General features: G+C 37.9%; 2 protein-coding genes across 2 annotated transcripts; one reads left to right on the forward strand and one right to left on the reverse strand.

Annotated features, from left to right (window-relative positions):
• Nucleotides 1-6911: 6911 nt before the first annotated feature.
• LOC126821786 (thyrotropin-releasing hormone receptor) lies at nucleotides 6912-78735 on the reverse strand. The gene is made up of 4 exons (XM_050550322.2): nucleotides 78623-78735; nucleotides 24624-24700; nucleotides 16013-16084; nucleotides 6912-8388 (listed from the first exon to the last, which is right to left on the reverse strand). The coding sequence occupies exon 4, from the start codon at nucleotides 8367-8369 to the stop codon at nucleotides 7182-7184; it is 1188 nt and encodes a 395-aa protein (XP_050406279.1). The 5' UTR covers nucleotides 8370-8388; nucleotides 16013-16084; nucleotides 24624-24700; nucleotides 78623-78735; the 3' UTR covers nucleotides 6912-7181.
• Nucleotides 61077-62495, forward strand: LOC126812073 (uncharacterized protein YqhO-like; the record flags this gene model as incomplete). Its single annotated transcript, XM_050538253.1, has 2 exons — nucleotides 61077-61811; nucleotides 62289-62495. Coding segments are annotated over 2 exons (942 nt in total), but the record flags the coding sequence as incomplete, so codon positions are not given.
• Nucleotides 78736-144179: the final 65444 nt, after the last annotated feature.

Genomic DNA, 144179 nt, shown 5'->3' on the forward strand with positions numbered 1-144179 from the left:
CTTCATAGAACACTGTATGGCGTATGCCCGTCTTTATTAGCCCAGTTTGGAGCAAAACAGCAGGACGTTAAACCCCATTTCATTTCATTTCATTTCGGTTTTCGTCCCATTCGAAAGAGTATATGCTGTCCGTTGCCAATGACAAGAGGTAACCATGCCATGCCACCCCGCATACTTATGTGACAAAACTACTAATATATGTTGGCGAAGTATGGAACATTGATAACCTAAAGAAACCCGGTCTAATTATGATTATTAGTATCTGTTTTTCATATAATAACAGGTTACTGCAAATCCAATTAGTCCACCACCACCTGAACAGAATCTGAGCATGTCATGGCAGCTGTTACTCAAAACGACTCGCATGCAACACCGTCATTAAATTTACGCATTGCTTGCGAAAAGATATATGAAACGATAGTTATTGTATTGGAATCGACAGTATTTTTAACCTAAATCTTTTTTAACCTGGAACTTGCTCTTTCTTTCGGCGACTTAAATGGGGTTTAACAGCCTACTGTTCTGCTATGAGAGGAATTTTACTCGGGCAGCGGCACTATGGCCCATTCTTATATCGAATTCCATCTGCCAGGGGATCTTTTACGTGCACACCAATGTGTATGCGGGACCTGGGTCTTTCGTTTCATCCGAACGACTAGACAACTGTCCTTGTCAGGCCCTTCGTCCCGCACCACTGACAAGGGGAAACCACGTCGGAAAATCCCGACGAACTTTCTCGGCCAATGCAGGGATCGAACACACTACCCCCAATATAGCGAGCCATCGTCTTACCCACTTAGCCACCGTGGCTCCATCGGTTGACGGACTTCGGTTTCAGATATGTATTTCAAGAAGGACACCGATGACGTTACGAACCGGGGGTTAGTAGTTATTATCGGAAAACATCATTGCGTAGATTTCCGTGACATTTACAAGGTTTTTACGTGCGCGCTGCATCATAAGGTCTCTCATTGATTTAATTGGCGTGTTTTCGATTATCCGGTTGTACGTGACAAAGGAGTAGGGTCGCCTGTCCCGCCTCGTGGGTTTTCTCCGGGTCCTCCGGTTTCCTCCCACTGCTAAAGACCCCTAAACGCAAGCGAATTATTGAAATAAAATTGAACCATATGTTAGTCCCGAAATGACCTATAGCTAGTTAAACCCCATCTCTATATCTCTCTCTCTCTCTCTCTCGAGTTAATAATATTGATGCGCTTCTTCTCTCAGTCTCTTTATATTTTAACATACACTAGATGATGTTTCTTTTCAGAGTCCTTGTCCTGCACCACTGGCACCAGACTGGAACATACCGAGGCATTGAGGAATAACAGGAAAAGGCGGACATTTTTCACACCGGTTAGTCGCGACTAGGGAAATGAAGACGGGCATACTGTTGTGCCCGGACAGCACCGCTATGGCCTACTCTTATTTGGAATTCGGGCTATCAGGGGTTCTTCGACTATATTGATCTCCCGGTTACAGAATCAGCGTCTTACTCACTTGGTGGATTCGAACAATATAAGACGAGAGGGTGGAGGGTGATTGAATGGTTAGCGCGTGCGCGCTGCATCATAAAGTCTGTCATTGAGTCAACTGGCGTGGTTTCGATTCCCCGGTTGTACGTGACAACGAGCAGGGTCGCCTATCTAACCTCGTGGGTTTTATCCGGGTCCTCCGGTTTCCTCCCACTGCGTATGTCCCTCTTCATTAGCCATTCTCTCTCTCTCTCTATAGGACGCAAGACATGAAATAAAATGTAATGGGGTTTAACGCCTTACTGTTCTGCACTTACTTGGCTAATGAAGACGGGCATACGCCATACAGTGTACTATGCGGGAAAGTTTGGCCTACTCTTTTACATGCACTCCAACGAGTAAACCGGATTTTAGCTTTTCGTCCCATCTGAACGACTACTGACAAGTGGGAGATGAACTTTCCCGGCAAACACCGAGATCGAACACGGGACCACCTGGTTAGCGAACCAACGTCTTACTCACCGGCCCGCATAAGAAAGCAAGAACACAATAAGACACACTTCAGTTTTAACTATTTATTTTGAACAAATGTTTGTATGAATAGAAAGAGGGGTGTGAGTGTGACAATACAACACATATTGAAAACACGTGTAACAATACTTTACATGTACAGCACTTTTATAGTAACAATAGTCTATATAGCACTTTTATACAATCAAGTAACAATAGTCTATATAGCACTTTTATACAACCAAGTAACAATAGTCTATATAGCACTTTTATACAACCAAGTAACACTAGTCTACTTAGCACTTCGAGACAACCCATCTTTATTGTATCCATTGACTTTAAACATACATTATTGCAGGTCTTTCTTTAGACCTGAAATGTTTTCTAAAATATTAATTAGACATTAATTAACTGATCCAGGCCATAATCAACTCTCGATGGCATCGGATTTCTCCGATATTAAATAGATTAGAACGGTTCAGTCATATTTTGCAATTATTGCAAACGTCTTGTCAAACCTGCAAAGGCTAATATCTTCGCTCGCAATATAGTAATTGGAGTGAAATTTTCAAATTATGTCATTTTACATGATCTATTTTCGAACTATTATAGCAAGAATGGCTAGCTCTTTATCTAAATCTCACATAATGCATCTTTAATGTTAATGCCAGTCTCTTTGGTGTGTAAGCAAAACTAGTCTATATAGCGCTCGGCGTCAGACCGAATTTATTGGACCCATTGACTTTAATGTTAATTCCGATCTCTTTGCCCTGCTCCAACTTTTCGTTGGAACGTTTTTCACTAGACACTTAGCAACATCTAGCCACGTGTTTGCTGAGCACTGGCATTTTGAGTACCATATTTTAGTACCATATTTAATACCATGAAGTACCATATTTTAGTGGTCACCAACTATTATGAAGTACCATATTTTAAACAGGCTAATTAGTGGTCACCAGCTATCTGTTATGTTTGCATGTACACCAAGCATTGACAGGCGACTGGGGTGTGATGGTGTATTGCGGAGGCGTTGCAATCCACGTACTTCTCACAGTGTTTCGTTTGATGATACCTTATCCCACTCCACCACTGCTGGACAAACTGGTGATTCCTGTCCCAATGTATCACTGGTTAACAGTCTGATTAACAACCAATCCATTACAGCGTACCAATCAATTGGTATTAACCAGAGCTCTAAATAAGTCACCGTCAATGTGTATAATAATGGCAATCGAGACTGCGTTACGCACAAAATTTATTATCAGCTATATATCAGCTCAAAGTAGAAAAAATAATTGTGTGACAAACAAGGCTATTTAAAACAACTGTAACGTCAACACTGACGTATAATCTGTTTATCATATGTTGGACAACGAAGCAGGCGAATAATGGTTTCACAATCCATAATAAGTGAATTAATCCACTGTCCGAAGATCTACCAGTCGGACTCCCGCGTGACGTATATCAACTGCCCGAAGCCGGACTTTCATGTTACTTCTCTCAATGCTTGCATACAAACTGGGCAGAAGACAACTACGTCCCCGACAATGAAAGAAGTTAGAGATTTGATGAGGCGATAAAAATAGAAACGCTCCGCAAAATCTGCTTCTCACGGGTTGATAACATTTGAGAATAATAGGTCATTGGCTAGATGACCTGGCGCCTGGTACGTTCGGGCATTTTTATGCGCGAACTCTTAGTTTTTTTTACTGGCATGCGCACAGGTACTATTTCTTTTTCTTTTAACAAGTACCCAAATCGGGGATTTCGTGCGGAGGTAGTTCGGAGGTAAACAGTCTGTGAAGTACAACACTTGCCACTGTACCTGTGTATCGCTAATTATAAACCGAATGTGTGAAGACAGTTCATACATATCACTCAAAAATTTTTCAGTACAAACTCAGTTGATTCACGCTCGATTTGCTACTAAACAAACCCATCGGTTTATTTTCTCAACAGTGTGACCCGAAGTGACCGCGGATTTATTGACCTTGTATGAACTTATCCATAGCTATATCCTTACACCGAGAGAAATTATCTAGTCTCGGTGAAAAGAACCATGGTCATCTGGTAGAAAATTACTTTTGTATTTTTTGGAACGGAAAACAGTGTTTTTAGAAGCAAACTAACCTGCCGCACATGAGGAAGTCATTATACTAATAATAAAAGGCGAGACCTCTTTTTGCGGCGCAGGCTTATCACTGAGTAGTAAACCGTCCACAAACAATAATATAGGAAGCCTAGTGACGAGTGTAGTAAGTAGGCTATAGACTATAGGTTTGAGTCGAGATTACTCGCTTTCAGTTTACTCTGTTTTTGCGATAACCAATTATGTGAGAAATACCATACTGACATTCGGTTTTTAAAAGTTGTACGCGAACTAAATGCGTTTGTCAGATACTGACAGAGCAGCCCCGAGTCGAACAATCGCCGCCCGAGCTGTCTTCGTCAGCTAGTTTCACAATATCGTGCAATAGGTGTATTAATGTGAGTTTTAGGTTTAACCCCGCAAACAATGCCAAAATAGTGTTTTCACTGCTTACAGAAAACTGAAATTTAAAAAAAAATTTTTTTTATGAGGGTGACCCTCCCTATCGAGCTCCCGCTCGGTCTGCGCAGCCTCATGCCTGGCACATACTGTCAACATTGTATATTTTTCCATTTCCGCCCTTCCCCCCCACAATATATATTTCACGGCTACGTTGCGACGGTACCAACATACCTAGTTGTTGACACCCATTACATCACTCCTGTCTAACAAATCATAAAGCTGTGGTGTTACGGTGGCGGCATAGTATTTCACCGTAACACCACAGCCACTCTAACCATTCATAATACATCTAACTATCCCTTTACAGCACTTCACTCCCAACACATTTCCCCTCGTCCTACTTTCCCAAACGTCAACAACACATCTCATACATCCAGTTCGCTGATTAACCCTTGTACCACGTCTACTGGATTATCCGGTTTCTTATATTATCATGAACAAAGTCTAAGGCATGTAACTAACTCTAAAAACAGATGTCGACGCCCATGAAATTAATTTAATAATTGCCATTTCAGAAATCCATTTAAGAATTGCCATTTCAGAAATCCATTTAAGAATTGCCATTTCAGAAATCCATTTAAGAATTGCCATTTCTGAAATCCATTTATGAATTGCCATTTCAGAAATCCATTTAAGAATTGCCATTTCAGAAATCCATTTAAGAATTGCCATTTGCATTGTCAGTTCAATATCTTCATGGATCATATCTATGTTTTTTAATTAATCCTAATTCGTCGTCAGGATTCATGTTTGTTTCTAATAATGCATGAATTATGGAATTTATTTCGGGGAGGAGCGGAACTCATACTTGAGTTGGCAACATTTACTGTATATTTCCCGGTTACACATAGGCAATGGAACGGATCCAGACCATCCATACATTGAAGGCTATGAGTTTCTGGGTGACCACGACTACTACCACCACCGGATAACTCGTGACGTGATCCGAAAACGGACATCTTGGATAGTCCATTCTATTTGAATATAATTAATGCCAGGGTACTATATTCTGGATGAATCTGACATGACGATTTACCCCATACTACCCATCACCATCCCATTTTAACCGAATACTACCAAATACCACCACATACTACCTCATCCCGAAAAATAGGGACAGCATCCTTAGCATCGAATACTATAAGTTAGAGGCACGATATTAAAATTCACAACTCACAAAACAGTACTTGCTGGAAATTATTTCAAATTCTGTCCACATGAACCCAAACCTGAGCATTTGATTAGATCCCACAATCCCGTAACAAGTATTTTCTATAACACCCATTTAACCAGTCTCAAAACATTTAAACAATTCTTAAGAATTATTTTAGCACTGGTCACTTCGTTTACAAGAACATACATACATGGACAAATAAATCAAGGCATCCATTACAGAACGTTTAGGTAAAACAGGACCTGGAAAAATATTACTTTGATGCCTCTTAAGTAACACAAAGAAAATTCCTCGTTCTAGAGAAATAAAAAAATAAATTAATAAATTAATAAACCAGGGCCCTGTTTCACGAAATTTTAACTAAAGATAAAATCCAGATTTTAGTAGATACTTCAATTTTGATTGGCTAAGCACTAAAATCAATCAAATATTATCCAATCAAATTACTAAAATCTGGATTTTATCTTAGTTAAAATTTTGTGAAACAGGCCCCAGTCTTATGGAAAGACGAAATGTCTGCTGTGAATATCTACAAAGGTAGGGCAAATCCCAGTCCCAAACAACAAGAACAACGCCCCCATTAATCGAAATGGCTATTTCGTTTAACAACTTAATGACAGGAATCCTTCGCGTTCTTACACATATTTCTTATAGTTATTCAGACCCTTTATAGGTCAACATTCGTTTGGAAGTATATGGCAACACAAGATAGCTACGTTCAGCATATGTTGCCGAGATGCATTCCAGGGTCTTTACTTCATCACAAAAAGTCTTGTGTCCTACAAGGATTTTACTTGCAGCACAGGATGAATATTTGTACGGTGTCTACATGCAGTCTTAGGTGTCTATTTGCAGCCCAAGGAGTGTACTCCCAGCACACTATGAGTACGTGCAGTCCAAAATATCCACCCTAAGCACAAGGTGTATAGTCTCGCCACAAGGTGCCCACGCAAGTACAAGAAGTCTACATGCTGTCCACGGTGTCTACTATCAGCATCATTTATCTACAACCAACACAACACAAGGTGTCTATTTCAACCGAAGATATCTATTTCAACACAAGATGTCTATTTCAACCGAAGATATCTATTTCAACACAAGATGTCTATTTCAATATAGTGTGTCTAGTAGCTACACAAGAAGATGTCTAGTAGCAACACAAGAAATTGTGTAGTAGTAGCAACACAAGGTGTCTAGTACCAACACAAGGTGTCTACTTTTAAACAAGGTGTCTAGTAGCAACACAAAATGTCTACTTTTACACAAGACATCTAGTTGCAACACAAGATGTCTACATTAATTATCAGAGTTTCGAGTAGGAAAGATAGAGTGAATCACAATCCTGAACATTAGTGTCTCTATCTAAAGGACACACTGGAATATTAGCGTAATAAAAAATAAAATGAAATAAAATAGGGTTTAACGTTCTACAGCTTTACGATCACAGGGCTATTGAAGACGTTGCTCAAGCTTAATTAATAAGCGACGTTTCTTCCTCACCCTTACACACTTCTTCATCTTTATTTTGTATTTCCGGAAAGTCACATCGTCCGGGCATCGCCGTGAATGACGTGTGGGACTGTTCGTTCTTTCGATTTATAGCACTTTTAAAACAACTAAAATATCTGTCCACGAAAACTTTTCTGAAATTGTCACCGCAACACAAATACACGAATAGATTTACTGCAAAGCTCATATAATATATGATTTGAAAAATAACTTGTATCATCTGATCTAGTGTCGGTTTGGAGGGACGATGTTTCAGGAACGTGAGCAACACTATTCGAAGTCGAACCACGTGACTTGGCAAATTTAGGGCAAGAAATATGAAGCTGACTGCAAAGAGCATGCGCGTGACTTTCGCTTGTGGAGAATTGGATCTTTTGTAAGAGCCGCCATTTTGAACAGATGAACAATTCTGTTTTCCTCTCAGTCTCGTTTGTCGCTTGTATGATTTAATTACACTAAGAGTAATGGCGACCATGAGGAGTATGATGGCTATAGAGGGTATCAAAAGAGTTATTATCATATCGCCGTAGGTCAAGAAACGAGTTATCATCAAATAATTATCATTGGGACTGCAGGTCTGTAAGTTTCCATGAACAGTAATGTGAGTCGTCCACAAGGAGAAATTATAAATGATCACTCCCACGACGCTGAAACCAATGATGAATCCTTTAGCCACGCGGATGTTACAGAATCGAGCGACAGTAAATGGATGACAAATCCGGATGTAGTTCTCACACGTTATCAACACCACCAACCAGACGGATAGAAAACCGAAAAAGTACGTGAAGAATATGACACACTGACACACAACCACCGTGTGGAATATCCGCACTCTGAACGCATCCCCGAGCCACATTATAAACAAACAGATGAGGAATCCCGTATCGGACAGCGATCGGGCCGCTAGATACCAACTACAGGACGTACGTCGTAAGGATTTGCTGATAAATACGAAGAATGCCAGGCTATTTCCGATTAGTCCAAACGTTGTGATGATTGGTATGGCAACCAAATGAAATTTCGCGAGAATGTAGATTCCGGTATCCATGTTTGGTGTTTGCAACCTGTCGGACGTATTTTCAAACTCTGTAGAGTTCAAACCAAACTCAGTGATTGTAGTTGAGTTGTAAATAGGTGTTGAATGTTCCATCTTGAGGTTTAGCAAATTTCTGAAAATATAAATAAACGAAATAAGAATAATCAAATTTTTGAAAATATAAACAAACGAAATACGAATTAACAAAGCTTTGAAAATATTAATAAACGAAATAAAAAATTATAGAAAGTAACATTAACGATTAACGTTTACTTTGGTGGGAGTATATAAAAATACTAAGGCAATACGCTCCTCATAGAAAGTATGCTTTAAAGTGTTTATAGAAACACTTCAGACAAGAACGTTTTCCAGCTCCGGAATATTTCTGTATAATTCCGGGGCGTTCCTAGTTTATTATTAGAGGTGATGAACTTAGGGCATGGTGCACGTTTTTCGGATAGGACGAAAGTACACTTGGCAGTTGGAAATGTCAGTGTTCGCGTGAAGTTTTGAACATATTCGCATTTTAATATCTGATTTTTTTAACTATTATAGAGACAAATTTCAACTCTTTATCTAAAGCTTACATAATGCATCTTGAATGTATGAGTTATGATGAAGTTGGTTTATAATAATCTATTTCGACTGAATAACAACATCTGACAAACACATTAAATGAAACATACAATTTATACACAGGAACACATCTGGACAATTAGCCTCGACCCAGTCCACTGGGGAATACCTAACTATACCACACGTCATTAATTAGATAATAGGGCGATTTTATATTTTCTAAGCTATGAACAGAGTTCCATAGTGCTGGGAGTCGCGGTGGCACTGGCTCGCTAACCAGGGGGTCCGGGGTCAGATCCATCCGCCCCGCGGTGTACTATGAGGAACATTTTGCCCTGACCGCTGCACTACAACCTACTCTTACTGTAAATGTCCCATTAGGTACACGCGAACGTGTACACACGACCTCGCATACTCGCCCTGTTTCCTTGCGTTCTCTCACTCGCCTTTTTGATCCCTCGTGAATGTGTGCATTGGACCACGCTGTTCATCCCATACGAACGACTAGACGCTGTTTCTTCCAAGCCCTCGGTCCTACTTATAAATTTAAAGTCGTTTGGGTGGGACGAAAAATCGAGTTCCCATTTACACATGGGCGTGACATGTGGGATTCGATATAAGTGTATGCCGTAGGACAGCTGTCCGACCAACGTTTCCCTCATAGCACCTTGTATGACGTTTGCCCATCTTTATAAGAACTATGGATGCAGAACAGTAGGGCGTTAAACTCCATTTCATTTTTATTTCCTATTCATAACGGTGTATGAAAGCGACAAAACACTCCTTGTATATTTCGAAAAGAAAATCAACTCTTATACAGATCGAGATCCGATGTAAATGAAATATGGGTCTGTAGACCGAGGTCATTATCTTACGAGTGGGATTTCCTATTACTTCTATCGTGTTTCGCAGTTTCCAATATATAACCTCGAGGTCGTGCTCTATCCCTCACAAAATCTCCGATAATATGTCTAACAAATCCTTTAAAAGGTTTCTCTATGATGAACCAACAACCAGATCTTCAAGATACGAGATATAATAAAGACTATAAACCCCCCAACCATTATAATTTGTTATGTCACAATGTCTGCTGATGTTAACAGATTTGGTCTGTAATAGGTGCTGATGTTAACAGATTTGGTCTGTAATAGGTGCTGTCGTCGTAAATAATGTTAAATCTATCTAAACAACGACCTTGCGTAATGTTTTATTTCTTATCGACATTAGTTATCTCTCAAATAATAAATCGCAAATATCTGTTAGAAAAGACTAGCTATCTCGCAAATACGACCGCGCTAATATTTTGTTAGAAGTTAACGCTTAAAGGGCGGGAGGGCATGGGATAGAATGGCTACCTCTCAAATACTAACGTGGAAATATTTGTTAGGGACCAATTCTTAAGGGGAGGTTGGGGGGTGGGGGTGGAATAGAATAGTTATCTCTCAAATACTAACGCGAACATATGTGTTAGGGTTATCGCTTAAAGGACAATATTGGTGCCAGTTATTATCAAATATGTGATAGAGCTGGTTAAACACATTCCAAATATAATTTTAACACAGAGATCATTGCTACGATAGCTGAGTAATACAGGTTTCCTGAATCGGAAGTGACGAACGTCAAAGGAAAACACGAGTCATCTCTCTATATGACTGACTGATACACGGCCGAATTTCTGCTCACTAATAATTCCTTAGAAAGTTGCAGATTCGATCCCGTTTTTGGCCGAAAGAGGCTCTAGGATTTTCCCGCTTTGTTTCCCGTTGTCAGTGGTGTAGGAAGGGGGTCCTAGCAAGAAACAGCGTCTAGTGCGAATGGAACGAAAACTCGCGATCCGTTCTCCATATCTAGCAAGGAACAGCGTCTCGGATGGGACGAAAACTCGTGTTGGCGTGCACCGTTTGCAGTTGGAACTTGACGACGAGTAGGCGGAAATGCCGCTGTCCGGACTATATCCTCCCGATAGTACACTGCATAACAGCATTTAGCAGACAGACAACTATCTACATCAAGAATAGATCTGTGCCCTAAATGGCCACCATATCCAAATATTTAATATATGTCGTACACAAAAAGAATAATTAATCTTTTCCGTGATATTAAACTGAAGCGGGATAAATATATCCCAATATTATTGAAGTATACTTAGAGTTTTCGACTAAAATCGTCAATGTAGGAATTAAAATGTCGATCAACTGGCTTAGTGTCTATTCTTAAGAGGAGCTAATTGTAGACAGACAGTGTAAGTTTAGTATGTGCTTAACATAATCCGCCTTCACTTTAGCGGTTGGTGCAGACAGGTAGGACGCCCCATTTCATTTTCTTGATTACCTTCATAACTCGATGAAGCTAAATATGGTCGTACTTTGTCTGAAAGTGGGTTTTCGGACAATAGTCGGTAATATCATAGAATTATTGTTAGTATTCAGAGACGTAATATTTTTACAGTAGCATTATTATGTAGAATTATGGTGTTGTATTAGAAATTATTTGCATTTAGAACCACTTATCTCAAATAATCCGCCCTAACGTAACGTGATAGTGCGATTAGAAGAGCTTTTGTTTCTTTGTTAAAATTATAGAACATATATTTCTAATGACGATCGCCATTAATAAAAGCGCTCAGTGGCATTCACTAACTAATTAAACATACATTATGCAAGAGCTAAATCTGCCTATTGAAAGCCTTTCTTTAGGTCTGAAATGCCATCTAAATTATTAATTAGACATTAGTTAACTTGTACAGACCATAATCAACTTTCGATTTCATCGTTAGCCTCCGATATTTACTGGATTTTAATACATTTTGTGATGGATGATTTAACGTCAGAATGTTTAATCGAGACTTTGTTTATTATCGTACCAACTTTAGTAATGATGATCGAGGCTAGGCCTTAAATTCAATCTCTAATATCTCGGTGGAGTATTTTTACTGACATTTTCAACATATTCTCTGTAGGTTATCTTTTTTTTAACTATTATAGCGAGAACTGTCAACACTTTATCTAATCTCGCATAATGCCCCTTTAATTAATGTAGATCGCTACTAATTGACCAATCACCAATGTCATCGTTACTAGCACAAATCCAAGTTTCGTTTCGTTTTTTATAGTTGCAATTTTTGTTTTGACTGTCATTATTCTACATTACATGAGGGAAAAGACATCTCTAACTATACTAATCAGCTGACGTTTTCATCAAATCATTCTAGAAAACGACGCACTAAATGGATCAAAGCAATTTTTTTGTGAACAGTATGTTGACAAATTAGTGATTAATTCACCACAATTCCAAGATATTACGAGAAGGTTTAGAGTCTGTACACAATCAATACATCAGTATCTGTTGTGTCCACCGCGAGTGTCAATAACAACAGCGCAGCGTCTGACATGGAGTCGACCAGAGCGCCATTGGCACCTGGAACCACACTCCCAGAGAAGCCTGGCGCAATCCATCGACTGTGTTTGGTCTCGGTACGACGTTATTAAGTCTCCTCTCTGAATTTCATCCCAAAGATGTTCAATCGGGTTTAAGTCCGGGATAAGGGCTGGTCAGTGCATAACGTTGACAGCGTTCTGTTGTAGAAAGACCCGGGTAACTCTGGCGGTGTGCTGGAAAACGTTGTTTCGATGACGTGCGAAAAGTGACATGACGTGGGGTCTGAGAGCTTGATCGATGTAGCGCACTGCTGTGATGCCGCCTCCTCTCCCTGGACCAAGATTTTGGACCACCACTCGACCCACTCTCTGGTTCAGGCCGAAGCCACCCCAAACTATTATGCTTGGACATCCCCAGGAGTCTCGTTCCATGACACATTGGTCAGAATAACGTTGGCCATGTCGACGCCATTTTCTGATCCTGCCATCTGCAGTTGATACGCAATACCGACTCTCATCTGTGAACAGAACAGTTCTCCATTGATTGTGTCGCCAGTTCTGGTGTTGTTGGGCAAACTGTAGACGTTCACGTGAATTGCGAGAGGTGAGTGTCAGACCACGGTAAGGTCTACGGCAATGAAAGTTCTCTTTGGCGCACTGTATCGGTACTGATGGGTATGGCCAGCGTCGAGTCTTCCAAACGCCTGGTTCCTTTGAACTGTCAGGTATGGGGGTGCATTTTATAGGGCTGGTCCCGGTGAACAGAACGTGCAGCATGAGTTACACGAAAATCATGGAGAACACATTACCTTCTCAGAAGTCAGTTTGCGTTTTTGAGAACAATTCCTGGGTTCAATTGTGTGTTTGGGAATGAGCCTTCTTGCTCAGGTAAAGTTGGAGATGTGGTCACTAATATACAATGGTAAGTTTTATGCAATGCGTCTATTCAGAGTAACATAACAAACTGACGTTTCTTTTGCTGCTTAGTATATATCGTGTTTCAACGATACGATACAAATCTTCTGCCTATTTTTTTTAACGGTCAAATTTGAAACTCAATCTCCGATGCTTAACTGGTTGAGCATAATGTTACCGTAACCGCCATATTGATCCATTACCACTAAACATGGCGCTATACCACATAACTATCTACATCAGGGTGGAATGTACCACAGCTTTACCAAAACATGGCGCTGCACCACATCATCAACATCATGATGGGACATACCACAACATTACCAAAAAACATGGCGCCACATAATAGAAATACAACATGGCGCATCACCATATAAATAACCGCCATATCGATACATTACCACTAAACATGGCGCTACACCAGAGAGAGAGAGAGAGAGAGAGAGACAGACAGACAGAGAGACAGAGAAATGGGGTTTAACGTCCACTCGACACAAACTAGATCATTTCGGGACTAACGTATGGTTTAATTTTATTTCAATAATTCGCTTGCGCGTAGGGGTCTTTAGCAGTGGGAGGAAACCGGAGGACCCGGAGAAAACCCACGAGGTTGGACAGGCGACCCTACTCCTTGTCACGTACAACCGGGGATTCGAAACCACGCCAGTCGACTCAATGACAGACTTTATGATACAGCGCGCACACGCTAACTATTCAGCCATCCAATCCCCGCTACAACGTATAAATATAATAAATATAAAAACCCTCATAATCAAAATGGGACAGACCACAAGATTACCAAAATCATGGAGGTACACCATATAAATACAACATGGTGCTACACCATAGAAATATAACATGACGCTACACCATAGAAATATAATGTATAACCCTCAACACCAAGATAGGACAAAAGCACAACAGTGGGTAAAATTGTGATTGTGCGATCATTTCATTGAATTGCTCTATTTCGATCCCCAGCTACTTCGTTAGAAGCCAATTATTGTAAATTTAAACTGTCCGCAGGCAACTAATGCCTAATACCTCATCTTAAATATAACCCCATTTAAGATCAGTCAGAAGTGAAATTGATTTATAATATATTGCAACAGACCAGTCAACTCACGCTAGTCACAAATTAAGAGAGAGAGAGAGAGGGGGAGAGAGATTAACGTCGACTCAACACAAACTAGGTCATTTCGAGACTAGCATATGGTTCAATTTTACTTCAATGATTCGCTTTCACGTAGGGAAATACCCATTGTCATGACATATACACGCTGGAGCTTGAAAACACTATGCTCGACTCAATTATAGACCTTATGATCTAAAGCGCACTCCCAAATTACGAAAGAGGGGAATGCGTGGCGACATTCAGATCACTCCATTACACAAGTCTAAACGCATCCACGTCATCCTAATTTACGACTAAGGCTGAATGACGAGAAATTATTGAAGGACAGACCCCCCCCCCCCACCCACGTAAGCTAACCAGGAGGTCTCTGGTTCGCTCCCGGTGTTGGCCTAGAAAGTTCCTCGGGATATTCCGACGCCCGACTACCACATTTCAGCTTGTGCAGGACACAGGATCTGCCATGGGGCAATGTCTATAGTCGTTCGGGTGGCACGACAAACCTAGGTGACATGCACACATCTAAAAGAACCAATGGCAGTTGGAATTCGATATAAGAGTGGGTCGCACTGCCGCTATCCGGGCAACATTTATCTCATAGCACACTGTATGGCGTATGCCCGTCTTTATTAGCCAGGTCGCGCAGAACAGTGTGTCGATCTTTTAAAAGGGCATATAGGTAGATTAAGAGATGGCAGGTCTCACTATAATAGTTAAAAAATAGATAACGATAACAAAATATGCTGAACGTTTCAGTCAAATTGCTCCACCCTGAACCGAGATATTAGCCATTGAATTTTCGGCTAGTCTCGGTCGTCATTACTGAAGTTGGTATGATAACAAAGTCTCGAACTTATTTATTTATTTATTTATTTATTTATTATTTATTTATTTTTTTATCTTTATTTTTTTATTCATTTTATTTTATTTATTTTTGTTTTTTATATTTATTTATTTATTTATTCAAAATCATTTAACTGCTTATATGTACCATAACTAAAATAATGTAATTAGTTTTTGTCTGTATCATATATAATTCGACATTGTACATATAATATACACCCAAACCAGAAGGAAGCAAATTAATATAAGCCTACTTGGCTTGTTTTTGTATCCTATTATTTATGCTTTTTACATTGTATAATATTCTCGAAATAAATACCGTTTAAACCAAAGTCTCGATTATCCATTATTACATCAAATTATCCATCACAAACTGTATTCAAATCCAGTAAATATCGCAGGCCAACGATGACATCGAGAGTTGATTATGGTCTAGATAAGTTAATTAATGTCAAATTAATAATTTAGACACTATTTCAGACCCAAAGAAAGACCTGCAATAGGCAGATTTAGCTCTTGTATAATGCATGATTAAATGACGATTATAAACTTTAAAAAGAGATTAACGATCCTCCAAATGACTTTAAAAAGATATTGACGATCCTCCACATGACGGCCAAAAACTTTAAAACGAGAATAACGATCCTCCAAAGACATTAGAAAGGTACAGGGACTCTAAAAAGGGATAAATAATTCCTCAAAGGATGATCATTGACAACATTTTCTAAAAAAAACACTCGATAACATTTGAGAAAAATACATGTGTTTTCAACCTAATGATAATCGACAACATTTTCTAAAAACACTCGACAAAATTTGATAATAATACGTGTGTTTTCAACTTAATGATACATAATTGACAACATTTTCTAAAAACACTCGATAACATTTGATAAATATACATCATAACTCACATTCGTATCTAGTATCTAGAATATCCTCCAGTATCCGGGCATACAACTACTGCTCGATCCGTAATTCTCTAGCTAAATGAAAATAAAAATAAAAATATTCCAATTACATTCCAATTACAGAACATGTTATAAACAACGTGTTCTCATTAACATGTTTTTGTTTATTATTTCGTCATGACCAATGACGATACTGATGGCGATGATAATACCAAAGACGTAAAAAACAGAAATCAATTTACAAATTATAAAAGGGACAGGAAAAGATCATAACTGTTCGTAAATGTATATAACAATTAGCAATTATAGAAAAATACTTAACACCTTATATTCAACAATCTGGGGACCGTAGTGCGTCTTCATTAGCCTAGTCGATGTAGAAAAGCAGGACATTAAACTTTCATTTCATCAGCGCTAATCTCCGTCAACCCCCCCAGCCTGGGTCGAATGCCCACGTTCACCTACATGTAAAAGAACCCCTGACAATTGGATTTCGAGTCGGCAGAAAAACCGCTGCCCGAGCCCAACTGTTCCACAGCGCACAAGAGGGCGCATGTCCGTCTTCTTTATCCCAGTTAGTTCAGAAAAGTAGTTTCTACTGTCAGCGATGCGGGCAGAACGGAGGTCTGTACATGGAGAGCTGTCTAGTCGTTCGGATGGGACGAAAAACCAAGGTCCCGTGTACACGTTGTCGTGAACGTAACATAATACTTGTCAGCCGGAATTCGATATCGGAGTAGGCCGTGGAGCGCTGTACAGGAAAACTTCCCTCATAGCACACTGTATGGCGTATACCCGTCTTCATTAGCCCAGACGGAGCACAGCGGTTAAACCCAATTTCATTTCATTCCATTCAGAAAGGTAAGACGTTCAGCAGTATTTAGCACCGCCTGCGGTAATGAAAACAGAGAGAGAGAGATGGGGTTTAAAAGTGAAGACCAACGATTTCCAACAAGGTTTCCATACATCTTAAATATATATTCATATATAATCTCCTCTGTAACATAAGCAAAATTATTTTATGTAAGTGAGAAATTTATTTTTTATAAAAAAGTGACGTAGTTGGTTCAACACGCTCTCAGGTCTCTATAGTAAGCAAACAGATTTGGCATAAGTTTATGGTTCAATTTTATGTCACTTATTCGCTTTTGAATAGGGGTCTTTAGCAGTGGGAGGAAACCGGAGGACCCGGAGAAAACCCACGAGGTTGAACAGGCGACCCCACCCCTTGTCACGTACAACTGGGGAATCGAAACCACGCTGGTTGACTCAATGACACCCTTTATGATACAACGCACACACGCTAACAATTCGGCCATCCAAACCCCGCTTCTAATGAGCGGTTTTATTGGCTTAGACCAATCAAAAGAATGGTGTGAATGCTGATAGCACAGGGATGAAACATGTGTCATGAGGTCAGACAAAGAATTATTATCTACCTTATTGTATATTCTAATGTATTCTATCAGAGATGTTTTTCTTAAATCGATACCAGGAATGAAATGTGATTTACAAACAGGTCATGGGGGGGGGGGGGCAGCGGTGCATCCACCTACTCTTCTATGAATTCCATCTGAACCTCAGGTTTTTTCGAGCCAGGCATAAAGGTCGATCCCCACTGCATTCAATTGCAATCTAGAATAGAGTGGTATACGTGGGACCGGGCTTGTTTAGGTTAGTGACCCAATCTATTTCTCTAGCAACATGCTAAAAAACTGTAACTTTACAGTTCATTAAAAATGAAACGAAATAAAATGGGGTTTAACGTCCGACTGGGCTAATGAAGACCGGCTTGTGCCACAGTTTGCTATGAGGGACATTTTGCCCGGGCAGCGGCACTCCGGTCCACTCTTATATTGAATTCTAATGCCAAGGGATCCTTTACGTGCAAACCAATGTGTTCACGGGACCTTGGTTTCAGTTTGTTAGAAGAACCGTATTTGCAGATGAACGAGTTTGTTGAGTGGAACAGATCGCCCAATGATACCCAAAGAAAAATATTTCTAAAAAAGTGAAAAATTTAAGTGATTAATATTGATTAACTATTAATAGAATAGATGACCCAATTCATTATTGATATAATCGATGGAATAGATGACCCAATTCAGCATCGCTGGAATAGATGGTCCAATTAAATATTGTTAGAATAGATGACCCAATTAAATATTGGTAGAATAGAGGACCCTATTTTACACTGAAATAATAGAGGACCCTATTTTAAACTGAAATAACAGAAGATCATATTAAATATTGATTGAATAGATGACCCAATTAAATGTCGGATATAATAGATGGCCCAATTATCTCTATAGGAATACGTCTTTAATCCTTAACCGTTTAGTTTAAACTGTACAGACCATGGGAGATTTTTCGTTTGTTATATAAATAATGCAAATGACATTATTCATTTCCCGATAAAATATAACAATTTGGAATCTGTTGGATTATCAGATTTGTATCTGGTATCAAAAAGCAATTATCTATAATTTCCTACATTTGTCACACCAGTGATTTCGGTCGATACCATTTATCTAATTACCAGTTGACGATTTTAGAACATCTGAAAGCCTGTCCAACACGATTCTTAACCTTGTAATGCGTGCGCTAAAGCACTTACTTCAATGGGTGTACTATATGGTAAAAGTGTGTGAGAAAAATGCGGTTTTACGACCACTCGCCACAAACTAGGTAATTTCGGGACCAACATATTTATTTCAATCATCAGCTTGCGCATAACAGTCTTTAACAGAAAATCCACTTCGCGCAAACAAAACTGATAAGACAAATCTGCGGACCAGACAAAATACAAAACAAAAATGTAATCAAGTGCATGGACCCGGGAGCAAGACGTAAGTATCCACTGCGCTGTACAGATCCAGGCCTGTAACAACACAGACTTCAGTCAAAATGAAAAACTAAATAATGAATGATAAACAAGAAAGACTTATAAGAAGTAATGCGAACGATTTTGATTGTGGTCGTCTCCTGTTGGCGATAGTCTGCCATGGAGCCATTTTCATTAGAAGGCTTGATGCCGATTTAACTCCGTACATCTAATCAAGGCCTTCGCGTAATACTCTTCCTTTTCTCGTTACTAATTTCGATTGGTCATGGATCCTTGATAGAAAATAGTGTTCCGCGCATTCCAACTAAAATGTCTGGCAGTGGCAACCGAGTTGTATATAGTTCACGGTTCCGTCAATGTCCAAAATCTGTGGGGGGGGGGGAGAGAGATGGGCAATATGTTAATGATCCCCCGACAGTTAAAAATCGAAATAAGCATAGGCCGTAGTAACGCTGCAGTGTCAACAGTTCCCCTACAGTATAGTACCAGAAATTAAGATGCTAAATCTCATATCAGTTAATTTGTTCGTTGTGGTATATGCACCTAGCACACTATGTTTTATAATGATTGTAAAAATAGAGAAGGAAATGGGGTTAAACGTCCACTCAATACAAACTAGGTAATTTCGGAACTAACACATGGTTGAATTTTTTATTTCAATAATTCGATTGCGCGTAGAGGTCTTTAGCAGTGGGAGGAAACCGGAGGACCCGGAGAAAACCCACGGGTTTGGATAGGCGACCCTACTCCTTGTCACGTACAACTAGGGAATCGAAACCAAGCAACTTGACTCAATTACAGACCTTATGATATAGAGGGCATGTGCTAACAATTCAGTCCCTCTCCCGCGCAAGTAGAGAATAGTTCACATTATTTTATTATATCGCCGTAATTATCTGGAACGATTTACCGAATGATATTAAGACTTTAGATTCACTATACAGCTGTAAAGCTACAACCAAGAAGAATTTATTGTCAATACAACAGTAACAAAAAGCAAGGAAATATTATGCATTGAATGAACGAATAGTTTAAGTGTAGAGTCACTTGTCGAACCTCGTGGATGTTCTCTGTGCGTAAGCGCAAGACTGAGTTGGCATTGCATTAAATTCTTTCTCTCTCTCTCCTTCTCTCTCTCTCTTGAACGGTTGTTAGATTTTCGCTTTTGATATCTTTGTTTACATCTGACAGGATCATAATGACCAAGTCTACACGCATTCAGTAGGCTTAGTTGACCAATAAATGTCCATAAGACGCTTTCGTCGGTTAATGAGTCTACTTCTGCCAGGGAAGAAAGCAACACAGCGAAGAAGGAGGGATTATACGTCGGGCGAATCGCTGATAAACCTGCTTACTTGGATAAGTCAAAGGGTATATGGTCGGTCATAATTCCAGGAATTATTTGTCTGTTATGTCAAGAGATTGTTTGAGATAATTTACAAACAGGCGTCTGCATTAAATTCAGTTTGAAAGATCTGTGGAATTTTTATGACAGTCTCCAGACATATGTTGAGATGTCATATCAGCCAAGCAACCGAACAATAGCTTATGTGGGATTTCCAACAGTGTGGAGGGGAGATTGGGTTGGATGAAGCACACGGTTTTTAAATTATTTAATTGTTATTAAATTGAGGCCACAGAGTGAAAATGAAACGAAACGAGGAAGATTGACTAGTCATTCGGATTCACGAATACTAGCTCCAGTATACACGTTGGAGTGCATGTAAATGGATGCTGGACAGATGGAATACGGTATAAACTTAGCCGTAACGCCGCGGTTGTCCGGGTAAAAAATCCACATTAGCACACTGAATGACATGTGCCCATCTTCATTATTCCGATTCAGACAGAAAAGAGGGAGGTTAAACCTCATTTCATTTCTTCTTACTCCATTTTGTACGATAGTACTGTTATAGTGTATCTTTGCATATTTTTTTATATCTATTTAATTCTAGTCAAAATAGCAATTGACCTATGTCGAATCGATTGATACTGCACTAATCTTTTAACTGTTTTAGTTTATACTTAATGTAATGATATATATTACGTAATTATAGTTAACAAGCGTTGTTGCTATGTCCATATCATCTTCGGTATTTAAACATCCGTCTCTTATGTGCAATTTAGTATTTCTTAATTTATTCCTAATTTTGTATGTTCCATATTCTACAGTAACTTTAGTCTGTTGATCGGCTCGTCATAGCCATACCTTCGGATCTTATAACCAGAACACCCTTGTCGTTCCACAGTTGAAATTGAAACATTTTATTGACACAGGTTTCAGCGTAGTTGCTCTTAAATTATGGAATGATTTACCTCTGAAAATCCGAAACTGAGAAACATTCAATCCACAGAAATGAAATTAAATAGGCTTTAACGTCCTACTGTTTTGCTCCGAACTGGGCTACTGAAGACGGTTCAATCCACAGCTTAAAGTTACAATTTCATATTTTTAAGTTATATTTTTAAAATGTATTAAAATAAAGCCCTAAAATAGATGGTATCTATAAACAATTTTACCTTGTTAAAGAATAATCATATTAATCCTATAATTCACTATTACCAGTTAAGAAATTGGCAAAAATACCATTTTCAACTTCAAATTCAAACGTTTGAGGATAGCTAGACCATGGTGGGTAATAGGAAATAAGGGAGGTAATTGGGAGGTAATTGTGTTATTATTACCGGTGTGAAGATTTTTAAGTGTGAGAAAGATAACCTACGATCGTATAATAGTGAGTAGACAACCCATTGAGCAAAAGTCATAGGAATAATTATGTTTTGACTTTCTTAGAAAATATGAAATTGTAACTTTAAGACTCGCTTATTTCGGGAATGCTATGAGAATTAGGTTTTCTCTGTTTACTGTGTACATAACTATTTTCTCAGTGTGATTTTGACATGCTTTTGGATGCATGGGTTTGGCGCTTTACAAATGCACATTATTATTATTATAATTATTGTGACCGTTAGCCAGCGTTGGACACTTGTTTATTAAAAGTACAACTTTAACTATTTATCTGAGTTATAGTCGTTAGTACTGGAATAAGCTGCAACCCCCAGAATACAACACTACGACAGATGGTGGAGAAAGCGTGTAGATGATTTAGTTTCTCGTATTTTCCGGCGAATCCTCCCTGTGAATGAAGTGATCGTGACAACGACATGGATATAGCACTCTCATTTCCAGCAGGTGTATATGGACATGTTACTAGTAACATAGAACCTGAGACAGGATAACTGTACCACAGAAATATGTTTTAATTCTACGCATCGTAATCCGGAGAACAATCATCGTTCTTCAGCCAAGAAAGGGGCGCGATCAACTGCGTCGTCAAGAATTTCTTACTAGGAAAAGTGACGTTCTAAACGAAGCGATACCCATGGGTCCCCAGGATGCCTAAAACTATTGAAGTGGCGTTGAGGCCACTTTCTGTGGAAAGTGTCAAAGTTGTCAACCGGACATCGGAGGGCAGTGCCGGACTGGACCCACCTCTCCACCTGTCCGTGGCAGGTGGCCTAAGCTCATTTTAAAAAAAGTGGGCCTAAGCCTATAAAGAAAAAAGAAAAAAAGAGGAAGAAAAAAGAAAAAAAGAAACAAAAGAAGAGAGAATTAGAGGGGGAGGAAAGAAAAGAAAGAAAGAAAAGAAAGAAGGAAGGAAGGAGAGAACAGGAGACAGGACAGGAGAAAGAAAAGATAGGAAAAAGTGAAAAACAACACAAAAAAAGAAGTGTACTAGAATTCTCAAATTCCTCTAATAATAGTGCTCTTAGGTCATTCTGTTATCTAATTGTATCAGGAAATCAAACATTTGCCTTCTACTGCTTTGGTCTGAAATGCTTGGAAAATGGGTTTGCTGTTGTCAATTTTTAAAATTTTCCTGGGGTGAGAGCCCCAAAGACCCCCCTCGGACCGCGCTCGTGACACGCCTTCGGCGGGTACTTGTGTGGGCCTTGGTAAATGAAATGACAGGTGGGCCTTCGACCCCCCCAGTCCGGCACTGTCGGAGGGCCAATCAATACCGGCAGTGTTTGTCTAAATATATACATCGATGGAATAAGACTACAAATATGAATGTTGGATTAATCTAGCGAAAGAGAATGGGATACAGCACCCAAGTCAACTCGGAAAGTTATCATAAGACGAATTAGAAAGGAAAAGCAGAAACATATCATTCGTGGGAAATGTGTCGCAACAATGATAAATTCGTGGGTGTCCGAAGATGATTTGGATGACTTTGCTAAAGTATATTATATAAAGGACCATGCAAAACAAACTCTTGACCCGTCTATCGATCAATATGTTCGGCATGTTACATGTCTGCAATAACACCATGCACGAATGCAACAAATTGTATGGCAAAATAGACAATTTGTGTAAATATATTGTAAGATTTTTGTTTGATCTCGCATTTTAATGCAGTTTTTACGGTGCTTCCTTGTTTTAGCAAATATTAATCATTATAAGTTTCAATTTGGTCGTACTTGCGTTACGGAGCCCTTTAAAGCTTTTTTCGAAGAGTCTGGCCAGCAAACCGAGGACGGTAGGTGGCTCTTTGGGACCAATTTCTGGTCTAAAAAGCAGACAGAGTATGACGGAATCAATGTGGTTTTCGCGAATAATTTGCCACGACTAATTTGTACCACCTCCCAGATTGGTACTTATATTGGTTTAATTAGATGCTGTCTAGTTGTAAAATTTATCAGTTTAAGTAAGAAATTCCCGAAAGAACAAGAGATAATCATAATTTTACGTTCTTCCATTTTACGGCAAATCATTTTTCAGAATATTCTGCGTCGTTTTTAATATCAAAACCTGATCAATTTATTTTTTTTATTTACCTAATTCTAATTTTATTTGCACAATTGAATAAGGCGGGGATTTAATATGAGCATTTCATTGAACGCATTTGACAAAAAATCAAGGTCCTGACTTTGAGAAAATCAAGGTTCTGAAAAGAAAATTAGAAGTGTGATTGGATGACCCCTCGTGACGACCCAGACATATTTTGGATCCCTTGGGGTAATCTGTTACATCCATAGACCGTTTTAGCACCATAAAATATGGTGTCGATGACAAAGTCCACATATATCAAGTGATTTAATCATGGTTAACTAATGTGATAAACTTGCAACACGGATTAATTATTTAAAGGGGGTGGGGGTAACTCTAATTTAAAGGGCGGGGCCTGTACACATGATCTCAGTTTTTGTACCATATTTGGGCGGGGCTTTGGCGGTCAAATAGTCTAACGTGTACACGGGACCTAGGTGTTTCTTGTCAGGCTCTAGTGAGCCAGCGCCTTCATCACTATAAGCCATAATGGCTTACTGTGCTATAAGATAAATATTGCCCGGTTAATTACGTGTATACACCAGACCTCGGTATTTTTCGTAAAATCCGAAATCAGGACATGTATTTTCAATAGCCCATTTACCTTTTAGTTATAACGTTTTTGAAATGAAATGAAATGGGGTTTAACGTCCTATGGTTGTTCACCGACGATGGAGCTAATACAGACAAGAATACGACTTGCAGTGCCCTTTGAGGGACACTGTCCCAGACAACGACGCTACGGCCTACTCCTATTTCGAATACCAACTGTAAGGGGTTCTTTTAAGTGCTCGAAAATGTGTACACGATACCTCGGCTTTTCATCTCACCGAACAACCAGACACTGCCCTGGTCAACACCTTCGTCCTGCACTACCGACAAGGGGGAACCCGATACTGTTGGGTTTTTTTGTGTAAGAAATACTTATAATTTACCTTTTCTTTTCAAAACCAGTCGTATACAATTTATTGCATGTAGAGGAACCACAATACAGTCTAACTCCGTAGAACACCTGAAAAGCACAAAGACAACCAATATTTATCAAATGATCATTAGGTGTTGAATCTGCCACAGATTCGCTGCTGTTATGTCTCTACATGGCGTGCGTCCGTCTTTATTATAATAATCTTTATTAGATTTTCTCAGTGGTCTTTAGTAATTGAACTGCTTATATCTGAACTGAATTACTGCTTATATCTGAGCGAAATATCGAATTGGCATCGCTTGTCTTATCCAGCAATGATATATGAGTTCGGATGGTCACTAAATGAGGACCTTAAACAACTATTTCATTTTATATCCTTCACGATTCAAAACAAATTGTACCTCATTATCCAGATTCATCGATCAAAGTTAACACAGATTAAAAATTAACTTGGATTAAAAATCAATTATTCACATGGTTTTACGCCCCGATAATCAGCTTATTAAATCCATTAGAGCCTTTTTAGCAAAATGAAATGAAAACGGGTTTAACGTTCATGTTTTCAAAAGCAACCGGGCAAATGTAGACGGACACACGCCATGCAGTGTGCTATAGGAGCGATTATATTCGAACAGCAGCTCTTCCGCTTACTTTTCATCGAATTCCTACTGTCAAAGGTTCTTTTACATGCACGCTAACATGCATACACCGGCTCCTCGGCTTTTATTTCCATCCAATCCGTAAAATACCGTCCATTAAACTACGCTTTAAAATCCAGGGGCACTATCTCGATCAAGACCAAGATCGAATAACTGAGCCAACGTGGCTCCCTGCTATATAGCGAAAGATCAAACTGTATTATTGACAAAAGGTCAGATATAACAGCATCTCTGATTACACCATTTAAAAATTATATTAATAATGTAGATAATGTCATATTTCCAACAATTATAGGTTAATGTTTATCTATATTTTTTAAAAAATTTCGGTTTTGAAAGCTATGTCTCTAAAGCCACAAATGTGCGTGTATATTCGGGTGTGGGGGCGGAGTGTTGGTTTCATATACATTATATACAAAGCAGTAGTAGGTCAATTCATGAGTAAAATATTAACGAGTGACAAAAATAACACCACATTATTATATATATAGAGAGAAACAGGGTTTAACGTCCACTCGACACAAACTAGCTAATTTCGGGACTAACACATGGTTCAATTTTATTTCAATAATTCGTTTGCGCGTAGGGGTCTTTAGCAGTGGGAGGAAACCGGAGGACCCGGAGAAACCCACGAGGTTGGACAGGCGACCCTACTCCTTGTCACGTACATCCGGTAAATCGAAACCCCGCCAGCTGACACAATGTCAGACCTTATGATACAGCGCGCACGTGCTAACAATCCGGCCATCCACCTCCCCCCCCCCCATTATTATATAAGGAAAAGCAATTCTCGTTATGAAAACGGAGAACAAAGTAATTTTGTAAGAGATGCGGTTTGGAGATACCATGAACCGATCCACACCGAGTAGTGCATGAAACCGGAAACCATGTCAAACCAGGTATCAAGTCAAACCAGTTACCAAGTCCAATCGGGTACCGAGTCACACCAGGTTCCGATCTAAACCGCGTACCGAGTCAAATTAGGTACCGATCCACTCCGAGTTACCATATAACAAGTTGAAGCGTATTATCGGATACCCGAATTATCAAATCAGGTAACGATTTGAATCGGGTACCGTGTCAAACCGGCTTTGACGAGACAATCCATGGTACCGAGTCGAACAAGGCTCCGAGTCAAACCAAGATTATCCCTAATTAAATTATTATCCTTGCATTAGAAATAAGCTAGACTTATCCCTAATGTCAACTGTGTACAACTAATTCTTATGCATTATTAAAATGTAATACCCACTAGTAGACAAGCACGTATATGGAAAGTCAAGGCTGTTTGAACCACAGGTTGTCATCGGGCCAATTTTGTAAAGAGCACAATCACATGAAATGAAAAGTGGCCCACGTGATTCGGGATTATGAAGATGACCATAAGACATACAGTCTGCCAGTAGGAACATTTCGCCCTGTCACTAGCGTTTCCGATTACTGCAAACCAAGAGCTATTTTACCTGCAAGCCAACGTGTAATTGAAACTTTCGATTTTTGTCTAATGGTAACGACTAGATGTTTTGCCTTTCCAGACTATAGCCTACCTCCTGCATCCTTTACAAGGTTAAACCAGGCTAGAAATCCGTGAGAGGGACCGCCATTGAATTCAAATTGTCACCATGTTAAATCCCTCGAATTCGATTTGCGCGTACCCATTGTACATACATTGATAATGCTAGGTTCCCACTACCACGATTCGTACAGCGATTAAAATCGTGATTTTGTTCGTGGAGTAATCGTGGTGATCCTATCAGGTCTTTTCATATATTAAGGTCAGTCGTAGCAGCCGTGTTGATCGTATATAAACCTATCCGAATGTATCTGCGCGTAGAGAAAATCCTATCTAACGCATCGCACGGCTATTTGAAACCTAGCATAAACAAAACTATAAGGTCAATCTGCGTTCAATATATTGATAATGCACATAGGCATACCCATTGTTCGTAACAAATTCCCGATAGAACTAATTAATTACGTTTCAATTGCATTCTTCTCGTTTTCTAAACATCTTGATGTAGATTGGTTAAGGTAACATGTGGGATATGACATGAAATAAATTGAAAAACAAAACTAATAACATTTCTCGGGTTATAAGTTCAAACAGGTAACATATTTCCGTGTTAAAGATGAAGAAAAACAAACAACGATAATCAGGTATCTATTCACATGGAGCTATCAATAGATTAAAAAACAGACGTCAGTTGATGTCGTTCCACTAAATCAATAGATTAAAAAACAGACGTCAGTTGATGTCGTTCCAAGATCAGCCCTCTTCAGATCGGAGCGTTGGGCCCACGAGGGCCAGACTGCTCCCACACGTCATCAGATTAGACGTTCAGATTAGAGTCAGGTTTTTAATTAAGGCCACCTGCAGATTTAGTCATGGTCGCGAGATGTAAATAGGGTCAGGGAACGTGATTGTTGAGATTGTGGGCTAGGGTTAGGGCTCGATATTAGGGATAGGGTTAGCCCTATCCTCGTTTACATCTCGTTACCTTGACCAAATCTGCAGAAAGCCTTATTATTTAGACCTAACATTATACCCAGGAGCAACGCATTAGCAATCCGTTTATTAATGGCTCCTCACAGCACCATTAGTGTAAGCCAAAATATGTATAAATAGGCTGACTAGATGGAAATTTACCGTGGTTGTCTACGATATCTCCCTTGATGGAAGTGGACGTAAAACTCCAGGACCGAACGAAATAATATTTATCATTGTCTGCGATATCACTTAAGTGGAAGCGGACGTTAAATAAAACTATTTCACGCGCACACACGATATTTATGATTAATTTGAAAACGTGACCTGTGTGTTATAAACTATTCTAGCTCTCTTTACAAGGTTTCCTGACAAGTACAGCTGTCTGTCTAGTCGTTCGGTAGGCATGAACAACCGAGGTCCCGTGTATACAATGTCTGGCATGTTAAAGATCCCTTGGCAGTTGGAATTCGATATAAGAGTAGGTCCTAACGCCGCTGTCCGGATAGCACATTGTATGGCGTATGCCCGTCTTCATTAGCCCAGTCGGACCAGAATAGTAGGACGTTAAACTTCACTCATAACAAAACACAATACAAGGTATATATGGATATATATTCAATAACGACGTTTCGTAACACATACAGGTCACGTTTTCAAATTAATGATAAATATCCGTTTCTAGAGTTTTACGTCCACTTCCACCTAAGGTGATATCGTAGACAAGATAAATATCCTTCGTTCGTTTCTGGAGTTGTACGTCCACTTCCACCTAAGGTGATATCGTAGACAATGATAAATATCCGTTCGTTCGTTTCTGGTGTTTTACGTCCACTTCCACCTAAGGTGATATCGTAGAGATAAATATCCATCTAGTCAGCCTATTTATACATATTTTAGCTTACATCAACTTAATAAATAATCAGAAGAAACCATTAAAATAATTAGAAGCACCTACAATAACAACAAATAATAATTAAAAAAAACATAATAATGACTGACCCTTTAGTAGGATAATAACAGATAATCAGTACTAAAGATCAAAGACCAACCTTAATAGGGTTTCACCATATCACATCTTACTCAGACCAACATTAATAATCACAACTTAAAAACTGTTAACTTAGAACCTGGCAGTAATAACGAAAATATAATATGTTACAAATAATAGAAAAAACACCTTCAAACCGGCATGCCAACTTAATAAAATACCTATGATAAATAGTCATGGACACTTGACATGCTTTGAGAGTATGTTCACAGGTGAAGAACTTATCGCCCCAACCGAACCACTGAGCTGCACATGCGACACGCAATAGCGCCATACACGTGGGAGGGGTTCATTGTCAAATTTGACACTTCAAGGAAGGGTTGATGAAAACTGCCGCGTGCTGGTTTATCCTAACCATGTTTGCTTTCCTATCGGTTCTTGCATAAGATTTTCTGTTTAGCGTATCTTTGCTTTAGTGTGTTACGTTTAATTTGATCGGGAGACGTATTCGTCGACGTCAACGTCAACCGACAACACTGCGAGAATTGGCCGTGGCACTGCAAGAGGAGTGGGTCGGCCAAATCGTGGTTGGGCGGTTGATTAGGAGCATGTCACGATGAATTGCTGAATGTCTTAGGATTGGTGCAGCAATTACTTATTATTAAGACAAAAAACAAAAACGTCCATTTTCACTTTTGACAGTGCATCTCTTTGCGAGTGTAATGGGGCCGTCAGATAAGCTGCCCATATGAACTGTTTATGTTCATGAGATGGCAATTGGTCTGTTATTAACATACACTGGTTACCTCTAATAAAAACAGCAGTGCATTTCCGCAGTTTTGTATTGTTTCTGAATATCCTTACTTTTTTGAAGAGAATATGCTACTTATGCTCGATCTCCTAGGGTACAAGATCGCACACTGATCAGCAGTGAACAATCACTAGGGATGACATCGGTGCGGGTTAATGAGCTCGCAATATTAACCTTTTTCCTTCTGCAAATTGAATTCTAAAACATTTTTTGAAGTAACAGAAAAATAAATAAAGGTGTTTGAAGTATATACCTGGATTTAAAAAACAAGTTTCCTTTTTAGTGTAAATAAGTCACCTGATTATTATTAACTCTACTTTATGACCGAATTTCTTCCAGAACGTGTTGTACGTGACAAGGAGTAGGGTCGCCTGTCCACCTTCGTGGGTTTCTCCGGGTCCTCCGGTTTCCTCCCACTGCTAAAGACCCCTACGCGCAAGCGAATTATTGAAATAAAATTGAACCATGTGTTAGTCCCGAAATGACCTAGTTTGGGTCGAGTGGACGTTAAACCTCATTTCCCTCTCTCTCCTTCCAGAACGACCATTGACAATGATAGCAGTATCAGGACAATTATGGTAGTTAGATTTTATTTAAAGATAATTTCGTTCGCTGGACGGAGAATTACCAAAATACAGAAACATATTAACACCAGGTTTCACCAATCGGTTAAGGTTTTTATTTCAGAACTATAGTTCAAAAGTTATAATCACATTTTGGGGACAATTAGTAGTTAGATTCTATTTAAAGATACTTCCGTCCGCCCCACATCACTTATGACTAATGGCTCTATTTTCGGCTGACGTCTAATTTTTATAAAAACAATTTACTCAAATAGATTATTAATTAACACTTTTTTATGATTATTCTATTTTTATTTTATGGCTTGGATTTAATTGGATTAAAATGGGGCCCATCAAAAGATTGACACGGCTTTTATTGTCTGCAAGGCATGCTGATAGTTGTGCAATTTTCAATCCATTTTATCTTTGTAATACTATTTGGTAATTTATGCGAAATTGCATCAGGCGAAAATTAGTGCGCCAGTGGACATGATTTAAGATTTGATAAATATGTCATATGTTATCTCTCCTTTCCATTGTCAAAATATTGTCGTTGCGACCATATTATATCCTGGACTAATTATTGGTTTCAAATTCATAGACAAGGAATGGAGCAATATGATGGGTTAAACGATATGGTTATTTTAATACTTTAACGGAGGCGTAGATTAAAGAACATGTTGATCATTTACATTTTTCTTCTTTTTTTCAGTGTGTTGTTTGCACTTTTCCGTTCAAGTGGAAGCACATTCCATAGTGCCGGATAAGCCGCTTTGAAGCTTCGGGGACCAAGATTACTTTTTACTTTTGGTACAACTAATAGATATTATGCCAATCCGATGCTTTTCGTTACCGTTGTTTTGTATCTTTGCAAACGATAAACATAACTGAAAGATTTTTGGACAACTGATAAACACAGTATGGGGACAATTATGGTAGTAAGATGTTATATAAAGATGTTTCCTTCCGCTCCATGCAGAATTACCAAAAAATCATAAAAATATTAAAAGAGCTAAATCGTTACTATTTGGGATCTAGAAATTGACACAATGGGTTGCAACGCATATAATAATGTATATAGACTGATTTAAATTCAATCTTTTACTCCGTCTTCATTAGCCCAGTTCGGAGCAAAACAGTAGGACGTTAAACTCCATTTCATTTCAATCTTTTCCGTTTTTACTCCAATTTCAAATCGGTTATGTTCGGTGAAATACGCCAGAAGTCTCAGTCGAATGGCAATCTCGAGCGTCTGGTTATTCCAGTCGATTGCGCATGCTCTCCAGATAAATATGGCGTCACCATTTGACATGACTTGAGGAATATGTCTAGCCTCGTTCTTTTTTGTCCCTAGTTACAAATGGCGTCGAAACCAATTAAAGTACTCGATTCGTGTACCAATGGTAAAATGTTTATTTTGTCTTAAAGCGGAAATTGCAAATTTTCTAAGAAAGTCAAAACGTTATTATTTCTATGTATTTTGCTCAATAGGTTGTCAACTCACAATTATACGATCATAGGTGTCATTCTCACACTTACAACTCATTTACACAGGAAATCATAACACAATTACATCCCAATTACCTCCCTTGTTTTCTATTCTCCACCATGGAGTAGCTTTTTTCATACGTTTGAAAATGAAGAGGAAAATGATATTTTTGCCAATTTCTCAGCTGGCAATAGGGAATTATAGGATTAATAGGATTATTCTTAACCAAGGTAGGACTGTTTATGGATACCATCTATTTTCAGGCTTTATTTTAATATATTTTAAAAATATAACTTAAAAATTTGCAATTTCCGCTTTAAATATTGAATATCAGAAGCCCATATTTTTCCGGTAAGATCACAACATCAATGTTGATTTAAATTGACAAACAATTACTGTTTTCAATGTGGAAGACTTTGGATGATACTGAGTTAGAGACTTAGCTACTTTAACGTCACTTATCATCAATCAGGTATATTTTCGGGCAATATCTAATTCCTTTTTACACAAAAATATACCTCAATAGAATAATAGTTAATAGAACAGTGTCCATAAGCTTTATATAAACTCGCGAAAAGATCGTGCCTATTTCATACGATGACAGACCTAGTTTTCGTCGACACAGGTTCTTTCACGTGAATACCCAATCTGTTTTACAGAGTATTACTAAAGTCTTCTAATATGTCTGTAAAATATGACTGCCTTCAAAACATGACGTCATGCCACGCGGCGTAACAAAACCTTACTCATTTTAATATACCCATTTACACTAAAATAGGAAATAATTTTTACCTACAAATACTTCAAACGTCTTTATTTATTTTTCTAATACATACAAAAAATATGTTTTAGAATTTTATTTGTCGGAGGAAAAAAGTTCATATTTGTGGCTCATTAAGTCGCATCGATGTCATCCTTATCAGTGATTGTCGCAGCCCAGCGAATATTCACTAAGAATCAGTGTGGTGAATACCATCGTGTACGCGGAACCTTCTGTTAGACAACATCAAATATCTTTCTTTTTCATGAATTTATAAGGCTGGTTGATACGTCACGATCGGTAAATTACTGACCGCGAGCTTGACAGAATCGTATTTTAGACCAAGATGAACTTTGTTCTAAAGAATTTAAAAGCTAAATTTGCCTAATGCAGATTTTTCGTTTGGCATCACATGTTATATAAATAATTAATTAGACATTTATTTACATGCCAGGCCCATAATCAACTCTCTAGAATTTCGGTTGGTTTTGACTTTCAACAGATTTACATACGATTGGCAGTTAATGATTTAATTTAAACGTGGATAATCGTAATAATGGTAGCAATGACAATTGTGACTACACTGTTCTGCAGTCGACGATAATTCCTGTGAGACAGACTTCCATTAGATTCCAGAGAGGTTCCATCTGAGTTCCTAGACAGCTGCTTGACTGGCTAGGGTGGAGAATGGCTGTAGTTAATATTGTAATATGTACTGTGCATTGTACCATCTGTAAGCAGCTATATATGATATGTAAAATGTAAAAACGAACTGTTGCATTGTTATAACTGAGAGGACAAACGTCTTAAGAAACCAGTAAGAGCTAAATACACAACGTGGAACAGAAGCAAAGGCAGCTAGAGGCAAATTCTAGACGATCACACGAATACAGAAATATGTAGCAAGGAAAGATGCATGGGTCGTATGTAAGATGTGGCGACCGGTTTTCCCACGTCTGACAGAAGGAGCATGGTGCTACATCCATTTTCATTATTTATTATTAAACTATTATAGCGATAACTGTGAGCTCTGTATCTAAATCTTACATAATGCATATGTATAACACATCTTTAGTTTAAATTTGAATTGTTTATATTGTAAGAGGGGTGGGATTGCGAGGGTAAATAGGCCATACACGTTCTCCAACCCCGTTCATCATATATCCCCCAAAAAGACCCACCCCGGAATGTACAACCAAAAACTAATACGGAACGAACAGACGATTTAACATTAACTAGAGTGTATATGGGTTTAAATGAAATTTGTTTATCCAAATCAGAAGGCATTTAAAAGTTCTATTCGATGTCAGTAAGTGAATATAGGAAATATAGGTCTGTTATAATTACGGTCAGATCTGAGTGCTGTGTGATATGTCACCGTGGATGGATGTGACTTTTAACACAAATAGTCATACTGAGAGGATACAAATATCCACGGGGAGCGCGGTTACCAAACATCATTTTAAATGTGTGAAACAGATCGATAATATGGCGTTTATTTGAATATTGGCTTTTTACAATCTAGACATAGAGCCGCAGTGGCTCAGTGAGTAAGCCGTTGACTCTCTAACCTGGAGGTATCGTGTTCAATCCCTGTGTTTGAAGAGGAAGTTCATAGGAAATTTCCGGTGTGGTTCCCTCTTGTCAGAGGCCTGGCACGGGACAGCGTGTGTTTGTTCGGATTGACGTCCATGTACCGGCGTGGCTTTTCCTTGTCAGAGGTTCCATGTACACATTGGCGTGCACGTAAAAGAGCCCTTGACAGTTAATTGGAATTCGAAAATAAGAATAGACCATAGCACCGCTATCCGAGCAAAATTTCCCTCATAGCACAATGCATGACGAATGAATTCTCAACTCGTCTGTATTAGCCCAGTCGGAGCAGAATAGTAGGGTATTAAACCATGTGTCATTTCTTTCTCTCAGTTTTTATCAGAAAGAAAAGTCGAAAGTTCATTCCCGTTTATCTCAGTTTGTGGCAGTTTAAATCAAATACAACAGCTGAAAAAAAGTGTATCCCCATTTCATTGTATTGTTGTTTGTCGCAGTTCTATTTGGAAAGACAAACCATCTCTGACCTAACAATAAGACGGGGATCTGAATGTAATCTTGGTCAAACTATTAAAGTCATTAGCTTACTTTACAAGTTCTTATAACAACTCCTGTGACAATACGGTTTTGTTTTTAACGATGCTGTTCGATCATGTCTAATATAAGCGTTCCATTAGTTACTGGAACCAACATTTACTCTGCGGTACAACGCTGCCATTATCCAGGCTAATTGGCTTGTGAAAAGATTGACCAGTTTGCACCGAAAAGTGCCGAAGTAGATTGGCTGTGGGTTCTTTTATGGGCATTGGATTATAACAATCTTTATAATATATGTTTGTAAACATCAATAGTAGTTAACTATATTTAGGAAATATAGCCACACTTTGTGTTATTTTAGAACCAATGGTTACAACACATGATCACAGTTCGTGGACAGCGATAGTACTTAACTATATTTAGGAAATACAACCACACTCGTGGTTCTTAAAGAACCAATCTTTACAATACATGATCACAGTTTGGTAATTGGATCACGCTTTGGAAATAATATAACCTTCTTCTTTTATCGGATTTAGAGGAACGTTAATGTGCAATAGATGTGAAGAGTCCAGGGGAAGAGCGATCTAAGTCATATTTTTGTCTTTTCGCATAAAAGGCAAAACAGACTTTTGGACGAGAATGCTTGACGGAACAGAAAAACAATTCGGTTTAATTACAATTTCAAAATTATGTTTAATACGAATCATAATTACCAGCACAACAATTAACTTCCACTTTTCAGCCAAATTAAGGTACGATGGACGTATTTGTCCGGGAGGCCATTTCAGACGGGCTTTGGTTCGATGTGACTCCGATCGTTTTTACCTGAAATTGAGTGTTCCACAGAAAGCTTATACAATTTGCTACCAGATGGCGCTATTAACTGGGGTTCGTTGAAAAAATGACTTAGATGATCGTTCTTCTCCGGGGCTCTTCATGTAAAACAGTATATAATTCATGACCAAAATTAGACATTTCAGGTCTGTGCTACAATTAAAAGTAGTTTCGCTCCACGAAGAAGTACCAAAAATACATTGGTATAATATAACCATTCACAGGAAACATTTTATCCCGGTATACTTCAAACACCTTTATGCCTATTTTCGTCGGCCAAGTCGGTGCAGAAAAGTGAGACGTTAAATCCCATTTCATTTCATTTGATTTCCGTTGCAAGCAAGCCACAGTATCTGTTAAAAATATCGCCATTTTGAACCAGGAGCTCCAACATACACTTGGTAATCATTTACATGCATTTACTTCTTTGATGTTCGATACAGATTATACGGTCGTACTAGAAAAGCAACTGAGTCGTTTAGCTTTGCTTTTTATACTGGCATAGACCGTAAAAGCAAATGAAATTGAAGATGCATTATGTAAAGTTTAGACAAAGAGCTAGTCGTTCTCACTATCACTGTGTGTAGTTTCGACAAGATGTGTGCATTATCGCATTAACTATGGTACTGATATATTCGAGGCACAGCCTCGCTTCGCCATTTTTAAATTAAATCATTAAATGGCCGAACTTTTCTAACCTAGTTGAAAGTTCGAGCATCCGATGACATCAAGAGTTGATTATGGTCTTGTCAATTTAATAAATGTATTAATAAATTAATAATTTATATAAAATTTAAGACCTGGCGAAAGACCTGCAATAGACACATTTAGTTCTTGAATAATGTATCTTTAAGACAATTGAAAGTAATTGCGATTTTCATCGTTTTTCATTCACAACAACGATCAAATTATTGACTTGGGTCTACTGTTTCATAAGTTGAGCGTGTTCTATTAGTTCAACAACCACTTACTATTCGTGCTTGATTGATTCTAATTCCTACTCGTAACAGATGGTTGGTCGACAAAACCTTTTATTTCCTAGATTACATCATTGATAGGTCTTGTCTTAGAATAGTTCCAGACATGTCGGTACCTGAAACGGTCCAGGCATAGTGTAATTACCTTGTTTAAGAGACAATTGGGGGTTCCGACTAGGACATTTATTATTTACGAAACAATTTATCTGGCAAATATGTGTGGCAGTAGATGAGTTCTTAAAATGCCGGTTTATTTGAGGTTTCGAAAAGATTCATTATACAGGAGCTAAATATTCTAATTGCATGGTTTTTTTCTGGCTTCAAATCTTATATGATTTAAACATTTATTCAGATGACAAAGCTACAATTAACTTTCTAGAATATCTGATGACTGACATATTGAATATTGAATGGATTCGGACACCCACACAATATAAAAATTTAACGTTAAATGGATAATCGAGACTTTGTTTATAATGGTGGCAATGGTATTTGAAAACCGAGACTATTTAAATTCAAACACTCACAACTTAGCTCAGAATAAAGTAGTTTGACTGAGATTGTCAATATTTATTTGTTATTATCTATTTTTAACTTTTATGGCACGGATATCATAATCTTGCATTGTGCATCTCTAAAGAGGCATTGTCACTCTCACCAAAAATGCAGCAATGTTCCAATATCTTCAGATAGACTGGTACAGTGGAAATAACTCCTCAACCAAGTAATGTGCCAACAACGAACCCCTAAGAATGGTAAACTGGCAGACGTATAAAATACACGTGGGCGTCGTCTGAAATTTGAAAGGTGTGTAAAATGCATGCGTGAGTATCCAAACGGACAGATGTATAAAATGGACGTGGGCGTATAAAAACGGACAGACATATATAAAATTGACGTGGACGTATAAGCGAGAGAGAGAGAGAGAGAGAGAGAGAGAGAGAGAGATGGGGTTTAATGCCCACTCGACACAAACCAGGTCATTTCGGTACTAACATATGGTTTAATTTTATTTCAATAATTCGCTTGCGCGTATGGGTCTTTAGCAGTGGGAGGAAAACAGAGGACTAAGAGAAAACACACGAGGCTGGACAGGCGACCCTACTCCTTGTCACCTACAACCTGGAATCGAAGCTACGCCAGTTGACTCAATGACAGACCTTATGATACAATACTCATGCGCTAACCATTCGGCCACCCAACCCACCCGGACGTATAAAAACGGACAGACGTATAAAATACACGTGGGCGTTTAAAACAGACAGGCGTATAAAACAGACAGGCGTATATAATACACGCGGGCATATAAAAACATACAGGCGTATATATGGGAGGTGGACAAATACGGACAAATGTATAAATTGCACGTTGGCGTATGGAAAAGGACAGACGTCTAAACCACACGTGGACGTATCAAAACAGATGGGTGTATATAAAATGCACGTGGGTGTATAAAAAGCCGACTGGCGTATAAAATACACGTTGGCGGATCAATACGAAATCTCAAAATAGACAAGACAACGAGTTGATGACAAATGAAAGCTAACTGGAAATGGCGACGGTGGTATTGCTTTGTGAAGGCTCGACATAATACTCATTTTTCAGTGTCAGGGTGTCTGATTGATGAGGATTATCAACATATTATTCGTTCGGCTATTGTGAGGTCCCGTCTCTAGAGAAATGATTTCATTAGCTCGCCAGTAATCTAACTACAATCAATGTCTCATTTAGAACTAATCTACACGATGTTCCAATAATCCCAGGATCATTCCGTACATAGCTATATGGCGTTTGGGAATTTGAACATTGGACAGCTTTTGATGGAGTTGGAGTTGTGTTGTAATAGCGTTTCCAATTCAACGACTAGGTCCCGGATCCTTTCACTTGATCTGATATGTGCGTTTGTTGTTTGTGGCGTCTGTATAGTGTGTCATGTCCATAGGTTTGTTGGTGGTCGGGTGTTCAATCCATGCATTGGCCGAGAAAGTTCATCCATATTTTCCGGCGTGGTTCCCCCTTGTCAGTGATGCAGGACAGCTGTCTAGTCCTTCGGATGAGACGAAAAACCAAGGTCCCGTGTATACATTTGAATGCACGTAAAAGATCCCTTGGCAGTTGGAATTCGATATAAGAGTAGGCGATAGTGCCGCTGCCCGGGCAAAATTTCCCTCATAGCACACTGTATGGCGTATGCCCGTCTTCATTAGCCCAAGTATAGAAGCAGAACAGCAGGACGTTAAACCCCATTTCATTTCATTTCCATAGGTTTGTCTTGTGTAATTGTTTGTGTGTGGTGCGGTCCCCCTGTACTTTTCAAGATTGAAGTATGGGAATTTTAACGTTGGTCGCAAGTATGGGAGTGGGAGTTGGGTTGTATGCAAATATCCAGTTCAGCCACTTTAACGTGCAAGTTAGTGAAAAATTAATTAAAAAGGCTGGGAGCCGCGGTGGCTTAATGAGTATGGCAGGCGGTATCGGAATCTACACGTTCGTTGCATGGGGTCAATAGCGTATCCAATTCAGCCATTTTTACGTCCAAGATAGTCGAAAACAAACTGTGCATGTAGAAGTGGCTCTCTGTGCTAAGGACCACGAAGGCTCGATGAGTACCGGAATCGCACATTACATGTAACAAAGGGATCTTAAAGTAGCTAAGTCTCTAACTCAATATCATCAAAAAACCTTCGACATTGAAAACACGATTTATTTGTCAATTGTAATCAACATTGGTGTTATGATCTTACCGGGAAAAGATGGGCTTCTGATATCCAATATTTAAGACAAAATAAACATTTTACGATTGGTACACGAATCGTGTACCATAATGCGTTTCAGCGCAATTTGTAGCAAGCGACTCGAAGATCGAGGTTAGACATATTCCACAAGTCATGTCAAACGGTGAGCACATATTCTTATCTGGAGAGCATGCGCAATAAATACTATCGGTGTACACTGGAATAACCAGACGCAGAGATTGCCATTCGAATGAGACTTCTGGCGTATTTCGCCGAACATAACTGCTTTGAAATGAGAGTAAAAACGGAAACGATTGAATGTAAATCAGTTTATTTATATTCATATTACAGTATTATACTATTCAAAAAAAGTAGGGGATATTTGATTTTTAAGTGTTATTAAAGTCACCTAATGAAACTGACGAAGAAACAAATGACAAAATGAAATGAAGTTCACATTCATCGATTTATTCCAAATGATCGTTAGACTAAGTAAGGCACAGACTGACCATTATAAGGGTAAAATGATACCCGGGGTCAAACAGCAAAGTTACCACAGCATCACAACCAAGTCAGTAACGGGTAAATCCTCCTCTGTTTGCCAAACAAGCATTGATCCGACGTGGCATACTCCTAATGAGACGTCTAAGGTCATTTGGTCCAAATGTTTCTTCTGTTAGGTTCTATAGTGACTTTTTTCGTAGTCATTTGCATATTTTAGTATTATGCCCCCAAAATCAAATATCCCCTACTTTTTTTGAATAGTATATATACGTTGCGACCCATTTGTGTCAATTTCTAGGTCCCAAATATTAGCGATTTAGCTCCTTTAAGTTCGACCTCGAAGTTCCTCGACATACTCCTCGGGTGAAGTTTACATATTTGTGGTTTTTTTTGTATTGACAAACTTGATTGTCCTTTAGAATCAAGGAGCCATAATGGCTCAGTGAGTACTGGAATTTGAACGCCAGTCACCTTCTGTGGGAATGGGGATGTAATAGCGTTCCCATAGTTCAACAACTGTAAAGTTCAAGTTAATACAAATTAATTGAGCATGCATAGGTGCCTCTCTGTGACGGGGGTCCCATAAATAAGAAACTTTATCCTTCGACCCTGCGGTCTCGGATAAAAGAAGGTACGATGTGGCCTTTCTCCGACATTTCAAAACGGACTAGGTTTGACGTCTTTATACCATGAGGGTGGGGCTATATATATATACGTCGTGTACAGCAGACAATCTAAATAGAGAACCTTTAAGAGAGGGAGAGAGAGAGAAATTGGGTTTAACGTCCACTTGACACAAACTAGGTCATTTCGGGACTAACATGATTCAATTTTATTTCAATAATTCGCTTGCGCGTAGGGGTCTTTAGCAGTGGGAGGAAACCGGGGGACCCAGAGAAAACCCACGAGGTTGGACAGGCGACCCTACTCCTTGTCACGTACACCGGGGATTCGAAACCACGCCAGTTGACTCAATGACAGGCCTTATGATACAGCACGCACGTGCTAACCATTCGGCCATCGAACCCCCCGAGAACCTTTAAGGGTCACACCTGACTAATGTACCGCAATTATGAACACCCATATCAATATTGATAAAGACATCATTTTACTGACAATATTTGCAGATAAACGAAAGTTGTATCAATATGAGTCGGTTATGTTTAATTAGCTCTAGTATATAATTAACTTATTCTAAGGCTGGCGCATGCATGAATATAGAAATGAAGCCTGCCAGATGAAACTAAAGGCATCCAATCGAAGCTAAAACAAACATACCACAGTATATCTCAACGTTTTGAGAATCGTTTTCGTAGCTAGGATTTTCTATTTACAGACTTTAAATTTGATTGTCCTTTAGGATAGGGGAGCAAGGTGACTGGGTTAGTAGGGTTCGAGATTCTCGGTTCAATCCTGGTGTTTCTCGATAATATCAGCGTGGTTTCTCCTTGTCTGTTATGCAGGGCAGAGGGCATGTCAGGGTTCAGCATCTACCCCTCTTTGCTAATTGGATACCGGTAGGCAGAAAGAATGGGGGTAATAATCCTCCCAGTAAAAATCCCGCTAATTATAATCCCCTAAGTAACAATCCCCTTTTTGAAAAGTAGTTAAGAATCCCCTCTTAATATATTTTTAATATATATTTTTTAAAAAATCCAAAAAGAATTTGACCAACATCAATTTATTTATTTTTTTATCCCAAAGTGCGAACACAGAAACGCCGCTGTGTATTAGCCCTGTCTATGACGAAACGTAGGACGGTAAATCCCAATCCATTGTTCTTTGTATTTACGGAGTGTGAATTTATTTTAAATGGCCTTATACTTGAATGATAATTATATACTAAATGTACTGGAATATTCATAATATATTTAACATGAATCTTACGCTTCTTTGCCCAAACCCATTCCTCTTTGTATTTACGGTCTGTAAATTTGAATGTTCTTTCATGTCGATAACATTATTCTCTTTGTATTTACGCTCTGTAAATTTGGATAATATTTATATTTATGAAAATGAATATTCATATATTAATTACGAATGTTATGCTTCTTTCCTTTCATAGTATTTCCTTTATCTATTTTCATAGTAATTAATATGGTAATATTTAATACAATGATTTTGATATACACACATGAAGTAATTATGCTATATCTATTCATTTTATATTAATATTAATTACGAATGTTATGCTTCTGTCCTTTCATAGTATTTTTTTATCTATTTTCATAGTAATTAATATGGTAATATTTAATACAATGATTTTGATATACACACATGAAGTAATTATGCTATATCTATTCATTTTATTTTAATAAAAAAAATAATTATGTAGCATAGAAGTTCCACATAGTGCATTCAGTAATAAATGCAGACGATAATATATAATCAATATATTTGTAAAACGTGTTCAATTTGTAAAACGTGTTATTTGTGGACACATTAGATAACAATCAACGAGGACTTTTATCGTAAAACACGTGGATCTCCAAGCACTGAAATAACATTTTAAATATTCACTAATATCCGGTGAACAAAAGGCATTATTAACATTGGATACCTAGATCAAAACAAAACAAATGCGTACTACATGAACCAGGAACCGAACGTCGCAGCCATTTTAAAATTGTGATGTCATAAAACAATGAGCCGTCCATCCATCGATATGAATTTATATAGAGCGGAATTCACGCCACAATTTTAACTCTATGCGTAGTAATCTCCATATGCTAATGGCACACTTCGATGCATTATTGCTAAGTTAATGCTGGTGTCACACTGTTCCGGAATTGACACCAGATGGTCATACGAATATGGAATGTTGAATTTCGCGCGAAGATGGCCCCGAACCTGGTCAAAAACTAATCAACAGTTGAAGTAAGTGCCATGCCTACAGAAAGTTACACGATGGCACCCGAGCCACACATGGAGGTAATACAAATATGTGAATTTTGTATAGTAGTTTATACCCGCAGGCCACGTGATGGCACTGCCAGGATTGACTCGGGAAGATGCTTTAACAGGCGTCTTAATCTCTCGATATTGACACACGGTAAAGTGAATTCGGCTCTGATCGCAAAAACATCGTGCCATTCGTCAGGGACATCGTATGACCGCCTGTGAAGTTTTTCAAGCTCCGGCAGCAACTTTGTGAGCGCTGGCAAAATCTTGTCCGCTAGTCTCGATCCGATTTCCACAAAATTCGACCTCAACCGTCAGTCTGGTGTAACAGTGGTACATTTAAACGTTTTTTTTTAATCGGATGAAAATTGAGACGTCTAGAGGAACCATACGCTACAAACACGATTTTTTTGTACAATCAGGGGCAATAAACTATGATAATATCGAAAGTAATATATTTCACACGTTTGGTCAAAATCGGATGAAAATTGTATCATGTAGAGTGTCCAGAAAAAAATTGTGGGCGGACGTCCAGACTGGCTGAGACGACGACAATATACGTCCACATGAAAATGTGAGAGTATAAGAATGTCCAGTGACATCGATAATCAGACAAAGTAAAGACGAAGATGACATAATGTGACAAGATGTCCCCACGGCAGCCTTATGGAGGACAAAAAATGACACACAAATTCAAAACAAAAATGAATTTTTACCAGCGCTCAAGAAGTTGCTGCCGGAGCCATACGATGGCTTAAGATGACCCCACGAATGGTCCAATGTTTTTACGACCAGGGCCAAATTTGAATAGATCATAAGGTCTGTCATCGAGTCAAGTGGTGTGGTTTCGATTCCCCGATAATACGTGACATGGAGTAGGGTCGCCTATCAAACCTTATGGGTTTTCTCCAGGCTTCCACCCACAGCTAAAGACCCATACGAGCAAGCGAAGTTTTGAAATAAAAGTTGAAGATGTTAGTCCTTGAAATATCCTAGTTTATGTCGAGTGGGTGTTAAACCGTATTTATCTTTCTCTTTCTGCAGTAATGATAATATAATTGCGTCTTGTGTTATCAAGCTCAAGTTACTAAAACTATAAACACCATCGAACTTAGTGTACTTGTTGACTTAGTCCATACTAAACTAACGCTGAGTGTCTAGAATTAACCCCGCTTAAGAACAGGCACTAAGGTAGATGACCGACATTTTAAGTCACAAATCGACGATTTAGTCGAAAACATTTCGAGAATTCTGAGAAGTATATATTCTAGTTTCATTTAATGGAAATAAAAAGTTTTATTAGTCTTTTTGTGAACTGGAGTAGGACCGCATTACAAAACAGTATACTACTGTTGCATATGGCGGCCATTTAGGGCAGAGATCTATTCTCGAAGTAGAGTAGATAGTTCTCTTGTGCGCAGAATGACTTTAGTAATAACAACACTACGATATAATTAAACGAATACAGGGAAAATTGACAGATAAAAACCATACAACTAGCTAATGTAAGCCATTTAAACGGCTTTTACTTTTAACATGTCCTCACACATTGTACGATTATGGTGATAAAACGTCCACAAGGAATGGAGGGAACTCATAAAACTCATTCGGACTACTTCATTAATTGACGAAACACACCAACCATAAAACAAACACGGATGTGTCGTTACAGATAATTACCATAAACTGGAGCTAAGACTGATTTATGGAACTCATGAATTCTCCAGAGAGAGCGGAAAACAAATTATTTAACTGCCGAGAATCTAAGTGTCATATTACCCTATATCTATTTGTCGTACATCATACGGCTAAAATTCCCCTGATTGCTTGTCCCAAAAGTTCTCGTGTTTTTCGAATAACTCATATTTTGACACTGACAATTGAAAGTGCCAACCGAATGGTTTACTAGTCTTTTGATGAAATCTGTTAAAGTAAGCAAGTCTTTAACTCAATATATCATCCACAGTCTTCCACATTGAAAACACGAATTATTGGTCAATTATATCAACATTGATGTTTTGATTTTACCGGGAAAAGATGGGCTTCTGATATCCAATTTTAAGACAAAATAAACATTTTACAATTGGTACACGAATCGTGTACCTGAATGCGTTTCGTCGCCATTTGTGACAAGGGTCTCGAAGAACGAGGCTGTCATGTCAATTGGTGATGCCATATTCTTATCTGGAGAGAATGCGCAATAAATTATACCATTATAGACTGGAATAACCAGACGCTAGAGATTGCCATTCGATTCAGTCTTCTCGCGTATTTCGCCGAAATATTAGCGATTTATCTCCTTTAAACTGATACATCAAGCGGTCCAAAGATTTAAGACTAGAGTTTCAGAGTAAATCACATGGGTTTTCATTTCATTTTTCAAAATGACACTAGAGTTCTTAGTATAATTTATAAACTTTATTATTGATTCCTAATTCTCCGGGTAATGATTTCTTTCATTCATTCGGGATATCTGCAAAATGGATGTTGACATTTGCATGGTTACAGGCCCTTGTACTATGTTCGATGACATGCAGATGATTTCCCCGTTCTTCGGTTGAATGATTTCTGATTTATGAGTTTTCGGGTTACGATGTTTTGAATTTGGCCAAGAAAGTTTAATATATAGGATGTGGAAAAAAACTAAAAAAAACCCTCTCACTACTTAAAAGTATTTTTTTTTCTTTATCCAACTTTTAAGACCGCCTGCAAATTATATAATTCTTGTTGTTGTTTATTACAATTTTAAAGTCCATTACACTGTAGGTAATTATATATAATTCTTAAAGGTGTGACAATCAGGTAGGTATAACCATCAGGTATATCCCTTGGTTACAAGTTCGGATGAACCTTGTCTGCGCTATTACTACTGCTTAGACAATCGTGGTGGAGAGGGGTCTCGAAGGTATACTTTAACATACGATAAATGAACTGTTTGTATTTTAAAACGCATCTCTTAGTGACCCGCCTTCATAATTCTAGGGAGGGGCTAGACAAACGTGATGAACAGAGAACACACCCCACATATTATAAGTCTCGGTTATCCCTGAGAATTTATATAGGTTTCCGAAGTATGTGTGTGTGTTACTAGAAACATGTGACATAAGGTGTGCTATGAAATAAAACACTAGTTATACTATAGATAAGAGTAACTAGGGTTTATTATACTGCGACGTTACAACAAGTGTGCTATGTTGTCAAACAAGCAACCCCATTCCTATGGTGGCTGTTAGCGGATCGTCGCGTTCATTTCGTCGACTTGTCGGGTCAATTCTGTCGACTTGTCGACTTGTCGCCTTCGACTTATTCAAAACCCGACAAGTCGACAAAATACAATTGCGGCGACTTGTCGCCTCGGAAGTCAAACTCGAGCTTGCGCATTTGCTGATTGGATAACTTGCATGCGCATGAATTAACTTCCGAGGCGACAAGTCGCCGAACGACTAGTCGAAATAATTGTATTTTGTTGGGTTGTGAATAAATTGACGCGACAAGTCGACAGATTTGACCCAACAAGGCGACGAAATGAAGGCGACGATCGTCGGGTTATTTTGTCGTGTTGGCGGGTTGATTTTGTCGACTTGTCGACATGTCGCCTTCTTCATTGGCGACGATTTAGATGACATTTGAATGACCGCTAACAGCCACCATACATTCCTCTGCGCCAAGATACGCAGATATGCTTTCAAACATTACACAATTAAAAATACAGTCATTACATTAAAATAGTTGTGACATTTGCAATAAATGTGTACTAGCATGCTGTCTTAATCAGTCTCACAATCTCCTGTCATCAATGGTTCAAATATAGTTCTAATAAATTCCCCAGTTTCCAGTAGTTATATATCACAAATATTATCAGTTATTCTACCCAGACAAAAGGTGTCTATTACAGATTTTTTCATACCCGACCTATTGTAATTCATGATTCATTTTACGCGTATATTGATCGCCGGTAAATTAATTCGGAATACTTCATCCGATCGATTGCATTTCATTGTTCGTTGAACTCATATTTTAAAAATATGTCCATGTGAGTTATTTTGATTTTGTGAAAACAGATCGAAAAACCAACATCCTGAGTTTATTCATCCTAGTGATTGATTGGAGTACAGATCAATGATGTCATGGGAAAACTTGTCTACCCAATACAAGGGTGAATTTTACCCTCTCAATTGAACACTTGCATTATGGGCCAGTATTTGTTTTAATTCATATATTGCCACGGTGGCCAAGTGAACAAGGTGCGGGCTCAACACTTTGGAGATCTCCGGTACGAACAATAAGTTCCTCGAGATTTTACAATGTGGCTTTCGCTTGTTAGTGGTGGAGGGTCATCAATTGAGTCTGTGCGTTCGGATGGGACAAACAATTGAGGTCCCGTTTACACATTGTAATGTAGGTACCAGAACCCTTGACAAACTGAATTCGTCCATAATTCGTTTGTGCCTAGGGCTCCTTAGCAGTGGGAGAATACCGAAGACCCCGGAGAAAACTGACGAGGTTGTCGCGTCATGCGTGAAATCGGGGGGGGGGGGGGTAATCTGAATTGAATTCAAAATAAAGTCTTATTTCGGATTGGTTTTTCCCGCTTTAAAAGTGGTGCGTCACATTACAGTTTATTCGGATTGAATTCAGAATGAAAAGCGCCTCACTGAATGCGCAGTGAAGGTATGCAAAATGGATGCGCCAGACATTCGTACTGGTGATCGATCGTATGTTGCCTATGTTTAATTTCCTGAGGCAAGCAAGGCTACATCAGCGGTGCCGGGTCTTACATCTTCGACACCTTGCCATGCAGCGCCGGACACGATTTCGTTGGCACAAAAATCAAATGTGAATGAGGATGATTACTCTTTTAGTAGCGTTTCCTATCCATCAATACATGTACATGTACTTCACCCTTGACTCTGTACTAGCGAAGATTCATTTCGTAATTGAAATGTTATGAAATGGCGTTAAACTTCCTACTGTTCTGGTCCGACTGGGCTTATAAAGACGGCCATAGAACATTTCCCAAGACAGCGGCGCTACGGCCTACGCTTTTATCGAATTCCAACTATCAAGGGATTTTTTACGTCCACGTCAATGTGTACACGGGAACTCTATCTTTCGCCCCATCCGAATGACTACACAGCTGTCCTTGTCAGGTCATTTCGGGACTAACATATGGTTTAATTTTATTTCAATAATTCTCTTGCGCGTAGGGGTCTTTAGCAGTGGGAGGAAACCGGAGGACCCGGAGAAAACCCACGAGGTTGGACAGGCGACCCTACTCCTTGTCACGTACAACCGGGGATTCGAAACCACGCCAGTACTCAATGACAGACTTTATGATACAGCGCGCGCACGCTAACCATTCAGCCATCCAACCCCCCAAACAGAAGAGTAATCATCCTCATTCGCCTTTGATTTTGGTGCAGACGAAATCGTTCCCGACACTCAATGGCAAGATATCGAAGATGCAAGACCGGGTGTCGCTGATGTAGCCTTGCTCGCCTAAAAAAATAAACATTAGCAACAGAAGAACACGAATACGAATGACGGGCGTATCCATCTTGAATACGCGTGAGCTTCACTTCTGCTAGTTATGCGCATTCAGTGTGGCGCGTTTCAATTTGAATTCAATCTGAATAAGCTGTAAGGTGACGCACCGCTTTTAATCCAAGACAAACCAAAACAGGACAAGACATTGCAGTGTGAACGCAGCTTTAGATCATCAAGGGATTTTTGCTGTTCCAGAATAGTGATCAATCTAATCATCTTACACTAATCACATCATACAGTAAATAACTGTAAATATTTAAACAAAATCTTTACCAGATAACCCCGATTGCCTTTTCAAATCAAAATATAAATAACAAAAGTTGATTTAATAATATTAGGCCGTGTTAAGATGGAGATCGATTTAGCTGTACTGAATAAAAGTCACTATATGCTATTAGGTCGCGTTCAGAAGTAACCGACTTAAATTGACAATACGATTAGATCGCGTTGAAACGCACCATACGTAACCGTATTCTGTGATATTATGCCGCATTTACGTCATTAAAATAATAGGCTTGTGCGTAGTTGTCTTTAGCAGTGGAAAGAAACCGGGGGTGGGGGGGGGCTTATAACGTTTAAGCTTGGAATCGAATCCACGGCATGTGACTCAAAGGCCGACCTATAATCTAAAGCGCAAGTCTGACTCCATTGGACCCTACACCTTGATTCAAACCTGGTATATTCTAATAGAGTCCGCTGACCGCTCGACTACACATAACCTCGAACACATCCCCAACGCCACGAAAACTTCGCTGACCATTTTCCCGAAGATATCTATACCAATGTAATCATGGCAATTTTAAAATATTTCAAATTATTTGCGGGGGGTGGGGGATAGGTCCCTTCCAGGGGCTTCTGGGTCCAGTCCCCGTTTTGGCTGAAAACGTTACACGGGATTTCCAGTGAGGATTCCCCTTGTCAATGATACAGGGACGGGCAGCGAACGGTGTGTAATCGTTAAAGTAGGTTAGCGCGTAGACGTTGGTATGCGCTTACAAGAAACCTTGGCGTTTGGAACCGCGAAGCTGACCGGGCAAAATTTACCTCACAGTACACTACATTGCAGTTGATTTTGAAAAGTAGGACGTTAAACCTCATTTCATTTTAGCCCCCTTCTACATTGCAAAAAGCGGACCGTCACTTAAATATTGAACATATGGTGAAAAATAATAATTTCTAATCAATGAAATCTTCATGTTGCATTTCATGACATGGTTCACTTCGGTTTTACGTTTATACATATATTATTGACATCTTTAAAGGGCATTCAGTGAAAATCATATATGGATAACATTAACGAGAGAGAGAGAGAGAGAGAGAGAGAGTGTGTGTGTGTGTTAACGTTCACTCGACACAAGCTATGTCAAGTCGGAACTAACATATGGTTCAATTTTATTTCAATAATTCGCTAGCGCTTAGGGGTCTTTAGCAGTAAGATGAAATCGAAGGACACGGAGAAAACCCACGATGTTGGACAGGCGGCCCTAATACTTGTCACATACAAGCTGGGATTCGAAACCACGCCACATGACTCAATGACAGACCCTGTGATCAAAGACTAGGTTTATTAACTGCATCGTTTCAATGAGAATAGCCTCACTGCTATCGAGCAATGATGAACATCCCCTTTGACACGTTGCAGTTAATAAACCCAGTGAATGTTATCCATGAAATGAAATGATATGAAATGAAATGAAGTGAAATGAAATGGGGTTTAACGTCCTACTGTTCTGCTCCTAAACTGGGCTAATGAAGACGGGCATACGCCATACAGTGTGCTATGAAGGATATTTTGCGGCCTATTCTTATATCGAATTCCAACTGCCAAGGAATATTTTACGTGCACGCCAATATGTTCACAGAACCCCGTTTTTTCGTCCCATCCGAACGACTAGACAGCTGACCTTGTCAGGCCCTCCGTCCTGCATCACTGACAAGGGGAAACCACGCCGGAAAATCTGGATGAACTTTCTCGGCCAATGCAGGGATCGAACACCCGACCCCCAGGCTAGCACCCGACCTCCTACCCACTTAGCCACGTGATCCCCTGAATGTTATCCATAAAGCTGTCTGTTTTTATATTTTCTTGACACACAACGAAAGGAGAGGGAGAAATAGAGTTTAACGTCCACTTGACACCAGCTAAGTCATTTCGGGACTAACATATGGTTCAAGTTTCAAACACATAGAGTAGTCCTTTCCATATACATATTGTTATAATCATTACAAACAAGATAGTGAATCAATATAATATACAATATAATTTAAATACGTAGATACATAATAGGTAATCAATAAACTATAAATCGTATCAAAGTGAGTTTGAATAAAAAGAACCCTCAACACCACTTATATATTTATTTCAAAAATGTTTTTGAACTGTTTTGTTGAGAATGCGTTTGAAAACATGTCCAATGAAGCGCTATATAAATCGAACAACAACAATTAATAATGTATATTTTAAGTGGAATATTATTGAACTGTGTTATGTATAATATGACTTGCCATATACGGTTTTATAGTTGGAAGGGGGGTTGGATGGCTGAATGGTTAGCGTTCTCGCGCTGTATCATAAAGTCTGTCATTGAGTCGACTGGCGTGGTCTCGAATCCCCGGTTGTACGTGACAAGGAGTAGGGTCGCCTGTCCAACCTCGTGGGTTTTCTCCGGGTCCTCCGGTTTCCTCCCACTGCTAAAGACCACTACGCGCAAGCGAATTATTGAAATAAAATTAAACCATATGTTAGTCCCGAAATGACCTAGTTTGTGTCGAGTGGACGTTAAACCCCATTTCTCTCTCTCTTTATATAGTTGGACTCCCCATTCTCTTTACGAGCGAAACTTGACGAAGGGCGTAATAATATAAAAGACAGGGTTCAAAAGGCCATGACTAATTTTACACACTTTACTTTAAACCCCTTTGGTGATTGAAATTAACACATGATCAAAAGTGATTAATTGCCACATGACAATGGTTTATTCACTGCTGTTGTTATTAGATATTTGTCTTCGATTGAATCCTGGCGAGTGGAAGACCATCCAAATGGCGACGAAATGGGACATACAATAATCAAGTTAATAATCAAGAGAGAGGGGGGGGGGGGGTAACGGCCACTTGACACAAACTATTGAGAAAGCTAGAGGTTGGGCATGCGACCCTAGTCCTCGTCAAGCGGGGAATCGAGATCAGACCATATGATCTGACCATATTCCTTGTCACGGACTTGCGGGGAATCGCGAGGTTTAAAGTGTAGTCTGTAACAAGTTTGTGACACTCCAACAATATGATTTAAACAATATTTAGTTAACAAGATTACATGTAAAAAATATGGATTCTTATATTAAACTATTTCCAGAATTTTAATAATATACAAATTAATACATAAATAATAAATATACATGAGCATTGTTAGATTAAATAAATTTCAATAATTTACAAATATATAATAAATATATATTAAGTAATACGTAGTAAGTGCATATATTAAAATGAATAAATGAATAAATAAATACATTTTTATAGTATAAATATTTATAAACAGTTTGATAAACATGGCGATTTACATTCCAACAAAATTTATAACAGTATTGAGGTATTCAGTGGGTATCTTGGCATATATTAGGCTCACTATGATTAGTGGAATATGATTGAATTCTTCTATGATTCTCTCATCAAGGTGGCGGTACCTTCTTCTTCTGGGAGCAAGTCTGTCCACAGATTCTAGTTGTCTGATGGTTAGTTCAGTATCTACCTGTCCGGTCTTAATCAAATCTAGGAATTTATATAAATGGCCCGGAACAAGCTTCTCCAGTTTACAGTGCCAACCCTCCAAATGATTAGTTGTTCTTGGCCCCACAGTGGCGAAATGGTTCCAGATTTCTTTGACATCATCGATACACTGCTCTGTGTAGTCGGCAAACTGGATGATTCAGGGATATTCAGACGCGGGTTCTTCTATGGCAAAAAACAGGCATCTTCTATGTCACCTGGTCGAACCAGGGCAAGGTCACGGCACACTTGATGAAGGGGGTGACAGATGGGTCTGTATTATACAAGGCCTGGGGGCCGTTCTTCTGCGCATTCCTCCACGCTGCCCGACGGAATGGAAAAGGCAGTCTTTCAAGTCACAAGCAAATGAAGCATGGGCGGCATTTTGGGTGGCAACTTCGAAGCCGGTTACGATTGTTGTGGGGACAAGGATGATGTTGTTCTCTGTGGCTTTCTCTTTGTTGGTGGCGAAGAAGATAAGGTGTGTGAACTGCTTCTTGTCAGGCCGTAGACTAGGGGACACATCTTGTCGTTAATAAAGGCATGGATCGTGTTGAGCTGGTAAAACAGGCTAAGACTGGTGTGGAAGGTGCCATCTCAGAAGTAGGTGTCAGCTCTTGACAGATGGTACAGGTTGTCTGGTGTGGCAACAATTAGCATCTTCTTTTATTGGGCCAGAAAGAACGGTTGTTGGGAAGATGTCAAGGTGTAAGCTGGTGGTGGGTTCCTTGCTGACGGTCTCAGCGGAAGAGGTGGGAGGTCCCTGGTATGGGACCGGTATAAACTGGCTTGTAATAAAAGCTGTAGAGTATGGGGCCGGTTGCCGCCATATCATGTCCTTCACGGTAGTTGAAGGCTGAAACAATGAAAAGGGAACATATTAAAATCTAATATAATGTTATAATAATATTGAAAGAAACTAATTGTGTTACTAGATTCTCAATGAAATAATAACTAAATAATGAAAGTACACTTCACTTAACCTTTCACATAAGCTTTCGCTTGTTTTCAGACCCCATAATTCTGTAATTGTAAATGATAAATATATAAATCTTCTTAATAAATATTGTTTGAAACAGACGGTTATAGTTTTACCTCGAACCCCTTCTTTGTACAAAGAAGATACAGCACTACAGTCAGCTCTGACTCTGGCCTCCATCTTCTCCACAACCTCTTGGACTACTAGCTTGTTCTCCTCTGAAGGGTGATTATGTTGAGTAAGAAGCGATGCTAGTATATAATCGCAAATGGTAACCCTAGCTGTACAGTATTTTGTACAACATTTCCAGTATATGATACTATTACGTCTAGTCTTAACTCTGAATTTAAAACCACCTAGCACTAACTTCTGACCACCTTTAGTATTACCGCAATGTATATAAAGTTAACCAGAGCGTTCGCCATTTTGGAATGAACATTTGTGATTTAGAGGAACTATATATGTCAACTTTTTTTATATTTCATATTAATTATTATATCAAAACAGCTCACAATTTAAATTTATAAGTAAACTGGTTTAATCAATTTGCCCTTCTACTGATAGTGGTAAGTGTTTACCATTGACACTAATTAGAGCGAGAAGTTTACAGCAGCGACACTAATTTATTGGAACAGACTATAGTCCTACACCCACAGTCTAGTTACCTCCTAATCCTTGATCAAAACAATCAATGTGGGGATAGTGAGGTTAAACCATAGATAGATGTTGGTTTTATTGAACGTTGCCCTGATAATATCGACTAAAGATTAACGTGCACAATGGAATTATAAATCATGTCATAATGCCCTCGTTGTGCGTAATAGAGCCAATATGAAAGAGTAACCTCTAACATACTTTAATTTTATTATTAATTGATTAATGGTGCCGTCTCATATCAATGTTTTTATCTGATATACCATAATAATGGCGGCGATAATCAATTAGCTTTATTTAGATATAAAGATAAATAAAAATGTTGTTTATTAGCAATGTGAGTAATATCGTTTTTGATCTACCACCTGGCTTCATTAATAATATTTTTTTTTATGTCGTCCATCATTAAATAATATGTTTCTATGAGAGATGTGACACACAATTCTACAGGGAGCCAGGGTGATTCAATTCGAAAGCCCTTGTCTCTCTAAAAAGGCTTTTAGTTTCATCCGAATGACTATACGTCGTTCCGTACCAGGCCCTCCGTCCTGCACCACTAGCAAGGTGGGAAGGTGGGTGTAAGCATGTTTTCCGTTCCATCTGATAAGGTAAACTACACTCCTTGCATTGCCAGGTCCTCCGTCCTGCACCACAGGTAAGGTGGGTGTAAGCATGCTTTCCGTTCCATCTGATCATGCCTAGCCCTCCGTCCTGCACCACTGACTTGATCAGTTGGCGGGGGGGGGGGGGGTCACATCCTGAAAATCCTAAGAAACTTTCCCTGTCAACAACGGGATCGAACCAGTGACCTCACCGATAGAATGAAATGAACTGGAGATTAACATCCCACTATTTTGCACCGTCTCGGGTACTGAAGACGGATCTCCTTGTTAGCGAGTCAGCGCCGTACTTATAGACCTAGCACGTATGGGAGATGCCATAAACTGTGGTTGCAAGAAATTGATTTCTGGGCAAAAAACGTTTTATGGGGCTAAAAATGCGTTTTTTAAAAAACAAAATGTTGCTGCAACCGCAGTTTATCGCATCGTCCATAAGCGCTAGGTATTAGCATTCTACGCCCACCACCAGATACCCGGCTGACTTACATTCTGATAATACCAGATATGTGATACCACATAGGATAAAATTGGTACACTTTACAGCTAGGTTGCCCCCTGGGTTCCCGCTCTATTACAGAACCACCGCGGCGTCATGTTGAAAACACCAGTGTTGCGGTTATTATATAACTAAAACAACAACCTATTTTAATTTGGCCTAAAGGTGATCTTGATGAAAAACAAAGTCATTGAAATCTCACAATCGGTTTATCGTGTTAACCATTCAGGCAAACCATAAAATTATTTCAAATTAATTCACGCAAACAATAGATCGTTCCCACTAGAGAAAATCCCTTCGATTATTCTCCTAGGGGACTTCATAAAACAGAATTTCCTCGGTAGTCAACGTCAAGTAAGATTACATTGTAATATTGTTATAATATCCTAGACACAACATTTTAACGACGACAGACTTTTATCTAAACATTACTATAAAGATGCATTATGTAAGATTTAGATAAAGCGCTAACAATTCTCGCTATAATAGTCTTAAATTAGATAATGACAATGAATATATATTGATAATTTCAGTCAAATTACTTTATTCTTAGCGAAGATATGAATGTTGGACATTTTGATCAGATTAGCTATAGCTACCATTGTTACTTTAATAAATAAAGTCTCGATTATACATTTTAAATTAAATTCGATTAATAAATGGAGATCGTGTTTAATGAATCCATTAAAAATCACGACCATTATGGGGAAATATGAATTGAGGTTTAACATTTTTTTTAACATTTTTTTAACATTTTTAAAACTTTTTTTTTAACATTCTTCCATTCTCTCAGTTTTCCATTTTTACGTCCACATTCTGTGTGTGTTGCTTACATCGCTTACAGGCCGCAATTCGTAACTTTAAACTTTACATACTTATTCCTTATACCCTAAGAATGATCCCTAAATTTTTGTGGCGCATCTCCGACTCCCAGGGGCAGAGCCACGCCCATTTCTACAAGTCACGTCTACAGGTCGCATTTTTTAACGTATCATCTTGAAATTTTACATACTTATTCCTTATACACTAAGAAACATACCTATTGTTTGTGGTGCATGTGTGTCTGTGTGTCGCCTACAGACCGCAATTCTTAATCGATCGTCTTGAAAACTGTTCATACTTATTCCTGATACCCTAAGGATGACCTCTATTAATTTTGATGCATGCCCGACCGACTGAGAAAGAGAAACACAAGATTTGTGTGTGTGGGTGTGTGCGTGTCTGTCTGTGCTTCGCCTACGGGCCACAATTCATAACAGATCCTTTTGAAACTTTGTATACCTATTCCTTATACCCAGAGGATGATTCTTATTGGTTTTTGTTCGGATTGCCAGAAACCAAGTGGCAGCCACACCGATATTTTTTGTGTGTTGCCTACAGGCCACAATTCTTAATGGCCCGATTCCCAGGGTCAGGGTCAGCGCCACGCCCAATCGTTGTGTTTATCGCGTACGGGCCGCAATTCTGAATGGATCAGCCTGGAACTTGGCATATGTACTCTTTATAGCCTAAGGCCGGCAACTATTGATTTTGGTGCATGTCCCGACCCCCATGAGCCATGCCCAATATTTGTGTTTAGCGTCCAAAGGCCATAATTCTGAATGGATTATCTTGGAACTTGCTATACTTATTCCTTATACCCTAATACCGGCAACTATTGATTCTTGTGCAGCCCCCCTCCCCCCATGCACACGAACCGGTGCCACACCCATTTTTTTGTTAATATTCGGTGAGTAAATACTCTACAGGTTCCAATAATTTACAGATTTTGTTCAAATATAGCATATCAATCTTTTCAATAACAGGGTGGTTGGTGCCTATTTATATTTTTCCATATCCAACCGCCAGGGTCAGAGCCACGCCCAACTTTTGTATTTATCGTGTACGTGCTGCAATTCTGAATAGATCATCTTGGAACTTTGTACATGTATATTTATTCCTTATACCGTAAAGACAGCAACTATTTATTTTGGTGCATGCCCCGACCACCTGGGGGCGAAGTCACACCAACTGTTTTTGTTAATATTAGTCTGTAAACTTGGCAAAAAAAACCCAACGCCTAGCCTTCTTTCCTTCTTGTCGTGTTACAGTCATTGCAGCTATTTTATATTTCATTCTCTTCATTTTCAAAAAGTACAATATCAATCAAAGCAGGGATGTGGACGTATATTGCAGCGTTAGCGATGCTCTTGTTTTCTTTGTGATTCAAACCTTTATAATTTACTATAAATAGCAAAAATGTATTTATCTTTTTTATTATTTTATTTTATTTATTTTTTTTTGTAAATAATTTATTACCGGAGATGCATTTTGTAAGCTCCGGCTTGTTTTCAGATCCCTGATTTATATGTGATATCTTTACTGAATAAATTGTGTTCGAAAAATACTACTAGAATATCCTAGAAGCACGCCAACCGAGAGCTGGCGGTGGAATTTCTCTTCCTGTTCTATGGGCTTAAATTGAGTTAACACCGGTACACAAATGAGGGTTAATTGCACATAATATGGAAAATTGGCGATCCATCACATTTAATAGGTCTCCTGCAATAGAATTGACATATTTTTATGGAGGAAGAAGATGAAGTCGAAGAAGAAAAGAAGAATTATATTATTTATGTGTCACATATATTTATTTATATAACCCAAAAGTGTGTGTGTTTGTGTGTGTGAGAGAGAGAGAGAGAGAGAGAGAGAGAGAGAGAGGGGGTAACGTCTACTCGACACAAACTAGGTCATTTCGGGACTGCCATATTCATGGTTCAATTTTATTTCAATTTAGCACTGGGAGGAAACCCAAGGACCTGGAGATAACCCACTAGGTTGTACTTCTTGTCACGTGCATGCGGGGAAATCGAAACCCCGCCACTTGACTCAATGACAGACCTTCTGATTCAGCGCGCGTTAAACTACTAGACCCCCCCCCCCCCCCCCGCCAAAAAAAAAATAAATAAATAAATAAAAAGGCAGGATATTAGTCTATTGTGTCACATAGCTTATTATTGGGCATGTCTACTAATCCCAACAATCTTGCCTTTAATCTACTACTTTTAAACTGTGGTGTCAAATGACCGCATACTAACAAAATTGACACGTTAGCTTATGTGGAATCATAGCTACAAAGATCACATGAGCCTTAGTTTAACCGACCTCGCTGTCGTTTCTTATAAGGAGTTACAATATATAAAGCCTTGACATACTCTCTATATAATCCTGTCTCCCCGATCCCTGATTGTATGCGGGACTAATAAATATACCGGTAAAGGCTAAGCACTCTTTGTGTGACTACATAATCCCGTCTCCCTAATACCTGATTGACGAATAAACCCGTTTATGTAATTGGCTTTAAGTGGTTGTAAAAACAACACCCATTATTTTATTTTCTTTGATGGCTGACGCAATAAAGGACTAAGCTAATCAACCCTGACATATTGAAAGAAATTACGTTTAGCTACATCTCAGTGTTTGCATTCCGACTTACCTGTCAACGTAACCGCAACGACCGACGAAACATTAGCGATTCGTCATGTGATTTGTCAATGATATTCGGGTTTATCGCCAGTCAGAAAGCTTGTCTGCGATATTACAAGTGTGGACGCCGACGCTAAACCACCAGCAACTACTACTACTTCTACTCTCAGAAAGACTTTTCGAAAGAAAAAAAACCCGTTTAGTATTAAAAACCAGTAGTAAAGGACTAAAACTCTTTGTCTGCGATATCACGACTTTGGAAGTAGACGTTAATCACCGACAAGTAATTACCTAATAACCAAGGAGGTGAGTAATTTAAATGTTGAAAAACGTCTAGTCGTTCGGATGGGACGGAAAACCAAGGTCCCATGTTCGTAAAAGAACTCTTGATAGTTGGAATCTGTAGGCCCATTTCATTTCATTTAACTCAATTTAAAGATGTATTATGTATGAACTACATCTGACTACTTCAAGTCATACATTTGGCCTCAAATGTTATATTAATTATGAAAAGGACAGCTGTCTAGTCCTTCGGATGACACGAAAAACCGAGGTCCCGTGTAAACATTGGAATGCACGTAAAAGATCCCTTGGCAGTTGGAATTCGATATAAGAGTAGGCGATAGTGCCGCTGCCCGGGCAAAATTTCCCTCATAGCACACTGTATGGCGTATGCCCGTCTTCATTAGCCCAGCATAGGAGCAGAACAGTAGGACGTTAAACCCCATTTCATTTCATTTCATTTAATTATTAATTAGACATTTTTTCAAATGACAAGCCCATAATCTACTCTCCAGAACATCGGGTGGTTGAGAATTTTAATGGATTGAAACACGATCGCTATAATATAATAACTTAATTTAAGAATAGATAATCGACACTGTGTTTATTATCGCAACAATTGTAGCAATGGAAATCGAGATTAAGCTATTTATATCTACATGTAATTTCAAACACAAACTTCAAAGTAATTTGACTAAAATTATCAATATATTCATTTTCCATTAACTATTTTTCAACTATTATTGCCAGCTCTCAATCTTATTTAAAGGGTGTATGACTCTATTTTTGGAACATTGAAATAGACAAAAATGGTACTAAAACACATATGTAATGTGATTTATATTCAAGTTTTGAAAACTATATTGTAATTTCTAATAACTTATGTTAGGTGAAATACGTGAACAGTACAGTTAAAAACGAACGGCAATCGTTTTCGCCTGCTTGGTGCATTCTACACTTTTTTTAAATTATTATTTTGTCGTTTGCAAATCAGTCTTTACTAATTACTTCCACATTGTGTTGTAGGGTATATTTTTATTTGTTCATTACAAAATAGCACCCGAAACCACAGGATACACGACTCGTACTGATTATAAAATGTTAATGGTGTCTTAAGTAACTAAGTCTCTAAGTGAATATCATCCAAAGTTTTCGACATTGAAAACACGAAATGTTTGTCAATTTAAATCAACATTGATGTTGTGATTTTACCAAGAAAAGATGGGCTTCCGATATCAAATATTTAAGACCAAATATAAATTTTACCATTGGTACACCAATCGTGTACCATAATGCGTTTCAGCGTCATTTGTAACACGGGACTCGAAGAACGAGGCTAGACATATTCCACAAGTCATGTCAAACGGTGACGACATTCGTGTTTTTAATTTCGAATATTATGAAATATATTGAGTTAGAGACTTAGCTCCTTTATTAACTATACACTCGATCAACGGGCTCCCAACAGATCATAGAGTGATTGGCTGATCAAATCTTGAAGTTTCTTGAACCGTGAAGCAATAAGACAAACTCATCCAAAACAGGTCAAATCCTATTATTAAGTGACGGCATATTGATAAATAGATTAAATACAAGAAAGCATCCAAAATAATGTTTAGAGAGTATTCTTTGAATGGCATTTGGTAATTGGACGAATATGAAATGTAGACGGTCATATTTGATAAAGTGTGCTATTAGGGAAATTTTGCCTAAACAGGCTACTCATATATCAAACCCCAACTGTACATCAATGTGTACACGAAGCCTCCGTTTTTCATACCATCCGAACGACTATACGCTATCCCTCTCGGTCAACGCAGGGTTCGAACACGGGACCTTCAGGTTAGCGAATCAACGCCCTACATACAGAGACACCGGGGTTCCTCGGTAATTCTAGCATAATCAAATAAAACAATAATTATGGATAGCAATTACTATGGTTTATTACACTGGGGCGTTTTATTTCATTTATTTATGTTGATATATGCTAGATAACGACTTGCGAAATCTTGTTGAAAGGTCGCAGTGTAATTAACCATAGTATATTTGATAATTTTTAGAGGGAGAGAAACGCCCACGTTGGCATTAAGCAGGTCATTTTAAAAAAAATCGCTTGTGCACATAGGAAGTTGCAGATTAAACCACAAGGGTAGACATGTGACATTACTTCTTTTCGAGATGGAACCAATGAATTGCATAGCCAATCGGAACAGAGCAGTAGGGCGTTAAACCCCATCTCGTTGCATAGATAACCTTACTCATGTCAGGCTTTTTACCTCTATTCTAATCTCTGGTTGTTATGTTGACCTGCTCGCGCTTCAATAACGATTACACCGTTCTTATAAACACGTAATAAAATGTGACCTTTGTTTTCTTTGTTCATTACAGATAACTTCTTATTGCCGGTTGTTAATGATATCATCAAATGACCACTCGCTGTTTTAACAAGACTGAACACAACAAGGGGATCGTGGGGTGTGAAATTCATTCCAGTGGCCAAACTCTATTCACGTAAGAATAGAGAAGACTGCCCACCTTTATAGTGGTTTGGAGTTACGCTAGTGTGTCATTTTATAACTTTTTGAGAAATGGGGAATAAAGTCAGCTCCGATAATGCTGTCCGACTTGCACAGAAAAGTAACAACCGGGATGTCAGAATAAAATTTGTGGAGGAGAGAATAAACACACGCCAAGAAGAAGAAACCCAGGAAACTGACGTTATCGATGGAGTTCCAGCAGTAGATTTGTTTAATTTAAAGACGAAGCCGCCGATTCTGGACAGAACAGCATCATGCCTTAACGTGGTTGACCATATAGCTATTTCGTCATTACCACATAATTACAAATACGACTTCGAGAATCTTGTTCTGGAAGGTGGAGGAAATAAAGGACTGGCCTACTGCGGAGCTATAAAATATCTACAGGAAGTGGGGATAATGCAAAACATTAAGCGAATAGCTGGAACGAGTGCAGGATCCATGACAGCAGCTCTGTTCACGGTCGGATACACCGCTGATGAAATACAAGATTTCCTGGGAGGACAGATTGCTGATGTATTTTTGGACCACAGATGTGGGTATTGTAGTCTCCTGCCAAATTTACTTTCCGGATATGGATGGAATCCCGGGAAAAAGATATTCAATTGGTTTGGGGACAAGATGGAGAAGAAGACGGGAAATCCTGACATTACTTTTAAAGAGGTCTACAAACTTACTGGAATAGAATTATGCATTGTTGTGACCAACCTTAGTCAGATGTCAACTGAATACTGTCACCTGAAAACCACACCAGATATGTCGATAAGATTAGCCGTCAGGATGTCTATGGCCATTCCAGGCATCTACAAAGCTATGAAATACAAACGAAATGGACAAACAAGCGTGTACGTCGACGGTGGTGTTTTATGTAACTATCCGATCCACTGTTTTGACGGTTGGTACTTATCCATGGCACGCGAAGATGGTTTTATTCAAAAACTCCAACCACTTAGCGAAATACCAAGGCTTTATGACAAAAGTGAGCGATTTGGAAAGTATAACCCTAAAACCCTGGGATTTTTGTTATTTGCCGACAATGAACAAGATGTATACCGACACACATTGGAACGTCGGGTCGGCGTTCGACTTCCAGAAAAACCCGCCAAGGACACAAAGTTATACGTGCGACACACCAAGGAAAAACTTAAGCAAAATAGAGCGATTAAAGAACATGGGCGTGTTATTAATGCCGTGAACACGTTCTTAAGTATTCTGAAAAAACATAACCTAGATCAAGATGACGTCATAGATAGAAGCGAATTAGAGGCTGCGTTCAAGGATATGGAGTTTACGAACGAGGAAAAAGTCTTGTTATTCGGGGAAAATGTCGACTTTAGTGCGGCGTTTAATATGATAGACAATGATAAAAATGGAAAGATCCAATTTGATGAATTAATTGAATTTATTGAGGGAACGGGTGTATGTTTCCAAACGCGGTTCCTGGGCTTTCGGGGAAAGGAGGTGAACAGTCTTGGTTCTTTTCTCAATTCGCTGCAATCAACATTGTTAACGAACGTTAAGAAGATCTACGTTGATGAGCGTGATATGGCGAGAACGGTGGGGATAAATACGGGGCATATGGGTACAACAGATTTTGAGTTAGAAGAGGAGGATATGGAATTCGTTGTTGAAAGAGGTTATAATGCTACCAAAGCCTATCTGCAGTATTATATAGCTATGAACAGTCTGAAACAGAAAACAAAACCAAACAGTGAAATTTGTGAACAATGAATTTTATAGAATTTCTGGATACGACGCATTCTTAACAACATTATATGCTTCCAGACAAAGCAGTGAACTGGGTCACATACTTACTAAAAAACTTACAGGAACAAAAATGTAAATAGCCTATAAAAGTATTGGTACTTCGAACAAAATCAGTGATCATCGAATAGCCCATTTAATTGAATTTCAGGATACTGAGCCGTCTTTACAGCATTCTAGGCTGATGGACAAAGCAGTGTACTGGGACCTATACCTACTCAAAAACTTACAGGAATAAAGCTTAATGTAAATGGTCGATGAAAGTTGTATTACACGCTCCTGAACAAAGGTGTGAACTTACGGGAATAAAAAAATGTAAATGGTCGATACAATTAAACATAACATATTTATTTAGTGCTATATCTAATAAGATTAGTGGAGATTGTACAATCGTATTTCTGGATATAAAGCCGTCGTGATTGTCAATCTTGAATGATGAATACCATCCCTAGAGGGAATGGAAACCCAATTATATCGTTTTTGGTGGATGAGTGGAGATTATTCTGCTCGAGATTTTGGCAGTGTGAGAAAACATAAATTGAACTATGTAGAGGGGGTGATTTGTTTTTTTGTCAGGTAGTCTAGTTCGTGAGCTTTAAATCGTTGGCGTTGTGATTGAGTCAAGTGACGCGGTTTCTATCCCAAAGGGGTTAGGTCACCTGCTCTACCACGGGGTTTTCTCCTGTTCTTCACGTTCCTCCCCAACTTCTAAAGACCCCTAGTCGCAAGTAAATTATTAAAAGTGTACCACTATGAAAAGCGCTACTTTCAAAATTGAATTGAGGGTGAATATTATTGGTATTGAGGGTGATGTGCGACACTGGTCATAAACAAGTGGAATTTCAAACAAAAACGAAACGAAAGGCATATATTATGAAATTGATCAACTGGCAATGGTCGAAGTAGCTTGAAATTGCGCGGTTCCCTGAATTGGGGCTGAATATTATTGGTATTGGGGGCGATTGGCGACACTTGTCATAAGCAAGTTGAATACAAAACAAAACGAAACGAAAGGCATATATTATGGAATTGATCAACTGTATTGTCGAAGTAGCTTGGCGTTAAACTTAAAAATAGTATGGATATAAACCATTGCGAAGCCGATGGAAATTGATAATCGAAGAAGCTTGCTATGTAAAAATCAACCATAGCAGGAAAATAAATCACCGCGACGTTGAAGAAACTTGGTAACATCACTGATCCGTGTTAGTTTATTTCAGACGGCCATTTAAAAATGCATTAAAACAGGAGTCCGCGGTTCTAGCTATGATAGTTAAAAACTAGATAATCAAAAGGGGATATCTTGAAAATTTCGGTCAAATTACGTCATTCTGAGCGACGTTAGGGCTGTTTGGGGAATAGCGAAGTCTCGATTGTTATTGCTACCGTTGTTACGATAGTAAACAAAGTATCGATAGTCCATTTTGAATTAAATCATTAACCGCAAATCGTGTTTAAATCCGTTGAAAATCTGGAGCATCCGATGGCATAAAGAGTTCATTTTAGTGTTGACAATTAACAAATGTCTAATCAATAATTTATATAACATTTTAAGACCCCAAGAATGACCTGCAAATGACAGATTTAGCTCTTGCTCAATGCATCTTTAACACGTAAACTGTACTCTAATGTTTTTGTCGTCGGAAACAATTGAATTAACAAGAAAAACTGTAATTAGTGTAACCCAATTTAAAGTTTAGTTCGGCGTGGTTCCCCCTGTCAGTGTTGCAGGACAGAAGGCCCGTGGAAAGGAGAGAGAGAGAGAGATGGGGTTTAACGTCCACTCGACACAAACTAGGTAATTTCGGGACTAACACATGGTTCAATTTTATTTCAATAATTCCCTTGCGCGTAGGGGTCTTTAGCAGTGGGAGGAAACCGGAGGACCCGGAAAAAACCCACGAGGGTGGATAGGCGGCCCAACTCTTTGTCACGTACAATAGGGAAATCGAAACCCCGCCAGTTGACTCAATGACAGACCTTATGATACAACGCGCACGTACTAACCATTCGGCCATCCACCCAACCCAAACCCCCACCCTCCTTGGAAAGAAACAGTGTCGAGTCGTTAAGATGGAACGAAAAACGAGGTCCAGTGTACACTTTGACATGCACGTTAAAAATTCTTAAAAGATGGAATTCGATATACGGGTATGGCGTAATGCCGTTGCCAGAGCAAAATGCCTCTTAGCGTCCGTCTTCATAATCCCGGTTGTTGCCGAAAGTTAGGCCGTTAATCCTTATTTCATTTCATTTTGACAACACCTATTTATATTTGTTTGCTATGTCTTTAGGGAAAATAATTTAAAAACAAAACTGGTTGATTGATTTTCTTAAATCTTGAAGTTCTCAAAGTTTAAATGTTGACATTTTAAACAACACATAGGCCAGTGTCTAAATTAAACTGACGTGGTCGAAAGATGAGAGAGAAGAGTGAGAAATGGGGTTTAACGTCCACTCGACACAAACTTGTTCATTTCGGGACCAACATATGGTTCAATCTTATTTCAATAATTCGCTTGCGCGTAGGGGTCTTTAGCAGTGGCAGGAAACCGTAGGACCCGGAGATAACCCACGTACAACACTGAGGTTATCGAAACCACTCAATGAAAGACATTACAATACAACGCGCATGCGCTCACCATTCGCCCTCCACCCCCCATAGTGGAAAGATACACAGTCTGTCTACGTTCCTTTGTCTTATAATCAATATCTGTTTCTAACAATTATGTTTTCGTGTTTTAATTAAATCTACATATTTACAAGTAAGCTATGTTTAATTAAATTCTCCACACCTTTTAAAGGTTAACATAATAAATTACTTTACTGTTTTTGTATACAGTATTGCCAAATTCAGTAATGGTTAATATTTCGTTATCCTATCTTTAAAAAATAAAATGAAATGGGGGCTTACCTCCTACTTTTCTGGAAGCTACGATGGCTAAGTGAGTAAGACGCTGGCTCTCTAGCCAGTAATTTTTTAAAACTATTTTATTCAAGATCAAATGCCTTACGGCATATAGATACAGAAGATGTACATTACATTGATGGCACAATTATACAGAGTCAATGAGAACAATAATAATTAAATAATCAGCTACCAGAACCGTAATTAAACTTTCTCTTAAACACAAAGCCTGTTTTAAAAATTTACTTATATTAGATTATTCAACGCCTTTACATCGGGATTTTCCACTTGTCAGTGGCGCATAACGGGGCGAATGACAAGGAGAGCTGTCTTGTCCTTTGAATGGTACGAAAAACCAATGTCCCATGTACACATTGGCGTGCAGCTAAAAAGTCCCTTCGCAGTTAGAATTAGATATAAGAGTAGCCCGTAGACGCGGCTGTACGGGACAAGTGTCCCTTATAGCAGACTGTATGGCGTACGCCCGTCATCATTAATCAGTCAGCAGAACAGTAGGACGTTAAACCCCCATTTCATGTCATTTCCTGCGTTTCTATTCTATACCAGCGGGACTCATAAATACGGATATACGCAACACAATATGCGACGAGGAAAGATTATTATTGGACAACTTTTCATACCTGGCTGTCCTCCAGTACTTGGTCAGGGACGGGGTGGGGCGCGTATCTAACATTTAATTTCTGTCCCAACCAATTTTAAAGTGCTCAGATTTAGACGTTTCATATATCCTATACTTGGATCCGCCAGTGCATCGGGAGTCTTTAATTTGCATCATACCGAGTGGAGATATTATAAATGTGTCGTAATCCGGTAACTGGAGATAATATAACAAAAAGATAAAAAAAAAAGTAGGTAATTCAACGCCGTCAATAAATATACCGGAAATTGAAAAGGTTCGATATTTTTTACTGACGTATTACACGGTAACATAATATTATAAAATATTAAACGCATCCTTAGCAAAATATCAGACAATACCAAAATCAATTTCGTTTTATATAAAATATAAATACAGTATTACTGAGCAAATAAAGCAACGTTGTTAATATTTTGTTCGTTTCTAAGAACCCTTTCTACGCCATATTGAAATAATATACAATGGGATTCTTCTCATTGTTGTCGTTGACTGTCATGTACAATAATGTGAATGATGAATCTCAAAAATAAAAAAAAATGAAATGAGGTTTGACAACGTCGTACTGTTCTGCTCCGATTGCAAAAAGTAAAAAAAATATCATTCCAGAAAATGATTTAATTTCGTTTAGTATTTACAAAATATATAATGAATTGAAAATTGGGCATCTTCATTCTTTGGGGTGAATGTTTCTAAATCCTGTAACCTGTAACTCAATATTTTCCATAAAATTTGAAATTAGTAATGGCCAATTCACAAACGATAACATTATAATAAAAAAACAAAAACGTGTAGAACGGACTAATCAGGCGTAAATGACTGCTGTTCACTTTGGACTATTCACGTATATTTCACCGAACGTAATTGATTAGAAATTACAATATGTTTTTCAAAAATTGAATATAAATCACATTACATACATTCATATTGCATTCATATGTGCTTTTATATCCATTTTCATCTATCTTAAGGTTCCAAAAATAGAGCCAAATCATTCATCTGGGTATTATTAATGTAATTAAGGTTTAGGTTTTGGCCTTTGAAAACAAAAAGAAAAGAAATTACTGCGGAAAAGTGAGATTGAAGTTATAAATAAAAGTTTTTGATAAAAAATATGACCCTGGAAAATAAAATGAAATATGATGCGCAATAAAAATGATTTGTGAACTAATTTGGCCTTTGAAAACAATACTTAAAAAGTTACACAAACAAAACTCCAACAAAAATGAAATCGTAAGCTATGAACAAATATTATTTTATTATTAAACATACCAGTGTTTTCGTTCTATTGGTGAATAAGCCGGATTAGTTCAAATTGAATAAAATGAAGTGTAAAGAAATGAAATGAGGTTTAACGTCCTACTGTTCTGCTCCGACTCGGCTAATGAAGACGGGATGAGTATTTTAAAGTGCTATTTAAACGTGGGTCTCGTCTCTCGGATCGGCAAAACATGGAAATATCCTCCAAGACGAGTAGGAAGGAACGAATCCCACCGCCTTTCACATAATTCTGCTCTTTGAAATGCACATAAAACCAAAAAAGACCATAGATATCAAATGTTTTCCTGGAAAAGTGCCGAAGCCTTGTGCTGACAGGGCTTTAAATCTCATTCCATTACCGGTTTCACCTTCTGCGCAATACATAGCATTGCGCCAATAAGAAATTTAAAGTTAGTTTCATAATAAACAAAGTATAGTGCTGACGTGTGATTAAATATGCTTTTCCCTATCTTCATTACCACGTACAAGAACCCTTGCCAGGTGACGAAAAGGCGCAAACTCCACTGCCCAAGAAAAATGTTAAAGACCTGTACTGCGCCGATGAAGTTCTTGGCGATAAAAGCAAATTATTGAAAGTAGATCTAAGGAATGTCAGTTGACGTGACATTAGAAACACCAATCCATTAACCTTTATAAATCTGAACGACTGTCGTTTTCTAAATTATTTTTTTACCAAAAGTCTTACTTTATATCTTAGGAACATGTTCTTGTATACATTACTTTATTAAATTTTGCGCAATGATATGAAGACTGATATGATTATGCATGCATAGAAACATTTAGTTGTCATGTGAGCACTTTCCAATATTGGATAGAATTCTCATTAAAATGATTCATTTGACGGGAAGAGCGTTCTTGATATTTTAAATTCCAAAGTACCCCAAAGAACCATCTGTTATGGGAATTCTAATGGAAAGGGACATTACGTTTTAAAGAAAGAAATGAAATGGGGTTTAACGTTCATGTTGTGCTCCGACTCTGCTAATGAAGAGGGACATACGCCACTGCATCGTACTCTTATTTCAAAATCCAACTGCCAAGGGTTCTTTTACGTGCACACTAATGTTTCCACGCGACCTTTGAAAGACTATACATTGTTCCGCGCTAGGTCCGCCATCATACACCACTGACAATAGAGAACCATGCTGGAAAAACCAGATGAACTAGCTCGAACACTGGACCGTGGATGCTCCTTTCTGAAGGGAGAGGAAGCAGCTTACTCATCAGATGAGCGATTCTGTGCAAAACTGGCAGCCGTATTTTTGCATACTTCACCATGGATACATAAAAAAACATATGCTAGTCTCACAATTATAGGATAAGGTATCTACGATACGTTAAATCCCTGTAGATTTTAACAGACGGAGACTAACCGGGTAGAAAAACATTATACGGAAGTCGAGTTTTATAACGCGTACGCTTTTGATCATAAGGTCTGTCATTAAGTCAAGTGACGTAGTTTCGATCCCAGGCTTGTATATACCAATGGGTGGTGTGGTCTGCCCAACTTTCTCCGAGTCCTCCGGTTTAATACCTCTACTAAAGACAATACATGTAAACGAATAAATGAAAGAAAGATGAACCATATGCTAGTCCCGAAATGACCTAGTATGTGTCAAGAGGATGTTAAAACCCATTATATTTCAGCAGATGGAGACTAGTTTATTTCCCTTTTATAATCCTTTAGAGGCATTTAGTAACTATGACGCATACTTTATAAGAACAACTGATATTTTTAGGCGGCGTTTTAAAGAGCATCCTCTCAACTTCTACTTTGCTTCCATATAAACAATCTTGTCTTACGTAGAAGTAGACCACCCCCTCCCCACACCCCACCCCCTCCACCACCACCACAAACAAATTTAACAAAGGTATGTATTTGTACTTTGTTTCATCCCATCTAGACAACATTATCAGAGACAAAGATAAAAGAGACGTGTCAAAATTTGTCTTTTCCATCGATTTTTTTATATGAACAATTAAGTACTCATCTCAAATCGTGAACGATGGCTACTTGTCTGTTCGGTGATAATGGGTTTGTATTGGAAACACACAAACAAAACAGTTCCATTAAATTTTGCCAAGTATGGTATTAAACTTTTGTCTCAAAACAAACAGATTTCAATTGTCGTCGACTTGTCACACTACAAAATAGTCAGGAAACCGCGGTGTAGTCTGTAGGATGGGACGATAAACTTATATTAGTTGGTGTGTACAACCATTTACAGTTGGTTTGTGACCCTAATGTCCGAGAAAAATTTAACGCTATAACCTAGTTTGTGTCGAGTAGACGTTAGGCCACATTTCCCTCTCCACCGTAAGACGCCACTCTCGGGGAAACCGTTACCCTTAGCCCAGTTTGTGTAAAGTGACATATTATCCCCCTCTTCGATCATTAGCTCGAATTTTGCTGAAAATGAAATGAAATGGGGTTTAACGTCCCACTGTTCTGCTCCGACTGGGCCATACAGTGTGCTATGAGGGAAATTTTGCCCGGACAGCCAGCGGCGCGAAGGCCTACTCTTATATCGAATTCCAAATGCCGATGGATCTTTTACGTGCACGCCAATGTGTACACGGGACCTCGGTTGTTCGTCCCACCCAAACGACTATAGCTGTCCTTGTCAGACCCTCCATCCTGCACTACTGACAAAGAAAAACCACGCTGGAAAATCCCAATGAACTTTCTCGGCCAACACTGGTAGCAAACCCGCGAACTCAAGGCTAGCGAGCCATCATCCAACCGTGACTCCCATGCTGAAAATGAGGGCTTTAAACCAACCCTATTTACTTTCATGTCTGTCCGAAATTAAACAAATGTGCACCTTGACGTGTTCTGTTCCGGTTTCAGCTAGATTTATTAAAATATTTTAGACTTCTTTCTGTTGACGTTACACCTCGTTTCTATTCATTTCATTTGATTTCGTTTCAGTTAAAGGCTTCAGATAGCAATTGTAGATGGGGAATTTCGTGCACAAGTTATAAAATTATTATGTAGTTTCAATTCTAACATGATATTACATATTATTCTTTTATAAATTTTTAATAACATCATAATTAAAGTTATTCGTTTACAGATTTTTAACAACATTTTATAATTATTATCGGTATTCGTTTACAGGCTTTTAGTGACTTTTAATAAATGTAATACGATGAGAGACATAAAAGGTTATTTAATTGTCTGGTGACAGATGTTGTTTCATCTTGTTTTACAGACTACATTTTGATGGTAAAATATAGAATAAAGAATAAAATCTCACTTCGTAGTGCAAACTAATTTTATCAAATCATTTAACCCTGTATTATGTTTCCATGATTATGTAACACGTTCAAACATAGAATAAAAAGAAATTTTGTCACATTTTATATAGCGCAATATACTTTATCAAATATTATAACTGCGCATATTTCGCTGATTACGTAACACGTTCGAAAATTAAACTATAAATATTACTTCGATGTTCAGGCGGTGTTTAATCCTTGCGTTGGCCGAGAAAATTCATCGAGGTTTTCCTGTGTGATAGTGTCAGTGTTGCAAGATAGGACAACAAAAATAGGTCCCGTGTACATATAGGCCTGCAGGTAAAAAAACCTTTAGCAGTTCGACCGAAGAGTAGGCCGCGGCGCCGCTATCCGGGCAAACTTACCCTGATTTCATTTCGTTTCCGACGAGCGCCCGATGGCTACTTTTTCTGGATCGGGACTGTGGCCCTGTCAAGGGACAACGAATAGTCCTTCGGATAGGACAAATATCTAGGTACCGTGCAATGTGCACTTTGGAGTAAACTCTTGACAGCTGGGACAATTAGACTGGCATATGCCACGCCGTGTGCGATGAGAGGAATTGTGCACGGACAGCGGCACAACGACCTACTTTTATATCGAATTCCAACTAATAAGGGATCTTTTACGTACACGCCAATGTGTACACGAGACCTCGATTTTTCGTACCATTCGAACGAATAAACTGCTGTCTTTGTCAGAACCTCTGTTCTGCACCACTGACAAGGGAAAACCACACAGGAAAATCCCGGTAAACTTTGTCGGCCAACACCGAGATCCAAGCGGCGACCGCCAGGCTAGCGAGCCAATATCTTACTCACTGAGCCACTGTAGCTCCAATTCGATGGGAAAACGTCGCCACATAGCATTATTTACGGGTTATGGCCGACTTCATTAGCCCGCTTCTTGTCCCTTATAATATATTTTTCTCTCTCAAAGAGCCAATGAAAAATAATGGTCGACGGAATTCAGGTAATTTGACTTTTCTTACCCAATAAATAATTTAATTTTTTAACCATAACACCATCAATTCTATGTACGTCACTTTAATTTTTCGGAAAATATCAAATTTCCAACGACTGAAACGACGCTAAGGATGTACAATACTCAAATTGATTTTTTTAACATAATCTAACTAAAAACAGTAGACAAGCTCGATTAAAAACGGTTTCAGCAAAGGATTTCAGCGAATATTACAGGTGGCGCTGGCTTGTTGACCATATCTCGTTTATATCACCTGCAACATATTCATCATGTCTTTGTAAATGCCGAAAGGAACATCTTTCACAATATTGTAGTTTTGAACCGATTCCTCAATCCCTCAACGGCGCTAAGAGACTTTGAATATAAAATGAAACGGGATTTAACGTTCTATGTTCTGTAGCAACCGGGATAATGAATAAAGGCTTACCCAATGTCCATGTGCTATGAGGGACATTTTGCCCCAACAGCGGCGTTTCCGCCAATGCTATACGTCGACAAACAAAAGGTCTACGGAATTAATTTTATATGACTTTTTGTGCCCATTTAAAGGTTTAAAAACCTCTATCTCAATTATATCCATAATATATGGAATTCAAAACACGAATTAGAATTCAATATAGACTCTATTCAATATTGATGTTGTTATCTTTGTTATGGCTACGCGCATGAGGGTATCTTGGCAACATGTGCCCTTGTGTAATAAACTGCAAACTTGAACCGACCAGGTCAAAGTAGTAAAACTGCTATATAAAAACAGCACTGCGTTAAAACACGGAGTTAAAACGACAATTAAAAATTTGTTATATTGCACTGCTTTAATTATGTGAGCTAAAAACATCATTTAAAATTTGTAATTGAACTGCGTTAATTTTGCGCGTTAAAAACGTCATGTGAATTAAAAACGACATTTAAAAGTTTGATATTGTGCTGCGTTAATTCTGTGAGTTAAAAATGTCCTTAAAAGTTTGTTACTGAACAGCGTGAATTACGTCAGTAAAAATTGCCCTTAATAAATTTGTTATTTCAAAGGCATCAAACAACGGTCAATTATCTTTAACTAAAACACGTGGACGTCAATGCCCCACCCCACCCTCTTTCTCTCTCACTAATATTCTACCTTTGAAACGCAATTTTATTGTTCGAACCGCCAATAGATCATTAATTATTTACTCACTAACCATGTCTACTTTAATTATACACTCCTTAAACCCGCCTACATTAGCTCTGTCGATGGGGAAACCTATAAAAGATTTAAAAAGTTGTAATAGCCTAGTCGTCTAGGGTGTCGTTCTTCGAGGTCTAGCTGACAATCGGGTTGTGAGTTCGTATAAACCCTATTTCGTTTCAGATCAATGAAATAATATTTGATTTAAAAGTTTTATTACGTTGGTTCAACTGAGAGGTTCTGCTGATTATTACGCGTAGTCACTCCGGGTGTATTAAAACGATGATTGGCCCGTCAAATTACTTTAATGACATTTTATAGAAATTACAAGAAACAAATGCTTGTCTGTCCGGTTAAATAACTTTAACAGTATTTCATACAAACTATACAAAATGGATGCTTGTACCGTCAAATAACTTGAATGATATTTTATAGAAGTTATAAGAAACAAATGCTTGTCGGGTCAAATTACTTTAATCGTATTTCATACAAACTACACGAAATGGATGTTTGTACCATCACAGAACTTTAATGATATTTTATAGAAGTTATTAGAAAAAAATTCTTATTCCGTAAAACAACTTTAATCGCATTTTTTAGAAGTTATAAGAAATGAATGCTATTACCGTCAAATAACTTTAATCGTATTTTATTATAGAAATTATAAGAAATAAATGCTTGTCCAGTCAAAGAACTTTAACGTATTTTATTATAGAAATTATAAGAAATATACGCTTGTCCCGTCAAATAACTTCACTCGTAATTTTTAGAAATTATAAGATGCTCTTACCGTAAACTAACTTGAATCTTATTTTACAGAAACTACAAAAACAAAATCATATTTCCTGTTGTTTTATCAACGTTGCACTATGTAAGATTTAGACAAAAGAGGTGACAGTTTAAATAGTTTGAAATAAAAATGAAATAAAATGAAACGAAGTTTAAGGTCCTACTGTTCTGCTCCGACTGGACTAATAAAGAGCATATGCCATACAGTGTGCTATGAGGGGAATTTTGTCCGAGCAGCGGCACTATGGCCTACTCTTATAATATCGAATTCCAACTGTCAAGGGTTCTTTTACGTGCAATATGCAATGCATAAACGGGACCTCGGTTTTTCGTCCCATCCGAACAACTAGACAGCTGTCCTTGTCAGGCCCTCCACCCTGCACCACTGACAAGGGGATCCCACGTCGGAAAATCCCGATGAACTTTCTCGGCCAATGCAGGGATCGAACACGCGACCTCCAGGCTAGCGAGCCAGCGTCTTACCCATTTAGTCACGCTACCCACGTTTGAAATAAAGAATGAATTAGGGATATATTGAAAATTTCAGTCCAATTTATTGCTACCATTGTTACGAAAATAAAAAAAAGTCTCGATTATCCATTTTTAAACTAAATTCTTAAATGGTAATCGTAATTCTCTCCATTAAAAAGGGGGGGTTGGATGGCTGAATGATTAGCGTGCGCGCGCTGTATCATAAAGTCTGTCATTGAGTCGACTGGCGTGGATTCGAATCCCCGGTTGTACGTTGCAAGGAGTAGGGTCGCCTGTCCAACCTCGTGGGTTTTCTCCGGGTCCTCCGGTTTTCTCCCACTGCTAAAGACCCCTACGCGCAAGCGAATTATGTAAATAAAATTAAACCATATGTTAGTCCCGAAATGACCTAGTTTGTGTCGAGTGGACGTTAAACCCCATTTCTCTCTCTCACACTATGAAACATCATTATCATTCACTTTTATTATTGTTTACTTATTAAAAGTCTGATAACAAATTATTGATTTTTTTAATCAGTGTGATGGTCGCGCCTGTTTTTCAGCGACCAGGTTTTCAATGCGTGGCTCAACGCCACTCAGCGCGACAATCATGTCCCTTTCTATTTCAAGCCGGTTCCTAAATTTTGTTTTTATCACAACCATTGTAGAAAACGACTGTTCGCATAGGCATGACGACGGGTACGGCATAAGGAGCCGTGTTGTATTCTTGGATAGACGTGGATAGGATTCAAGCATTTTGCACCAGTAACTGGACAACTAAAATGAAATGAAATGATATGGGGTTTAACGTCCTACTGTTCTGCTCCGATTTGGGCTAATGAAGACGGGCATACCCATACAGTGTGCTATGAGGGAAATTTTGCCCGGACAGCGGCACTACGGTCTACTATATAGAATTCCAACTGCCAAGGGATCTTTTACGTGAACGCCAATGTGTACACGGGACCTCGGTTTTTCGTCCCATCCGAACGACAAGACAGCTTTCCTTGTCAGGCCCTCCGTCCTGCATCACTGACAAGGGGAAACCACGCCGGAAAATCTGGATGAACTTTCTCGGCCAATGCAGGGATCGAACACCCGACCTCCAGGCTAGCGAGCCAGCGTCTTACCCACTTAGCAACGTGACCCCCCCCCCCGTAACTGGACAAAGACAAGGACTTGTACAGTGATTTAGCTCCGGAATCCTGCTGCAGTCTCACGAGCTCCTCTTGAGCGATATCACCGTCGGTGATGGCGTCTAATGGTGCACTGTATGGGTCTCGGACCACGGTGAATGACTGGACGTCGAGCTCGGGGAAGTAGTGTTCGAACTGATCGATCAGTGACTGAAGATGTTCAATGAATAGATAAGTTTACAGCCGTTAAAGGTTTTTTTTTTCAGTTGAAAAACTCACGGAAAAGCAATCGAAAATTAGCAGCGGCAAGTCTATTTGTTTTGGAAATTTCCAGCAGCCTTGACATTGAACGAACCTTGAACTTTGTAACTCGATTATCACAGGTAGATATTTCAGTTGGAAAGCGCGAGACTTGGTATTCGCCGCGATGATATTTTCTATCGAGGAATCTGAGAGGTCTAGAGCTGGGTCCTAGACCAATCGAAATTAGTGACGAAAAATGTAGATTGTAGAGTGTTAAGTGAAGGCCTTGATAAGATGTACGGAGATAAAGCGAGACCAAACATTCTATTGAAGATGTATAAATAGATTACATAAAAAGATAACATTTTTTTAAAAGTTCTCAGACTAGTCCGCGACCCCACGAAAAGTGCTCGCGACCCAGAGGTTGGGAAACGCCGTCCTAGAGAGTTGATAATGGGACCGACACGTGAATAAATTTAATGTCCAAATAATAGTTCTTATAACATTTGAAGCCAAAATAAAGACCTACAATAGGAAGATTTAGCTCTTACATAATGCATCTTTAAACGATAATTGTCATCCATTCTTCGGTGGACGTCGGAATGGTAAATAAACGAGGTGCCTTGCATGAAACCGGCAAATTTTTATAAGTATGTATCTCTGCAGACTTATTAATTATGATTTAATTCTGTTCAAAGTAGCAAATTACCAATGTCCCAATTGCTATCTCACAATTCTTTTAACTATTTGAGTTTATACTTAAATGGGCATTATGGGAGATTAGATAAAGAGTTGGCGGTTCTCGCTATAACAGTTAATGAATATATAACGTAAATAGGATATGCTCAAGATGTCAGTCAAATTGCTCCACTCTGAACCGAGATATGGGCCTGCTTGATTTGTCCGCCGATAGGTGAGCCGGTTTCTACTACGGCGTACGCCGGTCAGGTCACCGTATCGAAGCAAATCAAATGACCCAGCTGATAAACAATATGGCGTCGGATAATGTTATAATATTAAACCGGTTACATGACATGTTTTAATCAAAAACAGTATTCTTGAAAGTATGACTTGAAAGTGCCCGCAAAATAAGCAGAAAATCATTATTAGTAATATTACTGAGAAAAAATAAATGACATATGACCTGGTTTTACGAAGCTCAAATTCAACTTCAAAACATTTGGTTTAATTTTAACGCTTTAAAATTAGTGTTTTATGGCATTCCTAAATAACGTGAATTTTATTTCGTTGACATGTTCACCATCTTGCGCCGGTGTTCGCCGCTGACACCAAACCGGCGCATTCGGCGGACGCCGCAGTCGAACTTCTGTCAACTTCCGGTGAAATCAAGTGACCTCGCGCAAAAACTGCCGAACTGTGGTCAGCCGGTATTGACAAATCAAGCAGGGCCATTAGCTTTTGAATTTTAGGCTAGCCCCGATCATCATAAAATCGGTACGATAAAAAAAAAGTCTTGATTACCCAGTTAGCATTTCTTACCAAATATCAGTGTACTCCGCTGCTTGTATATAATATGTTTTTAAATTTCTTCCTAAGTCCAAATCATCTTCTTTATTTAAACACCTGTTTCTTATGTACAATTTTGCATTTCTTACCAAATATCACTGTACTCCTTTGTATATAATATGGTTTTAAATTTAATTATGAATGTTGTCTGGTGAATGGCTCGCCCTTGCGCTACCTGTCATTTTTGAGACCGGTATCTAGATTTGGACGTTAGTTTATTCGCCGAGCATTTATATGGATAAACTGCGCTATACAAAACTCACTTTCATTATGATTATCATTATTATTAGTTATAATTAAATTAGCTAAATCGCTAATATCTGGGACATAGATATTAACTCAAATGGGTCACATCGTTTATAATAATCTATTATGAATGTACATGTATATAAACTGATTTACATTCAATCGTTTAAGTTTTTACTGTAATTTCTAATCAGTTATGTTCGGCGAAATACGCCATAAGTCTCAATCGAATGGCAATCTCTAGCGTCTGGTTATTCCAGTCTACGCCGTTAGTATTTAACGCAGATAAGAATATGGCGTTGCCGTTTAACATGACTTGTAGAATATGTATAGCCTCGTTCTTCGAGTCCCTTGTTACAAATGGCGCTGAAACGCATTATGTCACACAATTCGTGTACTAATGGTAAAATGTTTATTTTGTCTTAATATTGGATATCAAAGCCCATCTTTTCCCGATAAGATACTAACATCAATGTTGATTTAAGTAGACAAATAATTCGTGTTTTCAATGTCAAAGACTTCGGATGATATAGCTATTTAATCTTAGATTTTGAAGTTAGTTAGTTAGCTTTTCCCTAAATAGAGAAATGGAACGGCATCAAAGTGGAATCGTCACAATACAGCACGAGGAGTTCCATTGTTTCCAAGATACAAAACCTTGCAAATAAAGGACAATTTTCAAGAACAACCACTTCGTTTCTTTCATAGAAAAATTCCTCTACCTGTGCCAATTACTATTAGAAATCTAAATGGAGAACCACACCGCATCACGATACATGAAAAACACACAAAGATGTCGTCCCGTCTTTGGACAGATTCTGTTATATTTCCGGAAAACAAAGTAAAATAAGTATATACATTTCAAATCAGCATACTATGTTTAGTAATTAGAATGAAAAAAAAAACAACATAAACATGCTCTGCTATTTGTATGACAAGCAAACAATGGGAATGTGTATCAAATTTGGTAGTCTTTTCCTTTTTTCAAAGCAACATAAAGTTGACATTATAGGTTCTGCTGATACGAACAACAATAGCGTCTATGTCGCACTTAAAATCAAAATCTTTTCATAACACTCAATAAAGAGGACGTTTATTTAATTTGTTTTAAAAAAAGTTAGCACTGTAGGTTTTGCTGGTAGGAACATCAATAAAAATCTGTGAAGTACTTTGAATAAAAAAACCCATAAATATGCCTTGCCTTTTGTATGACACTCAGCGATGAAGAATTTTATAAAATTTTTCAACGTTACAAAAAGATGACATTCTAGGTTTTGCTGATAAGAAAATTAACAGAGTCTATGCCGCAGTTAGAATAAAAATACATGAACCAAAGAGGGGAACCATTGTTATGAAACTCAACAATGAGGAAGTTAATTATAAAATATAAGTAATGAATGAGCCTTACCTGTTAAAATTGAAAGATGTCAACTAGTTGAATAAAACTTAATAAAAGTTTTATGTCCGCTTTCACGATTTAACTGAAAGTGATATATTGGTGTTGCTAAAGCAAGTTTTATCTCTAACAGAGCTGTCGTTACTGGATACACTATCAACCGTTGTATGTGGTACAATCGATAACCTTTTCGTCGTGATGCTAGTGAACAGGCTAGCGGCAATTATTCGCTACGGACACATAGCTCACAGTTACTTATTGTTCGTAGCATTAGCATAGGAGGTTTGATATTGTGGAATTTAGCGACGAGTTGCAACATTGTCTCCCTGGTTCTAACTAATTGGTAGCCGTTTTTCTAAAGAATGTTATTTTCGTGTTTCTTTTTGTTCATTTGGCTCTAGGTTACAATTTAACTATGCTTAAAGAGGCTAAATCGCTAATATTTTGGACCTAGAAATTGACACAAATATGAATGTGGATAAACTGAATTACATTCAATCGTTTCCGTTTTTACTCTAATTTCAAATCAGTTATGGACTCAATCGAATGGCAATCTCTATCGTCTGGTTATTCCAGTCAACATCGGTAATATCTATTGTGCATGCTCTCATGATAAGAACACGACGTCACTGTTTGACATGGTTCGTGGAATGTGTCTAGCCTCGTTCTTCGAGTCTTTTGTTACAAATGGCGTTGAAACGCAGTCTCGTACACGATTCGGTTTTCTGCATTCTTATGTTAACATTTCATGCCCAAAGATCGACGTTTTAAACGACACATTGAATTTATGTTTCATTTTCGGCGTTTTATTGGTAATATTTCTAAATCATCAAATATTAAAATTAAAAAATATTTTCTTATTTTTACTTGACAAAGAAATAAATTATGAAAGTATCTAAAAAAAATCTGAAATATCAACTCTTATGAAAATATTTTCTACATTTCAGAAAGTCTTGAAGTTAAAATCTGGAAATGAAAATGTCCAGAAAAAATAATGAATTCCAACATTATTACACCAGAGGGTGTTAGCGTATTAGTAAAACTTTGATACAAACTATAGATTAGTCTCGTTAAGAAGACCCTCGGTTTAATGGTGTTAAGATGTAATGGTGATAAATTTAAACGCTTTTTAAATCGAATAAAAATTGTGACCTCTAGTGGGGGGGGGGGGGACAAGCTAAAAACGTGATTTTCCTTACAATCAGGGACCATACTCCAGGAAGTTACGGTCCGATATGCGCAAATATCGAAAGAAACCATAAGATCTTTCGATTATAAACATGTATTTCACGTTTCATCAAAATTGGATCACAATTATGGCTTCTAGAGGGTCCACAAACTTGATATACCATATATTTACACTATTTGCGTACGAGAGGCGGCCATTTTGTCCGGTAGTTTTGGTCCGACTCTCACGAACTTCGAACTCAACCATCATTAAGGTGTAAATTGGTAATATTCTAACGGGTTTTTTTTTTTATAAAAATGGGATAAAAATTGTTACCTCTAGAGGGACCACAAGCTAAAAACACGATTTTTCGTACAATCAAGGGCCATAATTCAGAAAGTTACGATCCGATATGCGCGAATATTGACATGAACCAGGATCGTTGGGTTATTAACATGTATTTCAAGAAAAAAAACAACATAATATGGAACACAATTACTATTTTATTTAAAGCGACGTTTCGTTGAGGGTTCTCTCAACGTTTTCAAGCAAATTGTGTTCCATATTATGTTTTTTGTATTACGTATGTCAATTGCTAAATGCCATTCAAAGAAGATGTATTTCAAGTTTCATCAAAATCAGATGAAAATTGTGACCTCTAGAGTGTCGTACAATCAGGGGTGATAATCCATGAAGTTTCGATCAGATACATGCCAATATCGAACGGAACCAAGATCTTTTGGAGATACACCTATATTTCAAGTTTCGTCAAAATCGGATAAGAATTGTGACCTGTAGTGTCCACAAACAATTTGTGGACGGACGTCCAGAATAGGGGCGACTACAATATAATGTGGGCGTGTAAAAAACAGGACATGTTTATTGATATATAATTATTACGGATAAAAAGCCGAAAATGAAACATGAAGTCAGTATTTCGTTTTCAAATCTTGATTTTGGGCATGCAATGTTGACATAGCAGTGTAGAAAAAACAATCATCAGTTTAAAATATTGCTATCGTATATAAAATGTTGAAACTAAAATGTAAAAACACAAAATCCATATTCGTGTAGATGTTGGACTGGAGAAACGAATATTATTAATAATGGGCAGCTTGTAGATACTGTATTAATTATGTGCGGTCATAAAACCAAAGTTTAGATGGTCGAATTGAGAAATGAATTAATGGACAAATTGTAGACGCTATATTTTAGTGCAGATCATAGAAATAGATACTAAATATATTTTTATATGTAGATGTACTGCAAAATTATTGTTTAGCTGGGAGGGGTACTTTAAATAAATACAGGAGGTCAGGGCTTCAATGCGGCGTTGTCTGTGTCTTCGAGTTACAATGTAATTGTTCGTGGAGTGTATGTCCATGATATAAATCAGACAATGATATGTAAATCATGTAGATAATTCTATAATGTTAAGAAGACCAGGCCCCGCGGCAAACCATATAATATAACAGCAAGATCTTCCGCTAAAATGATCTGTCCTTTAATCATTATAATACAGTAGCGAAAAACCGCATGGCTTAATGCTATTATTGAATTTTCAAAGAAATATCAACTTTTGTTTTTAGGATATAAATTTTCAAGTACAAAGATCTGTCCTTTAATCATTATAATACAGTAGCGAAAAACCGCATGGCTTAATGCTATTATTGAATTTTCAAAGAAATATCAACTTTTGTTTTTAGGATATAAATTTTCAAGTACAAAAACAAAAATGAACAGATTGCGTGTTTGGTCGAAATCATATCCTCTCCCCGTATCATTTTACAACTTCGTCTTCACACAACTTATATCTTGTATTTGCGCGTAGACGATATGGATGAACCATTTTGACTATATTCTATCCCATATGTAAAAATAGTACACGTCAACATTGTCTTCTAAAACGAGCGGGGTTGTGTTTAACGTCGATCAGTTCTTTTTGCTCCTTGATGGTATTTATGTGCTGCTTACGTTCCGCTATTGGTCACATCTGCTGTTCTTAAATTCATTTACCACCTAAATATTCATTCTTAAGTTAGTGGTTGTGAATCCTATGATCAGTCCCTACATTTTAAACCTTGTTCCAATGTCGCACCTTGCATGTTAATTAATTAGGGGTCATTCGGTGCAAACCAGCATTATTCTCTTCTTAAGTACGCTGACCACCAGAAATTTCATTCTTAAGCTGATGATAATGATTTCTGATATCATTCCGTACAATTTAGGCTATCCTTCCTCAATCGCACCTTTCATGTTGATTAACATTTAATTACCGATGGGGATCGAGTGATATTTTCGTTATTTTTGAGATTATGTCATACTTTTAGCTAAAACTTCATTAATTTTATGTCTCATATTTTTGCTCCTAGCAGTATCAAAAATGTCCATGTAATTTTGTGCAATATACTTGGAATAGATCACGAGATAATGGAAAAATCGTTTTCAGTAAAATCGAAAAATTGCTAATTAGTGACCTTTGACCTCTTCTTAAGTGGCCTTTCCACAAAAAATCCTATTCTTAAGTCATATTTCCGAATTCAGGGCACATTCCTCTATCAAATGCCATTGAAGTTGCACTTGCACCTTCCATGTTGAATAAACCCATTTTTGGGGGTACTATGGCTGGCTCCTCCTACCACACGCACCACTGGCGCAACTTAAGAATTGGGTTTCTGGGGTCTCCTAACCCAGCCATACACCACTAGCATGTCAAACCTTCCGCACCTTCCATGTTGAATAAAACCCACCTAGCTCCCGGACTATATCTAGTATTTCTATTTTGATCTTTTTTTTTTTTAAAAAAATGAAGAAGCTTGGGGACATTTAGAGCTATAATTATTGTCGAATTCTACACGTACCATTTATTGTGTGTTTTTCTGTCAGATCAGAAAGCGAGTTCCTGATTGTGTGATATAGGCAAATACATCACCCTACTTGGCGATTGACCAGACAGTTGACATATCTCTTGTGAAATATAAAAAAAAATAATCCCAGACATATTCAAATATAAGACCTACAGTTGTTGTAGTTGTTTATGTATCCTGTATATATGAAGTTAAAATAAGAGAGGGGGTGGGCGGGGATAACCTTCACTCGACATAAAACAGGTCTTTTCGGGAGAGAGAGAGAGGGGGGGGGGGAAGAGAGGGGGAGGGTAACCTTCACTCGACATAAAACAGGTCAATTCGGGATTAAAATATGGTTCAATTTTAGTTCAATAATACCCGTACGCGTGGAGGTCTTTTCCTCCAGTGTAAGGAAAACCCAAGAGATTGGACAGGTGACCCTACTCTTTGTTACGTGCAAGGCGGGAATCGAAACCATTATGATCTAAATCGCACGCGTTAAACCACCCAGTCGCCGCATCCCGCTACATATCCCTTGTAAACTTAGAGTTAAATATGTCTTAATGCAATTGATCTTCACGATTCACGCTACGATTGACAATAAAATCGTGGTTTTAATCGTGGAGTAATCGTGGTGATCCTATCAGGTCTTATATATTGAGGTCAGTCGTAGCAATCGTGTTGATCGTATCGAAACGTATCTGCCAATCTGTTTCACAGAGAATTACGAGTCTTCTAATATCTCTGTAAAAGATGACTGCCTTTAACACGTGCCGTCACAGCACGCGGCGTCAATCATTGCTGAATGGTGCGTGCATTGTTTAGATAAGACGTTACTGCTTCGGGCAGAATGTTGTCTTTTAGTCATTTTAATACCCACTTACACTAAATAGGAAATAATTTTTACCTACAAATACGTCAAACGTCTTTATTTATTTTTCTAATACATCAAAAAATGTTTTAGAATTTAATTTGTCGGTGGAAAAAAGTTAATATTTGAGACTCATTAAGTCGCATTGATGTCATCCTTATCAGTGATTGTAGCGGACTAGCGAATATTCACTGCTGATCAGTGTGCGTATCTGCACGTACCAGATCGTGTACTCAATAGGGACAATCCAATCATACGACATTTAATTGGGAACCTAGCATAATCTAGAACTAGAATAATAATCATGAAAGTTGAAACTATAAATTGAATAGCAGTTCAAAATTGGTTCAATTCCATTCAGTATTTACAAAAATATGATGGATAGAGAAATTGTCAACATTAACATCCATTGCCGCCAATATTAACCGAATTTAGCCCCCCCCCCCCCCAACCAACTAACGAGCGTCACCTTTAATCTTCGCTAAAATCTGTTATTCGGGCCCCTCTTTAATCGGATTGAATCCTATACCGGGAGATGAACTACCGTTAATATTCGGATTTGGTAAATCTTAGTACAATCAGGCTGCGTTCACACTGCATGCGCATTTTCCCGGTTTAAAAGCGGTGCGTCACATTACAGTTTATTCGGATTGAATTCAGAATGAAAAGCGCCACACTGAATACACAGTGAAGGTCATTCATTTCCAAGATGGATGCGCCAGACATTCGTATTGGTGATCTTGTTTTGCTTATGTTTAATTTCCTGAGGCAAGCAAGGCTACATCAGCCTCGCCGGGTCTTACATCTTCGACACCTTGCCATGCAGCGCCGGACAGGATTTCGTTGGCACCAAAATCAAATGCGAATGAGGATGATTACTGTTTTGGTAGCGTTTGCTATACATCAACACGTATGTACATGTACTTCACTCTTGACTCTGTACTAGCGAATATACATTTCATAATTGAAATGCTATGAAATGGGATCAAACTTCCTACTGTTCTGGTCCAACTGGGCTTATAAAGACGGGCATATACCATTTTATCGAATTCCAACTAAACAGCTGTCCTTGTCAGGCCTTCCGCCCTGCAACACTGACATGGGGAAACCACGCCGGAAAATCACGATGAACGTTTTCGGTCAACACCGGGAGCGAACCCTCGACCACCAGACTAGGGAGCCAGCTCCTTACTCACTGAACCATCGTGGCTCCCATGTCATAATTGAAATCCTTTCAGCACTAAACATACATAATGTAAAGCAATACATGTTGTTGTTACATCCAATACATGCTAGAGACGAGACTAGGCTCCACTAGACTCGAGGCGACTAAAGCTTACCTGCCCTGCCCCCAAGTGTTAGTATGGGGCAGAACTCCTAATAAGAATTTAGTGTGTTGTAAATGTTTGCATTACTAACAAAAGGAAAAGTATGCTACAACCCTTGTTGACTGCTCGGGGGTCTTAGCTGCTGAGGGGGTATGTTTTGTTGCCTGACAACGGTAAAACTGTTGATCTGAATCAAGCGTGTCACACCAAAATCTTGACTGCGAATAACCCAATTCGGAATAATTGTTCCGAGTTGAATTCGGAAAAATATACCGATTCGTTAATTCATATTCAATTCGGTTTTTATCCAATTGAGTGTGACTCCAAAGTCCGGAATAAGGCTTTATTCTGAATTCAGTTCAGATTAAACCCCTAGTGTAAACGCAGCTTTAGATACGTTCTGAAAAGTGCAAAAGCTGCTTGTCCCGATATAGGCAGCCCCCCCCCCCCCCCAACCACAAACACACATCTCTCTCTCTCTATCTATCTCTTTCTCTCTCTCCAACAAAAGGACCAGTGAAAGCAGGACAGTCCAATTGTAGTTATTTGTGATCAGGAAAATCAACAATTTTAATTTATTTTTCGTAACAACATAACTTGATAAATTTATAATTTGATAAATACATATTTGTCTTCTTCATTGTCAAAATATACTATTCAAAAAAAGTAGGGGATATTTGATTTTTAAGTGTTATTAAAGTCACCTAATGAAACTGACGAAGAAACAAATGACAAAATGAAATGAAGTTCACATTCATCGATTTATTCCAAATGATCGTTAGACTAAGTAAGGCACAGACTGACCATTATAAGGGTAAAATGATACCCGGGGTCAAACAGCAAAGTTACCACAGCATCACAACCAAGTCAGTAACGGGTAAATCCTCCTCTGTTTGCCAAAAAAGCATTGATCCGACGTGGCATACTCCTAATGAGACGTCTAAGGTCATTTTGGTCCAGATTGTCCCATTCCTGTTGCAACGCAGCAGCAAGTTCTTGGACATTGGCAGGACGTTGTTGACGTTGACGTAACCTCTGTCCAAGCATGTCCCAGACATGCTCGATGGGGGAGAGGTCGGGACTCGGTGCTGGCCAAGGTAATGTGGTGATGTTCTGTTGTTGGAGGTAACCTGTAACGATCCTGGCCCTGTGACATCTTGCGTTGTCATCCTGGAAGATGAAACGGCGGCCATGACGTCGTGCGAACGGCACAACATGGACTGCCAAGATGTTGTCCCGGTAGTACTGGCCTGTAACACGCCCTGCAACAACATGTAAAGCCGTTCTTCCAGCAACAGTGATGCCTCCCCACACCATAACAGAACCACCCCCAAATCGATCATGTCTGATGACGTTAACGTCTTGGAAGCGCTCGTTTCGACGACGCCACACCCTCCTACGTCTGTCCAAAAAATCAACAGTGAACCTTGACTCATCTGAAAACATCACATTGCTCCAGCGTCGATTATCCCAGTGTTGACGATCCCTACACCAACGACGTCTTGCCTGAATGTGATGATCTCTCAAACAAGGGATCACGCGAGGACGTCGGGCGCGAAGGTGACCCCTATGCAGTCGATTCCGAATCGTCTGGTCACTCACTCTCACACCAGTGTCTGTTTGAAGACGAGCGCTGATCTGATTTGCTTTGATGACACGATTTCTCAAGGCCAAGGTACGGATAAATCGATCCTGGGCTTGAGTTGTCGACCTGAGCGTGGTCTGTCCTGTACAGATTGTGTATCACGGTATCTGGACCATAGCCTGCTTATGACAGACTGAGAAACATTCATCGTCCGCGCCACAACCGCCTGTGTTGTGCCGATCTGTAGCATGCCAAGGGCACGTAACCTTTCATTTTGGGTAAGCCGACGCATATCAAAATTTGTTTTCTGGTCACTAAAACAATTAAACTGATGTTTCCACCCTGGAATTCAATGCCACAATGACTGTAACATTCAAAGTCAGAGTCGTGCAAATCTTGGGTTGGACCCCCATGATGATCCCAAGCATCACCTGCATTCCATGCGGTAGCTATTGGTGCGTTTGGGCGTCACATGTAACTGGAAATGTTTCTTCTGTTAGGTTCTATAGTGACTTTTTTCGTAGTCATTTGCATATTTTAGTATTATGCCCCCAAAATCAAATATCCCCTACTTTTTTTGAATAGTATATTAGCTATTGTGTGAATTTGTTTAAAACGCAAATTAAACTGTTTATGAAATATTGTGACAATAACAGGACATGAAGTCTAAGGTCAAGGATAAATTATATTGTCTATTTCACTCATGTAATGGATATTCATTCGTCCATTTAATAATAGTACTCATGCCATTAGGCTTAGTAACCAATCATCATAATTAATTACGTAATATTTGGTCCATTAAATAATATATAGCAGTTGTCAAGGCATATAAGATCATAACAGCAGTGGGCGATTTTTTAGACTACCATGCACTTTCTAGAGGAGAGGATGTAGCAAGTTGTATTAGCAAATTCGCACTGGGGGTGAGATAAAGAGCATGATTTTATTTTTAATCTATGCCTGTAACTCATGTATCCAGTGCTTGACATAAAATGTAGAAACTAAATGTGGTATTGTTATTCCTGTGGGTAACCAGAAACTGGATAAGAGGAGAATAAATTGATAACGTGGGATGTCAGAGTGACATTTAAAGATAAAAATATATACACAACGTGAGTCATAAGGGGATAAGAAACAACTACAACAAGAGACAATACAAGGCTATTAAAATATGTAGCAGGGGAGAAAGTTGATGTGGGGAGGGGTGGCATGCTCGGCTTTTAACATCTAACCAGCGACCAAAATAACGGCATCGTATGACATAAAGACCTAGCACAGTAGCAATTATTTGTAATTCATACTTGTTGTCGTTACGGCCACATCATCTTCGGTATTTAATTATATTTCCTACATCTCATACAGCTGACTGGAGAACGTTTATGGGAATTTTCCAGTGAGTTTTCCTCTTGTCTGTCATGCGGGATGGTCTGGCATGGCACAGCCTCTAATCATTTGTGCACGTAACAGAATCTTGCCAGGGAACAGTTGACGAGGAAGCAAAAGCGCCGATGCCCGAGCAGGGTATTAACCAGGTTGATGTAGGAATGTAAGATGTTAACACCCCCCCCCCCCCATTATTTCACGTTAAAATTAATAGCCCACTTTGTGGTATATTGAAACATTTCATATTTTGGGTAAAAAATATATGTTTTGTTTCGCTGTTAACTAGGAGTTCCGTTCCCGGTGTTGGCCGAGAAAGTCCCTCGGGATTTTCCGGCGTGACACAGGACTGTGGGCCTGACAAGAAGGGGTCTTGATATGCTTCCAACCGACGGTCACATATCTAGGATCATAACATTACTCTCGAGGAAAGATGCACATGTATTAGAAATGAACTGGTTAACTGTGTTTTTTTTTTTTTTTTTTTTTAAACAATACTTTTATTCATTAAATCTGAATTTGGATTGGAGAACATGTAGGCTGTGCCTATGTGTAACCCCCCCCCCTCTCTCTCTCTCTGGTTTAGATACATTCACACATTATATAAGTATATACATGCATACATAATTGCATAAATATAGAACATATAGGATACATAGTGGAAATATTGGTGAAAATCTATTTTATAAGTACTGCTTGGTAATGTTGGTTATGGTAAGGCCTCTGTACAACGTACAATCGTCCAATATCTCCAAATCTCACAAACCAGTTGAGAGAGGCGAGGATATTAGGCGAGTGTACGATATGGAGGGCTGGAAATAACTTAAAAGAGTTGTTTTATGGCGAATTAAATCTTTTTGATAAAAGAATAAATTGTTGAACTTCTTGGAAAATAAGTGTGTGTATCTCTGGACTAAGTTTTGTTGACCCATACAACAGACAACTGATTGTTTTATGGTTGTGTTGAAGGTTTTCGATTGTCTGTTTTCTTAATTGTGTTATTTATGGATTATTATATATGTAGCATCTACCAAATACTGTACTGAGATATCTAGGATCATAACATTACTGTCGAGGAAAGTTGCACACGTGTTATTTATGGTTTGTTTATATTATTATATTTGTAGCAAATACTATACTGTGCTGAATTGTTTGTTTTGATTCCATTCCTACGAACCTTGCGGCATTCGCCCTTCACCTTCAGTGTTTATATCATTTGGTAATGCGTGGTGAATTGCACACAAACCAGTGGTGGATTAAGCATGGAGGGGGGTCCCTGGCTGAAAAGAGCCCTTGCATCTACAGTGAAAAGAGGGCATATTCTGGTCCTTGTGGGTCACACTCGCAATTTGAATTTATGTATGGTAGATAATTAGATTTATTTGATACAAACATATACACATATACAACATAATAAATGGCACATTTATTTATGGTAAACGTGTTTAGTAATACCTTGTGCGCCTCCTTGATATTGTGGCTCCTTCACCCTCATTTTTAATCCGACACTGACACAAATAGTCGTCTGAAGACTGAGAAACCCTCAAATGGCGACCCATGACTTTAATGCTGCCATTCCTTACCCCAATCACACGTGTGTTACGACCCAGTATTGTTCTTGTTGAGTCAATAACATTGAATATTGGCGTCTTCCTGTAAGCATCTTAATTTAACTCAGAGGCACACTGTATGGCGTATGCCTGTCTTCATTTGCCCAATCGGTGCACGTGCAACAGATTTCATTTGGCTCTCCACAGAAGGTGAGAAATGAAATGGGGTTTAACGTCCTACTGTTCTGCTCCTAATCTGGGCTAATGAAGACGGGCATACGCCATAGATCGCGCTGATTCAAGCGAAATCAAATGAAATGGGGTTTAACGTCCTACTGTTTTGCTCCGAACTGGGCTAATGAAGACGGGCATACGCCATACAATGTGCCATGATGGAAATTTTGCCCGGGCAGCGGCACTACGGCCCACTCTTCTATCGAATTCCAACTGCCAAGGGATCTTATACGTGCACGCCAATGTGTACACGGGACCTCGGTTTTTCGTATCATCCGAATGACTAGACAGTTATCCTTGTCAAGCCCTCCGTCCTACATCACTGACAAGGGGGAACTACACCAAAAAAACTGGGTGAACTTTCTCGGCCAATGCAGGGATCGAACACCCGACCTCCAGGCTAGCGAGCCAACGTCTTACCAACTTAGCCACCATGATCCCCTGATTCAAGCGATATTTTCTACATCATAGTTGAAATACTGTGTTGTCATATTTTTTTCGTCTGTGAGTATTCATTCTAATAGCCTGTGCTACATCAGAAACGACCGAACGACGTAGTTTTAAACTGCCACGATCTTTCTCTGTCAACACCTACGAATTAGTAATTTAATTTTAATTTTGAAGGTTTCATGCACAAATTTCGTACTATTCGGTACATGTATCAATTTATATTTATACAACAGTCATCCTATCAATATATACCAGGCACATGCGCCACCTATATTTTGTCTTTATTCAGACCCAGCCCACTGTTATATTTTGTTTTACTCATTCTGTGTTTGATGTGTTTGGGTTTTTTTTAGGGGGGGGGGGGGGTGCTATTGAAAAAAAACCATACCACAATTCTCAGCTATTTCCTGACAAAAGTGTTAAGAGGTCATCAGTCACAATCTCGTCAAATGTACGTAAATTAAAAGTGACTGGTCCTATTGTGTTCATCTCCATTTTGCTATTGAAAAAACATACCACAATTCTCACTGAAATTTTTGGATGGATTTCTTTTGTTTTTAACTAAAATGAGATGTTTTTGTATTTGATTCTTGTTTTCAGCTATTTCCTGACAAAAGTGTTTCGAGGTCATTAGTCACAATTTTGTCAAATGTACCTAAATTAAAATTGATTGGTCCCATTGTGTTTATCTCCGTTAAAGTAGTGCGCATGATATTATTATGCGGTTAATTGTCTCATTTAGAGGTGTTATTGTCTAATCCACAGAGTCTCTAATTGACCAATCAGAATGTAGGACTCGCCTGTGAGCCTGTTTCAATTCTGAATGGTGTTTGTTAAAATCAATTATTATTGTTTACAACTTCTTTCCTAATTGCTTTTAGAAAAATGAATATAAAGAGACAGTAGGACGTTAAACCCGATTTTATTTCACTTCTATAAAGATAGCGAAAGATTGGGGGTAGGAGGGGGGCGCAGAGTATCGCCCACCCGACACAAACCAGGTCATTTCGAGATTAACTAACTCTGTAACATTTTATTTCAGTAATTTGCTTGCAAGTAGACGTCTTTAGCAGTGGTTGTTGGTGATGGTGGTGGTGTGTGTGTGGGGGAGGGGGGCGTAAGAAACCCATGCGGTTGCGGCAGGAAACCCTACTCCTTGACACCTAAAAGTCTGGGATCAAAACCACGCCACTTGGTTCAAAGAAAAAATAAAACACAATCCACATGTTACAAATCTAGTGGAACATATATAGGGAGTTTCTAGAGATGAATTGGGGTTTAACATCCAACTTTTCTGCTCCATCCTGGCTAATAAAGTATGTCACACGTCATACAGTGTGTAAGGAGAGACATGCCTTCCCTCAGTGTACTTCAACGTCCACGCCAACATTTACTCGATTCTAGATATTTCGTTCCATCCGAAAGACTAGAAACCTTTTTCAAACCGTGGAGCTGCGCTCTACTGACATTTCAAATTCAACCCCACAGGTGTTAATCAAAGTGCACGCCACCGTTTACACGAGTCTTCGATTTCTGCACGACCTGAACGACTAGATACGGGAGCCACGGTGACTAAGTGAGTAAGACGTTGGCTCGGTACTTTGGAGGTCAGGCGTGGTTTCTTCTTGACACTGGACCTGACGAATGACAGTGTATAGTCGTTCGGATGGGACGAAAAATACATTTCACGTGTACACATTAGCGCGCGCAGAGAAGATCCCTTGGCAGCTGGAATTGGATGTAAGAGTAGGCCGTAGCGCCGCTGTCAGGGCAAGATTTCCCTCATAGAACACTGCATAGCGATGTAAGTCTTCATTAGCCCAGGCAGACCAAAACGGTAGGTCGTTAAACCCCATTCAATTTTATTTACAACTAGATGCAGACATATACTGAGATGGATCGCTAGATTTGTCTATTTTGAAAAAAAGTTTTAAATAATAGAATAACAATTTGGTGCTCAAATTACTCAGATTCCATTATCATCATTGCTTCTGTGTGAAATTAATCAAATTTTTTGTCTATTTTGAAACACATTTATAACTTTATGTGGAAAATTTGTACATTTGATATATTATATCATATTATTTTATCGGTGTTTAAATACAAGGAAGCCATGGTGACTAAGTGGGTAAGACGCTGGCGCCATAGCCTGGAGGACTCGGGTTTGATCCAGGTGGTGGCCGGGAAAGTTCACTGAGATTTTCCGGCGTGGTTTCTCCTTGTGGTGCAGAACGGAGGACCTGACAAGGACAGCTGTCTAGTCGTTCGGATGGCACAAAGAACCGATGTCCCCGGTAAAAATTGGAGTGCAAGTAAAAGATCTCTTGGTAGTTGGAATTCGATATAAGAGCATGCCATAGCGCCGCTGTTCGGAAAAATTTCCCTCATAGCTCACTGTATGGCGTATGGCGTCTTCATTAGCCCAGTCGGAGAAGAACAGTAGGAAGTTAAACCCCATTCATATTATTTAAATACAAGTATATTAGCATGATGCTTTAACAATAAAACCGACTTGCTCTAAACATCTAAATTATGTCACCATGTTATTTGATACCGGGTGCCAGGAATGCCACGGAAATTTTCAAGCGTTGTTTCCCAGTGCAGGAAAGAGTGCCTCCACGAGGTTTGACAGGCGATCCTCCTTGCACATACATACTGGGAATAGAATCCACACCAGTTGGCTCAATTGCAAGCTTTCCGTTTATGCCCTCCAACCGGGATAAAAGTAAACGAGCGCTGTATAAAATTTTATTTTACAATAACCGAAGGTTGGTAGTGGTCATATATATATAAAATCTGACCCTTGACATAACTAGACATCATGACAGAAAAAAAGTGGTTTAAGAGTTAACAATTATGTCATAAATTCTGTTCTTTGTTAAACTCAGCCAGTATCGAAAGGAACCGAGATCTGTTGGAGATAAACCTATATTTCAAGTTTCGTCAAAATCAGATAAAAATTTAGTACGGGCGGGCGGACGGACGGACAGGGGGGGGGGGGCGACGACAATATACGTCCACATGAAAATGTAGGCGTATAACAAAACTAGCTTAAGGCTTAAAATTATGTCGTGCATGCTGCTCCATAATTCCCATTATTGTTGTTCTGGACATCATCACCGTTCTAACGTCATGCAGCTAACTCGATTTCATTTACAATAAACATCGTGACTGTTATTAGGATTTGTGGTTTCGTGGCATCGCCTGACATCGTCAACTAATAATAACACTGTAACTGCGAGAAAGGGCTGGGCTAATCTAGAGGTCATGACTAAGATGAAATCATCAAACTAAAACAGCCATTGGCAGCTAATTGGTTACTGACCTTTTCGCTAATTAATGAAACAAAGACCTCGGACTACATGTACTTAAAAAGCTTTTATCCTAATAATGTTCGCAAATGGTTTCGAAAGAAAAAAAGATACTTCTGCCTGAAATTAAATGTATTCATGAACAAAAAAAAAAACCCAAAAAACAAACAAATTCAAATTTTTCTTAGAAATTAGTTACAGATATTTTTGTTTTAGAATTTTTTTACAATTTCAACTATGGCACTACAGTGAGAAAGATAGGTTGCCAGACAACGAAACATACGCCCATAGCAGCTAAATCGTCCGACAGTTGACAAGGGTTGCCGAATATCTATTCTTTTCTAGGTAATTTGGTACATTTACTAGACAGTTTAATACAGTTCAGATAATAATATTTGTCGTTTTAGGGTCCGCAAGGTTCTACAAACTGAAACAAGGGCTGTAACTCTAGAAGTAATCTACAGAAAATTTGAAATTTGACAGGCATTTTCGTTTTAGGAATTTAAATAATGCCTATAAATTTCATACAGATTGGATGATAAATTTTGTCATTCGAACGTACAAAGTAAATTAAGGACCATAATTCTAGAAATAATGGACGGAAATTGCTCAAATTCAATAGATCTCCGTTTCACAAATTTAAATGATGCATATAAATTTCATACATATCTTTCATCAATCGACAATTAACAAGGTTGAACAAAGTTAAACAAGGGCCATGACTCTAGAAATAATTTGTAAATTGCTGAAATTCAATAGGCTTCGTGGTTTCACTAATCTAAATGATGCATATAAATTTCACAAAGATCGTGTGATTACTTTTAGCGTTAGAGCATTCATAAGGTGCAACAAAATGAGACAAGGGCCTTAACTATAGACATAATAAACGGAAATGATTGAAATTCAATAGGCTTCTTCATCGCACCCAATTCAGATATAACATAAAAATATGTTCCGACCAAAATGTATTCCAAAATAACGGATATTTTTAAAATGGCGGCAGCCTTTGGCTGGACTAGAGGTTTTCGAGGTCGCCGAATTCATATCTGAACATGTAAAAGTGCTATGATCGAATCAAGCGCCAATATGGTTCTCAAATGTGACATAATAGCTAAAATATAAGTTGAGGAGATCATGGAAGAAATAGTAATGCAAAAAACTTCTGTATCAAACGACTAGGAGCAAGGCAGAATGATGTGTGACAAGGAACAGCTACCTCGAGGATATTCTTATACACACTCTTCATGGCCAAACACTATCAACCATCAAACCATCGTGAGTTGTAAGCTAATGTTTCTAAACGCTAACTTGTGCTCACTCACAAATTTGTCTTGCCCAACATTACATATTTGCATTAGCCTACTCACCCTCGCTTGATTCACTGGGCTACTCGCAATCAGTGTAAGACAGTCTGATTAGTCACTTTCACCCGTATCATTCAACGGGAATGATTCTTATCTGGCAGTTATTAGGTCGCTATGGGAAACATTCCCTCTTTCTTAATTCCCCTAAATCTACTGAGAGCCTGTATATGTTTAAGTCTGAAGATAAATATCTCGGTGTTTGCAATTCTATTTTATATTATAAAAGAATTCTATCTTTGCAAGCAACAGTCTATATATTACCTACAAGTTGGAAGTTCTAGGTATAGCCCAAACCGTGTGTAAATATGAGAGATTTGATCTTGAACATCAAGTTTGTGCGCACGTGTTCGTCCAGACTACACTGTAAAAGATAATTCTGTAAAAAAAAAAAAAAAAAATAAAAAAAATAAAAAATTCTAGCAACAGATTTACAAAAATATTAAAAATGAACAGAATTTAAAAAGCAGAAATCTTACATGGGTTCAAATTTTGTGATTTCTGAAGGCTAGGTTTAATACTTTCTACGGTGTCTTCTTCTTGCATTTTTTGCATCTTCAATACACACCTGAAACAAAATGAAGCACAGAGAAATATGAAATTAAAAGGTGTTAACTTTCCTGCATATGCCATGGAGTATCATATCGACGACATCTTGCCAAGGCAGTGGAGATAACTCTTTAGGGCTTACGGTTCTTTAATGTGTACTGTCAATAGAACACAGGGCCCTAGTTGTCAGTCCAAACTGAACACATTAATATTGTTTACATGGTCGATTTCTAATATTTCTACCATACAACATACATTTGCATGACCTCTATATAGTGTATTGATCACAGATTTCAAACATAAAAAGCAGCAAACTAAACAGACAGTATAGAAGTTATGTCTTTAAATCCAATAACATACTCATAGTCAGGAGGCTCAGTGCGGGGGGGGGGGGGCATTAAATGGGCACAAAACCAGACCCAACTTTTATAGAGTAAAATTTTGCGTAGAATGCTTCCGATCATTTTCAGCTTCTTTTCATAATACAGGAATGAATGCGCATTCACTTTCAGTGCAAATGAACTCATTTGACCTTTGACCCCAAATATCTCGAAAACATCCCAACGGCGGACTGATTACCACTCGGCATAGTATTCTACGTAAAATTTTACTCTAGAAAAGTTGGGTCTGGTTTTGTATCCATTTTATGGATACCCCCCCCCCCCCCGCGCTGAGCCTCCGGTCTATCAGTACTATGCTGTAGACTTGCTTCACACATACATATTATTAGGAAGACTTATTTTCACATCTTATTGTTAATTTCCCTACGTTATCTGAATCCAACTGTATAATAATAATAATGACTTTATTTTCTGAGGGAACATATTTAGTACATGAGTTCTAAATTTCAACATGTCCCTCCTACTCCATAAAACTAGCAACTACACAGTAATACTATTTACAAAGTGCATATATATATATCATATTATATAAGCTTATAATAAAGAAATATGAAACAAACAAACAATAAAGAAAAAAACTAGTAATTAACAAGGGTTCAAAGATTTAACGTGTTTTACTAACTCCTTTCTGAAGATAAAACTTGAAGACGCGTGTTTCACAGTTTGAGGTAGCGAATTCCAGAATACAGAGGCGGTATATTGGAATGTTCTTGTCATTGCCCTTTTCTTACTTTTTGGAATTGCTAATTTATAACTTTGTGAATTAACACATCACTGCCGTTAATATACAGTTATTATGGGACATTACAGGCCTTTTGGTTAATAATTAAATTTACATTGTTTTAATATACTGAGAAAAGTATGTAAAAATATCGACGTTTCTGTCCAAAGACAGAAATGCAACTAACACAACCGATTTTATGGTAAAAAATACGAGTTATTTATCTCAAATCATAGATATTTCTGTGATAATACGGATAATTTTCTTCAAATAACCAAAACGTAGGGATTTAAAAAAAAAAACAGATATTGTTTACAGTGTATAAAACATACTATATACATGTTTAGATAGTCTGTTAAAATCCATACGTATTAGTACAATTTGTTGACCAGAATAAAGATCGGGACTTATTATTCAGTTACAACAAGAGTGGTATTGAGCCTTTAAACATGAACATTTAAAACCTTAAACTTCAAGAGCATGATTTGACAATTTTGTGGAATAGGTGTGTCCCCAGGTTTCTGTCCCATAGAGAAAGATTGCTACATAGAGAATCTTCTACGAGTCTTTTTTTATATCAAAAAGAGAAGTAGGAGATTTCATTTATCACCCAGCCTTTTCTTACGCGCACAAATAAAAAATATAATTCTTTGGTATAGATTTAACTTTACTGAACCTGGTTACAGTACGGCGTAGTGATACGTCATTTTATTTTTGGACAGCAAGTCACCCGTTGCAAAGTCCTACATATTGTCCCAATGTTTCCATTAAGGTCAAAGCCACTACGAATCGAATACGACATCATTGATTAAACAAACTAATCAGTGTCACTGTCTATAATTCCAACAATATTACTGGATCCAAAAAATAGTTCCTTTTAAATAAAAAAAAGTAGTTCCGTTTTAAATTGACTAATCAAAGGAGATAGCTCTCAGTAGATTATGCAAGTTATCACACAAGCGACATCTGCAGTAGAATGTGTTATTGGGTAATAAAATCATTTAGTCGAACATTTCAAGAGCAATTAATGATAACTCCCTATAGGGTTTAGTGTGCCTCACCACTCTAAAGTTAAAACAAGTGTCATTGGCTTTAGTCGAAAAAGGCTTGGCAATAAATACAATACCAAGGTATTTGTATTCGGACACAATTTCTACTGGATTTTTCATTGTGACCTTCGGAGGTCCCTTTGCAGAACGACTACAATTTTGGTTTTACTTTGGTTTAAACCTATTCCAAACTTGCCAGAGATATTTTAAATACCGTTCAGTTGAATTTGAAGATTTAAAAAAATGTGTCGGTTATATACAGCCGTAAACCGTAGTGGTACCGTGTTAATAACCGTAGTAGTAGCGGAACAAACACTATCCTACATGACGACCATGGAGTCACGGTGGCCCAGAGCTCGCCAACTGCAGAAGGTGTTGGCTTCGGTCCCGGTGTTGGACGAGAAATTCCCCGTTTTTTCCGCCGTAGTTCAACTTTGTCAGCGGTGCAAAACAGAGATTCTGGATAGGAACAGTGTCTACTCTTTCGAATAATACGAATAACCGAGGTCTCGTGTACACATAGGTGTGCACGTAAAAGATCCCTTGACAGTTAGAAATAACATAAGGATGTATGTGGCGACCTCGTTAATCCACTCATTGGACTGGGATGTTTATATTTTGAGCTTGTCATGCGAATTGATGGCTAATTAATAATGTCACGTAGATATATGTGTTCTCATTTTTATTTTCCAAAATTTTAAGTTTCTTTCACATTGTCCGATCCGTGATTTTCGTAGTCAATCCGTAATTTGCAGTAGAGCCCGCAGACATGGCTGATTTTTTAAATTTTTATGTTATTACAAAGTTTTTTAAGCACTTTGTATAAAATTAAACTTGTTGTTATAACATTAACATGTATTTGATTTAATTATATAAGAAGTCCAGTACGCCTGAATATCCAGTACGGCATTAAATGAATTAATAAAGGGGCAAATTAATAGATATGGTATAATCTTATTTCAATAATTCTCTTGTGCGTAGGGGTCTTTAGCAGTCGGAGGACCCGGAGAGAACTCATGAGGTTGGACAGGCAAGCCTAGTCACGTACACGTTTGGGGTCGAAACAACGTCACTTGACTCAATGACAGAATTAAAATCTAAAGCGCACTCATTAGAATTCAACCCCTCACCAGCAACACACGGAAAAAAAGAAACGTTTTTCACATGTAAGAAAATTAACCGCCCCCACGCAAACAGAATCTATGTATAAAATCTCGTCGGGCTTACATTAATAACAAATGAAAATCCATGTATCGCCATATCGTTTTTGTCGATGTCGTCAATTGAAATCGAAGTTGATTTCCGTCAAAGCATTATCAATTACACTAAAATCGCTATTTAGAAAGTGCAATTGAACGGGAATAGACATTTGTAAGCCATTAAGTTCTAGACGTAATTATTGTGCTTATAAAAATAAGCATTGATAACGTGATGGGAGAAAAGCCCATTTACGTGTACTGATGTATTTTATTTGCATTTATCTGGACTTCCTATTACCGAGCGTGTGACTAGGTACAACAGTAGCATTATATCTGGCTTGGATATTTTTATCCCCGTCATAAACTGTGCTTCACGCAAATCCAGATAGGTTGCCGATTTATCGTTGTTGGTGGCAACTGGTGGGCCCAGTTTACGAAAGGATGCCGAGTTGTCGTTGTGGGTGGCGATATATAAATGGTATTACTGAATCTATGATGATTGTCGGTATTCTGGTCATCCTGGATTGGAGCGGGGGGGGGGGGCAGTTTACGATAGGATGTCGAGTTGTCGTTGACGGTGGTGATATATAAATTTATGTTATCACTGAATCTAGGGTTATTGTGGGTATTCTGGTCATCCCGGGAAATATTTTAAGCATGAAGGCATTTAACTGATATTTAAAACCCTAATACAGATTATAGCTCTTGGTCTATGTACAGCTTGAATTATTAAAATATTTGTTTAGGACTGTGTGAAAAAAGCGCCTGCTTGGATTAGTAAAATATTTACCTTGTTTGCGAATCCGATCCCAAATCAAGTACAACGACAGTAATTCTTCAGTGTCGGAATTTAAGCGTAAGCTTATCTATTTCTACGGCGGGAGGGGGGGGGGGGTTGTGGTGGCTTAGTAAGTAAGAAGCTACATGTAGCTCACTAACCTGGAGGTCCGGGGTTCGATCCCGCGTAGTTGCCACTTGTCAATGAGTCAGGATGGAGTGCCTGATAAGGACAGCGTCTAATCGTTCGGATGGAACGAAAAATCGAGGTCCCGTGTACATACTGACGTGCACGTAAAAGAAGCCTTGACAGTATTCAAAATAAGAGTGGCCTATAGCGCCACTGTCCGGGCAAATTATCCCCCATAGCACATCGCCCTGTCCAATCGATACAGAAATGTAGGACTTTAAACCCCATGTCATTTAATTTCTTGTAATTCTGGAGATTTACTCCTCTCATAAAAAGTCTTAAGCGGAAAATATAATTTTTTCAGACAGTATAATGTTTATCTCGTTTTTATGGTAATGAGTGTAGTGCTTTAACAAATCCCTCAAGTTGTAGAGGCAATTTTATATTTGGACGCATAAGAGTCAAAAAACATTTATTAAAGAAAAAAAAATACAAATGCGCGACGAAAAGCACACATTTCATTTTTTTATTGGTCGATGTGAAAATGAATTCATGACATTTCGGTTATCATTCGTTATCCTTGGTGAGTTGGCCGATAAAACAAATACATAAACAAACCATAAATGATACTTACATTAAGAAGCCTTAAGAAGATTTAGTTAAAGAGATGGTCGTTTTTGCTATAACAGTTCGTAAATAGATTATGCAAAATTTTATTCAAATTACTATATTCTGGGCGGAGATATTAGCCTTTGAAGGTTTGACAAGATGTGTGCACTGGTTGTAATCACCGTTCTGGTTGTTCGAGGCTTGACCTAGCAGACTTAGCCCAGCTTCACCATTTTTAAATTAAGTCATTAAATCGCCGAACCGTTCAAATCTGATGGCATTGAGAGTTGATTATGGTTTTATCATGTTAATAAATGTCTACTTAATAATTAATATAACATTTAAGGCCTAAAGAAACACCTGCAATAGTCAGATTTAGCTCTTGGATAATGCCTCGCTTAAGATTCTTGATATATTCCATAGCTCTTGGATAACGCCTCTTTAACTTCACTAATCGTCATATACTTTTTCTGTTGTAATTTCGAAGGGCTTAATCCAAGCTAAAGTGCCCTTAAATTATACAGGTCACAATTCTAAGGAATACAATTACTGCTTATTACTGTGCGACGTTTAGAGTAGGCGTCTCGCATAATCATCGCTTGATAATACAGGTCGCAATTATATGGAATATAATTACTGCCTCTTACTGAGCGACGTTTAAACTAGGCTTCTCTCATTATCATTGTTTAATAATACAGGTCACAATTTTATGGAATGCTGTTACTGCTATTAGACTAGGCTTCCATCTTTATCATTGCTTGATAATGACCAGAGAAGTCTAGTCGAAACGTAGCTCAGTAATAAGCATAATTGCCTTCCATAGAATTCGGACCTATATATACCAGTTCAATTACTAATTGATGAGTAATAAGATGCCCATCAAAAGAATTCAGCGAAATGGTTTTGATCATGTCTTATATATCGTCTGTCGCCTGTCCAACCTCGTGGGTTTTCTCCGGGTCCTCCGGTTTCCTCCCACTGCTAAAGACCCCTACGCGCAAGCGAATTATGTTAATAAAATTAAACCATATGTTAGTCCCGAAATGACCTAGTTTGTGTCGAGTGGACGTTAAACCCCATTTCTCTCTCTATATATATATATATATCGTCTGTAGTGCATGCTGAATGTAGACAAATTTTCAATTCACCATATTTAAATAATTACGGAAAGGAATGGGGCCATTTTTGAACTGAGATTCAACTCCCAAATATTGTAGTTTGCAGTGGATTCACAATACTCCAAACAAATGACGAACACAAACTTTAATATCTGTGATTGCAAAAAGTGAAAGACAACTTACGTCATGTTACAACCCATCCTCGGTATCCCCAGTGGTCTCAATCCGTTCTTCTCCACTATTCCCTGGGTTCATCCGTGGAATATTCACGTATTAAAATTATTTGCCAAAGAGTTTGCAAACCAGTCTTAGCCTCACTGCTTATTCATGTCTGTGGGCTTTATAAATAGTGTATCCAGTTTTGCTCGAGGGGGTTTCAAGCTGCTACCAGTGAGCGCGGGTGAATGATTTGGTGAAGAAACGGAGAGACCTGGCTTACCCTGAATGAAAGTAGTTGGCCATTTCATAGAGAATGAGAGATTTACAATAGGGAAAATTCACCAACTTTGACTTATGATTTCGCATTGATTTAAGAGAGGTGACAGATTTTATTTCTTATATCGATAGAGGGTGTCGAGCTGTGCATAAAACCATTTCGATATTTTGACCCCGCATCATAGAAAATAGAGCTAATCTTCGCAGGTGTGTATATTTTCTGTTTTATTCACCATATCTTACAATTTTGCTGATCATTGCTCCCAGGGAATAGATGCGACTACATGGTCTTCACAATGGGGCACAGAAAGACCCCCACTAACATCACCAATCACCACCATTTTCATCCAAACCCTAGACTCGCCACATTAGGTGGCTGAGAATTGACCAAAAATGACCTAAAAAATGGCAAAATTGGCCACAAATTACCCAGAGGCTGTTTCTCAATAACGGTGAAATTTTGAAATCGGCCCTTCTGGCTGTGAAGTAGTCAGGGGGAGTCCATAAACTCTGCTGACACCCCATATTCCCGATTCTACACGATTATGCATTGTTTTCTCATGGAATGACTCTTATTACCCAAAGCACACTAGTTAGACCACTTAATCACCATCAGTTAAATTTTGGATATTTTGTGTAGAATGTGCATATCTATAACATATCTTTGCTTTCGCATTTTGAAATACGTTGTGAGCTATTAACAAAACAAATACTCTTGTCGATATAATTAGGACCGGAAATATGTCCGGATGAGCCGAAATGTAAGGTCTGGAAATAAAAAAATCCACAGCTTTATATGTTTATATATGAAAAGTCTTATTTGAATTAAAATTTTATACAAATTTTTTGGCATCCGCTTTCTGAAACGCGATATATTTGCCCAGAATAAAGTATTTGACGGAAATTTTGAATATATTCACTTTTTATTATCTATGCTTGAACTATCATAACAAGAACGACCAGGGGCTGGTTGCTCAAAACTCAGTTATTTTAATGATCCGTTGCTAACCGTTAAAGTTATGTTGCTGGAAAGTCAATTTCATTATCTTTTAGCTAACGGACTGATTAAAGTTAACCGAAGAGATGACTGTTTGTTCATTGGCTGAATTTTAAATTTCTAAATTCAATGTACATGTATAACAACTTCACATAAATTAGTATTAACAAGAAACCGAAGACAAAAAGATGACCGTTGAATTTACTACAGACAACACCATCAAAAATATCTATAGAATACTTTATTTTTCCGTTAGAAAATTTTAGCACAAATCTGTAGGAGGAAAAATTATGGGATTTGCCCTACAGAAACTAGAATATTTGGGGCCATTATCTCCTACAAACCCCCAAAATTCTGTAGAATACTGTAAAATTTCATCCGATAGAGGAAGGAATAGCCCCCGCCCCACCCATCGTACAACCCTCTAGAATGATGTATAAGAAATTACACTGGCAATCTATGTCTTCTTGCTATGTGTATACTTCGTTAAACAGATAACGGATCCCAACACCTCCGTTAAATATAACGGCAAGTTAACGACATGTTAAAGTTAACGAAACTTTCAGCAGCAGACTTTCTCTCCGTCAAAGATAACGATCCATTAACTCCATGTTAACGAGTCGTTCAAAGTTAATGGAGCTTTGACCAACGGGCCCCAGTTCTTTATCTAAATCTTACATGATGCTTCTGTAAAAACACTTTATTCATATCACGTGTGTTAGCAGATGACAAAATGCCTTGGAATGTATTCACTTTTTATATCTATCTTTGAAATATTGTAGCAGGAACGACCAGTTCTTTATCTAAATCTCGCATAGAGTTTCTTTAAAACAACTTTATTCAAATCTTGTGAGCAATCAGATGACATAATACCTTCTCTGACAACACTTGTGAAGTAACAAAGCAACATCGCCGACATCTTTGATATGTGACGCCATATCAAAAATCGATGTGCAATTACCCAAGAAACATGTCGTTCTGACTTGAAATGGCAGGCCTTTAGCTTTTTTTAGAGAACGTCGCAACAGGACCAACAAGTTGATTAGCGTTTGGGGATACTGGTTCTAACGCTAAAAATATGAAATTTCATTCTAAACCAATCTCTCTCTAATAGGTTTAGCCATTTGAAGACTAGCAAAAGATTCTACGTTAATATTTATTATTCTGAACTAATGTCGATGAACGACAAACCTTGGGACAAACAGTTTTGTTCTTCAAAATATTGTCTCTTGTTCAAATACAATGGTCTTAATAATCTTTGTTTCCATGCCTTTGTACTGGTTCTCGTAATTCGAGCATTTTCCCATCAGGAAAATCAATTAATAGCAAATATGCGACCACAATTTTTTTGATAATCCATATTTCATTCTCTTAGGAATATAACTGACCTTAGTTCATAATATTCAGACAAGAAATAATTATATATAATTATCTATTGTAACTCTTCCTGGTTCGTGTTATTTTCTGTGGAATGTCTGGCGTCTATCGTTATCTTCTTTTGTCCTATTCTGATAATTATCCAATGATTAATATTGTGAACCAGCGGTTGTCATGAAAGATACGTCCACATTTGACAAGAGATGGACAGAGAGCAGGATAAAAAAAGCAATTTTTAGTGCAATCAGGAGCCATAACCCAGAAGTGAAAGTCCTACACATATTTTCAGTTTCATGAAAATTAGAAAACAATTGTGACCCCTAGAGGGTCCACAACCTTGGTATTCACACACTTTTACGTTATTTGCGTACGAGCATCGGATAGTTGCAGTCAGATTTTTACGAAATTCGAACTCAACCATCATTAGGGTGATATGGTGATATCTTTAAACGGTTTTTAAAATCGGATAATAATTGTACCTCCACAAGTTTAATCAGGTGCCATAATCCAAGAATGTTTACTCCGATATGGACGAATATCAACAAGAACCAAGATCTTTGGGATATAAACATACATTTTAAGTTTCATGAAAATCGTATAAAAAATTGTGACCTTTTTACACTACTTGTCGAGCAGTTTTGGTCCGATCTTCACGATATTCGAATTCAACCCCCATTATGGTGTATCGGTGAGTTATGTCAACATTATTTTAACATGGATAGAAACTGTGACCGCTGCAGGGATCACAAGCTAAAACGCGATTTTTCGTACAATCAGGGGGCATAATTTAGGAAGTTACGGCCCGATATGCGAGAACATTGTCAAGATTCGAGATCTGTGGGTAATATACATACATTTCACCAAAATCAGATAAAAATTGTGACCTATAGAGTGTCCACAAGCTGAAAACGCGATTTTTCGCAGGTGTGTATATTTTCTGTTTTATTCACCATATCTTACAATTTTGCTGATCATTGCTCCCAGGGAATAGATGCGACTACATGGTCTTCACAATGGGGCACAGAAAGACCCCCACTAACATCACCAATCACCACCATTTTCATCCAAACCCTAGACTCGCCACATTAGGTGGCTGAGAATTGACCAAAAATGACCTAAAAAATGGCAAAATTGGCCACAAATTACCCAGAGGCTGTTTCTCAATAACGGTGAAATTTTGAAATCGGCCCTTCTGGCTGTGAAGTAGTCAGGGGGAGTCCATAAACTCTGCTGACACCCCATATTCCCGATTCTACACGATTATGCATTGTTTTCTCATGGAATGACTCTTATTACCCAAAGCACACTAGTTAGACCACTTAATCACCATCAGTTAAATTTTGGATATTTTATGTAGAATGTGCATATCTATAACATATCTTTGCTTTCGCATTTTGAAATACGTTGTGAGCTATTAACAAAACAAATACTCTTGTCGATATAATTAGGACCGGAAATATGTCCGGATGAGCCGAAATGTAAGGTCTGGAAATAAAAAAATCCACAGCTTTATATGTTTATATATGAAAAGTCTTATTTGAATTAAAATTTTATACAAATTTTTTGGCATCCGCTTTCTGAAACGCGATATATTTGCCCAGAATAAAGTATTTGACGGAAATTTTGAATATATTCACTTTTTATTATCTATGCTTGAACTATCATAACAAGAACGACCAGGGGCTGGTTGCTCAAAACTCAGTTATTTTAATGATCCGTTGCTAACCGTTAAAGTTATGTTGCTGGAAAGTCAATTTCATTATCTTTTAGCTAACGGACTGATTAAAGTTAACCGAAGAGATGACTGTTTGTTCATTGGCTGAATTTTAAATTTCTAAATTCAATGTACATGTATAACAACTTCACATAAATTAGTATTAACAAGAAACCGAAGACAAAAAGATGACCGTTGAATTTACTACAGACAACACCATCAAAAATATCTATAGAATACTTTATTTTTCCGTTAGAAAATTTTAGCACAAATCTGTAGGAGGAAAAATTATGGGATTTGCCCTACAGAAACTAGAATATTTGGGGCCATTATCTCCTACAAACCCCCAAAATTCTGTAGAATACTGTAAAATTTCATCCGATAGAGGAAGGAATAGCCCCCGCCCCACCCATCGTACAACCCTCTAGAATGATGTATAAGAAATTACACTGGCAATCTATGTCTTCTTGCTATGTGTATACTTCGTTAAACAGATAACGGATCCCAACACCTCCGTTAAATATAACGGCAAGTTAACGACATGTTAAAGTTAACGAAACTTTCAGCAGCAGACTTTCTCTCCGTTAAAGATAACGATCCATTAACTCCATGTTAACGAGTCGTTCAAAGTTAATGGAGCTTTGACCAACGGGCCCCAGTTCTTTATCTAAATCTTACATGATGCTTCTGTAAAAACACTTTATTCATATCACGTGTGTTAGCAGATGACAAAATGCCTTGGAATGTATTCACTTTTTATATCTATCTTTGAAATATTGTAGCAGGAACGACCAGTTCTTTATCTAAATCTCGCATAGAGTTTCTTTAAAACAACTTTATTCAAATCTTGTGAGCAATCAGATGACATAATACCTTCTCTGACAACACTTGTGAAGTAACAAAGCAACATCGCCGACATCTTTGATATGTGACGCCATATCAAAAATCGATGTGCAATTACCCAAGAAACATGTCGTTCTGACTTGAAATGGCAGGCCTTTAGCTTTTTTTAGAGAACGTCGCAACAGGACCAACAAGTTGATTAGCGTTTGGGGATACTGGTTCTAACGCTAAAAATATGAAATTTCATTCTAAACCAATCTCTCTCTAATAGGTTTAGCCATTTGAAGACTAGCAAAAGATTCTACGTTAATATTTATTATTCTGAACTAATGTCGATGAACGACAAACCTTGGGACAAACAGTTTTGTTCTTCAAAATATTGTCTCTTGTTCAAATACAATGGTCTTAATAATCTTTGTTTCCATGCCTTTGTACTGGTTCTCGTAATTCGAGCATTTTCCCATCAGGAAAATCAATTAATAGCAAATATGCGACCACAATTTTTTTGATAATCCATATTTCATTCTCTTAGGAATATAACTGACCTTAGTTCATAATATTCAGACTAGAAATAATTATATATAATTATCTATTGTAACTCTTCCTGGTTCGTGTTATTTTCTGTGGAATGTCTGGCGTCTATCGTTATCTTCTTTTGTCCTATTCTGATAATTATCCAATGATTAATATTGTGAACCAGCGGTTGTCATGAAAGATACGTCCACATTTGACAAGAGATGGACAGAGAGCAGGATAAAAAAAGCAATTTTTAGTGCAATCAGGAGCCATAACCCAGAAGTGAAAGTCCTACACATATTTTCAGTTTCATGAAAATTAGAAAACAATTGTGACCCCTAGAGGGTCCACAACCTTGGTATTCACACACTTTTACGTTATTTGCGTACGAGCATCGGATAGTTGCAGTCAGATTTTTACGAAATTCGAACTCAACCATCATTAGGGTGATATGGTGATATCTTTAAACGGTTTTTAAAATCGGATAATAATTGTACCTCCACAAGTTTAATCAGGTGCCATAATCCAAGAATGTTTACTCCGATATGGACGAATATCAACAAGAACCAAGATCTTTGGGATATAAACATACATTTTAAGTTTCATGAAAATCGTATAAAAAATTGTGACCTTTTTACACTACTTGTCGAGCAGTTTTGGTCCGATCTTCACGATATTCGAATTCAACCCCCATTATGGTGTATCGGTGAGTTATGTCAACATTATTTTAACATGGATAGAAACTGTGACCGCTGCAGGGATCACAAGCTAAAACGCGATTTTTCGTACAATCAGGGGGCATAATTTAGGAAGTTACGGCCCGATATGCGAGAACATTGTCAAGATTCGAGATCTGTGGGTAATATACATACATTTCACCAAAATCAGATAAAAATTGTGACCTATAGAGTGTCCACAAGCTGAAAACGCGATTTTTCGAACAATCAGGGGCCATAATCAAGGAAGTTACAATCTGATATGCGCGGATATAGACAGGAACCGAGATTATTTCAACTATGGTGCACACTTGTTACCCTGAAACTGCTACCATTGAAACAGGAATTCCACGAAGAGTGCACGCGAACGTATGCTTGTGGTCTTCATCATTAGCCAGTTTTAAAAATAATCATATTTGATGTCATATTAACGAATTATAAGCGCGGACCCAGGGGGTGTTCGGAATGGGTGGGTACGACTTTCAGAGGGAGACAGAGAGAGAGATGGGTTTAACGTCCATTCGACACAAACTAGACATTCTAAATATTGCCAATAAACCAACATTCTTGCTGTTTACTTCCTTGTATACTGCACAATTAGATGTATACAGCATCCAATAACCCATATCTATGTTCTACCACAGCATCAATTAACCCATATCTATGTTATACCAAACTGTCTAAATCAGCTGCTTGATAATGAATGTTGTTTCTGAAATGAAATAAATAGCAATGACCGAGATTGCTTCAGTTTTTCTCGCTGAATTTTCGGAAAGGAATCATATGCTTTAATTGAGCAATAATTGTTCCTTCTTATCGGCGACCTATATTTATTAAAGCAACTGTGCGTGTTTTACATATTTCACTAAATATCAAAATATGGAATTTCGCTTCATTACATCTTTGTAAATACTGAAGAGAACTGAATCATATATAAACTGATATTCCTATTAGCAATTCAATTTCTGTTGCAATATTCTAATGTGCAAGAGACTCCTGAATCGTTCAATTCACTTTTTAACTGGCGATAATTGTACATATTTATTTTGTTATATTTTGTCAATAGTTTATGTCCCTGATGCATTTTGTGGTTATCCTTATTTAAAATCTATTTTTGGATTTAAATGAGCTGATTCCAATACACAGAAGTGTTGACTTCCCGGTAGCCAGACAATTTATCAAATAGATGTATTATTAACTTTTGGAATCACTAAAAGCTGCCAATTTTAAAAGAAAAAAATGCAATAATTAAGTTTGGAAATTGGTAGAAGCAGCCTAATTTCAAGACATCATTTAATAATTTTTATTAGTTTTTCTTTTTAGATTTTGTTTGGATTTGTATGGGAGTTCGAGGACGAGCAGCACGTGAAACAATATCTGGCGAGAAAGATAATTAATGAAATAATTTTTACCGTATTAGTCCCGAAATGACCTAGGTTGTATTGAATGGAATAGCATAAATAACGCCATAGCACACTGCATGGCCTATGTCCCTCTTTATTAGGGGGGAGGGGGTGGCCGATTGGTTAGAACGCACACGCTGTATCATACGGTCTGTCATTGAGTCAACTGGCGGTGTTTCGATTCCCCGGTTGTACGTGACAAGAAGTAGGGTCGCCTGTCCAACCCCGTGGGTTTCCTCCCAAAAGAGAGAGAGAAATGGGGTTTAACGTCCACTCGACACAAACTAGGTCATTTCGGGACTAACATATGGTTTAATTTTATTTACATAATTCGCTTGCGCGTAGGGGTCTTTAGCAGTGGGAGGAAACCGGAGGACCCGGAGAAAACCCACGAGGTTGGACAGGCGACCCTACTCCTTGCCACGTACAACCGGGGATTCGAAACCACGCCAGTCGACTCAATGACAGACTTTATGATACAGCGCGCGCACGCTAACCATTCAGCCATCCAACCCCCCGGGTTTCCTCCCAATGCTAAAGACCCCTACGCGCAAGCGAATTATTGAATTAAAATTGAACCATGTGTTAGTCCCGAAATGACCTAGTTTGTGTCGAGTGGACGTTAAACCCCATTTCCCTCCCTCTTTATTAGCCCAGGTTCGAGCTGAAAAGTACGACGTTAAACCCGATTTCATTGGTTCAGTAATTCGCGGATGGTAATTGGTCGAGTCGAGATCAACCTACTATTCAAAAGGTTGTAATGATATCAAGTAAAATTTTGGAACCACAGGATATAGACCAGCAAATCATTGCGTGCCTCTTTAAAGATAAAAGTAAATTTTGGTGAATCGATTTGACTTTATGATCCAGTTGTTATTGTCCAGAACATGTTCCGTACATGTACAGGTTTCCGGCGATTGCTGTAAACTGGGAAATAATAGCCTTGATGTTTAAGGAATCACCATGACTATAAACCTGGTTTTGGGTTTTAATGCATATTTCATCTTTGCATTACTTCTGCACGAGAGCTTATGTTAAAAGATTGGCTTCATATGAACCCAAGTGCCATGTACATTATTATCCATCCACATGTGGTAACATGTACGGAAACAATGTACAGTAAGATCAATGAAGTTTTAAATCTTCCAACAGGCGAATTAAGGCACGTCTCTGTTTACTGTAGTATTCAGATACGCACGAAATGTAAAGATAGATTTTGGGTGAACACCAAGTCAAAAGTTGTCGTTTTTGTGCACAGGGATGAGCGAAATATATAAGCTTCATAACAGGTTGTACGTGACATGGACGCAATGTTGGGTTTAAAGTTTCTGCTGATCTCCGTTTGGTTTTTGACACCCCCCCCCCCCCTCTTAAACTAACCACTACTAGACCTAGAACAATTTGCAACATAAGGTTTCTTGGTACCATTTGTGTTCGTCCAATCTGCATTGGCCGAGAAAGTTCATCCAGATTTTCCGGCGTGGTTTCCCCTTGTCAGTGATGCAGGACGGAGGGCCTGACAAGGACAGCTGTCTAGTCATTCGGATGAGACGAAAAACCGAGGTCCCGTGTACACATTGGCGTGCACGTAAAAGATCCCTTGACCGTTGGAATTCGATGTAAGAGTAGGCCGTAGTGCCGCTGTCCGGGCAAAATTTCCCTCATAGCACACTGCTTGGCGTATGCCCGTCTTCATTAGCCCAGTTCGGAGCAAAACAGTAGAACGTTAAACCCCATTTCATTTCATTTCATTTTGTTCGTCCAATCGTCCCCTACAACATATACAAAGTTCTCCGAGTTTCGGGACTGTGAAAGGGCCCAATTTGCATAAATTCAATATATATTTCTTCATGTGAAAAGCATGTATTTTTTCTTATGAGCAATATGTAGTTTTTCATGTGAACAATATATAAGTCAAAAAAGGAAATACCCCGTGCTTTGTAGTCGTGAAACTACAAAACTAATCGCGCCTAAGGCACTGAACAGGGCTTTTTTGGATGTAGATTACAATGAAGCGTGTACGAATCGACGAGTTGTACACGTACGACTTCTGTAATGTGTTTAAGTATCATGTAAAAACGTTCGAGAATAATTTTTGCCGGGTCAAGAATAATGAGTGTCTCTGATTAAGAACGGATGCCGGGAAAGGAAAGATCCTTTGGTAGTTGAAATTTCACCAAGAGTAGACGGTCAAAATATATGACGTACGTCCGTCTTTATTAAGTTCAAGAGCAAAATCTGCCTATTGCAGATCTTTGTTTAGGCCTTAAATGTTAAATAAATTATTTATTACATATTTATTAACAAAACAAGACCATAATAAAGTATCGATGTCATCGGATGCTCGAGAAATTAACTAGATTAGAACAGTTCGGTCATTTAATGATTTAATTTAAAATGGAGTAGCGCACTTAAGTCTCGAATATACCGGTACAGTGGTTACGATAATAAACAATCAATGCTCACATCTTGCATACACAATGATAAATTGGCTACGAATAAAGTTATCAAAATGAAATTTTCAATATATTCATTTTTCATTATCTGTGTTTGAAATATTATAGCAAGAACGGCCAGTACTTTATCTACATTTTACATCATGTATCTTTAAACTAGTTTATGCAGACAAGATCATTTCATTTCATGACAATTCGTTCATCTTTTTATACATGTATAGCTTACTAATAGCCCGCCCCGAGAAGATAGATACATCTTTAAAAATTCTGATTAAATTCTCTGTTTGCTAGCCCGCTTTCTAATAATACAATTTGATTTAGCTCTGTACATCCATAATAGCATGGTGTATATATTCGTCCTATAATATAATTATGTATAATTGTTATAACAAAAAGTTATCGCTTACCTTGTAGTGAGTGTCGACAGTTGGGCGCTTAAATCCTGTAGGATGATATATAGTCGTTTCACCTTAAGTTTGCATTATGTAAGAGCTAAAAGCTTCCTATTGCAGGTCTTTATTTTGGCTTTACATTATAATAACTATTACTTAGACATTTATTTACATAGCAAGCCTATAATCAACTATGTAGACCATTGGATGGCCGAGATTCAAATGTATTAGAACACCAGCGAAATTTAAAAAAAAAGAATAACGATCAAATGGATAATCGAAGCTTAAGGATCGATTTTTAAGTACCGTTGCTACGATAATGAACAATCTACGCTATATCTGGCCAATACTTCAAACACACACAACTCCGCTCAGAATATGTTCATTTATCAATATCTGTTATTAAACTATTATAGCGAAAACGACCACCAGCTCTTTTATCTAAATTTTACATAATGCATCTTTAAATGAAATAAAATTAAATGGGGTCAAACTTTGATGCACCGACCAGGGTATCTATAGGCTATACTAGTGTTATCTATACATGTATTGCATTGCGGCATTTCTGTTGGTGTTATTTTGACTGCTGAAATTGCATGTAACCACCTTGTTCCTGTTGAGTGGATTCTCAACTCACTCTCTCGAATCATATGTTACTCATATGCCTATTCCCGAAATCGGAGCTCGTTTATCAGGTGTTCTAGAATGAGTAAGCGTACCCTAAACCATGCGACACCATTCTGAACTTATAAGCCAAAGTCTCTACTAATCCCGATAAACGTACACAAATTAAGCCCCTATGAATAAAACCTGGGAGGTGACCTCTTAATGAAGGATTACTTATGCGTATGGGTCTTTGGCTGTGGGAGGAAATCGGGAGAGCTGGAGAAATCATAGGGCAGGCGACAACGAATATATTAAATGGAGAAAACTTCTGCACCAGGCCTATTCTTCCTTCATACGAGCGTAGTTAGATACATTTAGTTGCACGAGACTTGGAATATCCATGTATACGAACACCAGATTCTGTATAATTAGATAATAATTATCTAGTATGTAGCCGAGCAGATGTGTGATATATTAGAATTGTACAGCCTGCGGCGTGTGCATCATGCTTTTCAATTTTCTTTTTAAATTGATTTCGATTGTTTCCAAAGAAAGCTTGAAGCTCAAAGGCTTTTTTGCTTGTTTTAGATATTTTGTTGAACTGTTATATTGTGTATTTGCTCAGATTCTATGTTATAGAGGAGTAGCATGTAGAAATATGTATGCATAAAGTTATAGTTTTAAAATATCCCCTTTAGATAAGAATTTCCTCTTTATCTTTTGATTATCTACGTTTCACTGCAGATTGCGATTTGAACCCCATGGCCCACTAGAATACAGGCACCTGTCCAGAGTCAGGAAGGAGGGAGGGGCGGGCCCCCTTCTGCCTTCTATTCCTATACCTAAATGAGCAGAACATTGCCTCGGAGCTTCTGATTTTATCAAATTCTCGGGTAAACCTCAAACTAAACCTGCCGTCTCTCCACCTTCTCAAATTCCTAAACACGCCCTTGTAATATGTATGGTCGTACTCATCCCTAAAAAATATGATTTTTCACTTGCTAATGTAGGAAAGAAGATGATATCGACGTTGTCCACAGAAAGTCTGTCTATACCCGATTCATCCAAATATAAAAGCTTTGAGATCCTACAGCTGAGATTTCAGTGCAATAGTGAAATTATCCATCTTGTGGTAGGTTATCGGCCTCCATCATCAAAAAATAACATATCTAGATTTGGAAAATTTCTCGAATAATTTTCTGATCTACTCCATGGTTTTTTTTTTCTTCCGCGTCGGTGCGTTTACTTACAGTTGGAGATTTCAATATTCCCCTCGACATCCCACTTACAGACATACAAAGAAATTCACTGAACCTTCCAACGCATTTAATCTTACTCAGCATATAAATGGGACTACTCATCGCGCTGGTCATACCTAGACATTATTATTACGAGAATCAATGATAATTTACTAAATTCCATTCATGTTAAAAATGACTTGATATCCGATCATTACAGTGTTTTCGCTTAACTGGCGCTTTAGAAACCAGGATCAATAAAACATACTATATCTTTCCGAAAAACTAGAAACGTTGATGTAGAGCAATTTATGGCCGAGATAACTTATGAGCAGTTATATGAACAGAGAAAAAGGATATGATAATATTCACCATAAGATTGAACAATATAATAAATGATTATTAAACTATTAGATAAAACATGCACCGGTTCAAACTAAAAGTATAACTATCAGATGAAATAGAAATGGCTTTAATGATGAATAACAGAAAAGTGGAAAATCAAATCTAGAAATACACAGGCAAATAGATATAAAATGTAAAAATAAGACTAACACAACAATAAGAAATGCAGATCTGGATATAAAAAAGATCACCAAAGCATCATCATCAGCATCGTGCATTCTAGACCCCATTCCTTCATGGCTACTAAACAGTGTCTTGACGTGATGGTCACGGATATTGTAAATATGTATGCCGGAAGTTCTGAAAGAGGCGTTAGTGTTTCCGCTACTAAAAAAATTCCAACCTTGATAAAGAATTACTGAACAATTACAGACCGTTTTCTAATCCTTCTTTTCTTTCAGAAATTATTGAGAAAGCTGGTGCATCCGAATTTAAAAGGCATTTGCATAATAATAACCCCAACGAAGTATCCCAGTCTGCATATAGAAAACAACACAGCATTGAAACCGCCTTATTACATGTTCACAATGACTTACTAAACAAAATGGATAAGAAACAAACATAAGTACTAGCCTTGATTGATCAAAGCGCTGCGTTTGACATGATAGACCACCAAATCCTTTTGAAAAGACTGTTGAACAACTTTGGTGTACATGTATGTGGACTAGCCTTTACATGGTTCCAGCCATACATGTACCTTGAAAACTGTACACAGACAGTTGTTATCAAAGGTTCCCCATCCAACTCAATGGTTTTCAACTACGGCGTGTCGCAGGGTTCCGTTATCGCCCTTTTATTATTTATTACATACACAACAGCTTAAGGAAATGTTATTCGTAAACGTGGTCTTAACTACTCAAATTTAAATTGTTTTTGAGCCCTTTTCTGAACCATCTGGGGGGTTGGATGGCTGAATGGTTAGCGTGTGCACGCTGTATCATAAAGTCTGTCATTGAGTCAACTGGCGTGGTTTCGAATCCCCGGTTGTACGTGACAAGGAGTAGGGTCGCCTGTCCAACCTCGTGGGGTTTCTCCGGGGCATCCGGTTTCCTCCCACTGCTAAAAACCCCTACGTGCAAGCGAATTATTGAAATAAAATTAAGCCATCTGTTAGTCCCGAAATGACCTAGTTTGTGTCGAGTGTACGTTAAACTCAATTTCTCTCTCTGTCTCCCTGAACCTTCTAAGATATGGAAACTTGAGGCCTGTTTATCAGATATTCGTAAATGGATGGACTCAAAATTAATTAAAACTCAACGATATCAAAACAGAAATAATGAAAGTCGGCAGCAAGCAGTAACTACTACATTCTAAAACTATCAAATTGGCAATATCTCTATTTCACCAACAGATTCAGTAAAAAATATAGGTGTTTATTTTGATTCTAATCTGGACACGAATAAACAAATTTCGGCCATACGTAAAAGTATTAATTTTCAGATTTATAATATTGGAAAAATTAGATCTTTCATTTATATTGACACGGCTAAAATGCTGGTAAACTCTATGGTTACACCCAAGACTCGACTACTCCAATTCACTTTTGTACAATCTACCCCTGAAAATAAAATTAAACTGGTTTAGTTTTTATTTCAATAATTCGCTTGCGCGTAGGGGTCTTTAGCAGTGGGAGGAAACCAGGACCCGGAGAAAACCCACGAGGTTGGACAGGCGACCCTACTCCTTGTCACGTACAACCGGGGAATCGAAACCCCGCCAGTTGACTCAATGACAGACCGTATGATACAGCGCGCGCGTGCTAACCATTCGGCCATCCAACCCCCCTCAGAAACTTCAAAATAAAGCAGCCCGTATCATAACCAAGACTAAACCAAATGAACACCAATTCTGAAAGATCCACATTGGTTTCTAGTCCGTCAACGTATCAATTTTAAAATACTGTCTATTACGTATGCTGCTCTAAATGACGATTCTGTACCTCAATACCTTGAATACGGTTCTAGCTATGTTTGTGTCAGACTTTTACCATGTGTACTAAATAACGTTCTCTGCTTATGTCTTTTTTATGGATTAATGTATTGTGATTGTTGGAATTTTATATTAGTTGTACTTATGTAAAGAGCCCGAAAGCAGTTTGCCGAGTGGAATTGTCGGCGCTATATTTATTAATTATTATAAAATTATTATTATGCCTTTTATTGGCATTGGAGTGTATTATGTATTTTATTGTGTATTGCTTTATTACATGTCTGTATGTAAATTAGTTTGTGTCACATAGGAACCATATATCATACATATTTGATAAAGTTGGCTATACAATGATAGAAAGTTAAATTGGATATTTGTCAGACTAACAAAACGCAATCAGGACCCACATTTGTCGTTATTGTGTGATCTCGGCACTGGGGCGTCTAAGGGACAAAAATACTTTGAAGAACGACTGGCATTTATTACAGGTGCTGGTATATACAGTGTGACTGATTGATATAATATTCAATGCATAATAATGAATAAAGGAATGACGAGGGGAAATTATGTCGGGAAAATCCGATGAACTTTCTAGGCCAATGCAGGGATCGTATAAATCATAACCATGTACATGTGTTGATATCTAGATTTCTTGGAACTGTTATGGATATCCGTCCATGCGGTCTAACATTCTTCGAAATTTGTAGCAGTCTAATTTGGAATATGTTCATTAGTTTAAAAATTGACCGTATAAAAAAGGCACTCGGAACCCTATGTAGGCTCGCTCTGACCCGCCTTAATCCTGCACTGCCTATATATACACACGCTGATTGGTTAATGCGTTGAAAGGTTTGGAACTGCCACGGGTTCAAATAATGAACTTCTGGACAGGGCTTGATACCCGAAAAATAATATACTCTTCAAAAAAGTAGGGGATATTGAAATGCAAATGCCTATGCAGGTTGTGATATGATAAATAGTCATGGACACTTGACATGCTTTTAGAATATGTTCACAGAACATGTCACGACGAATTGCTGAATGTCTGAGGATTGGTGGAGCAATTACTCATTATTAAGAGAAAAATCAAAAACGTTCATTTTCACTTTTAACAGTGTATCTCTTTGCGAGTGAAATAGGGCCGTCAGATAAGCCGCCCATATGAACTGTTTACGTTCATGTGTAGGCAATTTGCCTGTTATTAACATACGCTGGTTACCTCTAATAAAAACAGCAGTGCATTTATTTCCGAAGTTATAAGGTTAAATATAGCAAAAAACATTTTACCAGGACGATAAAATAATGTGGGAAATAACTGAGACTTGTATTAATGTAATCGGATTGACTTCCCGTTCCAGAAAAAAACCAGTCAAGCCGTATAAAAACGGGGCGGGCCAAATAATTCAATGAAAATGGCGGGAAAATATAGAAAAAAGATAACTTTGAATGGAACTTGTATTTTTCGAATCAGATAGACCTCAGCTATTCGAATATTTCGGTCAAATTTGTAAATTAAGTAAATAAATTCTCCTGTTATTCGATCATACATTTTTGCCCGGGCAGCGGCGCTACGGCCTAATCTTATATCGAATTCCAACTGCCAAGGGATCTTTTACGTGCACGCCAATGTGTACACCGGACCTCTGTTTTCTGTCCCATCCGAACGACTAGACAGCTGTCATTGTCAGGCCCTCCGTCCTGCATCTCTGACAAGGGGAAACCACGCCGGAAAATCTGGATGAACTTTCTCGGCCAATGCAGGGATCGAACACCCGACCTCCAGGCTAGCGAGCCAGCGTCTTGCCCACTTAGCCACGTGGTCCCAACATGTTAGGAAGCATGTACAGTCGTGTAAATGATAGTAGTAACGAAGTTTTTTTAATTCATTTTATCTCGTGGGAGTTTTGTACGTTCTAAGCTAACGAATCATCTGAGACATGAACACATCACACAGTTTAGGACAGAAAATTATTGGCATCCTTATGTTTAAAATTGAAATATATGTATTCGCAAGAGTCAAATATAGGTACAGTAGTATCACACTGTGAAGTCAATAGAAGCACTATAACGTGAGTGATTTAACACGTGTTGGCAGTGTATACACATACATAAACCCACAAAGCTATAATCTCAACTATCACCCACTGAGGAAATGCTGCTTAGCTGATCTACAATGATGTATAGATAGTGATGTAATGTAATAATGCATCTATCAAGCGCCGTCATTCTAACCAAATTCAAGTAGCAACAACGGAGCAAATGTAAATCATGTTGCTAGACGCTAGACATTCTAAGTATAAGTCGTGTATCGTAGCAATGAATGTATCGCGCGCCGTAATTGCAAACAACATTTGTATCAGCAACTGAGTCAATGTTTCTCAGCTAACCCACAATGCTAGAGCGCGATTTGATGTAAGGTACGTCCATAAATTTCAAGTATCAGCAGTTGGATCATTGTTTCGCAGCTATCTCACAAAAAACAAGTATGGTACCTTTTCTGGTAGTCACTGCTACACAGTTAAAACAATAGTGTTACTTTACACCTGTACGAGTCGCAACTGAGCTGCCACTTGCAATTGCGTATAAAAGCACTTCATTGAGTGTAATTAATTACACTTATTTGAGGGTATGTGGAATCATCTAAAAGTGTAAATGTCCTCTTTGTACCGTGAAATTATATCCAACGAAAGTGTAAAATGTTCTTCTAAAAATATAATTAAACACTATTTAGGGTGTACTTATATCCTCTCAAAGTGAAAACAAACGCTATCTAGGGTATAGATATATCTTCTGAAAGTGCAATTCAACACTATTTAAGTTATAGATATATCTTCTGAAAGTGTAATTCAGCAGTATTTGGGATATTGGTATATCTTCTGAAAGTGCAATTCAACACTATTTAGGATATAATTAAATCTTCTGAAAGTGTAAATCAACACTATTTAGAATACAGCTAAATCTTCTTAACGCGTAATAAAACACCATATATAGGGTGTAGCTATGTCTCCTGAAAGTGCAACTAAACACCATTTAGGATGTAGCTACATCTTCTGAAAGTGCTGTTAAATACTATATAGGCTTAATCTATATCTGTTTAAAGTGGAATCAAACACTATATATAGAGTTTAATTTGTCCTCTGAAAGTATAAGTGGGTATTATATAGGGTACACTTTGTCTTCTGCAGAGTGTAATTGAACACTGAATATGGTATCAGTACATCTTCTAAAAGTGTAATGGAAACACCGCTCTGGGGTATACCATACTCTTGTGTGGGTGGCAACTGAGCTGCCACTTGCTCTGGTGTACATAAACACTTTACTTGGTGCATATGCATCCTTACAGTGTGTCAGATACTTTTTAAAACACTACTGCGAGGGTCTGAGTAAAGAGAAAAAAATAACTTTAAATTGAAATGAACAATACTTTATTAACAAATAACTGAAACAACAATGGCATATATGGATAAAAAGTCTTTTTTATGTACACACATCTATGGCTGATAAATCAATACCTCATGGGGAGAGTGAAGTTCTACCATTTATTCTCTATGTAATGATTTCAATAAATATTTAATAAGGAATAAAGAGTAATACCACTGGACACCACTCTTTCACCTCAGATACCCCAAATCTGTTTTCATATTCATTATGAATGGTATGCAACCAGTTATGGGACAAATATGTTAGCAATAAAAGTCTGACATAAACAGTAATTGTGATAAAAAGCTGAGTGTACCCAATAGTGTCAATTAACATGTGTAGTAATAATAAAAAAAATCTCATAATAAATCGAATTATCATAATAATCAAATTAAAAGAATAATGGACATACCAATTGTTTACATTTTACTTATTTGTACAAGAAAAAAGATTGGTTGCCAGACAACGAAACATGCCCACAACAACTATGTCGTCCAAGTATTCCACAAAAGTTGTCAAATGTTAATTATTTTGTAGGTAAAAATGGGAGCCTTACAAGAAACTAAAAACTATCAAGACCAACAACTAATGAAGTAATTATTAAAATCTGGTTGGCTTCTAGTTCTCCCTAAAGCTAACATTTATGATACAAAGCATGAACTGGTAATCAGATGAAAACTTTACCTGGTTTTAGTAATTGTAAATCTATAGACTTCAATGTCTCATGAACATAAGCACTATGTATAAATTCCAAATCAATCAGATAAAAACTTTAGCCACTAGAAGGGCTATAACCCCAAAAGTAATTATCGAATTCTTGATCTGATAAACATAAACATTGTATAAATTTAACGGCACAAAGTGGTCAAAGGCAATAACACTGGAAGTAATTATTGAAATGTTGAAAATCAATATGATGTCTTGATTAAACTGTTTATAACTTTCAAGTCATATGGAAGTTAACTTTAGCCTTTGGATGTCCACAAAATCTTTCAAATTGGTCATCAGTAATTATCAGAAATAGTCGAAAATCAAGAAGATTCGTCTTGTCATGAATATCAACACCATGTATAAATTTCAAGTCAATAAGATGATAACTTTAGCTTCTGATGGATGGACAGACAAGGCCTGACAACAATATACAACCGCATTTCAATATGAGCGAAAAACAAAACCCATAATATAATAATAATAGATTAATGTAATTTACATAACTCAAAACTTCAATGGACATACTACTTCTCCACTTTTAGGTATTTCAGCAAGGGGAAAAATCCACAAAAAAAAACAATAGCAATCTTATTTGTCTACATTATAATCAAATTAAAATTCAATGGACATACCACTTGTCTATTTTAGCAAAGGAGGGGGGGGGGGTGTCCTTAAAAAGCAATATTATGATTTTTACATAATATTCAAATTAAAACTTAATGATTTAAAACCTGTCCCTGTAAGACAACTTAAGGAACAAAAAAAATAGATGTCTTTTATTCTAAGTTTACTCTTCAAAAAATCAAGTTTATATAACTTTTAAATAAAAGTTGACATTTGGCGCCTAAAAGATTTACACCATAGCCATTTTAATTATATCATATGTAGCAAATCATAGGGATTATACCAATTTGTATTCTCCCCAACCAAAATTAACCTGTCCCCATATATTTTAGCCACATCTTCAATTGTTAAAGATCCACTTTGGGTTAGCCTTGGTGTAACCTTAAACTGCTTAAAGGTACCACATTCCAAAATGTTAACAATATCCTTAAGCCTTATTGGACTACAAAAGCTTATATCAATAGAATCAATATTTTTTACAATTCTTAATACATCTAAAAGCTCAGTTTCTCGAAAACTGTAGCAATATGACATTTGAAGAATTTTTAAGTTAACCATTTGATACAAGCCTCTTAATAGTGAAGTTACGTTTATTCTTGGACAATTATCAATGTTAAGTTGTCTTAAATAAGGTAAATGTGAAAGAAAGCTCATTTGTGACATATGATTACTATGTACGGTTAATCGTTGCAGGTGTGCACACAATGAAATATGGTTTGTTAAGATGCCTGGTCTCAATGAAGACATCCAAACTCCGGACAAGGAAAGTGATACAATATACCGATTGTACGATAGTGTTACATGTCTTAGGCCTTCATGGGTTTTGACTACATTTTCATCAATTTCACGCCATAACTGAGGTCTTCTACACAAAACACGAAATTTTCTACAAACAAACGACAAATTGCAAATTCTAAATTTCAGTCCTAAATTGCCAAATATTTTGAATAATATTTCAGGTGGCAGATTAGACAAATAATCTGAAAAGGAAAAAAATGTTTTATGAAATTTAATCTCTATCGCATTTAAAACGTGTATAAATGTGCAATGGGGGTAATTCATGTGATGGATAATTATTACAATACAAGATTAACATTTATCATTTAATCATGTAGACTTACACATGCAAAAAGTTCAACAAAGGAACACAAAATAATAATAGGCTTATTGGTTAGATACATTCATACCCTATTACAGATATCTTTCAATTGAAAATAAAGGGAAATGATTGGAGGCAATCGGATAAGTGAATTGAGTCAATAACAACATTTCTTTTAATGTTCTTATTTATTAATAACAATTCTAAAAAGGTGAATCATTGTGAAACGATTTCTTTGGATCCTGAAACCACACGCTAAACTTACAAGTTTCAAAGCTAGCCTACACAGTTGTGCCAAATAATATCGTAATCAGTAAATCATAGAAGACATTACAAACAGTGCAGAGTCCACTCATGTCACAGATTTTTTAATACTTTCAAAAACACTAATCAGCCCGGATCCTGGCTTGCGATTTGATTTCATTTCCAGTAGACAATACTCAATGTACTGGTATAAGTTTGCCCCCTCTTTAGGATACTGAATGTTAAATACATAGTATGAAGAAAATAAACACTATACATCATCTAGTAAATTGTCAAGGCATGTTAGTATTTGCCCATCAATCAGAATATAAAATATGCGGGTTACATTCATCTTTCCTACTGATGCTATGTGTGTGGTTAGAATTGATTCCCTCAAAATATCTTCTTTGGTTGCAATTACCTGAAATATATAAACATGAAATAATTGGAATTCTATCCGGATTATCGCTCTTATTGTTTAAATTGTTTGACGTTCTAACTCATGACGTAAACTGACATTGAAGAGACGACCGCTGACTGTCAAGATTGGTCGTATTATTTCTGTTACGTCTCCTTTTTTGTAAATCATGGGGCGTTACCATAGATAACATTGTGAGCACTGATGGTTTTGACTGCGACATCACCCTCGGTGGAAGCAGACACTACGCTCTATCAACCTAGTGACGAGTATTATTTAATTTAGTCTTCATTTTCTTCCTGCCACCGCTACAGGGTTTTTTTTATGTGGACACAAGACAAATAATACACAGGTTCTAGCCATACATTAGTCATGTAAATGTACTAACATATACTTACTGGATATTCTGTGATAAAGCATTTGTTTTCACAATCTAATAAAGCTGGAAGAATGCTAAAAGAAGCATCAAGTATCTCCTTCTCGTTTTCTTTACTAGGCATTACAATATCTGGAAACTTTTTTTTCATCTGGAGAGCAGCATTTAATACAACTTGGGCATATTTCTTTACATTGGTAATAAACATTGTCTTACTGTCACAACTACTTTGAAATTCCATAACTTGTGCAAATTTACTTTCAATTACCTCGGGTAATTGCAAAGGGGGATATATATCAATGACATCTTTCACATTACAGGTAGAAGACAAGATAGTATCTCTACGGGATTTGAATGATTTTTTCATAAGACTTTCTATTCGATTTAAGTCTCGTCCATGGGGTTTTTGGAATTCCTCGTTTATTGCTTCACGAATTTCAACATCACTGTCAACTTGTATAATCTCAGTACTCTGCTTCGTGGTTTTTCTTGGTTTTTTTGAAAGTCAGGAGAGGAGAGAAATCTCCTTGCATTTTTTAGTCTGTTTATTATTGTTTGATGCCAGCCATCATGGCCACTCCCAATCGATTCTGAAAGATGTGGATATTTACTTATTATATTTATTGCTACTTCCGATATATTATTAGAAGTTGGATAATATGTATACTTGAAGATCATATCTTCAATGCACCCCAAGAATTCGCTTTTCAGTAACCAGGTCAATTTCTGCTTGTTGTGTAGACACCCCTTTAGTTTTTTAGAATATAAAGTTTCATCAAGAGTGAATGTACAGGGCCATGGTTCACTAATTTTTCTTGAACTGCTGACTGAACAATCTGTGGTGCTACACACAGGAGTCATGTGTAATTGTTCATCTGATCTATGTGTGGTAATAGGGAGTTTTGAATCTGTTTTCAGGTCAGTGAGATTAGTATCAGCATCAATGTAATCATTCCACTTTGGATCAAAGTATTTTATGTTTATTAAGTCGGACTTAGGCAAGTTGAACGCTTCTCTAAATTTCTCATCCAAATGGTCTTTAGAAGAGGACTGTGTAGTTGTAACTTTTGTAAAGACTCCATAACTAACCAAAAATACTTTGTCAGGCCTACCTGCAAGCAGAAAAAATAACAGCGGGGTCATTTCGTGTCAATTCAACCAAAGGATTTAATCTGACCGTCTCCGATTTTGATGAAAATTGGTATACATGTTTGTTTAGCACCTGAAAGACATATTTCAAATTTCAGCTTGATCGGAATTCTACTTAGAGATATGGTGCCTCAAAATTTGACATTTCCGCAAAAGAGGCGTTGCCACTACACTTCAGACCTATTGAAATTTGAAATATTGTCTTTTGGGTGCTAAACAAACATGTATACTAATTTCATCAAAATTTGAGACGGTTGGGTTAAATCCATTGGGTGAATTGACACAAAATGACCCACAACTAGATAAGTTACGAAGTGGTCATATTTCAGGGCTTGCCTCAAGACGCACACTACACCCATGCAAAACCCAATTTACACAAGTGGTTATTTACATAAATAAAGCCACCTAATGTGTGGAAAGCTATAATTCAAAGAAAACATTTCAGATTTTCACCTAACTTCGCGTACAGACAAGCGGACAAATGGAAATTGATAGGTTTAGTCCTTCCATGGTCCAGGGCGCGACAGCATAATACACCTACTATATATGGGCTTTAAAAAAAGAGATATTTACGAACTGTTATGGACAACATTTATCTTCAAATACATGCACAACTAAATCTGTGTAAGTAGTCATGTAAATTGCCATTAGTCTGTCTGTGGCAAGCCCTGATTATTTGTTCCAAAATGTCTCAATTCAATGTCATTACACACGATTGCTCTGAGCAAAGGGACATTGTTTTTTGAAAAATACATTTTAGGGAAACCTTACTCAAATTGTGAGAAATGCACATATCATAAGACATGCACATATCGAAAGATCAAGCAAATAGGTTAGGTTAGTCCTACAACTCTACACACAATACCATGTTTTAACCACTTTTATAAAAATCAGATTTTTCGCAGTTATAGTGTGATTGATCATGCAAACAGATATATCAAGTTAAACCATTAATAATAACTAATTCTCACATAAAACGTTTTAAATATTCAATCAATACCATACCTATTATTATTCATAACTATGAAAACAAAATAAAGATTCTTTTCATAATGTTTCATCGTTCAATACTTAAAGGGAGCATCTCAGAATGTACAAACTGTGAGAAAATACTTGAGATCATTAGAGTTGGATGCCAGGAATTGGAGAAACTTTCTCCTTAAAGGGAGCATCTCACAATAAAAGTTTAATAAATATTTAATAAATACTATACCGATCATTATTCGAAAAATATGTAAAGTATAAACATAACTGTGAAAATTCAATTCTTTACATCATGTTTGATCATTTTCACTCGTGTAAAGGGAGCATCTCAGAATGTACAAATTGTGAGAAAATCATTTTGAATACAAACTGATTGATAAAGCACTAATAAAAACATAATCATCTTGTTTTTAGAATTTCAGATTCAAAATTATTCCCAAGGTGTTACAAGCCCATGAATTTTCAGTCCAAATGAGATGTATACATACAGCATGTTGATCAAACAGTTTTAATCTTTCATCGTAAACCGATTTTTGTCTCTCTATTACAAAAAATAGGTCTGCATTTGAAGCAGATTCAACTTTCTGTCTTCTATATACACCAAGAATTTGTGAAAACTCTACATCATTAACAACACAGTAGTTAGTTATCATGTACATTCCTGCTTTATATACTACTCCACTTTTTATCATTTTGCTGATTTGAGTAATTTCTAAATCCTTTATATCACACTCAATCAAAGCCTCCCGTATTTCATGTCTTAGAGTCTTTACTAGAACAACATAAGAAGATAATATCTCTTCATCTGACTTAAAGAATGTTTGGTTGATTGCAGTTAGGTATGCCTGCATCCGCTGATGCCGTGTTGACAATGTATAACAAATATATGTGTAATTACCAATTCTGTGGCTTAGAATTTTGAAATAATTGTGTTTGGCCTCAAAGCGCATGCACCAAGTACTTCGCAATGGCCCAAAATTAAGAATATGTAGTGGGTAATGTGACAGATAATGTTGTTTAGGAATTATTCTTTGTTCAGGAAACTCCTCAATGAATAAATCCACATGATCAGAAATCAAGGACTGAAGATATGCCAACTGATTTACATTTATTTTTGGAGGAAATACAATCTCTGAAATATCCTTTAGTATCAACAAAATTTCAAACATTCTGTGTCCACGAGGGATGTATTTTCCTAACATAAGTGGTAATAATCGATATAGTGTCCACATTTGCGATGCGCTAGCAGGTATTGAAGCAAGACTCTTTGGTACAGGAGGCTTAGTTAATATATCATTTTCCCCATACTTCCATGTTTGCAAAGTTCTCATAACATCGTTTTTTGAAAAATGTTTCCCTTTTTCTAGCTTTTGAAGTATTAATGGAATTTCATATCTACAACACCCTTCCAAAACGTCATGCATGCAGTCTGGAGGAAGACCATGTGTTACATGGAAATACTTAAGAGAGTTCAGTGGGGAATCACCTTTGATGCCATGCATAAAATTGGCAGATATAGGTTGACATGCAACTTGTTCTACATGAGCTTTTTAATTTATTTCATCTCTCAATTCAAACTGGTTAGGATCGTGATTGGTCTGTATTTGTTTGGGCTAGCCATGCAAAATCTACATATTCTATGAACATTACTTCCAAAGCTTTCTGTGAACCCTCCAATTTGGTGGCTACCCAAATTGTCGCCACTAACAAATGCCACTGTACCATATAATTTTTCTGTCAAGTTTGGAATAATTATGCCTTCATTCTCCAATACCTTCAAATCATAAATAAGGGGTTCTAAAACCTTTCCAAACCCAACACTTTTCAATATTTTATTTGGACATAGTAAACATAATTGAATTGTTTTCAATTCAGACCTGTGCCATGGATGAATGTTAGCTAAATTAAAATAAATTGCTGCAAGATTAATACGGATAGGTTTTATAAATCTTAGTTGTTCTTTCCAATGTCTGTTTCTCAAATAATCTGTTTTCATAGACTGGATTGACCTTTGAAGAACATTCTCTTCAAAAATACTTTTGACTTGATCTAAAACATTTACATTAATATCATTTTGGACTAATATATCAATGAGATTATGTCTCAATGAATCTAAAGAAAGTTCTGTTATAGGTGTTATTTCAGACAATATTGTGTCCATGGTAGAAACGGGCAAGTAACACATCTCTTGAAGCTTTAAAAGTGAAAGAGCAAATGAAGCCAAAAAAAAATGTTCAAAATTACCTCGAGATACAACAGCATTGCACGGATAGTCTGCTAGTGTGTCATTTTCATCATCCATGTATGTATTAGTACTAAAACTACTAGTAGGATTATCATGTTGAGAAAAATATTCATCTTTCAAGACATTTAAATTTATGAGTCTATGAGAGCGACTGATATGTGATGTGAAAGAAGATGCAACACCGTAAGAGTACGTACACCCTTTAACAGGGCAGTCAACGGGACTTCCATTCTTTATGTGTTCGGTCAAATGCACTGTCAAATCTTTAGCACTTTTAATGTTTTCTTTGTTACACAACATACAACTCAATATTGAACCCGAATTGCTACTTAACTGTACATCATCAGAAGATTTATTTTCAATTTTATAGTGATATCTATAGACATGACTTTTATAGGCAGGAAATGTTTTAAATACTTTTTGGCAACCTTTTATACCACACTTCAAGTCAAAGTTTGGATCTGCCCGATGTACATTATTAATATGTTTAAGGTATGCATCTAAAAAATTAGATCTAAATGACCCACACATTAAGCAATGGAATGGCATGTTCACCACTAATAATATCAGGTAATCAGGCCTAGATTCTACTGTTAATTATATCAGAAAATATTGATGGCAATTAATTTCATGCCATGAATCCAGTGTATTATATTTGTAAGCAGGCCTATAGCAGGATTAATTAACCTTTACCCCCACCCTGAACATGTCATCATATGCGATTAATAACAATAACAGTTAATAAAGTAGGCCTCCTAGTCTAGGGGGGGGGGGGTTGGATGGCTGAATGGTTAGCGTGCGCGCGCTGTATCATAAAGTCTGTCATTGAGTCGACTGGCGTGGTTTCGAATCCCCGGTTGTACGTGGCAAGGAGTAGGGTCGCCTGTCCAACCTCGTGGGTTTTCTCCGGGTCCTCCGGTTTCCTCCCACTGCTAAAGACCCCTATGCGCAAGCGAATTATTGAAATAAAATAAATTACACCATATGTTAGTCCCGAAATGACCTAGTTGTGTCGAGTGGACGTTAAACCCCATTTCTCTCCCCCTCCTCCTAGTCTACACTCCTACAGTGGCTACAGTTTTGACTTGCTAGCAGCATACACTGTCATACAGACACAGTAAATTAATTGTACCAGTAGGCCTACTGTTATTCTAATCTGAGTTATTAATGCTGATTGTGCAAGGGCTACTAATAAATCATTAATAAAATAAGGGAAAAAATATATACTAAGCTCTCGTGAAGTTCTTAGAAGTAAACAAGATCAAGCTTTAATCTAATCCTGATGATTTCGTCACGTGGTTACTGGCGTGTTGCACTGTGCTTGCACACGACTAGTAAAGGCCTTAGGACATCTCCTTTTCTCTTCGAGCCCTAAAACCCCAATATATATTATACTCAACGTGGATACAAACTATATCGAAACTTTGTTGATTCGTGACCTGCCCTAAACTGGCTATAAGATATTAAAAAAGACGATAGATAAATTCGAAGACAAGCTCGATTTGGGTCACTTTTCCAAACAATTATTTTGCATTCAGCATTTGGCCTTTACTGATGATTACTCTAAAAAAAAACCATGGCGGTTTGCTTGGTTCAAATTTTGTTTAAAATATCATTAACACTGACTGAACTCTGCTTTACCAACCTTTTTCTGGTGTAACTTCGTTCTGTGCACTTTGTTCCAATGACATCTTGGCCGGCGATATTACAGATTAACAATTCTCCAGCAACGTACCGGTAACGAAACTCAGACAGCGAGTAAATGTAGAGCGTTTCGGCGGGAATAGCTAGATCAGCAGGCATCATGGGAGTTTTGTTTTTCTTTATATCGGGACATTGAATTATTAAAATAGACGACTTCAAATACTTGAATTAATAATTTTACGATATATGTAACGCACTTCCACTCGTTATTCAGATTCGTATCATGACATTAGAGCTTAATCTTTCTCGGCTAACGCCTAGGATAACACTTTTCACGAGAAAAGTTTCTCTTTATGGATTGCAAACGTTACACAAGGGATCGACAAGAGGAAACGAAACATAGGCGCATGAGCCGGGGGAGGGGGGGGGGCGACCCCCCAAACTTTCGGGCAATCGGACATTTCGCGCAGACGGGTAAAGTAAAAACAAAAATTATTAATTCATCTAGTTGGCGAAATAAAGTGCCCGAAATCTAATAAAACAATAATTTTACACTTTCTTTAATTGAATACCGCGAATTTGTACTGAATTGACTATGGATTAAAACATTTTGACTGGAGCCACTCTACTTTGTGCCACATATTTCGGGCATCGATTATTGTTTGTGAATGCAGCTGCAACAGTCCGATTGGATGCATGTTGGAATTCAGGTTGGCATTGAGTGGGATTTCGGTTCCTCCTACAAAACCGTTAAATTTTCAAAAATTTCTCGGGGAGCCAGAGGCCCCCATTCCCCGCGACGATAGATTGGTTGTTTGGGATTCAGGTAAGCCACTTAAGGTAGGCTATATTGGACCACATTTAAGTTGTTGTATTCACGGGTTGGAATAGCAAAAAAACAAGTTTTCGGCAGTTAAATTTTCAAAATTTGCTCCCGACGGTCCCGTCTCCGTGGACTATAAACGATTGATTGGTTGATTTGAATTCGAGTCAGCCATCTAACTTAGGCTATATCAGACCACTTGCTGTATTCAGGGACTGGAATAGCAAGAAAACGCGTGTGCAGCCGTCAAATTTTCCAAATTGTCTTTGGGGTGGAGGTGGGGTAGGACGTCTGTAACCCGAAATTCGTCGAACCTGTACGCCTATGAACCGAATTTACGGATAACAATGGAAAATGTTTCTCTTTATGATTGGAAACATTACACTTAATAAAGATAAATATAATTTTCCGGTGACGTAACACAATCTAAGAGAAAGGTTTCATTTTATGAAAGGAAACATTACACTTATTGAAGACAAATATAGCTGCCGCATAATGCTACACTTTGTACGAGTAAGGATTCTCTTTGTAAGTGAAACCTTACACCTTCGGAGATAAATTTATTTCTCGAAAAGTGTATCCTTAGAAAAAGTGTAGGATTACACCATGAATAAAAAAAATATAAAATAAAACCAAGTAGGAACAATCAAAACCATAAGACAGAATTCGAAATCCTAAAAAACGTTATAGGCAAAATAGTGTATTCAAGCAAAATAGTGTAATCAGCAAATGGACTGCTCCTCGTGTACAAAATACACGACAAACAGTGTCCGGAAGAGTAAGCTTACCCTGCCTGGCGCCACACCTGCCATAGCTGCATCCAAACTATTAGGCGAAATGTTATCAGGTATAACCGGTTACACCATTGCCAGTGTATGTGGTTACCTCACACTTGAAAGGCCAAACTTTACACCAAAACAAGTGTTTAACTACACATGTTTTTAACAGTGTAGGCTTTAAATAGCATTCCAATGGCACCGTGTCAACTGATGTATGTTCATTTTGTTGGGCAAGTTTTTTTTATTTTAAGTGCTTGGTAGCATTACCCTTCGACCAGACACCGTGAAAGAAAAGAAAATATCGATTTAAAAGAAAGGATGACAAAAAAGAAAACGAATGGCGAATTTCTCTTTGCCATCCGGATGGCGAATATCCTCTGCCTTTGTTTTATCCAGTTTTAAAGATGCCTTGTGTAAGAGCTGAATCATCCTATTGTGGATCTTTATTTTTGGCTTAAATGTTATATACATTATTAATTAGGCATTTATTCACATAATACGCTCACTTCTTTAGAGCATAGGATTTTGAATGGATTAAAACACAATCGCTAGTTCATAGTTCCAACCAACTCGACATCTTAAGAAGCCATTCTACGAGAGTTAAATCTGCCTAGTGGAGGGCGTCTGTTTGGGTTATTATTTGTTCACATGACAAGCCAATTATTCTAGACCATGGGATGGTTTGTATATTGACCAAAGTAGACAACGGCCACTGTATCTGCGTTAAACGATAATATGTCCGGATGAGCAGAAATGTAAGGCCTGGGCAATAAAAAATCCACAGCTTTACATCTTTATATATTAAAAATCTTATTTGAATTAAATTTGAAACGATAATATGGTCGAAATTGTCCAAAAATCAAGCCATTTAAAATATTAAAAATTGTATTTTACATAATTTCATAAGACTTGTTTTAAATCGTGAACATATCTCAATCTAACTTGATAAAGGACCAGGACCATTTCAACTTAGTGCATATTTATTGATATTGTAAAACTTACACGAAACGCTAGAGCACTACTAATAATTATGAGTTCGAAAGAGAGAGAGGCCGATTAAGGTGTAAGGTCCACTCGACACAAATTGGGTAATTTCATGTGTGACAAACAAATGGTTAAATTGTGTTTCAATACTTTGACCGCGCGTAGAGATCTTTGACAGTGGGAGGAGAAAACCCACGAGATTAAAAATACGACCGACCCTTATCTGGCATGGAACCATGTCATTTGAATGAGTGACAGACCATCGATAATTTTTGATAATGTTGTCGATCGCTTTCAGTCCCGATATAAAGTTATAGGATATTTCGAATTTGAACTTTTTCTTGATTAAGTCAATGTACATCTCAAATCTGTTCATAACTTGATCAGCTTTTGTATATTTTATCATTTAGGTTGATTACAATAGCCTGTCATTCTTTACTTAATATACTCTAATTGTTCTTGAAACTTTTCTGAAATAGAACATACTTTAAATTTAGAACAATATAGACCAGGGGTATGGCTATGGGTATACAGAAACTATAAATGCGTTGTTCTATCTGATAAACAAAAAAAATTAAACGACATTGGGCTGCACACTGTAAGTACACTGGAATGGCCGATCCAAAACCTGAGATTCAATCGAATCTTGGAGCAGATTTCGTCAGGTTGTAAATCTCAAAATTAACAAATAGCCACGAATGGAAATGGATAATCCGAAATTGGAAATTTGGATAGACAAAATAACCTAACTCTGTTAACATTGAAAACACAAAACAAGTATGTTCTGCCCCCCCCCCCGCGTAAACAAACACAGTCTATTTTAACGGACATTCAAATAGATCTACTGTATTTCTAAGCTCGTGGGTTTTCTTCAGTTTCCTCCCAATGCTAAGGACCCCTACGCGCAAGCGAATTATTGTCATGAAATTGAACCATGTGTTAGTCCGGAAATGACCTAGTTTGTGTCGAGTGGACGTTAAACTCTCTCTCTCTCCTCAGGGGTCACGGTTGCTACGTGAGCAAGACGCTGGCTCGCTAGTCTGGAGGTCGGGTGTTCGATCTCTGCATTGGCCGAGAGAGTTCATCCAGATTTTCCAGCGTGGTTCCCCCTTGTCAGTGATGCAGGACAGAGGACCTGACAAGGAAAGCTGTTAAGTCGTTGGGATGGGACGAAAAACCGAGGTCCCATGTACACATTGACGTGCACGTAATAGATCCCCCGACAAGTGGAATTCGATACAAGAGTAGACCGTAGTGCCGCTGTCCGCGTGAAATTTCCGTCATAGCACACTGTATGGAGTATGCCCGTCTTCATTAGCCTAATTCGAAGCAGAACAGTAGGACGTTAAACCCCATATCAAGTCATTTCATTTCTCTCTCAAATAGATATATCTTAGGAAATACAGCATGGGGGTCCATTTCCTTGATAGTATATGATCGTTAGAGAAGCATCTAGGATTGTTGTATATGTATATTATATTGCTATAATTATCAATAGTTTTCGCGATTTTTTTCAGCTCGGTCGACGTTAACAATACAAAGTTATTAGCTCTATAGATCCATAATAGAATGGTGTATAATTATATTCTTCTTACAACAATATAACTATACGAGATTGTGATAACAAAAGCTATGGCTTAGCTTGTAGTGTAAATAGTTCGGCGTTAAAAGCTTGTATGCTGATGTTTTAACATTTTAATTAAATAAAATGAAATGGGGTTTAAAGATACTATCCCGATTTCAACAGAAATAAAAGTCCGGGTACGTATGTAATTTAAGCGCCAAAATATAGAGGAATGGTGTATTTACCCTGCCTCAACAGTTCAGCTCAAAATATTCAGTTCTTTGGACGTGAACGTCAAAACTGCTTATTCGGACACGTAACCCTTTTAAGTTTGCTGGTCAATTTTTTCGTTGGGTGACCTAATAATCGATTCCCGTTCCTATAGAGGTGAATGCCCAATGTGTTGTACTTTATAACAAGAGGTAAATTTCACCTACTCATTATTTTTATAAAATAAAAGTCTAGTTTTATCCAGACACCGCATAATACAGCTTGGGTCACCGGTGTCCATTTCCAGATTAAGACTGGCGGGTTTAAGTTGTTTGAAAACATATCGTATAATTATATCGAGTTTGTAAGAAATATTAACACAAAATTAAGCAGTTTTATTTTCCAAAATATTATCAGGATTGGCCCTTTAATTTTTCTGCACCGATATACGGTAAATAATTGGGGCAAAGTTATTTGAAATTAAATAAATCAATTTTGATTGATACGATATATAGAAAACATGAAATTATATCATATTTCTGGAAAATTCGTGGGGGAAAAAGAAAATAAAAGAAATTTAGTAGAGAGTAAGAAAATAAGAGAGGGAGAGGGCCCACCATAGTTTTCATTTGTGACGGGATTTGATTATATATTTACTTCCAACCTTTTTGAATTAGATTGTGAAATATTTAGGAAATTCTGTCGAACCATCGCTGTTTTATAGACTTGTTTAAAATATGTCTACGTTCTGTTCATGATGTAACTTTAACGAAACTGTATACGATACGGAAATCAAAGAAAAATTAAATCCAATGGGGTTTAACTTCATACTGTTCTGCACCAACCGTGATATAAAAAAAGACGATCAATGAGTGCGGTATCAGGTAATTCACCCAGGCGACAGCAAATTGACAGGGCCAAACCAAACCGGAATGTTACCAGATCCTTCACCTCCTGTTTAGTGAGTCACCGTCTTAATAATGTAGTGAAATGAAATGAAATGAAATGGGGTTTAACGTCCCACTGTTTTGCTCCGAACTGGGCTAATGAAGACGGGCATACGCCATACAGTGTGCTATGAGGGAAATTTTGCCCGGACAGCGGCACTACGGCCTACTCTTATATCGAATTCCAACTGTCAAGGGATCTTTAACGTGCACGCCAATGTGTACACGGGACCTCGGTTTTTCGTCCCATCCGAACGACTAGACAGCTGTCCTTGTCAGCCCCTCCGTCCTGCATCACTGACAAGGGAGAACCACGCCGGAAAATCTGGATGAACTTTCTCGGCCAATGCAGGGATCGAACACCCGACCTCCAGGCTAGCGAGCCAGCGCCTTACCCACTTAGCCACCGTGATCCCTTTAATAATGTAGTGACCGTGGCTCATTTAGTCTATACTTTGCCTTGGGATGTTCTAATGTAAATCACTCGAAAAGAAATTACTCGAAAAGTGCACCCCGACCCTTGGCTCATACATGGAATAAACTTCTGCATACGCACCTGATGATCCTGTGACTAACATGTCAAGCCAAATAAAAATTGTTTCACCAATCATATCGGTTTAAATCCCGATAGGTAGCGATCAGATAACACAAACTCATCTCGACACTAAATACAATCCTTGCCCTTGTGGTGTGATCGTAATTACATCATATGTGCGTCCTTTTAACTGTTAACTTTCTTCACTAACACGGAATATTAAATTTGTTTTTTTATGAGCCACTACAGAACCGTGTAATACAAATTATCCTGAGGACAAACTGTCTGGTTTGCGTTTAGAAAAAGAGATGATGTCTACTCGATAAAACTTTGTCAATTCGGTACAATGTTTATTTCAATAATTCGTTCGTACGTAGGGGTAGGAAACCCGGAGACCCCTAGAACACCCGCGAGTTTGGACAGACACGCCACTTGACTTACATGTCAACCCTCTGTATTATTACAGTACACTAAAATATCGTTTGAATACTTGTAAAGCAAGAGAATATGTCTGAAAAGAATGCGAGACGTGAATATTATTATCACATTTTATTCCATGCTAAACAAGGGGGTGGATGGCCGAATGATTAGCACCTGCGCGCTGTATCATAATGAAGACATTTAGTCAACTGGCGTGGTTTCGATTCCCCGGTTGTACGCGACAAGGATTGGGGTCGCCTGTCCAACCTCGTGGGATTTCACCGGGTCCCGCGGTTTCCTCCCACTGCTAAAGACCCCTACGCGTAAGCGAATTATATAAATAAAATTGAATCATGTGGTAGTCCATAAATGACCTAGTTTGTGTCGAGTGGACGTTAAACCCCATTTCTCTCTTGCTCTCTCTCACAACAAAATGGGCGTGGCTCTGCCCCTGGGGATAGGGCATGCACCCCAAACGATAGGGATGTTCCTTAGGGTATAAGGAATAATTAAACATAGTTTGAAGAAAATCAATACCCGTTTTGTTTCCCCACAAGAGGGTTGGTCGGTCGGTAAATCTTTTATCCCGTCAGGTGTGTCGTGTAAGATCGGATAGAACTAATAAATTAATAAACGAAGTAATAAATTCAACTTTGATAAACTACATGGATACTTGTTATCTAAAGCCTTTGCCATGCCATTCTCTAAACGCCGTAAAGTGTTTAGTACTTATTTCCAAGCATTTCTAACTTAAATTCTGAGTAAGGTTCTGGAAAATTATGCCGATTCTTACTGTTGCAAATACCGAATATTTAGGGGTGGCATTTCTTTGCAGAAGATCACGACAAGACTAATTGATAGGATCTGGGAAATGAGACAACAAACGTTTCGGGTTGCCGATTCGGACAATTAAAACAGATCCGTCGGGTAACCTTATTTTTTATTTTTTTTTGCCTTAGGTTCTGGCAAGAGTCAATTTACGTTTTGTTCTAATAACTTGCTGCCTGGGGGGTTGGATGGCCAAATGGTTAGCGAGTGCGCGCTGCATTATAAGGGCTGTCATTGAGACAACTGGCGTGGTTTCGATTCCCCGCTTGTACGTGACAAGGTGTAGGGTCGCCTGTTCAACCTCGTGGTTTTCTCCGGGTCCTCCGGTTTCCTCCAACTGCTAAAGACGCCTACGCACAATGACCTAGTTTGTATCGAGTGGACGTTAAACCCCATTTAAAATTGTATTTTACATAATTTCATAAGGCTTGTTTTTAATCGTGAACAAATCTCAATCTAACTTGATAAAGGACCATTTGAACTCGGTGCATATTTATTGATATTGTAAAACTTGTCACACGAAAAGCTAGAGCACTACTAATATGTGTTTATCAGTTCGAAAGAGAGAGGGGGATTTGGGTGTAAGTTATTTCGTGAGTAGAGTAACAAATGGTTAAAATGTGTTTCAATACTTTGACCGGGCGTTTAGATCTTTGGCAGTGGGGGGAGTAAACCCACGAGATTAAACATACGGCCAACCATATCCCTGGGGCCGAAACGACGTCATTTGACACGGAGACAAACCGTATGATATAAAGCGAACACGTTAGACCACGCAACCTTCTATAGTTAGTATACATAATATTCTTAACCTCAAATGGTATATATAGTAGTGAAGAACAGTTTTTAAGTTTATTTAGTTAATTAGTTTTTTCTCGTGGAATTTTAGCACGCCCTAGACTAACGGCTAATCTGTGAAAAAAAAACCCATCTTGTAGTGCATATAAATTATAGGCGCTATACCAACATCCTTACGTTTATAAGTGGAAAATATGTCTTCACAAGAAGCAAATAAATGTACAAATTGCAGTTACCCAGGTGAGAGATAAACTAACAAAGTCGTTGGGAAGTCAGAAGAAGCACTATATGATGAGTGATTTAACACGTCTTGGTAGCCCCACCCCCCAATAATTTGGCCCCAAATAACTATTCAGCTAGATACAGTGACGTAACTGGAAGAGACTTCTAGAAGTAGAACGTAGACTTTCAGAAGAAAGCCCCTGCTATACACTATACTGATCCCTGGGTTAAGAGTCCCCAGTTGCGAGTGTCACGATTAGTTAAACTTTACTGAGCAGTGAATATTTCATTCCATCTCATTTCCGTTGTATTTATGACATATTGGCTACTTAAAACACGACGGGGTAGAGTTTTTCTAACATTCTATATCAGGGGGTAAAGCTATAGAATGGATGGTTTCGTGCGTACCAAAGTGAAACTCATCCAACAACTTTTGACCCTCAACACATAGTTTAATTTTTGCATCTCATGAATCGGACAAAAATTGGTAGGTCCACAAACTTCATTCATATTTCACATTTTGTGTAGAAGGCATTTGGCATAACTCCAGAACGAAAGGTCCGATGGGCATCAAACTTGAACTAACCTAAGAACTAGTGATACTTAAACACTCATTTTAAGTTTCATGCAAATCGGAAAAAAAAATGTTACAACCTTGGTATTACATACTTTTACACTATTTGCGTAAAAGGGAGCGTGCATTTGACGGGAAGTTCAAGTTCTATTTTCAGGAAATTCGTACTCAACCGTAGTTATGGTGTAACGGTGATATATTTGAAAGATTTGAAAAATTTCGATAAAAATTGCTATTTTCCGTACAATCAGGGTCCATAATCCGATAAACGCTCCGATAAACTTAAATTGTGACCTTTGGTTGCATGGATTTCCGTACTGTAGTGGAACTATCTGCATGCGAATGACATTTAGTTCAACCTCTGGCCGTGACCAGCCGTACCATGCGATAGAACACGGAACACGGTCGAGATAGTTTAAAGGTGACTGAAAAGACTGACACGTGTGTAGATTTGTTTGAAAAACATCATAAAATTGTCAATGCGTTATTTACAAAATAAACCGTATTCAGGGTTCATGGTAACAACCGGAAGTTTGTGAAATGATCCATGTTACCAGTTTACCTGGGGCCGGTTGCTCAAAACTAAGTTATTTTAACGATCCGTTAGAGTTTAGCGGATCGTTATCTTGGTAACTTGTCGTTTGTTAACGGTCCGTTAAATTTCTGTTGCTGGAAAGTCAATTTCACTATCCGTTAGCTAACGGATTCATTAAAGTTAATCCAAGAGAATAATGTTTGTTCATTGGCTGAATTTTAAATTTTTGAATACAATATACATGTATAAAACTTCATAGAAGTTAGTATTAACAAGAAACTGAAGACAGTGAGACAACTAACTATGCAGTCTGTTCACAAAACTTGATTAAAGACAAAAAGATAACTAGAATTTACTACAGAAAACACCATAGAATACTTTATTTTTTCCTTTAGAAATTTTAGCATAAATCTGTAGGAAAAATTATGGAATTTGTACTACAGAATTATGGGGCCATTATTTCCTACAGGCCACAAAATTCTGTAAAATAGTATAGAATTGCATCCTATAGAAAATGGAATGGGCCCGCATCGCCCAACCCTCTAGCATGTTCTATAGAAAATTACATAGGTACAATGTAATCTATGACTTTTTGCTACAGCCAACTAATGCCATCATTAAACAGATAACGGAGACCAACACCTCCTTTAAATATAACGCCAAGTTAACTACACGTTAAAGTTAACGGGGCTTCCAGAAACAACCGTTCTCTCCGTTAAAATTAATGATCCGTTAACTCCCTGGATCTAGTCAGCTTTGTAAGAAAATGTTTTAAACGCATTTCTTCATCCCCATTTTCGAAATATTATTTTAAAAATGAGTAAACAGCAGAAAAAATATCACCGGTGAAACAATTGACATGGGCGCCGCCATATTGAATAGCCAATGGTCCGGGTCATTTGCGTTCCGGTGCGGGTTCAGACTGTAGTCGCGACCACAGTTTATATCCGAAGGTCGCCCTGGGTCTTATATGCTTTTACACTATTTGCGTAAAGGGGAGCGGCCATTTGAACTTGAATTTGAACCCAGTCGTAATAGTGTAACTGTGGTATATTTGAACGGTTTTTACGATCAAGAAAAATTGTGACCTCTAGAGGGCCCACAATTGATATTCGTACAATCAGGGGCCATAATCCAAGAAGAAGTTACGGCCCGATATGGGCCAATATCGACAGGAACCATGATCCTTGGATTATAAACATACATTGTAAGTTTCATCAAAATCGGATAAAAACTGTGACATCTAGATAGTACACAACCTTGGTATTATTATGCATATATTTATACATTTGTCCAGTTCGGCATCACAGGAAATCACCATCGTCTGCAGTGCTTTCATGGTAAGAGATTAAATAAACTATAAAAATTTTAATGCCGAGTAATTTTACTAGCCAGAAATCGCTTAGAAAGCGCCTCCGAACAACTAGATCCCCAGGAGCTTCCTGGGCCCAGGCGGCCCATTGGCCATTACCTAAAGTCCTGGGACGATAGCCCACCCACCCCAATCAAGAACTGCTTCCGCCGGCCCTAAATACACATTAATAAACCCACAAAGCTATAATCTCAAATATCATCCACTGAGCCACTGTTTCGTAACTAATCCTCAATGCGAGATTTTGATGTAATTAAATAATGAATTTAATAAGTGCCGTTACTCCAAAAAATCTCAAGTACCCGCTAAGGAGACAATGTAAATACGTAAGTCTTACCCTTAATTCTAGACCTTGTACATTTTAAGCATATAAATGCAAGTAGTGTATGGTAGAAATGTGAGTAATGGACCCAAAATCACGCAATTTGACTCCGACTGGACTATAATGAAGATGGACATATAGCATACAGTGTGCTATGAAGGAAATTTTGCCCGGACAGCGGCTCTAAGACCTACTCTTTATATCGAATTCTGTCAAGGGTTCTTTTACGTGAACGTCAATGAATACGCGGTACCTCGGTTTATAGTACCATCCGAGAACGACTAAACGTTGTCCATTGCCGGGCACTCCTTCCTGCACCACTGACAAGGGGGAACCACGCCTGAAAATTCCGATGAATTTTTGAGGCCAACGCAGAGATCGAATACGGGATCTCTAGGTTAGAGAGACAACGTCTTACCCACTGAACCACCGTCACTCCCATCAGAGAAATAAACACCATGTAATGCATAGAAAGTTGAGGACAGAAAATTGACAACCTGACTTTTATAATCGACAAATATGTCCTTGCAAGAAGTTGAGAGATATTTATCGAGCGCCGTTAGTCCGAAAATCTCAAGTATCAGTTACTGGCCCAATGTTTCTCAGTTCACTCACAATGCTAGAATGTGAATTAATAGACCGGGAGCCCATGGGATCAACCTAGCTGAAAAGTGTACCAATTTTCTCCTATATGGTATCAATGTATGTATATCTGGTATCATCAGAATGTAAGTCTGCCGGGTTTCTGGTGGTGGGTGTGGTATTCCACGTTCTAAATGCCATGATCCCCAACTAGGCTAGATTAGCTCAAAAGTGTACCACACGAAAATTTTATTGCAGTGTACCGTACATCTTCAGGTATTACAAAAACACTCTGACAGACATTTCTAGTGGTGTACGGGGCCAATGTTTCTCAACTAAACCACAATGCTGAACCGTGGTCTAATGTAATTTAAAATACATATGTGACGTCATTCTTTGATGTTGGCGTACTATTATTTCCAATAATGTACGGGCAACTTGCCAATCATACATTATCTATACTAGATGAAATATTGGACTCGCGTGACGTATTTCATTGAAAAGCACGTGCGGGATAGTGTCGACATCTGTATTTTAAGTTGTTTAATATACCGAAACATCACTCGGCTAACGCCTCGTGCAGTATCAATATATTACTTAATGTCTCGCTCTCGACCATTAAACCATACATATATACAATTTATGGGTCGCTGTTACTCCAACAATCTTGACTCTCCGCTAATAGACCAATGTTTCTAAGCTAAACCACAATGCTGAAATGTGATCTAATTAATGTAATATACAATTTATAGGTCGCTGTTACTCAACAACCTTGACTCCGCTAATAACCCGGTGTTTCTAAGCTAACACACAATAATAGACCGTGATAAAATGTAATAAAGAATTAATCGAACTTAGTTACGACAGCAACCTCAAGTTTTTTAGTTACTGAGCCAATGTTTCTCAGTACACCCACAATCCTAGGTCTTGCTCTAATATAATGTAATAGAGATTTTATCGAGCGCCGCCATTTTAACAAACTTAAGTATCAGCCATTGATACCCCGTGATCTAATGTAATACTGAATTTATCAGCCACTGGGCCAATGTAATTCATATGTATGTCTAACCCGCAATGCTAGACTTTGAACATTTTAAGTGTAATCTAAGTAGTGTAAAAATAAATTGATCGAGTGCTGTAATTACATCCCAACTCTAGTATAATCCATCGAGCCAAGGTAAAGCTAGCTAGATCGTGGGCATTTTAAAGATGCGCTCTGTAAGAGCTAAATCTGCCTATTCCAGGTCTTAATCATTATTTGGAGCAAGCATATTATCAACTCTCTGGACCATCGGTTGGCCGAGAATTAAATGGATTGAAACACGATGGCCATTTAATAATTTAATTTAAAAGTGGATTTTCTTGACTGAATCTCGATTGTCAAGTACCGTTTCCTACCCTACATCTTTAAAAACTGATGACTTCTCTCAGAATAATGTAATTTGAATGAAATTTTCAATATAGTAATTCTTCATGATCTATTTTTAAACTGTTATAGCAAGAACGGCCAGCACATAATGTCTCTTTAAAGTAGCTAAGTCTCTAATTAACTCAATATCACCCAAAACCTTCGACAATGAAAACGCGAATTATTTGTCAATTTTAATCAACATTGGTGCTGTGATCTTACCGGGAAAAGATGGGCTTCTGATATTCAATATTTATGACAAAAATAAACATTTTACGATTGGTACACTAATCGTGTACCATGATGCGATTCAGCGAAATTTGTAACAAGCGACTCGGAAGAACGAGGTTAGACATATTCCACAAGTCATGTCAAACGGTGACCCCATATTCTTATTTGGAGAGCATGTGCAATAAATACTATCAGTGTAGACTGTAATAACCAGACGCTAGAGATTACCATTCGATTGGGACTTCTTCGGGCGTATTTCGCCGAACATAACTGCTTTGAAATTAGAGTCAAAACGGAAACCACAGAATGTAAATTAGCTTATTTACATTCATGGTTAAGACGCTGGCTCGCTACGTCGGGTGTTCGATCCCTGCATTGACCGAGAAAGTTTATCTGGATTTTCCGACGTGGTTTCCCCTTGTCAGTGGTGCAGAACGGATGGCCTGACAAGGACAGCTGTCTAGTCTTTCGGATGAGACGAAAAACCGAGGTCCCGTGTATACATTGGAATGCACGTAAAAGATCCCTTGGCAGTTGGAATTCGATATAAGAGTGGGCGATAGTGCCGCTGCCCGGGCAAAATTTCCCTCATAGCACACTGTATGGCGTATGCCCGTCTTCATTAGCCCAGTATAGGAGCAGAACAGTAGGACGTTAAACCCCATTTCATTTCATTTACATTATTATATACCAAGCGACCGATTTGTGTCAATTTGTAGGTTCCAAATATTAGCGATTTAGCTCCTTTAAATATAATGATACAACAGTTTAATAGTTATGGGGTGTAATTCTCTTCGGATATAACCGACTTCGGATAATTCTTCAATTCTTTAATATACCGGAACATAAATATACATATATCGTCATACAGTACTGGCAAGCCAGTTACTGCACATTGTACGGGATACTAACTAGTGACTGTGACTACACCAGTGGACAAATTCCTTATATACTCTTCGAGGGTAAGCGATAAATTTTTGTTATTACATAATTATACATAATTATATACTCTTCATAAAAAGTAGGGGATATTCAGAAACAAAACAAAACTGCGGAAATGCACTGCTGTTTTTATTAGAGGTAACCAGTATATGTTAATAATGAATAATTGCTCCACCAGTCCTCAGACATTCAGCAATTCGTCGCGGCATGCTCCTAATCAATCATCCAATCACGATTTGGGGCAATCTGACCCACTCCCATTTCATTTCATTTGAAAATTAGGTTTTTGTTATTTCCACATTCTCCACCTCGATACTTTCAAAATGATGTACGGTTTGTTTGAATTGGGCACAAATTGACTGATCTATATCCGTTTGACGTTGTCCAAGTCAGACAAGGAAGTTTTTAGAAAAAGTAAGTTAAAGATATCAGTATGTTCCTAACTAAAATCACATAGCAACCACGCCATTTATTGGTTATTAATGTGTTTTTAATGGTGATGATATTATTACTTGAAACAATAATATCCAATTAGGCATGCTTGTATATTTTACATGCCATATGGAGACGCAGTAAACGGAACTCAACTATCAAATATTTAATTTTCTTCGATTAATTATTCGGAGTAAATAAACATGCATTATGCAAGAGCTAAATCTGTCTATTGTAGGTCTTTCTTAAGGCCTGAAATGTTATCTAAATTATTAATTAGACATTAATTAACCTATCCAGGCCATAATCAGCGCTAGCCTGCCGATTTACTGCATAACTTTCCTTCTCGATTAAATGGATAATCGAGACTATGCTGTTTATCGTACTGACTTTAGTAATGATGACCGAGGCTTATGGGAATTTCAGTCGCTTAGTTCTCGGGTCATCGTAGATCAATTTGAATGAAATTTCCACCAAATTT

This window comes from Patella vulgata, chromosome 1 (assembly GCF_932274485.2).
Source record: "Patella vulgata chromosome 1, xgPatVulg1.2, whole genome shotgun sequence".
NCBI lineage: Eukaryota > Metazoa > Mollusca > Gastropoda > Patellidae > Patella > Patella vulgata.

Excerpts from the sequence above, each read along its gene's own strand:
- LOC126821786 (XM_050550322.2), bottom strand. The coding sequence starts at position 8,369 with ATGGAACATTCAACACCTATTTACAACTCAACTACAATCACTGAGTTT.